The following is a 144,179-nucleotide window of genomic DNA, read 5'->3' as shown; positions in this document are numbered from 1 at the left end:
CAATTTGTATAGTAATATAAAATTATAGGCAGGTGCGCACAAAAATACGTATATTAGATGAGAACTCCTCTCTTTATTTTAAATTGCTGATTTTATAGGGAAAACGCAGACTTTAAAAAGAAATTGCTTATATCTAAAATGTGCGATAAGAAGAAAAAAAAAAAGAGAAGGGAAAAATTTTATTTCAAATATTTTTTAATATACCTATGTTGTATAAAGTGATGGTTTTTGCATATACGCAAGGATAATACGGGACATTTGTGTAAAACATGGAAAAAAAAAATAGTAAAAATAAAAAAAAATCAGAGTGTGTGTTTAAACAACTACCAAGAACATACAGATCAAATGTGTATGTATGATGAATTTTATATATACATATAGGCTGTAAATTATATTTTTACATTATAGGTGTATATGTGAGTGACGGTATAAATACTATTTTAAAAACCATATTCGCAAAATGCAAGAAAAAAAAAATGTTTTTTTTTTTTTTATTTTTTATTTTATATTAGATTTCTCCTTCTTCTTATTAATTTTTCCTTGAAATTATTCCTTAATTTTTTCTTATATTTTATATCTTGCCTATACATATTTTTCTCTCCTTGTACTTGGTGGCAAAAAGGACCTTTTCTTTTTTGATTTTTTTTTTGTTTTGCGCTTAGTAATTTAAAAACAAAATTTTTTTATTAGGATATTTTATTCGAACTGTTATATACGTATTTTGAGTCAATTGAGTTATTCTAAGTTATACATGTATATTGGGTACGGCTCCTATTACTCACCTTCGAAATTTGCTTTTTTAATTAAATTTTTTTTCTTATATTGATAAGATTTTTTTGCAATTTTCCAAATATTGATTTGGAAATTTCTCCATAATAATTAAATTCCGAATGGGAACTTTTCTAAAATAAATACAAAATATAATTATAAAAATTAAAAAGCAACCTTTCCCATTTGTATCGCGTTGTTAAACGTCAGTGAATGGTGAACGGTTTTATTTGCGTTAAAATTTTGAAAAAGAAAAGAATAGATAAAAATGTGCAAAAGATGCCCATATATGAGAATATATGTACCTATATATTTATATATATATATATATATATATATATATATATATATAGGTACATATATATATATAGCGCATTCGTTTATATGTAAATATATATTTGCGTATATATATATACTCGTATATATATATATGATTATTGAATATATATATATATATATATAAGAACATATTCATAGTAAGCAAAAAAGTTAGGAAGCGAAAATGTTTGCTCCAGTTTGAAAAAAAAATATACTTTATTTTTTTTTTAATTCTTTTTTTTCTTTTATTATATTACCACCGCGCTTTATAGGTAAAAAATGATTTTGTTTTGTTTTTAATATGTTTTTTGTTTTTCTTATTTTCTATTTTTATTCGTTGGGGGTCAATAAATTTGTGCTAGTTTTTAATTATCGTTCCTTATAGTAAAAGAGAACAATAATATTATATAGACTCTTGGTTGAATACGTAAATTATATGTTTGTTGTTTGTTTTTTTTTTTCTTATTTATACATATATTATATAAAGATATATATATATAACATATATATATATAAATTTAGCAGACTGTAAAATCAAAGTTATGAAAAAATTCATATTTACAATAAATGCAAGCTGTGTAATTCACTTTATATATATATATATACAGTGTATATATATATATTTGTATGTATATATATAAATTAACACATTCACTTTGTAATTTGTTGATTTTGTACAATATACATATTATATCTATGTATGTACTTATGTATGTTTGGATATATTTTATTGTTGCACAATAAAACCGCAGTCTAGATTAAAAAAAAAAATTGAATTGAATTGAAATTAATCAACAAATCAACTTTTATATACTTTATACTCGTATAATATGTTTGTATAGTATTGATAAAATGAAATAATAAAAAAAAAAAATAATAATAATAAGTAATTCGAAATAGCCATTTTTCAAAAAGGAATTCTATTGAAGACTATTTAAATTTTTTCACAAGAACGTTTTTTTTTTTTTATTATTTTCAAACAGAAAAATAATGCAAAAACTATACAACTTTTTTTTTTATTGAAAAATTTAATAAAAGGTTAAAAGTTTTATAAAATAAAAAATTGAAATTGTGGGACTCAGACATGTAATTATGAACTAGTTTTAGGTTATTTACGTATATATTAATAATGATTTATTTATGTTCATTCAATATGCAATGTTGTGAGTATAGTAGGCTTTTCTATATTGCAAAAGAAACGGTAGCAAAAGTTTTTTTTTTTGGTTTTTGACAGAAAGTATATTTTGCACACGTACACACATGTATATGTGAGTATGCGTATACAGGGCGATTTATAGGAATAAATGAACAATTTTATGGTATATTAAGCATAATGGAATGTAAAATCTTTGTATATAGGACAATATACGGAATAAAATGTGGAAAAATTACGCAATAAATAAGTTAATAAGTTAAGAATAACAAATTTTTTTTGTTTACATAAAATTTGGCGAGATGTCCCTGCATTTTCTATGAAACAGAATTTGAAAAATATTTAAAAACAAAATGTGAATAGATAGACAATTCGTCAAATTTTTCGGGAATTCGAAATGTCGGCTCTCAGTTAATGTACAGCCAGTTATTGAGAATCAAAAACAGAATAAAAGTTTTGTTCAGAATTTGGTTCAGAATGGGAATAATTCATAAACGTGAGATACAATGATTTGAAAAAAAAAAAAAATTAATTTCTTAACTATTACGTTTACTATTTCGAAAATAGATCATCAAATAATATGCTTTAGTTTTCAAATCAGTGTGCATTACAAAATCTACAAATCTTAATTTTTGATTTTATCTTTTCCACGATTATATTATTTGACTCTGTACCCATTTTTACATCATCTTGTAAATGCTATATGTATGTACATGAATGAAATATTCAAAATTGTTATATCCATAGGTAAAAATGGTTGAATCTTTAAATCGTTTGAATAAACCTTTGCAACCTATATACATATATTAAAAGCTTTACGAGACTATAGTTTGTAATATTAAACTTTAAGCATATATATTAACAATATAAATCCAATTGTATAAAAGTAAAATTTGTTATATTGAACCAAATTTAAAAATTTAATGTAGTACATACATATATTTAAAAGAGGTTTCCTCTCAGAATCTACGAAAACGTGTTTTAATAACACTATGTATATATGGTCCAAAAAATTTAATGAGGCGCTATTCTCTTTTGTGTCAATAATTATGGTATAATCGATAGAAAGTGACTCAAAAGATGTAGTACAATATTCTGACTAATATAGAACAAAATTCTGAAGAGAAGTCAATTAAAAGAATTTTCGAATTAGGTACAAAAATTTAAGGCTGCTTATCGTTTACAATGTCCAAAAATTTTATTAATACAATAAAATACAATACTAGATTTTACAATAGTCAACTTTTTTATATTCAAATATTATTCAAATTAATAGAATTTATTGCAATCTTCCATGGGCAAAATATAAGAAACACAAGGATCATGAATCTATTTTTTCTAATATGATAGGTATTGGAAGTTTTCTTAATTTTTAAATTAAGATGCGTTGAATGATTTTTAAAACTATGTGTACGCCAGTGGCTGCGGTGAAGTATTATTAATTTCTCTATATTATTAATACACACTTCTTAATTAATTTGTTTTATAGTTAAAAAATTATATTAGTTATAGTTACTAAATTTAATTAAGAATTTTTGGAATTAGAATGATTCAATTGAATTAAATAAAAGACATTTACATATGTATTTTTAAATTTCTAATTAAAGTTTACCTCAGAAAATAAATTTTAATAAAATTCTAATTTTTCAATTTTATCTATTTAAGTTTACAATATGTAGATATGTACAGAAATTTGCTAATTTAATTCTGTACGGCATGATTGCTATATTATTTAATTTAAAAAAATTTCCTTATAATTTTAGGTCGCTATATTATATATTCCAACGTATTAATAGAAAGCGTTTTTTAATAAAATTTAAAAAAAATTTAATATTTTTGATACTTTGCCTGATAGCAATTTTGTTTCATATATAGGATTATAAAATTGCTCCAATTGAATGCTAGCAAAAAATGATGTTCGTGCTTTATTCCTTCTTATATCTTACATCTTAATGAATAGTATACATTATCTTTGGTATGCGGTGTTTGCACCCATACATGAAGGAATCATCGGTATCATGAAAATCTGTGTATAAGTATATATTTGCTAAGCCTAAAATTTTGTGCTTCTATTTAGCCATTTTCTGTCTTTTCGTCTGTCCATCCATTAAATGAAAAATGTAAATGTATGAAAAATGTAAATGTATAAATTTGCAAACACATTGCAATAAAGAACATTGAGCCATATTAACAGAGATGAAATCGATGTAATAGTTGCGAAGAATGACGTGCGAAACTATGTAGAATAAGAAATGTACAATGAAAATCAAAAGTTTTAAAATATATGTAAGGCACCTATTTTATACTTAAATTATAATGTTTATAGAAATTAAAAAGTTTATTTTAAAAACGGTCATAGCACTTAATTGAAAACTATGTATTTTATTTTTATTTACAAAATTGATGTATAAATACAATTATTTATTATTATTAAATATAATCTTGTTTATCAAGTATGGCTGCAACTGTAATGTATATAAGCAATACATAAGCAATGTCAATAAATTTCTGATTTAATGGGCTTATTTAAGTTGATTATAAAGATTATTAAGAGGTTTTCAACAAAAAAAAAGATGATTATATAAAAAATTTTATTTTGTATACATATATAGGTATGTATATTATTATGTATGTAGAGTATTGCTTAAATTTGAGATATTACGGGAAAAATTTTAAAAAAAAAATGACCCATATTTTTTAAATTTCATTTTGTATTATATTAACGCAGTTAATATGTGTAATAATTTTTAAATTATGTAAATTTAAAAAGAATAACGTACACAGTTGGCTTCAAACCTGTAAATGAGGGCTATAGTGAGTGCCCTTATAAAGTTATAATTTTATACTCTAAGCCTTTATATTTTTTGTATAAACTTCAAATAAATTTAGAAGAAAATTTGCTTACTAGTTTCACACTAATTGTCTACACGTTTGTTTCCTTTCTATTCAAAAACTTTCCGAATATTATTTTTTTTTTTAGTAAGAATACTAAAATTTTGTACACAAATGGGACCTAGAGTAAGAAATCCACTACTTTATAACAAAAATATCACCTATATACTTTTCTATTATATAGTTATGGACCATCACATTAAAAATTAAAACTATTTGAAAATACATAAAAAAACATGTATCTATTTTTGGCAGCACATTGTATCGAAAATTTAAAATAGTTTTTTGGCTTCCGACAAATTTAGATAGAAAGAAATTTTCTTTTTCTAATTTAGACATTTAGCTTGCATTATAGACAATCGTCACTCTGGCAAATTAATCAACCAAAGTACCAGTTACAATTCTTTCCTTTTTCTATACATTTTTAACCTTGATTTTCTTTTATATACGCAATAAATTGTAAAATATAAAAATTTTAACAACTTCTGGACGCATTCGCATAAATGTTCGTCTTTGTGAAAAAAAAAATTGTTTTTCTATATATTCCAGTTCTTTAGTGTTATCGCCTCTCAAAATTTAGAAAAAATTGAAGATTCTCTAAATTTAGAAAATTTGAGGTTTTATCACATTTCTAAAAACTAAAAATGGTATATTTTAAAGAAGTAACGGGATCTTATGTCTGAAATTATAATTACCCAATTAACCCTACAGTTACATTAGTAGGTATGTTTTTTTTTCTTTTAAAATAAATTATTTTTTTAAATGATCATTCTTCTAATCCTAAAAGTATGCAATAAGACGATATTTTATAATATTGAGATAAAAAACTTTAGGGAACATTATTTTTACAAAAAGATATTGTTACTCAAATTGAAGAAGGGAAATGTGAACTTTTTATAAATTATAATTTATTCTTATACTCGTAGTTATGCAATTATGTTTATGATATATACATTATATGTGTTTTTGGAAGTGCACCATAATTGTATTATATGTAGGTCTAATTTTATTAGGTCTTATTCTTTCATTTTTTAATTTAAATAAAAGTAATCGCTTTGATATATTAAAAAAAAGAAAATAAATCAATAATAAATTTATTTATAAGTATATATACATATATACATACATATATATTAAATAGAATGAGTACAACTTCAGATATGTATGTATAGTGTGTATATCTACTTAAATGAATATTATATTTATGTACATATATTATATAAAATACTTACATATACATACCTTTTTTATTCTCTATTTCATAATATATATTTCTATTATATAATGTACATATATATATATATATATATATACGTATGTATGTATTTATGGAAAATTTTCCCTTGAAATGAGGATGTTAAAGAGAATTTATTCCGCTTATGCAAAAATAATAATAAAAGAAAGTATTTTTTTTTCTTTTTGCCATAGATTACTTATTTTCTATATGATTTTTATTGCAATTTATTTAACCTTCCGACGGATCAATTTACTTTATATATATGTATGTATATATGTACAAAAGAGAATTTATATGTATGTATATATTGAAATTTAAATTTTTTATGTAATATACAATATGTGTTCAATATATATACTTATATACATACGAGTACATACATATATATATATATATATATATATATATATATATATATATATATATATATATATATATATATATATATATATATATAGTTATATATTTATATATATAAGCATTTAAATAAATAATTGGGACCATAAATAATACAAGCTAGTAAGTTTTTATTTTTTTAATTTTCATACTATCAACAAAGTAAGAAAACGAACATACATATATACAGATTAACAAAAGGAATGAAATTCTCATATTTATGTTTATAATAAGAGCCCTTGGTTTTTCTTAATAAAAGTATTTAGGTACACATGTTCATTATATACGAATGCGAGCTATACTATGTGTAAACTGGCTACGTATTATATACTATATGTACACACAAATTATATATATGTATATATATATATATATATATATATATATATATATATATAAAAGTATATATACATAATTTAATGAAATAATAAAAAATTATCTTAAAATTACCTGTGTACATTCTTTTTAGGCCTATATAACATTTCAAAATGTTAAAAAATATAAACGAATAAAATTAAACATTCTAAACGTATAACAATTTAATTGTTTGACACTACATAAAAAATTAATATATGGTATCACATAAACATACCAATCTATATAAGCATCATTTGTTAATGAACAGAAAAACTAAATTAATTGATTTGTTAATTATACTGAGCTTTTATCAACGAAAATGATTTATAAGTTAACTAGTTATAGTAACTGATAGGCATGATTCCTTATGGTTAAAAAAAGTTTTCATTATTCACTATAATCCCTGTACGTACTATAAGGAGTTCGCTGATATAAATTCTTATACGTATTTATAAATGAAGTAATATAATAGTGATGAATTCCTTTAATATTTATACCGGTATATATGGCTTTATTTATTTTTAATATTAAAATTTATCAATTTATTTATACCTTTACATAATAGAATTTTTATAGGAAACAGCGTTGAATTTAAAATTCACTATCAACTACATTGGATTACTTTATAATGTTATATGTATACCCTTAAATATTACGCGACCAATTTCATAAGTTCTTTAACATATTATAAACCTTGTTTTTTTTTACATAAAGTTAATCTTTTATGAATGCAATGGTGTATGCATACATATATACTATTTTTATTTTATATTAACCACTAAAACTGTATAAAATATTTTATATATTTGCATATATACGTAGTTTTAAATGGACAATATAAATATGCGGACTTGTATGTATATTCAAGTATACTTAAATATATTATGTATTAATTGTATTTGTCAGATCAAATTCACACATCTGTACATAAATAATAAAAATATTTGTTTTTACAAATAACTCTTAATATTATTTTATATAAAATTTATTATTATTATTTTGTCTTTTTTTTTTTTTGTTAAGTATTCCAATTCTTTTCCCTTTCATTTTACTTTTATATTAAATATAATTATTATCATTGAAATTAAATTTGTTTTTATTATTTCTTCAATATAACAGTGTACATTTTTGTTTATCTTAAATTACAGAAAACAAAAGCAAAAAATTCAGTTATTGTATAAAAATTTTAATCTAATTTTAATACCTATACGAGTATATATACATATACATACATATTTCCAAACGTATAAAATATATGTATATGAATGTACGTTTATTATATGCATCAATAAACGATGATACCTATTACCTATATAAAAATACATAGGTGTGTGGCTCGTTTGAGTTCACGCCTTTTGAAAATAACCTTTTCATTTTTTTGTATATCATTATTCACAATTGATTTGAAATTTATATTTTACAATAACAATAATATTAAAATACAATACAAAATGTATATTATATTTTGTTGTTGTTGCATATTATTTTAAGTATATAATATATAGTATTTGCATAAAATACGATCATAATACCCATATATAGACGCATTATATTATTTTGATAAAGAAATTGAAATTTTTCTGTTATACTAACTTATATATTTTTACTTATATACAAGTATATAAGTGAAAATATGTATCTATGCACAGATGTGTTTAAAGATATAATATTGTGCTATATGATTACTTATATTTTGCAGTTTTGAATAACTATATCTATATATGTATATATATGCATAAATGCACCATATTCCTTAGAAATTTTGATTATGGCTATGCAATTGCATAGAAAAATACAATAATGTTGCATGTATTAGAAATAGTTTAAAAAATAAAAATGACAAACAAAGAATGAAAAGAGCTTTTGCTCTTTAAATTAAATTACTTTTCAGACTTATGTAAGTAGCTCTTGGTTTACCAAATTAGCGTTTTTCAATTGCTTAAATTTAAAGTTAAAATTAATTGTAAATCACGCCCTTTTACTTTTGTTTACGAGGGAAATTTTTAATACTTATTTAAAATATCTATAATTTTGATTTGAATGCATATTACTTTTAGAATAAATATGAAAACCGCAGTAATTATGAAAATTATTAATGGTTTATTGTTATTATTAATTATAAAGGAATGTAAAATGTTTGAGCTACCCTACAGATTATTATAAGTGGAGAAAATTAAAAGAAGAACTGGATTTTTCTTATTTTGTTAAATTACAGTTTGTCTATTGTTGACCTTGTTTTTTGTCCCGTCTAATATTGTAAATAAATAATTTTTGAAAAATAAAATATAACCTTAGTTTTTTATTCTAATTTAAAAGTAATTAAGTATATAAATAATATTTTTTATATTTGTATGTAAAAATAAATAAAATTTTAACAGAATGTTTACTGATTTAAATTATGAGTTAAATGAAATTTCATGTCGGCAGATGATTTATAATAGATTACAAGTGGGAATTTAGTAGGAGAATAAATATATTTGTTTTCAAATGACTTTTTAACAATCTTACTATAATTAAATAGAATTAATATTTAAATAAGAAAATTATATGGCAATTTTCATAAGGTTACAATACAGTGCGATTTAAGAGAATATATTGTGTCATCTTAAAGACTCTCGTGAATTCTGTAAAAATGTTTGTTCCTTATAAAGATGAAGCGCTCAAAGCTTATGCGCTACAAATGTATAGTGCTCGAGGTACATCTTTTTTTTTTTGTTATAAAATTTTTATTTTATATATAAAACTTTCACCTTATGAACTATCAAAATTAGCAACACTATTATGGAAATTTATACATATATGAAAAAAAAATATAAAAATTTTTTTTTCAATAATATTCAAAATATTCTATTGACAAAATATTACAAATATATTTTGTAGAATTTTTTTCACAAATTTAGCCACTAGAAAAAATTATTACAAAGTCAATGATAATAACAATATACGAGAGCATTTTCGACGGCGAGAATAATAATATAAGTATATATAATTAAGAGTGGTGTAATAAAATAAAAAAAATTCTTAAAAAAAAAATTGTTCATAGATTTATGTTTGTGTGTATACACACATGAGCCTATTTTTTTTTTTTCTTTTCTAATAATATACTCGAATGGGGTAATAATTTTACAATATGCATTACAAAAAATAAATATATGTATATATTTGCAAGTTTGTAATAACAGTTATTAGAATTACGTATGCCCATAATATAGTTTTGCCAACTATCATCACTACGAGTATAATATAACAGTTAAATATTTTTACTATAAAAATTTTGTTTAGAAATAAAATATCCTAAAGTATACAGAGGGAAAAATGTAATTTGTATGTATATAGTACATTCATACACTTACCTATATATTCCTAAAATTTGTCTTAATAAAAGATTTTTGTGTAAAATTCAAACAAACACATATGTATGTACATTTATTCTACTTAATATACCTACACACAAATGTGCTTGTAAATTTTTTATTTGTGTAAGATAAATGATTGCAATGCCATCTATAGAATAATATAAAATAATACGGTATACATATTTATTTTCTTTATTAAATTTTTTTTTTTTATTTATTTATTTCCTTTTTTTATTGTGTTTGTGCGTTGAATACAATATACATGATATAAAATAAAAATATATTGCTAATATGTTTTGTATTACAGTGTGACATAGAGAATGGGATGGTACCTTTTTGTTTAAATGAAAAAGAAAAATAATAAAATAAAATTTTTTTCTTCTCTTTCACATTATTTTGCTGCTTTTTTATTTAATTTTTTTTCTGCTTGTTTTTTTTTTATAAAAATTAATTTTCTGAATTATACCTTTGTGTTTGTATATGTTGGTATACTTTTTATTTGAATAAAATTTACACAAAAAAAAAATGTCTGATTGTATTTGAAAGTCTAGAATGAGATAAAAGAAAACAACAAAAAAAAAATTTTATGGTTTTTATATTTTTATTGTTTGTCTGTTTATGCCATTTCTCGTTACCGTCGCCAAAAATATTTTTCTCTTTCTGTTTCTCACTTTTATTATTTTATTTTTCAAATTTTATTTTAATATTACTTTTTCACAAAAACAATCAAAAAAAAAAATGAAAACATGGTTGTATTTATGTATGTGTGTATGTGAAAATAAAAAGAAAATAAAAAATACAATATACACACACAATCAAATGAAAACAAATAGGGTAGTAGTAGAGAAATACAAAAATAATAATAATAAAAAAAAAAAACAAGAATAAATCAGATGCGTGTTTTTTTTCCCAATTGTATAAATGTATTGAATATAGTGGAATGAAAAATATTTTTATGGATGGTAAAGAAAAAAAGAATTAAAAAACAAAACAGAAAAACACTATGGAGATGATAGTAAAAAAAAAATTCCAGTTTTTATCCCACTATTCTCGGGTTATAGTACAGAAAAGATTTTTTATCCGTCGTGAATTTCGTCATATTAATTTTTAAATGGGCTTTTAAAAAAATTTTGTTATTTTGTTGTGCTTTTATTTAATGAATTTACTACATACATACATATATACAAATGATGTGTACATTGTGATAAGGTTTATAAAATTTAATTTGTTTTAAAATACAAAAAAAAAAAAAAATTGAAATTAAAAATTAATTTGTGATTTTTGTAAATTTTCGTAAAATTGGAAAAAAAAATATTGAAATTGGAAAATTTTTTAATACATAGAGTGTAGTACACTTATATACAAATGTAGTAATATATACATTTACATATGTACATGTATACATAATGGGTATACAATATGTATTTTATAGAAATATGTTTTTTATAGAATAATCATAAAAGTAAAAACATGGTTTAAAAAATAAAAATTACATAAAATACCTACTCGCAATTTAAAATAAAAAAAAAAAAATTAAAAAGAAAAATGAAAAACTTTTATTGTTGCTTTGTTTTTTCATTAAAAATTTCTTTGCTGTTTTCATTGTTTTTTTTTTTGTTGTTATTATTATTCATACATATGTACATCTATTATCAATACTTTTTTTTTTATTGTGTTAAATAATAAATTGTTATTGTATTGTGTGTGAAAATACCAGTCTATCCTTAACTTTTTTTTTTTTATTTTTTTTTTTCTATATATAACTTTTGTAAATTGTTTTTCTTTTTTTGTTTTTCTATATACTTATTGTTTTTTAATTTTTTGAGGGCTATCCAGAAGCCATCTGAGAAGTACTCGTCAGTACTGTTCAGACCTCTTATACTATTTGACGGAATCGTGTCGAGTGGATATCGTCCTTTTTTGTGTACATATGTATACAATATAATTATATATATATATATAAATATATATATGCATATGTATAACATAGTGTAAATACAATAAAAATTGGTTCTCTTTCTGTGATGAATTTTTTTTTTGTGTGCAAAAAAATAATAAAAATTCTAAAGGAAAAATTAAAAAAAATTAAAATGAATAATACTCGTAGTAATAAAATGTACTATATGTGTGTATATATACATACATATATAATAGTAATATAACTATTTAAAATGAATAAAATAGAAAATGTTTCAAATAATATTAAAATTATATTTAATAATATAAATAAATAAATAAAGACGCACCTACTCATATATATATATATATATAATATGAAAAAATAAACTAGATAAAATATAGTAATATAATATAGTTACATAATTTTATTTATGTATGCATATAAACATTCTTATGTATATATATATACATACATGTATATAAAGGATTATAATCGCATTTATTATAATCCATTATCATTGGAGGTGTTTTTTAATGTTTTGTTTTTGTTTCTTTTATTTTTCTTCATTATTATTGTTTTCTCTTTTTTTGTTTTGTTGTTTTTATAATTTTCTCTTGTTTCTGTTCTGTTCTTTCTTTATTATTATTATTATCTTGTTCTCTCGCATTGTTATTCAACTCATCTTCACTCTAGTGTTTTCGGAAGTTGTGTGTCCTTTTAACTTAAATAATAATAATAAAGATTATAATTTGTTAATTTAATTTTTTTTTATTTATTATAAGTATTATTTATTAAAGTGCGTTTATATTGTGAATATTACCATAGTATATATATATATATATGTATATATACGTGTATATATATGTAATTATTAAAAAAAGAAAATATAAATTGAATAGAATTTTAGAAAACTTTAATTAATGTAATTGAAACAGTATAAAAATAATTTAAATAAAATGTACAAATCATTAATGAAAGGATAATATAATAAGGATATTTTTTAGTTTTTTATTAAATATATTTGCATATATTGTAGTTTATATGTTAAGACACAGTATGACATTAAAATAATGAATATTTATTTTGAAGAAACAAAAAATAATAAAGTAATATAATTGAAAGTGATTGTATAATATTTCATTAAAATTGATATTATATTAATAAAATTTTAATGTATTGGCAAAATTGGCTAAACAAAAGAGAAAAAAACAAATTTATACAAAATGAATTTTAAAAGTAATGAAAACATAAGTATTTATAATGCGTTTAAAATGCAATTAAATTTAATTAACTAAAAATTATGTGTTTGTTTTTTTTGCAATTACAAATATACTTAAATGTTTTATAAATATAAAATTCCTGAATATAGTTTTATATCTTTGATATATTTAATTATATTGTTGTAATTTCTATTAAAAAAATTTAAGAACAGTTTGTTTATTATGTTCGTGAACATTTAAATAATAAAATAATTGAATTTTAAATTTAAATAAAAATTTAACCCATATGATCATCACATATTCTTCTAGCTTAAGTCAAATACACCCATTACAAATTAACAATACAACGTGTAATTTTTTTTTACTTTTATTATTAATTTCTTATGAGAATAACTAATTGGAATTCTAAATACACCTATAATTTACACTGTGTAATATTGAAATCTTTATTTAGTTTTCCTTTTCTTATAAAACAATAACATTGATTGTTTTGAATTAATGTTTTTTCTAGTTGAATTAATTTTAAAATATTGTGGTTTCCTTGATGAAATGTGATTACTTTGGTAAGAAAATCTCTTATCTCTATTCTTCTATTTTGTTTTGTAAAATTTAAAAATCTTCTTTATTTCTCAAGTAGAAAATGCAAAAATACAACAACCCAAAAAAAAGCAGAGGAATTTTATTCAGTTAGATTCCGAAAAAATTAATTATGGGAAATTAAAGGAGGATTTTTATTTTGTATTTGGCGAAATACACAATATCATACGAAAATTATATCATATTTAGATTGCAATTAAGATTCAGAGAAAAAAAGGTTTCAAAAAGTATAATTTCTTGTTAAAGGTTTCAAAAGTATAATTATTTATTTATATAAATTGTTTTGAATTTTAGCTTTTTATATTCTAATTTGTTTTTTTATTATGAATAAATAAAATATTTTGTTAGCTAGCTAGATATTTTTTAAAATGTATAAAAATAGCTTTATAATATCATGAAAATTGCATACTTATAGGGGAATGTACATTTTAATTCAAATATGTAGGTCTTTCATGTTCTGCGTAATACGTGAAGTTTTTAATAGATAATGATATTGTTATACTGTGACTTTATATAGGTATGATAATGTAGATATCAAGAGTTTAAAACAAATTTTAATATGATATTCTCTGTTATGTAGTTTTTGAATATTAAAGGCAATTGATCGCTCTGATAATTACTATAAAATATAATAACATTCATTTAAAGTGAATGGTAGTGATATAATATGTAACACATTGTACTTTTTGCAAATAACCGTACTGTCTATAATTTCGCTTATTTACCGACGGTTATACTTTTATACACCTTTAATTGAAAAGGGAAAGCTTTCATATATTTTAACCTCGACACTATTACAATCGCATTTATTGCTTCTTGTTACTTGGATTAAATCGGATCATGATTCAGACTTTTTGATTAAAAAAAATCTTTTGAAAATCTGTCATACATATTTCAAACTATGAAGTAAATAATAAATATGAAGAACACCGCTGTGTATTGATTGATTTCGAATTGATTATATTTTTAGTAGAATATCTCGGGACATTTAATTCTTCACGTTTTTTGTATTCATAGTAGTTTATATTATATTGTTTGTTTACCAGTTTGTGCGTTCAATCTATTTCATGAACTCGTTTAATTATAAAATGACATTCATTGCATTTTGCTTTCAATTTCTTTTTTTATCATTGATAGGGCATTTTTTTACACAAAGTTGTCTAAATTAGATATTTTATTGCAACAGATTCTAATAATGAATTGCCGAAACTTAAAATTTTTTGGGGCATGGGATTTAGCTAAATGTAAAAAAAAAATTGGTTTACAAAAATGCTTTATAACTTTAATTAAAGTTAAACTCTTAAAATTGTGGAGTTTTAAAGTTTTTTATTGAAATCTACAAAGAAATTTTGGAGTAGAAAAATAAATTTCGGAACCAAGGGTCCGTTTCAAAAAGTCAGTAGATGTTCAACTAGATTGATGATATTTTTGATATTTTATAATTTGATTACGGTAATTTATATTCAAACCGTTTATCAATTTTATTCCCATCTGAAATTTTAATAACCAAAGTGTTATTTACAAGTGGCCGCTACAAACGCGATACAAATTTGTGCGGCCGCATAATTTTCTTGGATTCTTGCTTTTATTTTGAGGTTTAGGAACTTGGACCTCTTCTTTAGATTCTTTATAATATATGCAGGTCTTTTGTTTTCTTCTAACGAAATGAACTATTTGTTAGTGCCTAAAAGCTACTAAAATTTCAGGCTTACATATCCTGGGGTCTAGAAGAAAAATAACATCAAAAATTGGAAAAAAAATGGATTTTATGTAACAGTAAATTTTAACGGCCATTATGTTTTTTTAAAGTTCAAGTATAGTATTCCGTGATAGAAAAAGCAACCCACTATTTTTCTGTGTTTGTAAAATTTGAAAAATACATATGGTTCAACTACAGTAAACAGTTGAAAAAGTTTTTGTGGTTTTGAGGGGTATAAATTTTAGAGGGGAAGAGATATGTAAAAATTATGTTCTACGAAAATTAGTTTCTAGTAAAGATCTATGTACATATTAAAGTTCAGGTTTATATCTTCAAGGGTGTAGAAGTTTTGTAAATATACGGACAGAGTGAAACTAATAAGCACTTTTTTTTCAAACATTTTTTGGAAAAGTGCTAAAAATAACTTAACAGCTTTACGTAAAAGGTTTCATCATGTTCAAAAATACCTTCTTCAAAAAGACTAACTGAAACTCCTATCGTATTTATACATCCGATATCTTCATGTTATACTTATGTCTGTTAGAAAATTGTAAAATTTTAGACGATTGTAAAATTTGTTCTTTTCTGCGTTTATTATTCAATATATGAGCAATGTTATTATTAGGCACGTTCAGCGTACAACTTCACTCTGTGTGCGTTTCTAATTATTCTGTAGTATGTTGAAGTATTCTTAATATACCGAAGCGGTGCTTAAAATCATTAATGATATATAAATGACAACTAACGTGTGAATTTTTTATTTTACCTATTTGATATTTAAATGACAAAATGATAAGAAAATATTCAAAATAAGCCGGAATTCGATTATAACCCTTTTTTTTACTGAGATTAGTTTTATATATAGTTTCACATATAAGAACCTTTCAGGGAATATATAATTTAGTAGTGATTCAACCTAAAGAACGTACTAATTTTATTTACACGAAGCTTTTGATTATAACAAAATATGTAAATATTAAAATCTAGAAAGAAGATTTAATATGAAGGTAAATGAAGAGAAGCGGTACTTAGGCAATATTAACATTTTTATTCACTTTACTTTACTTTATTTTTATAGTAAAAAAATGTTTTGTAAATTTTATGATGGAAATTTGTTTGAGAAAACTGAAAACCTTTAAAATTTGGTAAATTCACTGCAATCAAAATATCATTTTCATGTTATAAAACAGCTTGATTTTAAGTTTAGTCAATTTATTTAAAAAACAAATTTGTAATTTATGCAGAATTTTAATCAACTATACTTTTGCAAATAACGTTTTCGAATACGGTCAGACAATGATTAAACTTATTATTGATAACATACTCGTAAAAGGGTTTTCTAAGATAAAGTTCTACCCCTGGTCAGTGATGTTAATTTCACTACAATTGTAGTATTTTACTATATTTTGGCATTACTACTACTACTATACTACTATACTACTGCAAGGCCATTTTTACTACATTTTTGTCTTCATACTAAAAAAATTTCTTTATTTGCATTTGTTTATGAAAATTCTATTATTGTATTGTTATAAAACCATTTGCACCAAAAAAATTAAATTTTTACATATGCACTTCCTGCTACGCATCTATTTAGTCAAATGCTTTACTTTTTGTTTGGTGTTAATGATCACCCCAAATTACTACGCTAAAGCTCTCAATACTACTTTTTTTAGGACAAAATGCTACTGAAAAACAAGTTGAAATTAACAACACTGCCCTTGGTAGAAAATTATACCTTCAATTTTTTGACAAATTCAAAAAATTGAGAATTTTACGTGTGAAAAGAGTCATTTGAATGTTTTAGGTATGAAATCTAGAAGAGCTTTGAGTATTTTTGTATGAGTTAATAAAAACGTCAACAGGTATTAAAGTAACGCTATAAACTACTTGAATAATAATTAATATATGACTTCCTTTATATCAATTTAGAACCAATAATATTTTTCTACAGTAAAAAATTATTGAACACATTGAGAGAAAATTGATCACGTCACATATGTCGCTCAACTTTGTACTGAGATTTTTTCCTTTGAATAATTTAAATTTGACAGAATCTTGGACAGAACTAATATGTCATAAAAATGAAATGTGATATGCCAATGTGTTAAGAATTATATAAATATACTTACTTAATGAAATGAAAAAAAATCGTGATTTACATTGAAACTATGTAGATATATGCGAAAGTTTTAAAAAAATTCATTTAAAGAAATGTAACACTCTCAACTTTCGAAGTGCCTCTGAGTAGAGTAGGCAATAGTAATCAAAACGGAAATTCTGTTGTAGAAATCACAGAAATAGCTTCTGATGTTTTGATGTGGAAATAACAAAGTTTTCTGAATATATGAGAAACTTAATATAACTATCGTATTTCTTTATAATATATGTAGGTTTGTGTACTTAAAAGCGCTATATACTTAAAGTGTTATGCGATTAGAGTTTAAATGCCTCTGAAGAATGGAACATAACAAATATTTTATATTTAAATTGAGGTTAGAAATTTCAAAAAAAAAATGCGGATTCAATTTAATTTCAATTTTTTTATTAATATTTTCGGAATTCAACGTTGTACGAATTGGTTCGATATCGCTTCTTTTCAGTTGAATTAAACTAAATTGAATTCGAAAAAAGGAACATCATTATTAATTATGTATAATTAATGATAATTATGTATTTTTTATGTAACTTTGTTTTCTAACAAACTTGACTAATTTGCTTACAATCTCAACATTGGTTAGTTGAATCCCTTAGAAAATGCTAATTATTCGGTCACAAAATGGTTTGTTTACATAAATAGAAAATTTTGCTTTCCAAATCTATTTAATTTAATAACAGTTACGGAATGGAGTTTCACTTTACATATGTATGTAGTTTTTCTTTTAACATGCGTAAAAAGTAGGTTTACTTGTGGGGTTAGAAAATCGAAAATTTAAAGTTCTTATTTTAAAAAAAATATATATATATACTCGTATATCCGAAGTGGAAGTCATAAACCAAATTTTGTACACTGACTTTTATAGTATACACTGAAATTTAAGTACTCCGAAATTATGCACTTATGAATTCTTAGATCAAAATAAATTTTTGTTTATTCTATTTTTTTCACGATTCCGATAAATTTACATTATGATTTTATGATTATGATATATGTGTGTTTTTATTCCCCAGCAATCCAATTGAGAAAATTTTTAATTTTTTATGCAAATACATTTTTATTAGCCGTCGCTTTAAACGTTTCATTTCCTTTACACTCTCTGTACGTGTAAATTAAAAGTTGTGATGTTTTTGAATGACTTTCTGTGATTTAAAATAGAAATTATAATTATTTTCAGTATAACGCTGTGATATATGTACGTACATAATATATATATTGGAAATTGATATTGGTTTCAAACCCGTCGGAGTTAACGAATTTCGTTCACATATTCTTTCATTTTTTTCTGCAATTTAATTTTAATTTAATCCTTTTACAATTTATTCCAAAACATATATGCTTTAAATATTTTTGTTCCTTTTTCACTCATAGAATCATATTTCAGTTTCGTTAGCCAGATGATCAATTAAGCTGGTGGCAAACCCACCGTAAGGTCTTAGGTATTGAGTATTTGAAATATTCACATTTTCAATATGTCAATATGTAGACCATTCTAACTTATTACTATTATGTTAAGAATTGAATTACTTCTATAAAATACATTGTTTTTGAATTATTTACTAGAAAATTGTTACTGCTGTTAACTTTAGAAAAATTTGTTTTTAAAATAGCTTGCCTCCCTTGAAAGATAACTTAGAAGAGGTTTACGTTTTAATTTGAACATTTTTTTTTGTAATTGAAATATTGTAATTAAATTTTATTAAATTGTTAAAATCGGGTTGATTTTTTTTTTCAGCTCAAAAATCATATTTTGGGGGAAAAATGTTCTATAGCTTTTATTATTTCTTATATATTATAATGTCCACACGTCAGACTTAAAAAAACTGATAAATTCCGAAATTTTAATTTAAATTTTGCTTTTTCAGTCTTTCATATTACACACTTCAGCTTCATGATTTTACGGTTTAGGCATTTGCCGCATAAATTCAAAAATACATACATAAGATTTAGTTTAAATTTAAAATTACTTAAAGTCCACTATCATTATACGACAACCAAAATTACAAAATTTTTTTAGAGTTAAAAATAAAAATTAAAATAAATATTTTTAATTTTAAATTACATACGTAGCAATTTTAATCGTGTCTTAAACTCATTAAGAGTAAAAACTTCTTAGAATTAAAGTAATATATTAATTATGTTGAGATTAAGCAAATAATATTATGATTTCAATTTGTAAAAGCTATTAAAGCTATATATGAAAAATTAATAGTTTTAATTTCTTATAAATTTATTGTTATAAAAATAAAGTCCTTTATGTTGAAACCGAACTCTATTTTAATTGATAAATAATTATACACCCACTTCTCTTTTAACATTGTACCTTTCTAGAAAACCGAACAAAAATAAAATCGTGCAAAAAAATACACGAAATATTTGGTAAAATTTGGGAATGTGTTTGATAAGTTAAAAAATTCGTATAAGTTGATAAAATCCTAAATGTTTTTTTTTTAAATTTTTCAAAAAAATTAATAATAAATCGAAGGCAGGCAGGCTGGTCACCTATCTAGTTTTAATTTTATGACGCAATGAGATTAGGGTATAACTATCTATGATATCATGCATTAGCTCTATTCTCCTCCTGGAAGTGAAAAAGGAGAAAAAAGTATAAAACATAAAACCAAATAACTTTTATTACAAAAATCAAATTTAATTTTAATTTAAAAATGCTTACGTAAACCAAACTTAATATCGAGCATTTTCCTAATTCCACCTTATTTAGGTTATCATGAACAACATTTTAGAAATTTTGCTATGTTGCTGACATGTCCGTCAATTGCTGATATCTTCGTTATTTTGTGTAAAAAAATTGTTATTATGATCCGTGTTATATAAAAATGGAAAAAAAAAGCTTGTAAAAAAAAAAAAGAGTTGAGTGTACATACATACACACATAGCTATTTGCATTCGATATGAATTAAATATTTCCAACCGTCCATCTCAAATATAAAAATGAATAATTATACTATTAATTTTTTTGTAGTTTTCTAAAGTAGATTTGCTACTTAGCATGTTAATAGATACTTTTCAACTTTTATCTTAAATCCAGAATCAGCCTTTTCTCTCAATATTTTTTACATAATGAACAATTTGACTTGTTAAAATATAAGGTAAAGTAAGGTAATTTCGTCAGTGCATTTAATTTCGTCATAGGTCGCACTTCCTTCACATATTTGTCAAATATTAGGAAACCCCATTTATTTTCAATAAACTTTAAACATTTTTGTTTTTAAATATACTTGAAGTGAAAAGATCCGTTTTTAAATTTTAAAAAATTAGAATAAATTAATTTTAAAAGACATTCTTAATTACTGAAAAACATACCGGGGCAAATTTTTGCTTTTTCTTAGTGTTTTCGTTAAGAAAAGTAGAAAGTTTCTTAAGGGTATATCTGTTGAAATATGTGTAATTTCTTACATATTTGCTTATATTTTGACAAATTAAACTTAAAAAAATATTATTAATAAGAAAAAAATTGAAAAAGTGAAATATTAAAAAATAAAAGTTAAGTGACGAAATTACCAACCAAATTTTTTGGAGTTGGAGATTATTTCGTCAGAATGACGAAATTGAGTGATTTATTAAAACATTTTAAAATATGAATATTTACTTTTGAAACTTAAAATATTAAAAAAAATTGAATGCAGAACTTTTATTTGCAGTGTTTCTAGCCAAAATATAAAATTTCGTCAGTCATATTTTATTCAGGTATCACCGGTACAATCTATTTTAATAGTAACGAAAAATGTAGATTACCAAAGTTTTTCTACAAATAATGATAAAAACACGAGAAAACCAAAAATTGAAATGTTAAATTTGACAAATATAACAGTTCTGTACAATATCTAAAAAAACTATTAAATTTAAAACTAACTTTTACTAAAATTTTATTTACAATCACATTTTGTGAGGCGGCGGAATGTAATACTTAAATAGGGTGCTGATGAAATTAAAATTTTACATAGTTTTTGAATTGTTCAAATTTTGTCATGCTTTTTTTTTTCAAAATTGTTACCGGATAGTTATTAATTATGTTATACACAGTTTAAATTTGCATTATTTTTTATTTTAGTCCAATGAACTGTATTAAAACCTAGTTTTTTTTGCCATGACGAAATTAGCAACTCCACATGACGAAATTAAAAACTCAAAGTTTTTGCTGACGAAATTACATGACTTTTGGAGATATTTTAAAATTTAAAAAAATATAATAATTCACAAAGTAACTGTCTAAAAAAGTTAAAAATAATTTTGTCAACATTCCAAACTAACAAAAAATTATACTTTTATTGCACACACATTAACTCTTCGAAATACATCGTTAAAAAACTGAAAAAGTCCCTTAACATGACGAAATTACCTTACTTTACCTTATATAAATAAATACTATTATATATTTATTTGTTGCAAATAATTGAATTAAAAATTTAAAATTAAAATCACAATAATTATTAATTTTAAAAATCAATATAAAAATTATTTTAATCTTAATAAAAAGAAAAAAAAAACGATTAAAATTCAATTTTTTTAAAAAACAATTTTTCTTTATCATAAATTAAACTCGATAATTTTTTTCTATATATACATATAGATTTTTTTTTATTTATTTATTTAAAAAAAATTGATTTCACATTCAATTCAAACTTTACAGACATTTCTTTCTAGCTCCAGTTATTTTTGATTAAATGGGAGAAAACACAACAATCAAAAACAGAAAAACAAAAACGAAAAATAAATTTAAAACTTTCAACTTTTGTGTACACACATACATACAATTTTGTTTATATAGTTATGTTATATTGTTATACATATGAGTATATATAACAGAATAATACCGTATAGTGAATTCGTATGTAAATTGCATAACTCATGTGCAAATTTCTATTCTGGTTTTTTGTTTTGATATTTTGTTTATTTTCAAAACTGTTCTAACTTTAAAACGTCAGACTACTTTGTTTTCACCTTCTACTTCTTCTCAAAAAAAAAAAAAAAATACCTTTATTTCACTTAACATCCGTAACACAATTTTTCTTTTTTTTTTTTTTAACGATAATTCAATTTATTTTCATTGCTGTTTTTTTTGCCATATTTTTTTTTTTTCTTAATATAGGAAAACCACATTGCATTAAAAATATTACAAATTTTATATTTTCTTTTCTATATTAGAGAATATAGAAGAGCGAGTGTAGAATGATTGAAGAAAAGTAAGAATTGAAAATGAAAAATTTTGAATAAACGCGCGCATAATAAAAATTTCTCTCAGGTGCAAAAATGCCTAAAAAATACCTGTGTATTTTTTTTTTATTTTTAATATTTACTTATATACATATATAAAAATTGCATATATAATTGTAATATGTGGGGAAATAAAAATGCATTAATTCATATATTTTTATATTTTATATAAGTATATATAATAGGATATTATGCACACATATGTACATATAAGTATTATGAATTAATGAAAATACAGGAAGCAAAAACAACCAAATAAATAAATAAATATACGAGTATATATGGAGAAATAAGAGAAAAAGAAAACAAAAACAATAAAAAATTTTTGAAGAAAAGAAAAATGAAAATTTTATGAAAAACATTCCGATGCTGTAAATCTTCTTGTATATCTTACAAATATAGTATAAGAAATCTAATTTTTTTATTTACTTATTTCATTTTTAGATTTAGAATTTTTTTCTTTTTATCTTTTTGTAGTCCTTAAGGATAAAATGTGAATATCACTTTAGTTTTATTCAAGAAGTATTAAATATTCAGACATATACAAAATATGACGGAGATTTTTTAATTTTTTGTTTTTATATAATTTTTCTTTTCTATATTAATAACACCTGTTTCAAAGAGAAAAAAAAAACATACAAAATATTATATAGTTATATTGAATAATATCGCCAATAACATTTAAAAACAAAAAAAAAAAAAATTAGTAAAATAATATAAAACGCCTATTGTTATGCAATTATCTGTGTCAAAAGTACATTAAGTTTATAACAAAATATTTTAATAACAATTATATTTTTGTTTTTTTTTACTTTAGATATTCGCGCCATTTTACAGTTTTAAATTTAAATAAAGTGAAAAATTGAAATTTGATTAAATGAAAATCATAAATAAGTAAAATTTGAAAATAATATTATAAAAACTTGGTATAATAAAATAATAAGAAACTATAATAACTATTTAAAAATATTAATAAATAAAATAAAATTAATAAAATTAATGAAATAATTAAATTTCGAAATCATTATGAATTAATGTTTTGTTATTGTGAATTATTGTTTATAATTTAAATTGTGGTCATGAATACAATATAAAAGTGATTTTACGAATTAATGAAAAAGAAATATCTATAATAGAATAAATTAATAAAAGCGTATATTCAATTATTAATTAATATTAAAAAATAAATAAAGTAAATGGATGCTATGCATATACAATTTAACAAATCTATTAAGTCTTTATTATTAATAATTTAAATAATTTCAATTCAGCTATGTTTACAATTTATTTTTATATATTTATTCCCAACATATACATTTATAAAATCACATAAATTTAAATTAAAAGTGTTTGAATTAAAAAGTATAGTAAAAAGAATACATATTAATTTTTTTAATTACATTAAACAATTTGACATTAATAAATGAAAATTAATAATTTAATTAATATTTATTTTAATTATAATATTATATTAACAAAGAATAAATAACAATAGTGAAAAATTAACAAAATTTAATCTATAAATAAAAATTATAAAAATAAAATATATTCAATTAAATAATAAATTACAACAAAAAAAAAAAATAAGAAAAATAAAATAAACAAAAAGCAGAAAACAAAAAAAAAAAAATACCATTGATTAAATTTTTTACATAATTCGTATGTCAACCACACTGGCCAATAATAATAATAATAACGGAACCGCCTTTACGGAGGATCCTGAACATGATAGCGGACTATTACCAGATCTAAATGGCGTTGATTTGGTTATGAGCTTATCTCCAAAATCATCATCAATTGTAACAACTTCAACAGCATCACATCAACATACATCATCAGTAACAGCAGCAGCAGCCGCAGCAGCACATCATAATTTAACAAATTTAACAAATTTACAACATTTACAAAATTTACATCAACATCATCAACATCATAATCATCATCATCATCATCATTCAATATTAAATAATAGTCATTCAACACCATTTAGTGTTACGGATATATTAAGTCCAATTGAAGAATCATATCGCAAACTGGAGCTTAGTACGAATCCACCATCACCTTATAGGTAAGAGAGTATAACTTTATTTTATTTATGTTAAATAAATTTAAAAAAAAAAAAAAAAACAAATAATTAATTCGAATTTCTCGAAATATTCTCGAATTAAGTGAGCTCTAATAATATTTCCAAATTTGGTAATCTCACATAATAATAAATTTTTTTTTGATTACAAGAACATTTGAATAAAATTAAATGTCAATTTATACAACACTTACACTCTTCAATATAGAAAACTGGAATTCCAATCTAACGGCAATTTATAAATTTTGTAGACGCAGAATGGTGACAAATTATTTCTTCTACAATAACTTATACGTTTTTTAGATTGACCTTTAAAATTGGTTTTTTCTTATGTAACTAAATTTTTTGCTAATTTTTGAATTAATTTTTCTTCTGCATAGCGAATCAGGCGAATATTTTTAAGATCATCATATTCTTTTATTCCGTTAAAAATTCCTTTTATTCCGTTAAAAATTTTCGAAACGTCATTTTTCAACAATCCATGTCTTCGACGCAATTATTAAAGCAAAATATAACCGCAAAAATCTTTTTACCCACGAACCTTAACTAAAATAACTAGTTAACCAGTTCTATAATCGAATCTATTTTCGAATATATAATCGAATCTTTATTTTTGAATTCCTCCTAAAGATATGCAAAATTGAAGATATCCTCCTAAAGATATGTTATTAATCCAAACTTCATGAAATTTATTAGATTTTAAATTAATACCAGATCTAAATGACGTAAATAAAATACGAAAATGAATGAATAAATACTCCGGTCATATTTTTTTTGTAGTTGTGTTGTATATATCGCAACGCAAAGGTAACTATGTCCGTCAGTGGGCTAAAAGAATCTTCTTTCGAAATAAATTTAAACCAGACTTGTTAGTTAGATAATAAGGAAATTCGGCCTTGAGAAATCAATGTTTTTTAATTCTACATTTAGGTAAATATATTGCAAAATAATAACGTAAAATAAAAGACTTGGCAACACTTATCCTATATAAAGAAGTAAAAACCAATATATTTTTGTAAAATTAATAAATTATTTAAACCTTTTTTTTGCACAGTATCTATATGCGATTTTTCTTGTTCCCTTTAAAATTTTTCATTTTAAAATTACTTTTGTATGCTTGATTTTTAATTATCAAATTTGATATCAAGTGACAAAATTGAAAATTTGAATTAACATGAGAAATTGCAAAATTTTGTTTTGAAATAGCATTGCCTCCACGCTACTTAAAACCGACCTTTGATTATAGAACATTTTTCTTTCGGCTTTTCTGGGATATATTTTGAGTAATAAAAGAAATGCAATAAAAATTTTAAATTGTAGAATGTTCACATAAACTGACACTTGTAATATGAAAAGCACAATTTTAAAATTTAATTAAGGTTGAATTTATTATGTCTGAATAGGTTAAATATCATTTTTGAAATCTCTATTGTCTACGTTTAATGTGGCTTTCTAATATTTTTAATTGATGTGATGATATACTATAGCTTTTTTAAATCATATTTATAATGATATTTATAAATTTTTGTTATTGCAATTATTAATTATATTTTTTTTTAAATATACAGATCAAATTCTAGCGGCAGTAGTGTTAATTCACCTAGTGCATTAGGAAATAGTTCATCAAGTATGGCAAATCCATACGCAATGGGACCTCTATATCATAGTCCTGGAGTACAAAGTTATTGTGGTCCTACAGATAATTTATCTTTAGGCCATTATACAGATATGAGAAGTTCAGCTGGATGGTATGGATCAACAGCGAATGATCCAAGATTTGCAAGTAAGTGAATTATTTTTCATTAAATTAATATTTTATTTTTAATACTCGTATGTATTTTAAAATTGAGAAAATGTTATTATTAGTTTTCTTAAAACTAAAATTTAATTGTCAATTAAAATTTTTCTATAAAAGCTGTTAGTTTAACTTTATTTAACTTATTTAGAGTTTACAATTATTTAGGGATTTTTTAAATATTCAAAATTTAAATATGAATTACAAAGGTTGTTAAAGAATTGTGACATGTTAAATCCTTAAAATTTTAAAAATCTCAGCTGGTACCCATGAACCTAAACAAAATAGAATCTTTTATTATAATCAAAAGTATAAAAACTAGAAATCATTTCGAATATAATAATTTTCTACATTTTGTGCAAATTAATTTTAAAAACTCAGATTTTATCACTATTTTTTTTTGCACTTTAAATAAATAGTTCGGTGTGTACAAACCATCTGTCTTAAATCTCTTTTTGCATTTATCTTTTAAACAGATCATCTGTACATATCTATTCTATACTTGCTTAAGCAAATGTATACTTATATATATGATGTGTAAATATATGAACATTTAATGAACCATTGAATTGGCATAATTTAGTATAATGACAAGGTAAAACTAAAGAAAAGGAAAAAAACAAAAAAATAATGTTTAAAATTAAAATTTCAAATTATAAAAAAAACCTAAGAAAAATTTTTCTTTAGCATCGCAATATTTACTTTTATATAGATATTTATTTTTTATTTGAAATCATTAATACAATGTTAGTTTTAATATTGCCATTGCTTTTTATAAAGTTCTTAAATAAGTATTGAATATACTATTCGTGCACATATACAGCTATTATAATTTAAAACAAACGCATAACATTATTATTATGTACACAAGAATATTATAAGAACTCATCTATGTAGAACAATATAAATTTACAATATTTATTGAATAATTTAAATACACTGTGATTTTATAGTACCAGCGATGTGAATATCGAATTTTAGATATGTCGAGTAACAAAAGGTGCTTGCTAGTTGTTAGTAAGAAATAGTATTGCATAGTATTGAATATTAAAAATTTCGAACAATGCCTTCGAAGTAATTCATCTAAAACTTAATATTGCACATCGTATATCAATTGTAACCTTAGGTAAAGGGTTAGGTTAGGTTAACACGGTTTGAGGTTGCTTAGAAGTATGCCGAGGTTCTACTTTTCCGGTAGAATTCCGAGGGCTGTTCATGTCTTGTAAGTTCGTCTACCTTAAAATTCCCCGGAATCTCAATGTGCCCAGGAACCCAAACCAAGTTTATTTCGAACTGCATTGCCATCTCATTACGAGACGATAGAATCATAACCTTATCGATTTTGAAAACTTTAATTTAGTGAACATATCAACGCCGTTATTGCAATTAAAATAAAGAACAAATTTTTTATTATTTATCATGCTTACACACTAGATGGCTATCCATAAAAATACAAATGGCATACGCTCGCTGTTATCAAAATGTTGTATTTTTTGTGTCTCTGGCATATTAAAATTGAGCTACATAATTCATCTGTTAAAGCCAATATTTCACTAAAGTTTATAAATACAATAAAAAAAATTAACAAATAATTTTAGTTCCAGAAATATATGTTTTAGGGTTGTCTCGCAATGAGAATCGAATTCTGTGTGCATTTAGTGTTAGGCGCTGTGAATTTATTGTAATTAAATTTAACGATTTTAACTATGTTTCAAGAAAATTAAGTGTTTATTAACTATTATACTTGTATATTTTATAGAAAACAATATCACATGGTTATACAAAATTTAATTCTCATTCATTGACAACTCTGTTGCCCAAATAATCAATGATAATTTTTTTGTTTTTATTCATGTTTCTTTCTCAACTATACAGTATGTAGTTTATAAAGGTCTGACAGACTTTATTTGAGCTATTTGCTTATTTTATTGTCATTCATATTGTAGTTTTTGCTGTTTCTTATATACAGACTTACAGTATGTATGAATATGTAAACGTTTTTATTCTTGCAAATGTACAATATATTAAAGGAAAATGTTTTCTTTGGAAGCAGTTTTGTTTGCGAAGCACTTAAATTTTTAGTAAAAACTTTTCAATATAATAAAGTTGGAGGAAAAGGAGAAAAAAACAACCTCTGTTTTTTTTTATGTATTTTTTTTTTTTTTTTCTTGCTAAAACTAACAAATGATGTTATGGTCATTTTAAAAATATTTTAAGATTTTTTATACCCATATAGAATTTTTTTTTTAATACGTGATTATGTATTCGATTCACCGTTCAATACCTGAAATTTTTATCTTAATGTACGTACATAACAATGTGTTTGGCCCCATATAATAATATAAGTAATATAATGTTTTTTTCTACATAAATCTTATACACACCTCATTTCGCGGTACCAGGTATTTAATGAAAAACAGATTTTTTTTTCTGGTTTTTTTCTTTTTTGTTTTGGACTTGATTGAATGATATTCTAATATCGTTAATATTTTTATGTTTAATACTTGTTGCTGCTGCAGTTGTTTTGCTTTTATAATGATTTGATTTTGTTGTCTCTTTGAATCCTAATGTAAACAATGATGCGTAATAAATAATATATTTCAAAGTATTGTATTATGACATATGAATATGTTATACAAAGGCTCTTACTACAACCCGCATATGAATAAACCTTAGATATTTATACAAATTTTTGCTGGTTAACTCTTAGTTTTTTGGTTTTTTTTTTGGTGATCATGAAATTTGACTAAAATGTTAAAGGTGTTTTGTTTTTTTCTTTCTATCTCATCTTTGTTATCATTTATTCTTGTTGACGACGTTATTATCTTTGTTGCTGATTTGATTTGATTGAATTGGAATCGAAATATTTGCTTTATAACACAATAATAATAATAATAACACAAGAGGGACGAAAAAATTATCATTCAGCATAGTCATTGTTATTTTTAAGATTTTTTCCATATTGATTCTATTCAAAGTTAGAAAATACAGTTGATTTAAGAAGTATTGTTACTTTGTTGTTTCAAGAAATTCAATTTTGGAATTAATTTATTGTAGGGATTTATGATTTCTTCTCATTGAGTATGGTATGTATGTGAATATTTGACATAAAGTTGACATAAATGTATTCCTATATACATATGTGTTTTATTGATTGAATTGTCATACTTTTTTTTGTTTTCTCAAATATGTTGTATATATGTATATACAGTCATAGCCACGATTATTTTCACAAGGCAAAATTTTTGTGAAATTAAAGTTTAAATTCATATAACTTCTACAATTATTAATATTTTAAGTCCATATTTATATGTATATAATTATCACATTCTTCTTGTATTGAATTCGTATTGGAGTCTTTTTGGCTAAAGATATTACTATTAATATTTTAAAAAATTTGATTTTTGTGCAGTCAACTTCTATAAAACTAATCACTGGCAAAAATATGTTATATGTAAGAGTAAAATAATATTATTAACAAACTACACACTGTAGTTGAATCTTTAGCGATATAAATTTATAATGATAAAATCAGTAGCTGCTTCAAGTATTAAAGTATTTCCCTATGTGGAATATTTAAAGGAATATTTTGTCATATTAATTAGTATACTAAATTATCTGTTTGCCAGTACACGGCGTTTTTTTTTAATACTAAAGGTGAATTCATTGGTTTTTCGATTTTGAGCTGAAATATTTAAAGTTGAAGTATTCTAAAATAAAGTTCTTTATTGGTTCATTTTGTTCGTCTGAAAAGAGCTGAGCCTTTATTTTTTCTGTTACGGTACATTTATTACTTTTTTTTGATAAGAATAGTAGGTAATTGTAGTAGTCCAGTAAGTTTATTATGTAAATTTGACATTTTTGGAAAATTTATTAACTAAATTGGAAGTTAATTAAATTTTTTTGAGCGAGAGAAAAAAAAAACTGTTATAAAAATAAAGAGAATGTCAAAATTCCAAATTTTCATAAATAATGCACCAGCACGTCGCTTAACTGACCAATCAATAAATCGAGCTTAAATAATTTTTATAATTTCTAATTGTGATTTTATAATCGAGTATATTAGTATGCTTCATATAATTATGATATACACCGATTGTTTATTGAGACTACATGCTAATTAAATTTCCTTCCTAACGGATTCATAATATACTTTCAATAAAAGCAAGAGATAGCAACCATAGAAATTTCATTCAATTGATCTTTAACGCCAGAACTTTAAAATCTTAATAATGATTTTTATGCTAAAAAATATTATTAACATTGTTTTCGGTATAATGAATTGAATTATAAAACTATGTTGCAAAAGTTGAAACGAATATACAGTAACGAATAGCACTTTAAATTTTGTGAATCAAAAATGGAAATAAAAAATTAAGCAAATTTTCATTGCACTATTTGGAGTAGATGTGAACCGAGGTTTGCAATTTCTAAGACTTGCCGTTTTAGTGAATTATTGTTATTTCCATTTTCATATTAATTTTGGAAATTTCGATTTTTTTCTCTTATAAATATAATTCTGGTTTATCTACATGTTGTATATATGTACACAAATATTTTAGGTAATGCAAATTTTACTATTCATAAAGATTAATAAATTAAACAATAATTTAAGTAATATATTTAAAGACGTGTAGTATAATTAATTAGTGATTAAATAAGTGGTACTTGTTACCAGGCTTAAGTTAATTTCAGAACTTATTCCCACCTTAAAACAAAAAAAAAAACTATAGCTATTTATTCTAACACACCAATTATTCTAATACACTTGATATTATTATTTACATATTATATGTACATATAATATGTATTTAGTGAAAACCAGTTGCCTCCTTGACTTTTTAATTTATATAAGATTTGTGACTTTTGTTTATTTTGTATGTAAATACATAAAAAAAAAAAATTTTTTTTTTTCTAAAATCTAATCAAATAAAGTTCGTGGCTAATGTTTAAATTGTAAATAAGCATATACATATATGTGTATATCTGATCTTTCAATATATGAAAATTTCACTTAAAAATAAACTAGCTCGCAGATTAAAAAAGTTTTGTCAAACATTTGTAGCTTAATCTCTTATTTTAGAATAAGATGTTATTTTTATTATGTATGAATTGAAAAATTTATGATGTGATCGACAGCACACGACATAGGGACTTATTTCAATTTTCCTTCAAAAAAATTGCTTAGATGCAACTTCTTAAGTGTATTTTGTTTTTTAAATTAAGAATCTAGACATACTATTGCATATATTTACAACTTGCAATTTGGTTTTTATTAGTCAACATTTTTTTCCTTATGTCATGAAAAATTTCAGTAATTACTTTGACAGAGAACAATTTCATAGATCATATTATAAAGTGACATACCATCACATAGTACTATTTCGATCTGCTCTTAATCCTAAATGAGAAGTAGCTTTTTCAAGTGTCTTTGTTATGATATTTACTTGGTGTAATAAATCTCGATAATATCAAAGTTTTTATTGAATTATGAACAAAATTATGTTTACATTCTTCTGGTCAGAAATTTTATTGGTCTTGATGGTTTTATTAATTAGAAAAAGGCAATTCGATTATCATTTCAATTTCTATCTTTAGTTTGGAATTTCTGATTATTCTGAAAACCTTAAATTTTAAGTGTGTGTGTTTCTTAAATAATAACTTTTTTTTCTTCTTGTTTTTTATGTAAAAACGTTCGGACAATATTTGTGTTTATTTATAATTTAGGATTGTCTTTTGAATGATTTGTAATTTTTTTTTTGTTGATATTTTTTTAAGATTTTCAAAATTCTAAATTGATTTGTAATGTTATTGTAATTACGTTGCAATTTAAATAATTATTTTTTTCATCGAAAAATCTCTGATTTATTTTATGGTCATGTTGCTTGGTTTAAGTTTAAAACGAATAGGTGAAAGAAATTGACTAAATTTGAATCTATTTCTCTCCATGTATTTTATCTGTACAATTCGTTTTTGTATTTTTAATTTAGAATCTTATTGTTTGTTATACTGGTGATAATATTTAAGGAAATATTAATTATTTTATAACTTTGAATGAATTCATTATTAATTATTAAATTCGCAAAAAATAAATATTTTTCCAAAGCCAGATTAGAGTTTTGATTGTTATAATAAACACCTTCTTTGTACTAAATTTATAATATAACGCGTATTAATTGGGAAATACACAAATTTCTAGATTTTCCCTTACTAATCGGATTTCAAAATATGAAAGTAGCTCGAAATTATATTTGATACTAGTTTTATTTTTTTTTACAGAGCAATTATTAAATTTTTTATATCGTACATACAAACATACTGACATCATGTATAATTTTTCGATTTAGTTTCCAAAATTTTTCCTTTATATTTTTAAATTTTTACTTTAGAATCCAAGAAACAACAAAAAAAGTTTTTTTTTTTGTTTTGGGTTCCATTTTAATTTTTTTCATATCTTATATTGTTTTTTGTGTGAAATACAAATAAAACCTGTTATCATAGTTACCTTCCATATATGCTCAAATTCATTTGCAGTGGAACTGATGTCTTATAAGATATTAAACATCAACAATGAGAATTAAAAGGGTTAACCATTTTAGAAATATTTTGATATCATATATCACAGGTAACTGAAATGAAATAAAAAAAAATTAATATTTTTTTTTTGTACTCTTCAAAACTTTGGAATGCGGTTTGCCATAAAATTAAAAGATATACCTATGGTATGTTCTTACGTAAGAATTAATATTAATCTCTTATGAAAAAAATTTTGATAACGTTAAAATATTTTAGCACATTTCAAAAAAAAAATTATGGAAGAAAATGTGCTTATATGTTGCTTATTTCTTTTCGCCTTTTAGAAAATTTTTATTTAATAGTAATTTTTATTTAGGAAGTAATTTTTTTATGAACATTTTTTAATTAATTTCGGGCCATACATTTAAGTGTTCTATGAAATAAAGAAGACTTTGTTTAATTTGAAAAATAAAGTTTATTTATGTTTATACAGGAGGGTCCGGTCAAAGTGTTGCACTCGGGAGGTGATTCGTTGGAGATTTTTAAGGCAAAAATCGTATGGGTGAGGTTAGAGAACGCGGTCTAGAGGAAATTTTTGAGAGTTAAAAGAAAACAGATCGAAAAAATTCTGTTCGAAGAATTTCCATTCTTAGCTTCGAAATTTATTGAAATCAGCGTTCGGAAATTTTTTCATCGATTGATAAATCTGCACAACAGCACACGTACATGATCGATGTCATGACTTTAAAAAAATGAATAAGATTTAAAAAATATTAATATATAAATTATAAAAATAAATCAAAACGATCATCATCAAAAAACATTTACTGCACGCTGTGCTGCATTTGCATATTTTTATCTTTTTTTTTTCAAAGTTAAATCAAATTTTAATTTGGGATAATGCAGGATGTTATTAAAGGTTACACATTCAATAATATTTTTGGGTATACTAAATTTTAGTAATTGTAGAATAGAGATGAAAAAAAAAAAATAGAATTTCAGTAACTACAATAGATTTCAGTAACTTGTTTCAGTGTTAGTAAAAATTTCATATTTCAGTAGTCTAAAAATTGTTTAATTTAATTAACTTATCTTTGAACTTAACATGTCCATAAGATGTTATTGTTTGCAATTATTTTCGTTTTAAAATATAAAGGAAAATAATTATAAGTGACAAATGCCTATGTAAATAAATAGTTTTAAATTCCGTTCGCCCAAGTTTATGCAATTTTTTCCGCAATTCATGATTATTAAATGAAATTTATTACAATTATACTTTTATACTTAAATCTTCGAAAATTTTAATTCAAAATAGAGAAACTATTTATTATATACGAAAATTTTAAAACGAAATCAGATATTTTATTGCTTCCTATTTTCGGAAATATTTGATTTTTTTAGAATTTTCTTAATTGCTTAGGTTACATCCTAAATAAAATCACAATAATAGTCTACTGTCACAACGTTATTAATTTTTACATCTATTTAATCTTTAAATACACTTTTTTATTTTTTTATTGTCATTATTGTACATTCGAATTGATCCTTTACTTTTTCTACTTCTTCATTTTTATTTTTGTATATTTCTCCCCTTTTACGTTCTCAATTTGATGAAATCCTTATGTAAACCAATTTTGGTTTATAGAAACAAAAAAAAACAAAACAAAAAAAAGCAAAGAATGCAAATAAATAAGATTTTTTTTTCACTGCTGTGGTTGTTTAGCTTTTATACTCTTGTTAAAATATTTTTAAATATTATTGTTATGTGGAAAATAATAAATTTATGTGCACATACATATACATACATGAATATATAATATAAAAACCTGATAATATCGATTGGAATATTTTAAAAATTGTCTTTATTGTAAATAGATTTATATGGGTATATACACACATAAATTATGCATGTTAACATATACATATATATGTATATATATATATATATATATATATATATACAAAAAGAGCCTGTGTAATAGGAAAAATGAATTTTAATGGAAAATGAAAACGATATAGGAAGAAAATTTGCTTTTATTGATTGCAAATAAAAATTAAAAATAAAAAAAAAAAAATAATTGTAAATAAAGCTTCAGTTTGCACTGTGCATATATGAACGCATACATACACAACTATATATATGTTTATACATTAAATTGAGTTTTAGTGATATTCAACAGCGCAACCTAAAAAACAAATACATTAAAAAAAAAGAAGAAATTGGAGGGTTAAATCATTGGTAAATATTTTTTCAGCAGCATTTTTTTCTGTTCTGTTAGATTTACTTTGCTTTCTATTTAGCGAAATCTGCATAAAACTGTTTTTTTGTTATTATTATTCTATAAAATATTTACAAATTTTCTGTTATTCCATACAGCGATTTGTAGATTTATTTATTTATTTTTATTTTTTATTTTCTTTGTTTTGAATTTTCTAAAGAAAGGAAGTTATATGCAAAGTAATTTCAATCGTTTTTCAATGTTTTTACTCTTATTTTTCATTCAGTTTTTTTTTCCAGTTCTCCATCATTAAGTTCTTAAGGTTACATGTCACATTTTATATAACTGTTTTTTTTCTCCATTTTTTTTTTTTTAATAATTTTTAAATCGTATTTGAAATTTTACAATATTTAATATCAATATTAACATAGTATAAAGGGTGTTTTTGCCCTATTACATTACTGTATGCCTTGCCATATAGATTATTATGAGCAAAGGTAAAAATTTTGTATGTTAACAATGCAGCAAGTTCAAAAAATTACAAGATATTGTGGCTTAAATTTAATTCTGAACATTTGAAAATTTTTGTGAGAATAATTTTGTTTTTACATTTTTTGACAGATAGCGAATTGCTAAATATGACTTTGAAATCTACATCTCATCAGTCATAAATCAATTTTTAATTTCGAAATCGTAAAGATTAAAAAAAATTTAGTTTTCATCTTTGCTTTTTTAAAAAACGTTAAACGGTTCAGCCTTCTCTAATTATAGTAAATTGAAGTCGCTAATTAGCTGAACTTTAATTTTGTGTTAAAGTCGATGAGTTATTTAGTATAATAAAATACCGGAATTCAATTTTCAAATTGATTAATTTGTTTTACTCTTCGGTGTTCAGACAGACGCGTAACGTAACTCGATTTCAATCATCTCTATTGTTACATAAAACCTGTTAAATAGCTCTCAAATGAAAATTGAGGACGATTAAATAGAAAAATTACGGTTGAGTATAATATATAGAAATGTTAGTACTCTTCTAATAAGTGAAATTTTTGAAATAGTAATTTTGTTAAATGAATATTACAAGTCTTATTAAAAAGCCTTACGAATCCATTCCAAATAAATGAGAATGAAAACTTTTCATTAACCGAGCTGTTGTAACATTGGATATTTAAAACAATAACATCCTGTATACATATTTAATTTGATTTTAAATAAATATAACAATGAATTTTACAATACTAATCGATTATTGATTTGTTTGAGTCTTGATTTAGAGAGCTATATACACATATATGAATGAACACATTGATATATTGGAGAGAAAAAAATAAATCAATTTTATTATTAAATAAAACTGGTATATTGAATTTTTTTTTTTAATATTTTTAATATTTTATTTATTGTAACAACAACTTGGATTTTTATTGATTATTTGGATTGGTTTGTTATTAAATCTTTACATATAAATATTAAAATAGCGCAAGAGGGTCAATGTGAAAAATTATATACAAACTTGTATAATTTTGATTTTGTTTTTGTGATTTTGTTATTAAAATACTTGTAATTTTATATGTACGTATACACTGAGTTTATAAAATATTTTTTTAATGGAATTTAATTTTCATATCAATGATTTTGTCGTTATAGATCGTCATTAGTTATTTACTATGTGTATGATTATGGTTTCTCAAGTTCATTGCAAAAGTTTCTCGTACTTAAATAGTTTCTCGTACTTAAATGATAGTTAAATTATTCAATTCCAATCGAGTTTTAAGCGTTTTCGGTAAATTATTATTTAATATATGAGTACCCAATTCTATAAATTTAATTTAATATTATTGCAATAAAAGCAAGTTTAGCAAATAAAGTATTAATGAAATACAATTAAACCTTTGGAATTCCAAAAACACAACTTGGCGATTTTTATAGTTTGCAATCAATTTGATATTTCATTACTAAGATGAATATTTATGAGAAAGTCCTTGTTATACGAGTATTAAAATATTTTTGCAGGTGACACCAGGAAAGTATTTATATTGAAAATTTCAAAAAACGATCAAACATGATTCAAGGTCCCTTATATCTCGGAATATGTTATTCTGTGGTTATTGTCTCTATACAATGGCATATTGCTTAAAAACGAGGCTTCCCGTATGTATTTTGCAGGATTCTCAAGTGTTTATAGGATAAAATTATTTAATAATATGCCAATGAAACATCGAATATTCTAACATGTGTTTTGACATTGAAAATATAAAATATATAATTACATAATTAGAAATATTTGTTAAAATTATTTTAAAATTAATAAAATTTTTTTTTTCTTATACAGAGAAAAACGTGGTTTTCGTGTGAATTTTTTTTCCTTCATATTATGCAGATGTTTCTGTTTATAGGCCACACATATGACAGTATTCAGACATTTCACGTTCACATTAATTTTAAAATATTATATGGAAAAAAAAATTTTATTTACATAATTACAAACACTTAAAACTGAAAACGTATAATAATTATTATAATTAATTTTCTATTTTACAGCCATAATTTACTATCATTACGTTTTTAAATCATTTAGTATTTTTATTATGTGTTTTTATATTTGTTACGTGTGATTTTTCTATTAATTTTTTTTTCTGTAATTACTTTAATTATGATTACTTTTACACTTAAGGAAGAGAAATTTTTTTTTTCAGTTTTCTGTAATCTTTTTCTTTTTACAACTCTTAGAATGTAAAAAATATTGTCGCAATTTTATGTTAATTTTAAAAATAATTTTTATTTAAATTGGTACTTTATTTTTATAATGGAAAATTTTTTGTGTCGTTCATTTATTTTTCGAAATTTTTTTATTTTAAAGTAAGAAATAGTGCCTTCCTGCATTAAAAAGCAAAAAATATATTTTGAATATTTTATTTTTTTTTTTTTTGTGACAAAAAATATTAATTTGTTATTTTAAAATAATTATTTTTTCAAATAAATAATTGTTGGATTTCAGAACTTTGGAATTTTTATAATAAACGATAACTATTCATGGCGTCATAACTTATGACGCAAACTTGAAATTTTCCTTAATATTGGTATTGAAATTTTCATTAAGGAGACCTCTTAAAGATTATATCTATTTTATATATAGTTTTCCTTTCAAAATATTTAATATTTTTGAAAACGATTGAATTTTTACAATAATTTTTTTTCATTATTAGCCGTATTATTAAGTAAAAAAATTTTTGTTTCACTAAAAAACTCCTCAATTTTGTTCAGCGACTCGTATCCCAGACCATTCATTAATATTAGCATATATAAAATTAAAAAGAAATTTTCATTAAACATCTTTTCATACCCTTAATTTTCAATAATTTTATTCATAATTGCATTTTGGTTTATTCTAAAAAATTTAATATTTCTAAAAATTTTTATACCCGTACGAACGTATGTTCAAATATGTTTCGTTTGTAACGTTTAGAAATAATGGTCTGAGGTATAAACGTCGAATTCTGATTCGATTTATATCTGTTCATGTCTATCCGTCTGTCGGTTTAGAGGTAGTGGGTCGGACAGTTTCCGTACAACATCAAAAGTTATTTCGCTATATCTCAGAAATTATTAAAACTATAATATCGAAATTTCGCACAAGCAAATATATTATTGGATATTGATATTTGTGATAAAAGTCGTTGAAATTTCTTAACTCCTTTTGGTAGCTAACATTAAACTTCAAAAGTTCCTTGGTCATAACTTGGAAATTGTTAAAGCTACGGTACTGAAATTTTTTAAAAATAAATATGATAAGATGGCTAGTAGAAGATATCTTGAGCACTTCTGATAGCTGTCATACATTATCAAAATTTATTTGGCTACATCTCAAAAATTATAGAACCTATAATATTGAAATTTTAAAAGCCAATACTATATTACAGCTTTTATATTTGTTTAAACTATAGTTGAAATTTTTTGACTTGTCGTAGTAGTTCCTATACAACTTTGAAAGCTATTTGGTCGCTATATTATGGAAACTGATGAAGTTTGAGTATTGATATTTTGCATAAACGAATAAAAAATCAGGAGTACTTATGAAATAGTGTGGCAATCAGCACAGGGAACTTCATTAATTCGTATACGGGTATTACAGAGTTGTCATGGTCGAATTTGCCTATTCTCTTTTTCATTTGAAAATCTATTGTATTAAATAAAATATTATGTATTATTCTTTGATTTTTAAAATATTTCGAATTGAAGTGAAAATTATTTTGATTATTTTCATTTTTAGAAATTTTAATTATAATTTCAATATTATGCTCTCTGTAATATATTTTCGTTTAACTAATTTTAATTTTCATTATCTACCTCGATTTTCATTAAAATTCTAGAATTATCTATTGTTATTATTGTAGTATTCATAAATTTTCAATAAAAGAATTTAAAAAAAAAAAAATATTTTTGTACAAAAACCAAGTTAATAAAATTGAAATATTTCTGTATTAATATTTAAATTATTATACAGTATTATTTTTGTAATTATAAAATTATTTTAAAATTTTAACAATGTTATTTGAATTTCAGAAAATTTTATATTTTTTCTTTAGTATAATCGTATTTCAAAAAGTATATAGTAGATTTGTTTACTTCACCTGTTTAACATTTTAATTGATGCTCAAATTATTACTTTAGTAATAAAATTTTTTAAACTATAAGTCTTTAAATTATAATATGTCATGGTATCTTTTTCAAAAATAAAACAAAAAAAAAAGGATTATACTTAACGTACATTCTAAAATAAAAATGCTTTTGTATGCGTTAACGTGTATAAACAGTTAATAGAAGTTAAGAACCAATTAAAATTTGAAATTCAATATATTTAATTCAAATCTTTTAAAATTATTCACGCTTCCTGTTTTTGCAAAAAAATTTTAAGTTGAAAAAAAAAAGGAAGACAACAACACAACACAACTAAACATTTATTAAGATGAGAAACTTTTTTTTGGTATTTCTATATTCGTATAATCATTATCCCTTCAGTATTTTCAGTATTAATATCAACAACCTGATTAAATAATAATGAAATAAAATATTTGATGTACGTCCATGTATATACATATATATACAGAGTGTATTATGTACATATACCCATACTCGTACGTCCATCAGTATAACATTATTTTTATTGTTTAATAAAGTAAATATTTTAAATTGGATTTAGCCTAAGGATATATACAATATACAGAACGTACGAGTATATAACAACTTACACGTTATTTTCATTTAGAATTTTTAAATGGCACGCTTTACTATTACATTAAAAAGGAATAAAAATTCACTTTGTTTTCTATAAATATAATATAAATGGGGATTTATTATAAGGAGGCAATAAAAATAATATCAGGTTACACACAATTTTTTTTTTTCTTGTTTTTTTTTTCGAAAATGACTTTGACTTAATGTTGAACACATTTGTTAAAAAATATCCTAGAGCAATAAAACACCAGTTTTTTTGTAATAATTTGAAGGAAGTTTTGTTACATTAGGATTGCGTGTAACAGGATTACGTATCCTGTCAAAACAATATTAAATATTATAATATATATATATATATATATATATATATGAGTATTATTAACTCTAATTGATTATAATTTCGTTTTTGAATTTGTTAAGAAATATCCATAAATGAAATTGATATTTCAGGGAAAATAATAATGAAGATTAATTTGTTCTTTATATTTAGATCACCTGGTTTCTTTCTCTAAATTTGAAGGACAATGATTTTATCATTTATTTTTAATATTCAATAAACAATTTTCAATATATTTAGAGATTTAAAAATCATACCTAATAACTTTCAATTGTTTTCTATGATGAATTTGGATGAGAAGTGAAAAATAAGTAGTTTTCACTTTAATTAAATTTAAATTTTTATTTGAAATTTTCAAAAATTTTACAAAATATTTTCTTTTGATTAGTTAATTCACTTCGTTACTTCACTTCTAATTTTTAATTTTTTTTTTTCTAATCAAATTCCTTAATTCATCTAATGCTAATTAAAATTTTGAATCATTGAAAGTGATATATCCATTAAGGGAGAGATAAAGTGAAACTATTGTTCCGATTCTTTCAATTTTGTTCCGATTTTATGAGCGACACTCCTTTCTTCTCTATAAGTGAAAATATAGTTATTGGGATTTTACTCTGTGATTTACCGGATTACTATGATTTTTACAATTATTGATCCATCTGGTGTGTCTACAAAAGTAAAGTCGGTGATAAAGTTCCAGTAATAGCAAAAATAATGTTGAATCATTAAAATGGATAGTAAGTGAATATTGATTATATGAGTACAGCTTTAGTTCCTCAATTACTCTAAAAGTCTTCTATTATTTAGGGTGAATTAAATAAGTAAATTAAATAAGAAGTCTTTTATTATTTAAATGTAGTCTTTTATTTGGTTAGGGTGAAATCTAATATAAATTTTTATCAAAATAGGCCAATTGACTAGTAAAAAATAAATTTTCCTTCAAAACGCTTATAAAATTAGCGTCATTAGAAAATTTTTTTTAGCATGAACAACATGATTACTAAAAGTTAATTAATTTTATACGCATTTTAATAAAATTATCTTTATGAAAAATTTAATTATTCATCAGTAAAATGTCCGGCTTCAAAGTATTATATTTTTGAACTAATATAATTGACATAAATGAACATGTGATACACCGTTGGAAAATTCAGAAAACACGAAAAACTTTTTGTTGGACTTAGATTACGTAAGGTTAGATTAGACATGACATTATCCTATGTCATGAACAACAGTGAGCCTAAAAGTTAATCTATTTTACTCCTAAAACGCTTCCTTGAGACCTTGCCTCCTACAAGAACACAAAATCTACGAGTGCCCTTTCTTCCAGGCGAACCCCCTCATGTGACTCCTGAGTCGGCAGGGTTCGATTAATTGACCTATGACCATTTTTACCTGGTTCCTACCCATTTCTCTTGTTTTGCTAAACCACGCCTGGTTATAATTGCCGAAAACATTGTTATCCATTTCGGTGCCCGACGAAGCCCTGTGAGCCCGGAAAATATGGTAACTTGAATAATATATATAAACATTGTCATATGGGGTATGCAAAAATATTTCTTGATGATATTTTTAAATTTCGCTCGAACATACTTTTAGATATTTACCAGTTAAGAGCGCAAAATAAATTATATATAAAAAGAGTTTTTTTAATAATATGCTTTTATGCCCTCTTAAAAAAACAAATTGAATTTGGAGGAGATTACCTCTAACTTTATTCCGTAGGGGGCATAATTGCATATTATATAAACAATTTCTTTACACCTTCAATTAATCAGTTTCTAAAACCTAAATTAACATGTCAATGTTGCTTGTTTATAAATCATCACATTTAATTCTAACTTCCTTATCAGCTACAATCTTTTATATCATATTTTATAAAACATTTTTGACAAAATTTAAAACTTTGCAATTTTAAAAGACACAAAAAAAAAATATCCCTTTCAAATTTTTTGATATCCTTAAATGTTTATTTTAAAAATATTTTTTTTAAAAATTGAAGAAAAAAAAAATTCTGAATATTAAATAAATATTAATTTATCCTTTTTCCAATGTTTTCTTTGGTCCATTCAATTATTATTTTCTTTTTGATGCCTTTTTCTAAAACTGTTGTGTTGATGAGCATTTTGTTTTCTCTTTTCTAAAAATAACATTCTACTTAATGCGTTTTTTGCCTCTAATACTTTTGATTTAGAATTACTATGAATTTATAAAACTGGACAGAATCCATGGAATAAAATAAAATTCCATCATAATTTTAAATTAAGAGATTCACACATATGAAAAACGGTGATGTTGATTCAATGATTATTTTCTATTATTTTTATTTTGTTAAGGAATTTATTTTTTAAATTAAAAACATTTTGTTTTTTGAATAAGAAAAATATTCGTGAAATGTAAATAGAAAGGACATCTTATATAGTAAAAGAAAAAAGGCAAATAAATAAATATTGAAAATCTGCAAGAAATTCTAAAGAATTTTTAATGTTTTTGCATCTCTTATTGACACATGAGACTTTTAAGGTATAAGATGAACGATGTTTGAAGGAATTTGTCTTATTTTTTTTTTAAAGAAAAGATAAATAAAATGTAAATATAAGAATGAATTTGCAATTTTCTTAAAATAAACAAAATTTAAAAAATTCTTATTTTATTGCTAGAAAAATTTCTTGAGATTAAATTTTTAAATTGATTTTTTATTTTATTTTCTTTTTGGTTTTAAACTGAACAAAAAATTTCAACCGCTAACTAAAATGGTTAGAAAATCGCCACAAATTTTTTCAATATTTTTATGTTTCTCAATTATTTGGATGTGAAGATTATAATAGGAATTGCAAATGCATAAAAATGTTATGTTATGTGTGTTAAATTGAATGTACATAATAAGTAGTTAAAAAATTTACAATTATTCATTTAAGAATAATAAATTTTTCAATTAAAAAGTCAGAATGAACTTGGCGTTGGAAAGGATAATCCTATTTTCACACATTGCGTTGATTATTGTTCATTATTAGTATAGAAATTTAAAATCTACTAAAAATATCATTGGTGTTATAATCAGCGTAACAAAAAGCAAAACTTATTGTTCAGTACCAGATGAATATCATTTTTAAGTGACCGCACAGAGCACCTAATTAAACACAATTTTGAATGTGTTAGATATAGACATACTGTTGTTGGATGTCAACTAGTTGGATTCGATATTTTTAATTAAATTAGTTAGAATTTCTAAAAACTTATTATATAAAATTTAAATTTTTATTTTATACTGGAAGAAATAGAACGCATAATTTTTAAATTAACACGACAACATTAATTAAATTGTGTTAATTTACTATAATATAAAAATTTATTTAAATAAATAAATTAAGTTGATCCTTTTTATAAAATTCAATTTAAATTTTTTTAATCTTGTTATATTAAATCTATTATACTCAGAAACAGTACACAATTTTATATTAATTTGACTTGCATATATATTAATATTAACTTCTTAATAAAATCTTATTAAATTTTATTTTCAGTCTCAAGATTAATGGGAAGTTCAGCAGGAGGTACAATGGGACATGCAATGAGTAATATGGGAAGTTTAGCGGCATGTAGTGTCACTGACACAAAACCCATGCAATTTCCTTTAGCTCAAAGAAGAAAACGTCGAGTGCTCTTCACTCAAGCTCAGGTCAGTAAAAAAAAAAAAAAACCAAAAATAGAAAAAAAAACAAAATTTTATTTTTAAAGGAAATTATGCTTGTGTATGTCAATTTTATATATTTAATTCACTATGATAGTGTTTGTAAACCTGTACATATAGTATAATATAATCTATACTTGAATCCTATACAATTATAAGAATGATGATTGGCTTCACTTTTATAGCCATTGTTATTATAAGAATTTAAAATTTTTGTAAAAAGAAAAAGGAAGAGAACAAATAAGAAAAAGAAAATGTCTGAAGTTATTTTTAATATTTAATCAACTTAATATAAGTATATGTATATATAGCAAAATATATGGATATGTATGAATATAAACGCTCTTAAATTATAGTTACATACACGCAAAATGACCATATATAATTTTTAAAAACGTCAAGATAATTTGAAGTTGAAGAAGCTATCCATCCATTCATTCACTCATTTATCTATCTTGTATTATAATACGTAAATAGAGTTAATTTGATGACAACATATAACAGATACATATACGAGTTCATACACACATATTATATGTATATTAAATAGATGAATGAAATAAAAGATGAATGGTTATTTTTGTTAAATCTTGACTAAATGGAAAATGAATATTATAGAGAATGAGGCTGAATTTTAATTTTTGTTCTTAAATGTATGATTCAATATAACAAACTTTCAGTACAGCTATATACATACATAAAATATGTTTTGTAATGATTTTTATAAATTGGTCATTATGATTTTTTTTTTCTTTTATTTATTATAAAAGTAAATTTGTTAGTTGACAAATTGTCGGAAACGGAAAATAATCAAATTAAATCTTATTAAATGTTATATATACATGTTATATGTAAATACAGAAGAGAAAAAAGCATAAAATTATAGCGAATTTTAAGAAATTCTCTATATTTTATTCTCTAAATAAAACTATATATACCAAATTTCAATTTAATTGTTGATTAAATATTTTACATTTTATATTTAATTTTTAAAGCTAATTGAACGAAATTTTATGGTTTGCTGTTTATATAAATTGACTAAAATTTTCCATGAAATTCTTAACAAATAATTAAAATACGCGTTTTTTCGGACCGAAATTTATGAATTTGCAAAAAAACAGCAAATTTGAAAAAAAAAAATTGCTGCTCTTTTTGAAAATTAAATAGAATTTTGTGCAACAAAATTAATTAGGATTTCCGGTTATTTAAGAAATTTTATTCAAATTTCTTTAATAATAAGACTGTATAAACTGTACTATTTTAAGGTACAAATATATGAATTAAGTAAAACAAGATAGTGATTATCTTATTCATTGATTTTATTAACGTATTAGCACAGACGCAAAAATGTTAAAAATCTATAGAAAATGTTAAAAATTCTCTTTAAACTGTGAAAATTATTCTTTTAGTTTATAAAAAAAAATTAATAAAAAAAAATAGGATGTGGTCAGCCCTTAACCGACCACAATGTGTATTTTGTAGTTTAGCAAAAGTGTTACAAAAGGTTATTAAAATGTCTTTTGACCACTTCCTTTGAGTTTTAATGAAGTTAGTAAGGTTTTACTTAACATACCTAGAAAAATGTAAATTTACCTCTTAACAGAATTTCACTTTAAGGCCCGCCGAATTAAATATTTGTCAATAACTTCGATAGCAATCTGAACTAAAATATTATATTTCAACATTTTACTCCAATTAGTTTCTTAAATATGGTGCAAAATGTAAAATCGGACCCTAGTTCGGTTTCCGACACCTGATATATCAAACAATGAACAAATTATAACAAAAATGTTATATTAAAATAAAAACAAATTATAATACCCTGAATTCATATATTAAATTTCAAGGAATCGGTTGATTATGCGCAAAAATGTATATTTTGTCGGTAGTGAAATCCAGTTTCTGACATCTGGTCTCTTTCAAAAATTAGTTGGTTTATCGTACTGTCGAACGAAGCTTATATATAATGTTTCAGGTTGAAGTTTTGATTATTTTTTCCAAACTGATCGGAAATGTAAAACTAACCCGCAAAAAAGTCTAATTCCCGAGTCCTGACATATCTCAAAAGTTGATCAATTTGTCAAATTTCATTAAAATCGGTTCAATCCGAAGTTGAGATACACGCGTGCACACGCAGACTCTTAGACCAATAGACCGAGATCTTAATAAAAATAATTTATTAACGTTTTTCTACTATGGAGAATTGTGTTCTTTTTACCGAAAACTCGATATTCGAAATTTGGTGTGATTACATAACCTCCCTTATTGTATGTAATGCGATCGGCAAATATTGTATTGAGAATAGTTTATTTTAATTAAATTCAAATGAATTTTAATTATCATTCATGTTCTGTTAGTCGCATCACATATGATTATGCCTTTCTGACAGTCATTGACGTTGAGGCAATAAAAGTGATTTAATTTACTAATAACTCAATGTTACAAAAAAAATGAAAAAAGAATGGACGTCCAACTGCAAAAGAGCGGACTATCGAATTCAAATACTGAGGTGATAAAAATTTTCTATATCAGAGAACGTGTATGGGAAGTTTTATAGAAATATATTTATATAAAAAGTTTTACAAAAAGTTTTGAGTTAAATGTTAATTTGAGTCCCCTTTTCCAGGACTTCCAGGAACTTTTGTAGATGCGGTATAAAGAAAACCCATATCCATAAGCATAATACTTTACGATATGAAAAACAAAACCTACTATGGTAGCTATTTAGTTTATTATATCAAGCAATGTAGCGAAATAGTTTCAACCATTGTCTACAAGGGGAAGTTCGAACTATAGACCCAACCATAATTAAATATAATTATTTTTTTAAATTTCAGATTTAATTGAAGTTTTTGGAATTAGATGGAGTGATGTTATGTTTATAAAATTATAAAGAAACGTAGGACATGAATCTGTTAAAAATAAAAAAAAACTATATATTTATTTATTGTCAACTTGAAACGGAAATTTTTAATTAGAACAAGATTTCACACCCTGTGGTCGGTATTTGACGCACTCTAACATATGAAAACCGATAAATATCTTTAACATACACTATTGTTTATCATCCTCTGTTGCTGCAGTATTACTATAATTCCTGCAGTTTTTTCTAAACTTTTATAATTGCAATTACATAAATAGAAATGCAAAGAGAAAATATTCAAGTAATCACAGAGAACAATTCATGTAATCGAATGTAATAAAAGAACAAAGGAAATAAATTCAATGAAATTTGTAAAAGAAAATTCAAACAAAGATCTACATACATTATAGTAACAAAAGATATTACCCTAAAAAAATACTAAAAAGCATAACAGTTTATCTTCAATATTATATAAGGTTTAATCAAAAATTTTGCTTCGTATATGATGGAATTTAAAATTTGTACTTGTTTTTTATTACATAAATATTATGTAACAATATCCATGTTCCGTGCTTTTGAATAAAATATCAAGAAGTTCTCAACTTTTTCAAATAAAAACAATCAAGTAAAAAATTTCAATATTGATTTAAATCACGTACGGATATTGAATAAATTTTGTACATTCATACATATATGTACGTAGATTTTACAATGTCGAGGCATTAATGATATTATTATTATTTTTTATTAATAAAATCAGAAATATTGTATATTGAATACATCAAAAAAAGAGGAAGAGACAACGACAACTCATCAATACAAAAGAACACCCAATTCTTTTATTTTTTTTTTAATTCTATTGTATAGATATACGAGTATCTTTAAAAAAAAATCTTCTGTGTAAACATATATCAAAGGATCAGCATCAAATATCAGATGGTTTCGATATGATACATATATTATATATTATGTGCAGAGAGAATTGCCGAAGAAATAAAAAAAAAATATTAAAATCATAATAATAATTTTTATGAGTCTTATGTACTGTTAATATATGTGTTTATCCTGAATAATAAAAGGGAAGAGAAAATTGTATTTTAATCGCGGAACCCGCATTTATAATTTTTTTTTCTTCTATTTTTATTTCTTATTTTTGCTCCTTGAAAGTAAATATGGCCCATATTCATTTATTTCATTATGGATTTCAGGGAATAGAAAATTCTATATATTCTATTGTATCATATTTTGAGCAAATTTCCAAGAAATATAGAATTGAAATTTGCTTATTAATTTAATTTTTTGACTCGCCAGTGACGAAGCTTATACTTTTATATACAAACGAATAATTGCTAAGAAAATAATAGAATATTCATCTAATTCGCCTGTAAGAATTATAGTTCCTCGTAGTCTTAGAAATTTATAGTTAATTTATCGAAAGGTAAAATATGGCGACATAATGCCGTAAAATAGAATACTTAAAAATGGCTACATCAGAAATTAAATTAAGCCATTTGAATCCTTGAATTGAGAATCTTATTTAGGTACTAAACTGAAGTTGGAAATGCTTAAAGTGTCTAAGCAATTTTTATAAGTAGTTTATTTTGTAAGAACAAAATTTCTATTTACCTGGACTCTGAAAATATCATCCCTCTGAAAAAGAAAAAATTTAGGCTTCTGGAATTTACTATAATAAATCATTTGTGAAAATTTGGTGAACTTAGCTCATTTGGTTTTTGAGTTATTGCTGGGACAGACGGACGGACAGACAAAGCTAAATCAACTGAAAATTCGACGCTGATCAAAAACATACACATGAGTCTATATCTAAGACCGTTATTTCTTAACGTTACAAGCGGTAAAGCAAATTTTGTATACCCTTCGAACATACGTTCGTACGGGTATAATGAAGGTGATTAAAAATTAAAATTATTATTCGAGAAAATGGTGGAGTCAATCATTTCAATTTCATTACAATCACATTAATATATGATTTTTAAATTCTGAAATAGTGAACTATCAATGAATATTCAAACAATTTTAGTTGATATTTTTGCGATTAGTAAACCACAGTTAATTAAATGTCTTAAATTTCAAAAATGTAAGGTGAGAAGTAAAAATTTTAATAAAATTTTAATGGTGAATAGCAATTTAGCATTATAAAAAAAGGACATTTCAACGAATGTAGAAAAAAGGCTTGAATTGAATCGACGATAGGGCAATATTTTACTAAGAAGCCTGTTACATTCATTTCACACTCCACAGTATTTTCTTACAAATTACAAAACGATGAATGAGTGTGTGTTTCAACACATTTTCTAATCCATTAATCAATAAACGCCATATAAATCGGAAATCTATTTAATCAAGTCCAAGTAAAGCAAAATTACCTCATGTCTCCGTTACTATGATAATAGTTCGACTGCAATAGTTCAGATAATTTTATAATAATAGTTCAAATCGAACTTAACCCAACTATTTACGAAATAACTTAAATAACTTCTTAATGTCATTAATAAAAGAATTTGTCCTTGAATTAGTTTTATCCCAAAATTAGTAATTGTAATCGGTAAATTCCTTTTAAATTTTTGATTATTCCTTACTTATTAGCTTATCAATCCTGAAACGTGTTTACTGTTTGAAAATTTTGAATTTAATATAAAAAATCTAATATACATACATATAATATATATATGTTAAGCTTGATTTTAAACAGTAATAATTGAATGGTTTGAAGCAAAATTTATATTATTGTCCTTACGTTCAATTATAATCTGTGTATAATAATAATTCTTTAATTGTAGGTTTCAAACAAAGAAAACAAAAATTAATATTTAATTTTGCAATTACTTTTTACTTACATATACTTCTTGATATTGTAAATATATAAGTTATAAAAAAATTTTCACCCTGCTTTCATTTAAACCTATTGAAAATTTTAACCCGGTTAAAAATATAATAAGTAAATGTAAATGTAAATTTCTATAAAATAATGCAAATGTAATATATGTATGTAACTTGTTTGAAATATATTTGTATATGTATATACAATGCATATAATATTTGTATCAGTTCTTTGTAACCATTTTAAGTTAAACATTATGACTGTAAAAATATAAATAACTTTTAATCCAAATATTAATAATTTTTAATAGAGGCCTCTTTTAGTATTCGTTTCGAAAACCCATTTTATATAATTCATATGAATACATCATGTTAACGCGTCTCATACTATATGACCCGTTCACATTAATTCACGTATAAGCGTTTGAACGACTATGTAATTTCACGTTGTAAAATTTCGACGTCGAAGTTAGCGTTTTTTCAAGAAAATAGGGAATACCACCTAAATCTTAACTATATACAGAAATCTTTAATTACCATTCAAATTGCAATACGCTAATGTACTATACAACTTACGACAATATTGTCGTACATATAAATATCAGTGTTTAGAGTTTATAATAATAAACTTTACTAAATATTCGTGGTGTCACAATCAATTGGTTGGACATCCCCACTGCATAAATTTATTATTTGTCCTTTTTAATTTCTTTTTTTTTTAAAATTACTTTCATTTTATATTTCAAAATAATTATTATTCTATAAATATTTTTTTCCAATTAAATTAATTAATTTTATAAACGAGAGAGAGAAATAAAGAATTCAAAATGGTAATATTGACACAAAACGTTTTTTCTTTTTATTATTATTATTATTTTTTTCATACAATTTTTCCCCGCTTGAGCGCTTCTGTGTATACTTTATGTATGCAAGGATGTATGTATATATATATGTTTATAGTTATATTCTTGTTTTAATGTAACAAAATTCTCTTTCATTTACTTTATAGCTTTATAAAATAAATATAAAACAAAAAGGAAAAAAAATAACAAGAAGAAATTAAAATAAATAAATAAATAAATATTAAATACACTTTTCCTTATATACATAATATATATATGTATGTATGTACATATTTTGTATAAGCATATATGTATAATAAAACAACAGTCAGTCATCGAATAACAGTTAAAATAAAGTTGGAAAAATAAAACGGAATTTACCATTAATTTATTGTTGGTATAGGAAGGTATATGTTATATTTATAACTGTATATTGAAATATATAAAATTTTCATATATGAAAGAACGAATGTATATATGTATGTAAGTATTTATATAAAACCCAAATGTTTTTAATGATATTGTTGTTGATAACACGACGATGATAATAATGATATTGGTTGTTGTTGGTTATTGTTGATTGTTGATGGCCAACAAAAATGCAAACTTGTATACTTTTATATTTGTATATATACATATATATATGTATGTGCAATATAGAAATAAAAGGGATAAATAAAATCGGCAAAATGGGTTTCCATTTTAAATGTTGTTATTTTATATATTAATTTTTTTTTTTTTGCTACAAAAATAATAATAAAAATAAAATAATAATATTGTATATACAAAAGAGTAAAAATAAAATAAAAGAAAAAAAAATAACAAGTAAAACAGGAAAATAACATTCACATATAAGGAAAATGTCTATTTGCAGAGCACTTAAGATGCCAAGTTTTTAACTAATACTAACAATAATAATGCTATCCTCTGTGAGTTTATATAAATATATATTTACATATGTATGTATATGTACATATTTAAATACATTTGTATAATAATGAAAATGTAAAATTCTATACATATGTATGTATAGAAACTGGTATATCTACATCTGTCATGACTACCAACTAAATACCAATTTTAAAATGTTTCATTCCCAAAAAAAAGGGATATTTTGCAAATTGTATTTGTTATACAAAAAACATTCATATACACAAATATATAGTATAAAAAATATCCATATATAATATGTACATATTTATAAATATTTTACAAATTCACATTTTGTACGAACAACATAATATACTCGTACATGTGTGTATCAAACAAGTACATATGTACGAATATTTTAAATTAAACTATGTAGTATAGTAGGTTTGTATAAAAGTATAGTGCATTGTTTGCATCGAAAAACAAATGAAAATGAAATTTTTCTCTTTTAATGTATAAAAGTTTTGTGTTTTGTTATAAAAAAAAAAAAAACAAAACATTTACAAATTTGTATTTAATTTATCGTTCGCAAAATTTATAGAAAGAATGTCAAACTTTTCGTTTTTTAACGAAAATTAATAAGACAGTCATAATGCATACTAATAACGCACTAAAACTTCAAATGCAGAATATAGAAATCCTAAAAGTTGTTGCTAAAACATGTTTTTGTGAACATTGTATTCTTTATTTTTACATATAAAAAATAGTTTAATAATAGCGACTTTATGCGCGGGGTCTAAAAGTCTTAATGAAGAAATAGTTTTAAAAATTTTAGCGCCATATATCGAATTTTTCTATATCGAGATGATATTATACGAAGTGGTTTTGTATATGACAAATATTAAACTTTTTTACAGCTAAGCTGTGGCAGAAATTAAAGATCAAGTTTCAAATTCAGAAACCTCATATAATAAGAAAATTATACCATTACAAATAAAATCCAATCATGTTAAACTGAAAATAACATTTGTGTGGTAAAATTTTTAATTTTATATATGACTGGTCCAATAATAACTTTACATAATACAACTGTATACCGGAGAAGTTACAACAACATTAACATTTGCAATGAGAATTAAAATTCGTGATATTGTGCGGTTGTGATAGAACTATGGAAATATATATATAAAGTATCAGTAGAAATAGTCTTATTTATCAATATTAATCAATATTTACATCTAAAGTTAACATCATTTCTAATTAATAATTTGGTTATGATAATGGAATATAGTAATAAAAATAATTTTTTGAGTTGTAAAAATAAAGAAGAAATTATAGTTGCGCCTAAAAATATGTTATAAATTTCAAATTCTGATTTATTTATGGGCATTTTTAAATGAAAGTGCTTGTTCTCAATATCAATTTAATTTTTGTGACTTTCTTTCCGCGATGAATCATAAAAATTTTTTTACATTATGAAAATGATTTTATATTCCTTTTAGATTTTATTGTTTAGCAACAAAATAAAAAAAAAATTATACAAAAATAAAATAATATTATTTATTTATATTAGTTAATTTAGACTATAAAGGAGATAGAAATTTCTCTGAAAAGTTTATAATTTTTAAAGAAATAAAACGAAAATGGTCTTACTTTTATTAAGTTTTCTATATAATACGTGCGAGCATTCATGAAATTACTACAAAATATATTTGGAATTCTTGATTTATCTATGATAAAAAAATTTTTAATATTATCAATTCGAAACTTGTTGTTTAATTTTTTGTTTTTACTTTCCTTATTTTATATTATATACTTCGAGTTTATTTTAACAAAGTTTTATATTTGTAATTAGATTTTATTTTATTAAAAAGTAGCTCTGATTCTTTCATATATACTTACATATATAGTAATAAAAGTTTTATGTGAATGGGTCATATTATATGTGTTGCATATTAAAATAAGTTATTCATGTAAAAACTCTTATATAATGAATATAATTCGAAATTTTGACTGCAAAGAAGAAGAAAGATGTAACATTACCTATATGATTTTTCTGCCCCAATGTTATATAAAATATTTCGTGTAGTAATTGATTTCTAATCAATTGAATTGCACTGTGTTTCTTGCAATGAGACAGGAACTAGATTTTAAAAGAAAAATTTCACATGAATATTTTAAATTAAATTGCATATAACAAGGCGTTCGTTGAAAATAATTTTAAAGAATAATCATTTCTTAGTAGACTCTTAAATAGCTTATGAAAATGAAAATAATGTATTTTAAAATAAATATTGCAAAAATTAAAATTCAAATTTTTTTAATGTTTCTTTTAATATTGATTATTAAAAAATATATTCATAGATGACGCATAATTAATTTCAAGAATTCAAAAAAGCATGTCAAAAGAAAAATATTTGAAATTCTTCAACGTTTCAGTGTACACAAAATACTTTAATATATATAAGTATATAAGTATAGAAAATAAATCAAATAAAATATTTAAACGCAATTCAATATTTGTTGATTAAACAGAAAATTCAATATTAAATTATGGTAAACTATTGTGAATTATTTGCTGTGAAAACACTTAATGTTTACATTTAACAATATAATTAAGTAAACTTTGAAATTTTTAGTTTTGCCTCTATAGAAGTATTTTTCTTTCCCCTGATATTATATTGTTAATTTGCGTTGCAATTTTCTTGCTTTTCATAACTGACTTATATGAAAATAAAATCTAATTTAACATCTTGAGTTTCAGCCACGTTTACTTTTAACCATTATTATAGAGTCTGATAACTGGCAATAAATGCAAAATATATACAGACTGAAACGCTTTATGATAGGAAAATGTTGTAAATTTTAATAGGGTTCACAATTAGCAATTATTAAAACTTTTAAAGCAAATATTATTCGTGCAATTTAATTTAAAATATTGGCAATTTAGCATTTTAGTTACGTAGTGCGGCTAGTCAAGCACTATTTGTCGTGTTTTGGATTAATCACACATGAATTTTGTTATTCGGAGCTAATAAAATAAAAAATTATGTTTAATCTTATTATGTATGTCGAACTTTTGCGCATCTGTTTTATTAACTATTAAATCGGAATTTTTCAATAATATTTCAATTTTCTTAAAAATATCGAATGAACTTGACGTCTTTAAGGACAGGGTGCGTGTGACTAGTAATTAAATATAACATTATACGAACATATGGTGCTCACTCATTATTTTCTCATTTAGCGAGTAAAAAAGGCGAGATATATAAAAACAAGTCAATAATATTTTTAAACTTTTCTCTGTACTCATAATTAATATTTATAATTTACAACAAATAAATTCTCTTTCAATTCTGGAAACAAATCAATTTTCTTTCATTATTCTGTCTGGTTAAAATTTTAAAATTATTGAAGTTATCATTTCGGAAATTTAATTTCCATTTCTACAATATTTTATTTTAAATTTCTTATAAAAAAAAAATACTCAAAGTAAGATCTATTCTGTGTAGTACACTATATTAAGATTAAAAATTAAGGGTTCTTACTTAAAAAAATAAGAAGAAAAAAAAGAACTTAATTTTTTATGTGTTATAAAGTATTTTTAAGAACCATAGAAAAAAATAGAAAGATTTAAGAAAATACAATAGAAATTTTGTTTATGTCTCTGAGTAGTGGCGATTTAGAAGTGAAAAAAAGTGAAATATAAAATATTAAACTAAAAGTCATTAAGCTAGAGAAATTTTAAGTTAGGGAAATTTTGTAAACAGAATGCAATAGAATTTTTATCTTCACATTATTAAAACAAAATAAAAATGCGCTCCTTTTGTATATTTTATATAAAATAGTAAAAAAATTATAAGTAAAAACAAAAGAAAAGCAATGTTTATTGTTCACTGCGCTTTGCGATGCATTTAAAAATTTATATTTTTCTTTTTTTTTTTTCTAGAAATTTAAAATAAAAGAGACAATAAAAATAAATCTTTTTGATGATGTTTTTGTTAAACTTGTACATTTCATGTACAGCGATGGACAATAATTATTCAGTCCGATTTTCACAGAATTGCAAAAGAATTATTGGAATTATTATGAAAGTGAATAGGCGTTGAAAACACTTAAAATTGAATATTAATTTTATTTTCGAATATTATCGAAATTTTCAATTTAAAAAATTTGAAAACATTCTAATTTAATATACAAATAAACTGATTAATGAGGCGCTTTTAAGGCTAAGTACGCTTTCTAGAAGTTTTTACTTTGTACTATAAAATATCAGAAATCTAAAATATAATACACCGGCATTATAGTGTTCTGCATTTTCTATAAATATATGAAGAATATTTGTAGAAAAACAAAAAAATTCTGTAAGAATATAATAGAAATTCCTTTATACAAATGTAGAACAGATTGATGACATAACTAAAGTAACAAAGCAAAATAGAAAAATTAAAATATTATTCTCCTAGAATTGGAATCGAATCGGTGTCCAACCGCTTCCTAAGGCGAACGCTCTTCTAACTGAACTACAGAAGTATGAAAAAATTACCGGGAAATTGTTCTTATCATTATGATTACAGTAATTTTCATGATTACGATGTATTGTTTACATGCGATCGTTACAATCGTAATTTTCGAAACATACAATTACAGTCGAACATTATTAAAATAAGATTTAGCCTAAGAAATTTGTTCATCTTTAATGTCTTGAATTTGTGTTGTAGAATGCAGAAGTAAGTTATCATTTTAGAAATTTACAGGACTTGATTTCGTTAGATTATTGATTACAATAGAATTTCGAATTTATATAACTATTGTACTATAACTATGAATTAATTTAGCTTCATAAAATATTGAAAGAAAGCGAAAACTTAAATCGATGAGGTTGAAGTGTAAGTACTCTATTTCCAAAAAAATAGTTATATACGCATTTAGTACATTATTAGTCGACTAGGGGCGGTTCAAGCAAAAATTTTCTTCGGGCATACCAACAATTTTATTTTCTTTAAAATACACATCAATTACAATATATGTGTTGGTTCCATTCATCGGGTTCATTGTTAGTTTCGGGGAGCTGCAATCTGATATTGTGTCTTATAATTAGGAAGTTTAACTCTATTTCATTGTCTTATCATTATTATGCATAATTTTTTATTGTTATTTATTTTATGTGCCTGCAACAATATTGTCTTTGTCTCATGGCATCTAAAATATAAAACAAAATGTCTGAACTATGGTGTTGTCCTTTGTGTACGTTCGTATGTAATTTGTGTTGTTGTGTGCTCATGTTTTGTTTCAGTTTTTGTTTTCTTTGTGTACACAATACATTACATAACAAAAGTTTTATTTTTTGTTTTTTATTTTCTTAAGGTAAACTGTTATTTGTCTTGTTTTTTTTTTTATATTTTTTGTTTTGTTTACGATTCAACAAATTGGTAAACAATTTTTAATTTTAAAGACAATTTTCCTTTCTTTCTTTCTTTTTCTCTGTTGTGTTCCTCAACATTCTGTACAAATTATTTTGTTCTAATTGTTTTTAAATTGAAACGAGAAAATAAAGTCAACAATATAGGATTCTAAAAGAAGATAAACTAGAAATGAGTCTTTTTGTTTTTTTATTATTTTTAATTTTAAAACACTGAAATTTATTTTATTTTACAATGTTGATTTAATATTAAAATATTCTTAATAGAGAATAATAATTGACAGGAGTTATTATTGTGAATATGGAATCGAATTAATTAAAAATAATTGAATTCAAGAATTTTGTTGTATAGATCCACCATAATAATTATGTAAAGATTCCTAAAATGTATAACATAGATTGAACTTGATTTTACACCACAAATTCGTATAAGGTGCCTGCCACAAATCAAATTAAATTTTAGATTAAATCTTAGCTTAAGGAAAATTTGATTTGCTAACGAAATTTGATATCAGATTAAATTTGATGAAAAACTAGGGAAATACATCCGATTATCGTCAGACTTCGTATATGATTTTATGAAAAATTTTGCAGCAATCAATCGGTCAGTGTACACACAGTACTTATCAGACTATAATTTGATATACTCTCGTTGCACAAAAGCAGTGCCCTAATTCTTAGCTGACTGTCGAACTGACAACATCTCTTGTAGTACTCTTTCAGGTAAAGTGATATTAAAGCTAAATTTATATAATAATAAGCTATAATAATTAATGTTGCCAAAATTGCTCAGTATATTAATAAATTAATAACATCTACATGTACTTATGTTTGCAAAATGCACTTTATGCAATGATGAAATCATATGGTGATGAAATACTATAATGATGAATTGTTATAGTTTTGACATGTGCGATAATGAGTTTCTATAATGATGAAATGTTACAACGATGAAATATTCCGATGAGATGTCTGGTCATCCTTTTGGACGCAAGTATATACCATATATTCTTTCTCAAGATTGACTTCTGGGTCAATTTAACAATATTCATGAGCGAATCTTAGCGATAATTTAGCAAACTGTTGAACTTTCTCAAAAACCTTTAGGTTATAAAAGATTTTTTTTTTTTTAAATTTGGTTGCCATTAAAAATATTTGTCATAAAAATACTAAATAAGATTAAATAACTGGAAATAGCTAGAACCTGTACATATATTATTTCATAATTATTACTTTTAATTAATATTTTGTACGCCTAATATGAATTATTCTTAAAATTAACATTCATCCAATTTATTTTTTTATACTTTCAGGTTTATGAATTAGAAAGAAGATTTAAACAACAAAGATACTTATCAGCTCCAGAAAGAGAACATTTAGCAAGTTTAATTCATTTAACGCCAACACAGGTACATAAGAATATATTGAATTTTCAAAGTATAATTACATATATACAGAATACAATTTAATACTAGTATAGCAGATTTGCCCTTCATTTTCTTTAGAACTTCAGTATAAAATATTGAAGTATATATACATTACATATTATGTATAGTGGAAACAATAAAATTTAATTATTATTTTATTGAATATTATAAAAAAAAATATTGTAGATCTAATCGGATGTTAGCCATTATGTATATGTACATATTCTTTATAAATATTCATTAAAACCGTCTTATATGAGAATAATAGATTGTTCATGTGCACTACTGTGCAATATATTTTGTATCCTTTTTGCTGGTATATATACAGGTACAAGTACTCATAACTTTTATTGTTTAAATTAATACGATTAAAATATACTATTTATGGTGATTGAATTTATCCAAAATTTGTAAAATGTCTATATATTATAAATTAAAATAATAAATCTGTATGATATTGTGTATTTTATTAGATTAATGATTAAAAGAAATGAGAAGTAAAACCAATATTCTTATAAAAGGAACAATAGTATAACCTCAGCATGCTTCAATATGTATAAGAACAGTATGTTTGTTATTATTTTTTGTGTACATTTTTTATACAATATAACAATCCAATATAAAATATATACGAATATATGAGAAATAATTAGTTCTTATCCTTAAACCGCATAAATTCTTTAATTTTTTTGTCTTGTATGTTTTTGCTAATAAGGAAACCCGCTTAAACCTGATATAATACGGGTCCTTTGATTTTTTTTTTTGGTTTGAAGAATTTTGACATTTTAATCCGATGTTAACAATATTTTATTTCATCTTTTGTTATAAAATTTACGTGTATATGTATAACAGTTTGCGTGTATAAAATGAATGTTTGTTAAACATTTTAAAATTTGCTTGAATGAAAATATTTTATTTGTTTTGTACTTTTTTTTTTCTAAACACTTGTACTTTAGTTACTTTTTTTATATACTTGTACAAGATAATGACGAACAAGTGTTCAAATCTGTAATATATTGATATTTCCTTTTTAATATGTACATACATATACAAATATATACCATTATCTGTAATCAATATAGTGGCTTGTGGAAGAGCAATATATCTATGAAATTGTGATGTCTTTACTTTATTTAGAGTATGTGTATAATTCGGTGAATATGGATGAAAGGGATTATGGTCTACTTTTTGTTATACTATTCGAATATATTGATTTTAATTCGATTAGGATATTGTTAAGCGTGAGAATTTTTATGAAAATTTCGAATTCCAGTTCTTTTTTTTGTACATTTTTTCTGTACCTAACTATATATTATATATAAATTGGAATATGAATTGGAATCAGACCGTAAATTAAATTAATAACAACTCAATATAAACCATAATTATTTATAAATTACATATACACACATTTAGTTTTTCAATAAATTTTAATTAATTTTTATTATTGCGGACCTTTTAGTAATACATATACGCCAAGAATAAACCACGTAGTGTACATGTATTGCAATAAGTACCTCAGAAATTTCGAGGTATTTTAAATATTTTGTGAAAATTTGAAAACGATTTAACAATAACGTTATTTCAATGAAACGAAAATTTCAATGACTTTGGTAATATTGGCTTGGTTATTCATAATCGAAAGGTGTTCTACTGATTTTCAAAATTATATTTTTATTATCAGGAGTATTCATTTGTATTTGAATTCCAATTACTGAATGAATCCTCCAATTACATTCCTTACATTTGTAGTGAAATTATTTTCTATTTTGCTGAAAAAATATTGATCAAGCAACAACAAAAAATATTTGCAAATATAACAATTTTAAATTATTCAAATAAATTATAGAAAAATATTCAAAAATTTTGTTATTATAAAATTTATTTTTAATCTAAAATAATTAATTTCATCTGCTGAATTTGTGGCTTAATTTTCTGACTACTATACTCGTATAAACCCGCTTGCCACTAAGTTTGCTTTTAAAATATTTGCGTGTCTATTCATCAATCTTAGCATATGTATGCCATACAAAAGTATTTTGCGTTGCCGTTTGTAATTAACATTACAACGTTGACGTTGTAATTAACATTACAAGTGATCGCAATAATTTTAAAACAATATCTCTTACAATAAAACTTCATTTATACTAAAATCTAAAATATTTTATTAAATTTAAATTTACTGAAAAATTTCAACTTAAATTCAACTTAAAATAAAAAACACAAAAATAACAAAATTAAAAATCAATTTACTAATTCCAAAGGATTACCTTTGACACCCTCTTAATATTTAAAATGTTAAACAAGATTATAGAGGGGTTATCATAATATTTTCAATTTGTACTCGAACTCAATGTATTAAGAAAAATATACTTGTATTCTTTTATACGAGAATATTAAAATGAAAATTCTTCCATCTGGTTGAAAACTTTCAAGTGGATAAATTGTATAGTAGTTTATTGTATGTGCAATTGTCCACATCATTTCAAATCACTTTACTCTTGAAATACACATACATACATACATAAGCCATACTTGCATGTAATCAGAACGAAATGATATAGTGTTAAATGATTGTGTGTTAATTAATTAACCTGATTTTAATACGTTAAGGAGTGATTTTAAATATTGTTGTACAGAAATTTATATAATACTCGTATTTTTTGAGATATTTGTTTCTCGAAGACTCGTGGTTGATTTAAATCCCCAAAAACGTTTTGACTTTTAACTTGTTCCTGTTATTGTAAAATTCTGAAAAAGAGCTTATTTTTTACCCATATCTATTCTTTTTTCGGTTTTTTTCAGGTCCGAATTAAATATAAATTATTTTACAACAGAAACGCTCTATCTTTTGCGATAATTTTGCATTCATAAGCAATTTTTAGTTATAAAGTTTTCTAACATTAAATGAAATTCTATCAAATATTGTTGTCTCTTACCAAATAGTGAAAATTTCTTTTAATTTTTTAGGTTTTATTAAAAATTTAAATTGTGTATAATAAAATTAAGTAATGAAATTATTTTAAATCGTGCTCACACTCAAATGAAATGAAAGAAATTTTGCTGACATGGGAATTTTTTTATTTATTGAATAAAAAAAAGCAGACAATGAATAAACGTAGAGTAAATGAAGTAATAGTTCACTAAACGTTTCTATTATCATTGAATTAATCAAAAAAGAAAAAGTGTTTTGTGAAATAATTGAATATTACCTTAGCTCAATTTCCTTCCCATTCTCATTCCCACACAGAAAAAAATGAACACAATAGTTGAATTCCGAAAACTTTTCATTTATGTTTTTATTTTATTATTTTTTTTTTCTCCTAAGAATAGCTGTGATTCAATTGAATTTTGTTTTTATTCTGAATTTATTTCTCCACATATTTCTCATATATCCGCTTCATATACTTATAGATACACACAATTATCATCCATTTCATCGTCATCATCACTCATGTGCGTACATATGTATGTACATAATATATGTATATAAATAATGTAAAACGCGTTCACGATCTCATCATATTCTTGTTGAAATAAATCTCATTAAAAATGACAAAACCACAAATTTTTTGGCAGTTAATTTATTTTTGATAATGCATGAATTCTGTCACCATTTAAATAATAATCGAATACAATAAAAAATAGAACCGCCTACGAAAACAAACGAACAATAATGATAAAGACGATGGAAATAAAAACAAAATGTTTTAAGGCTATAAAAACGTTTTTGCAAAAAAAAACCCTTATTGAATCTATATACGGTACTTTTTCCTTTCCTTTTCTTTTTTCATTTTTCCCCTTTTTGTAATTGTTTTATGACACGGTGAACGCCGTCCCGTCATATTTTTTTTTATTATTTTTATGTTAACTGCCTGCACCGTATATAATATTTTTAACAATTTGATGACAACAAACGGTAGTTATGATTCAAAAAAACCGACAATTTTTGTTTTCCTATCGATTTTATCGCACAACAAATAAATTTTTTTTTTGTAGTTGCGTTAGTAAAAAGGAAAGAAGGCATTTGTAAAAAAAAAAGTAGTAGGAAAAGGGGGAAAACCAAAACCTGTACTGTTAAAGAATGACAAGTCCTATAAGCTGTAAATTGCAATATAAACAACGTGACAGAATATTAAATAAAAATCATGTATGTATATTTGGGAAAAGAAACTGTCTACTCTATGGCAGGAAACGGATGTATGCATATAGTTTTTTCTAAAAATATCGAAAACGGTTATATTGTTTTGGATATTAATTTATTGAACTATTTTTATCTACATATGTTCGATTTTGAAATATTTTCATTAGAAGGGGGCCCATATTTAATCCAATTTTAATCATGATATTAATTAAAGTTTGTGCTCTTGTTAAAAATTAGTAAAGCTCAATAGAATTGAATTATCACTGAAACAAGTCATATCGAATTGTCACAATATTCAAGCAACACGATATTTGAGCTACTATAGTATTTGTTCTCTCCTCTAGGAAGAGAACTGATGTAGAAAAACGTAGGGTGTCACTTAGATGACATGGGATTTGCATGCAGGCTATCATATTCGGGAGCAATACCTTGAAGTGCGGTTGGCAAGGATTTAAGTGGCATTTTAATTTTTCCGAAAATAAAGCGTTTTTATATTTTTCGAAATTTTGCCGCAAAAAAGCGTTGTTTTATGAAATATCCGAAATGTTTTTATAACATTGACTCTTGCAGCTTTTCGAGTCTGTCAGTTATAAACTTCATTAAAAGAAACTATTTTAATATTAACTTTCTATAACTAAATTTTCCGACATATCTTTATGGGAATTATATATGGAATAACAAATTCATAATATATTTTCATATTTATACAAAAAAAAAATTGTTTAATAATTTAAAAATTAAATATGAATAGGCTGCGTATACGTACGTAAATGAAAATAATGTAAATGAAATAATTGGAACATATAGGGCGCATACAATAAAAGTGGGATATTAAAAATTTTATCGTTTTATTAAACTCAGTTTGACGGTCAATTCATAAATATTAAGAAAACGGAACAATTCAAACCGTATTTCGTATATAATTTACCTCATATGTATCTATATGTATGTATATAATATGTCGAATAAAATAAATATGCTAGTATGATTGTTATTGCTGTTATTGATGCTGGAAATAATTACATTCATGATTGTATGGAGAAAAATAAATATTTCCATTAAATTAAAATTTTTTGATTTTGCATAATAATTATAACAAACAGCACATACATATACCAATGCGTATTATGTATGTATGTATACGGAATAGGAAATCACTGACATATACTGTTAAATTCTTCTATTATTGTGATTTGTATATAAAATTTTTATATCATTCTTTTTAAAGATTTCTCTATTAAGTGTTTGAGTTTTCTTTGTATAAAAATATTTTGTAGTGTTTTCCCCCCCCCCCCCCCCCCCCCCCTTGTCGGGAAGTTATAAATTGTTATATTATGTGTGTATGTTGTATAATTATCGTTGTTAATAATCGCTATATGAATATACATATATATTTTATGTACATTCAAAGATGAAGAAAAGGATTTTTTCTATAGAATTTAATGTTAAACGAAAAACATATTAACCTCTTTCGCATCATGTGAAATCACCACTCTTTTAAAAAAAATCACCTTACTGTGTGTAACACATAAATGAATAAGTTTGTACTGTGTATATGCATTGACATATTATTATAACTTTTGAATATTTTCTTAAATTATTAAAAAGGAAATATCAGAATAGAATATAGGATGATTACGATATATTTATACGATATTATAATTATAAAATAATTCTTTTTTCTTCTATGAAAAAATAAAATTATTATTATTATTATAATCTGAGTGAAAATTTTTATGGACACGTGACTTAAGTATTTATTTGTATATTTATATCTACATGTCATCTATGTTTTATATGTATATTATAGAAAAACAATAAAATTTAAATTATGAAAATAAAGAAAAGGGTTGGAAAATTAAATAAAGGAAAAAATAATAATAGTTTGTATACAGAAAATTTTAAAGCTTTTGAAAATTTAGTTATTATATAGAGAGTACAGGTTGTGTGTACAATTTTGTAGGTATTTTAATGATGTACCTATACAATACATAAATCTTTGCGATGTATAAATGTATATGATGAAAATATAAGGTCACTTGAAATAAAGCCATAAAAAACTAAGAATTTACTCATTTATATGAAATCTTCAATAGGAAATTATGAATTAGTGAGTATATAAATATGAATTATTGAGGTCATGGAAGCCGTGCAAGAAGTGAGGTGTACGACATCTGATTAAAATATATCCATTTCTCGAACAATATGTTGCCAAATATTGACTGAAATAAAATTTTGTGGTTGGCCTATGACAAGCAGCGTCATTTTGGTGAAATTTAATCCTGTCCAAATTAAATTTATTAATACTTGCAAACAAAAACTCTTAGTCATGTATGTATATGGTGCAATGATAATCTCCGTTGTAGTCCGATAAAGTTCAATAATACTTACTGATTTATCAATTGCCTTAAACAAAGCATTTTTCTGTGTTCAATAGAGTCAAAGAAATCCCTTATAAGTTTCTATTACTCAATATAATAAAATTTTGCTTTTACATTGAGTACTAAAAAACCCGTTCAAGTAAAAATTATAGTATTGTCGTGGAACTTAATTTTTCGATAAAACAATCTCTTACTTTACTAGCCTTTAACTTTTTTGTAAATTTTCTTTATTTAAGAAAAGCATTCTTTAGATGTATTTGAATATACTCGATATAAATAAATGATTTTTAATTGGAAGCTCTTTTAAAAAATCTTAGTTTAAATATTTTTTCTTGTTTTGATTTTTTTGTTATTTTATAAAGAGAACCTGGTACGAAGAATTTATGGTAATGAATGAAATTGTTAGTTTGCTTTTTTCGTCAGTGTTATTATTGTTTTAGTTGTTATAAAAAAATATTATTTTAAAGAATTTTAAAATTTTGTTATGAGATGAAGTTAACATTACTATGATGAGATACGCATTCGCATTCACAAAATTTCCTTATAGTATGAAATGTTCGGAAAAGCTATATAAGAAATTTTTTATTACCAAACACGCAATAGACATCAGAATTAATGTGTATCGTAGGAATTAATTCAGGAAAAGGATATAAAAAATTTGTACGATATTTACTCTTTGGTAACATTCCGGTGTCACTTATCTGTGCTCCACTGTGCTTCTGTCACAGAACAGCAGATGTAACGGTAGCGAGATTGCTGTGAAACACTTCATAGCTCTTTTTGTAATACATTTAATTCTTTTTTATTTAAGTTTTAAACTCAGTATCAATTTGAAAGGTGAATAAGGGTTGTAGATAAATTCTAGGCTCAACATCGACATTTTTTCATTCTCAAATTCTTTTAAAATTTTATTATATTTTTAATGTTATTCAGTGCAATTTTTTAATGATCAATATATGACTATAGTGTTTTACCAGCAATTTCGTCAAAAGAAAAACTACATTAGAAATTTTGATTTCATTGAATGAAAACAACATTTAGTTTTGCATATGAACCAATGATATATATATGTGCAGGGTGATTCAGAAAATTATAAAAATATAATAAATTCTATAAAAAGGTTTTGAAAAATTTCTTACGAAATTATCCAGCTAGGAAATAATCAAAGAAAAAATTTGACTTTCCCAAAGGTTTGAATGCTTGGTATTGCGAAGGTACATAAAATACAGAATCAAGCAGCATGTCTATTTTAAGTCCTTTACTAGACCTTTCTGAAACTGTGTGTTTGAAGTTCCTATCTGTTTCAGCACCGAAGTTATAATCAAAAAACTAAAGTAAAAATTTCGTGAAAATTCGTTAAAATCCATGGAACTTGAAAACCCTTAAGATTTGGCACCCAGTCCGGAACAAAAATTTCACCCATTTTCGATCTTCTAACCAATGGTATATATGGTCGTATAACTTTCTGGATCACCCTGTTTATATATATAGATATATATATAAATCATTATAAATTTAAAATTATTTATAAATATTGTAAATTATCGTTAAATAAGGTCCTTAACAATATATATATATATACATAATATATAAATATGCGCGGGTATATATTATGTATTTGCAATTTCGAATGATATGGTTTCTTTTTAAGTGTATTTTAAATTCAATTACTAATGATGCAATTTAAAAATTGTTGTTATTTAAATTACTGAAGAGACATTAATGTCACTCAATGCCGCTGTAATTTTTGAATGATGATACATCATGAATTTGTACACAATTTAAAATATTATATTTATGGTGAATACATACATTTATATATATTTATGAATGAATTTTTATATTAATATCAAAATAAAATAACATACATATTTTGTATATCTTTAATGAATTGTTTAAATGAATGATTTTCTACTACGTACGTATATAAATACGAATAAAATATGCATATAATTAGAATAAAATAAAATTCTCAGAAATTTATGGGCAACATAAAATAACCATAAGTATACTAAAGGAATGCCGCAACGCAATTTTAAAATAATAATATGTACGAGTATGTTAAATTTTAATATTACTATGATAAAATAAACAATGATGATTTAATATATATAAATATATATATGTCCATTATATGAAGACAAAGTTTCCCCCAACTATAATTTTATTGTAGTCGTGTGTCATACTTTCTTTTTTTTTCACTTGATTATAATATTATTCTGTAGCAATTTACAAATTGAGCTTCATTATTATCAATAATATTTTGCAGAATAAAAGAATATAAATATATATATATATAATATTTATACATATACATATAACTAAAATAGAATCCTATAGTTAAAATAATAATTTTTATGGACGCATCATTACATTTCTATATATATATATATTATATACGTGTATATATGTTATTTTTGATTCAAATAATCCGCAAATGTGTTTAAATTAAATAAAATGTTTATTCAAAAACTAAAAAAAAAAAAAAAATCAGTTGATTTTAATGAAGTTTTATAATCATACATTTAAATGCGAAATTTCATAGATCATGTAATAATGAACCATAAGAAGAGAAATTGTATAGCATAAACTGTAGAGATTTATTGAATGATTCATAAGGTATAGGGGTATAGCATTTTTTAAAAAAATATTCAAAACTTACCTATACGGTTAATATTTTCACAATACAATAATATTCTGAAATTTAATTTTGGTAAAATACGTTGCCAATTATGGTAATTAATAATAACCGGCAGGCTAGTTAACTTCATATATTAGACATAAGTTGCAAGCATAAAAGATGATGTTTCATGAAGTAAAAATCAAAAAAAAAAATCTAAAATTTGAAATCTGTTTAATATTCGCATTGCATTTATTTTTGACGTTCCGAATATATATACCACAATATACATGCTGATTATAATTAACTTAATATATAGAGGAATGTAAATAAAATTGGCTAAAACTGATTTAAAAAACCAACTGTATCTCTAAATTGTTTTACATACTATGGACTTAGATCGAATTCGGAGTCCAAATATGACCGAATTGGAATTAAAAATAGAACAAACTCAATAGACAATAGATTTTGAGTTTGTTAGCCTGCATTCTACTTATTTTTTACATATCTTATTTTATAAATTATATAATTACAATATAATTATATAAATCTATATAGAACTTATATTTACAAAGTTTTAAATTTAAATTATGAAGTTGATGACCAACTAAAACGAACATAGATAGAATATAATTAAATAATTTTAGAAGTAGTATTGCAACCATCGGAATACTTATATACGACCTCAAGGACTTTTATCAAAAGAAATGATTATATTACCATATTCTTTTTTGCGAAATATTAATACTCTTACTGAATTATGACAAATTAGGAATATTGTATAGCAACTACAATAAGAACTTATGTAATCTCAAATTCTTAACTAATTTTTCTAAAAATAATGTTCTTATTATCATATTTGTTTCCGAAGAATTTAGTCATGGTAGTTTAATAATTTCTAACTTATGGCCAAAGAGGAGTCTGGCGATTTCAAGGACTTTCATCAGACATTATAATCCATTTGGAGCATGAATACCGTATAGTTTCAACCGTTTTTAAGGTATAGTCAAATATCTTCTTAAATTGTATGACAGCTGCCCGTGTTACTGTCCCGGGCAATGAAATAGTTAAATTGACTTAAAATTCGGCGACTAGCAACGACATATATTCATATTTATAGTATATATATTCAATATTCTAGTTTATATTTCTAGTCTACTTGAGTAAAGTTTTTATTGAGTCTACTGGAAAGGGTGATTTTGTCCTAATCTACTTAGAAAACAAATTCTTTTCTTGTAAATCAAATATTTTGCTACATTTATTGGGTGTTAAAATTTAAGACTTCCCTGAGAATTGGATAAGCTTAGATTTTGATAAGATTCCTTTTGTAAATTACTTAATTGTTGGAAACTAGTAAGTAGTTAAAAATTACCATTTTCATTGATTTGAGTAGGCATAATTTAAAGGTCAGGGAAAACTATGTTAAAAATTGTTTAAAGAAGAAATATTATAAAATTATAACCAAATATTTCATAATTTTATTTAAGTTAATCAATTTCTATTTTATTCCTATTCCCTCCATTCATGCAGTTGATTTATTATTATGAGCTATTTAACAAATTAGTATAATCCTAGTATTTTTTTTAGGATAGTAATCCTTCAAATTATCTGAATTAAAAGCAGATTATATACTAAACATTTTTATAATCTTATTCAATTTTATATCAGATTTTATTAAATATACAAAAAATCTACCCACTTTTGTGTTAAATGATGCATGCAAAGGAATGAATGTAAGATAAATTAGCAAGCAACATGTTCCTCAAGAATATATGCACTATGGAATTAACCCAACCAATATAAAAAAAGCACATATGCATAAACATTATTAAACAAGATTCTTCCGTCACCCTATAAAACATTTTTTATAACATTTTATTAAGAATAACATTTTAGAGAAGAAAATTAAATTTGTGAAATACAAAAAATAAAATGTTATCCTTTTTTCTATCGTGAATAAAAAGAGAACACACCCCTAAATTTAACAATCTCTAAATCCTTAATATGCGGCAAAGACAAGAACATTTATGTAATTTTTCGAAAATCTATAAAAACAGACAGCATGGATTTTTGTTTTAATAGTTAAAACAATCCATGTTACATACCATTGCAAACAGATGAGATTCTAATGAAAATATCTTAGATTTTGAGATGAAACAAAAAGGAAAATAAAGGCGAAACATTGCTTTTTTTTAAAGGATAGATTTATAATTTTCATTTTTTATGTAGTAAGCCAATAACAATAGAATCATTCAATTAGAATAATATCTAGCTTCCTCAACTCTTAAAAAAGTTAATTTAATTTTATAATATTCTAGGATATTGATTGACCTGATCTGTAAAATGTTTTTCAATGAAGTGTGTATGTTCGTAATACATACATAGGATAGTTTAGATTCCTGCACGAAATTGTCTCGATTACATCAATTTCGAAAATTAAATTTTTACATCAATTTCGAAAAAAGAATCAAATTTGAAAATTGACCGATTGCTGAAATTGACAGTTCGGCTGAAATTGAGAAGTAAGTAATGGTCGCAGACAAGCCAACTGCTGTTTAAAACACAAAATTACTGACACGGAGTCTTGTATATAAGTTAGCTGTTGTATGAAGACAACGTTCACACCTTAATTAGTTCCGAGCTATAATTACTTTAAGTCAATCCCAATTGTTTTTTTTTTTTATTTTTTGAAATTTTAATTGTTTGTCCTTGGACAAGGAATTTCTCATAAATATTTGCATTGTTTTAGTTATTCGTCTTTTTATCCTCAAAAATTCTGCAAAAGGTTTTGTTATACCAAATTTTGTTCTTCAACCACTTGAGAAAATTTACAACAACAGCCCAAAACAGTGTTGAACTTAACAGCTGAGTTTCCCTTACATTTTTCAAAAATTAATGACATGGAGAATATCATATGGCGTTTCAAATTTATAAAGTCCTGTAAGTCAATTGTTACAGCCTTGTGTACAAAATTTCTGAAAGTTTAAAAGTCTTATGAAATGATCAAAATCTATGTTTGAAATTTATGAAAGGGTTGATTCTATTAGGAAGAAATGGTATGACTTACTGATATGGAATCCTGTAACAAATCTAACTTCAAAACAAATTTATTAAAAAATTTTCAAATTATTGAATTTTATATTGGTTATGTGTTCAAAATTTTTTATAAAATAGTGTAGTAGTTTACCTTAAAAATAATACTAGTGTTACGTTACCCTTAAAATAATATAACCGCTACGGTATACATACGTACTTACAAGACAACATGTATTCATTCAAAATCATATTTAATCCGAAATCCGACTATCTCTTTTTTATATCCTTTTTTTTCTTTATATTTTAGTTTATTTTATAAACTTAACATTGGCTGGCTGGTTATTTGAGGCGTTTTGTTTGGGTTACTCAGTTTTTTTTCCACATGCCTGTTTCTACGTCTACGGTTGTTCACATATATGATTGATGCGTGTATACAAAAATACCCGTCGAAAAATGCATGTTGAGAACAAAAACAAAAAAGACAGTAGGAAAAACAGATTTCATTCAAGATTACTTACGTGTATTTTCAAATTAATTTAGTTTCTGTTTAACTGGCTTTTAAAATACAACTCTGATTATCATCATTTTATCCATTCATCATATATTATTATGTATGTCCTTTTTTTTTGTAAGTGTTCCTGTAACCAGAAATTATGTTACAATTTGTTAAAATGTACATAAATACTCAGTAGGTACAATCGATGATAAAGTTATAGTAGTAAACGCACACACTTGAAAATGAATTTAAGATACGATGAGAGGGTGATGATAATATCAAAACTGGTAATTGCTACTGTTAAAATAAAAATAAAAATAAAAAGGTTTTAATGTTGTAATGATGATGATTTAAATTTTTGTTTTTTTTTTTTTGTTTTTTAGAAATTACGTTAACGTTTAAGGGATTTTCAATTGCATTCTTTTCATTTTCTATAATTCGAAGGGAGAAAATTTTTATCATCCCTTATTATTAAATAAATGTTTTTTCGAACTTTATTTTAGTTGGTAGATTTAAAAGATTAAAATGAATAGAATTTTTTAAAAGTTTTGTTTAAGGAGACAAAAAAATTTTGATTGCGTTGAAAGTCACACAATTAAAGAGTGCAAATAATTTGTGTGTTTATTTCGTTTTTTTTTTTATAGTATTTGAATTTTAATTATGTGAATTAAATCTTTGTTATTCTTTATTTAAGCTTTTTATAGAATAAGATTAAAATTTATAATATTGGGGAAGATAGATTTGTATAAGGAATTTTTAGTTTTTGAAAATTGGTTATATATTAAGGAATTTTCTAGTCAAAATAGTTTGAATTAAGAAATTCATTCACAATTTAAGAAAATTTCATTCACAATTTTTAGATATTAAAAAAGATTGTAGTATTTAAAATTTCAGTATTTAATATTTATTTAAGTTTCAATAAAGCAAATCTAAAATATTTAAGAAAATTATGTATATGTAATTAGGGAAACTATAAAAAAAGATTTTTGTGTCTTTGGCAAACTATCCTTTTATTGCATTAAATGATCCTTTTATTGGATTTTATGTAGAATAAGCGAATTGAAAACGCTTTGTTTTTGGCTTCGAAAACTAATTAATAGTAATAGTATCAGATAAACTGCTTTGACTAATAATTATCATGAATTAAAAAAATAAAAGCAAACAACTATCACTTAGACACAAATGTTTTTCACACTTGCATTCAAAGTTTAAAAATTTAATATAACAATATTATTTGAATTAAATTTATTAAAGCAGACTCGTTATTCTAAAAAAAAAAATGTGGATTAATATGGAAGAAATTTCTGCTAAGTTATTTATTTTAATTTAAATAAAATTTTGAATACCGTCGGCATTTTACAAAATTGTTAAGTAATGAGAATAATTTTTTATATATTTTTTTTTTTGCTTTTTTAAATTACGAATGGATGTCATAAGGGACTACTCGTATTTATGGAAATTGAATTAAGCTTGTAGATTGTAGATTGTAGATTCTAAGGGAACTGAGTGGGGACAGGAGCAAATTAAGCTTACAAATTGTGTGTACAAATTTTTACAGTAGGAAGAAATTTAAAATGATTTTGAACATAAATTTTAGCCCTGTAATCCAATTTGATTTTCGTATACTAAATATGATGAATACTAAAAAGTAAATAAGTAAAAATGTAATAAACTAAAAGTATGCAAATTTTTATGATAAGTACACAATTTTTTCAATAGAAAGTATGGATTTAGTTATTTATTTATGGATGAGATTCTATAAACTTATCAATAATTAGAAATTTTATATTTGAATGTGTCGTGAATAGTTTTATAAACCATGGCCTCGATCGACTCAAATGGTTCCATACATTTTTTTTTAAATATTAATTTTTATTCATTCAATATTAAGTTTTTATTAATCTTATTCAAATTGAAATATTTTTACAAGAACAAGCTTCTGAAATGCAATCTTTATGTATAAGCAATTTAAATTAATTGACAAGACTTTTGGAATTAAATAATTTCTGTAAATACAAATATGAATATAATTAAAATTTGAAATTCCGACGGCATAAATATTTATGTTTAAAATTATTAAAAAATTAAAATCAGGAACAATATTATTGACCAAATAATACATACATCATTTACGAGTAACAACGAACTCGAAGGGTTAACTGGCTTTCCTATCAAATTAAATGTTTTTAGTTTTTCTTACTAAAATTGAATATGTCATATTGGTTGCATTCTTAAAATAAATATGATGGGACGTTTAAAAATTTTCCTGATTTTCTATTTCATGTGTGATTCCTTATGGTAACTCATGATATTTACTGGCGTTATAATATAATGAGAATGCTGCAAAATCCCTATACAATATTTTAAAGAAATAAAAAACCACACAACTTATTTTGTTTTCTTTTCTTATAATAAAAAGTAATGTGTAAAATTCAAAATTTCCAAAAAGAATGAAAATCAGCTTAAAGTTTTATTTACACCTTAAAAAAAATATTAAATTCGAATCTTTTATCATTTGTGAATACAATAATAATTTAATACTCGTAGAATGAAAAATATCCTTAAGTTGAAATTAAAAATATTAATACAATTGAATAATAAAGCTGCAAACCCGAAAATAAGAGCAAAGAGTTGTATAGTATAAACGGATTTTGAATTGCTTCTATACACAAAATATAAAATTGTCATAAAAAAGAAATTTAATTACAAAAAATAAAAGGCACATGTAAAATGTACACATATACATTCGCTTGTACATTCATGATATTCCCGTATATAAGATTAAAGTGAGCTTAAGTGGCCAAATTGCAATCTGATGATGGTGTAACAACTTTTGAGAGGATTTACTATATTTTATTTATTTTTCTTTTACTTTTTTTTTTATTATTATTGAATTTTACCTGACAATAGCAATTTATTTTTCTTTCTTAATTTTTATCTTTTGCGTATAAAAAAAAAATTTCAAGGATTTTATATATATGTATGTATATTATGTTCATGCACCATCAGATCATACAAAATATCACAAATAATTTTATTATACAATTCAAGGATATTCAATGAAAATGGATTTAGTATATTATATGGTCTCTTTTTTTTGTTTTTGGTTTCTTTCAATTTTTACAAGGATAAATCTTCCCTATATTTTTTTAAATAGTTTTTTTTTTCTTCTTTATTACTTTTGTTATATAAATACAATATTGATAGTTTTTGCGCTGTGCTTTTTGACATTAGTGCAGAATAAAACTGGAGCAAAGCCAATAAAATATTACTATATATATCGTATATTATATATGTATATATATATATATTTTATATATATACATATATATAAATAGAGAGAAAAAAATAAAACAATAAAAAATAAACGAGAATATTGCAATTCTAAAAGGGAAATTATTAGGTAGGTCCTATACTACTCGTATATACGTATTGATGCAATGGCGTATAACAATGTACTAAAAATGGAATATAATGGATCTGTATAAAGATTTATAATATATTTACGTGTACGTTTCTGTGTATGATAAAAGAATAGGAGAAAAAAAAACATGAACTGATTTCAAGTGGTTGGTACTGGCAACAAAAAGTAAAGGAAAAAAATGCAAGCAAACCTTTTTTTTTTATATTAAATAAAAATTGAAAAAGAATTGACAGAGACAGAAGATCGCAAAAAAAAAAAAAACGAAAATAACAGAAAAAAAAATTTTATTTTGAACTCATCTCGAATTGAAGTGGAAACTTTCAATATATTTTATAGTTTCATGCTTCCAAACTATTATTGTATTTGTACGTGTGTGTACGTGTGTATAATATGGCAGAAGACACTTGAAAATGTACGGCTTTTTGTTTGTTAAAAACGTGATTTGATTTTTTTCTTCTTCTTCTTGTTTGTCATAGTTGCTGTTGTTATTATTGCTGTTATTTCTATTGGTGTTGCTTGTTTGTTGCTCGAATCTCTGATACATTTTGGTGCGGCAGTTGTTTTTTTTTTCGTCTATTTTTTTTTTTTGTTTTCTCTTCTCATTGATATTAAGGAAGGTTTATGATGTTCATATGATTTTTGCTGAACAAAGAAAAAATTTGTTTGAAAAAAATGAAAAATGAAAAAAAAAAATTTAATAAAGGAATAAAACTGAACACATTGCAAATCTAAAGTAAAAATTTTTATTAAAAAAAAAAATGACAAAAAAAAGAAAATTAAAATTCATTCTGTCAACAGATTGCCATAAAATTTAACGAACACAATAAACCTTTAACATGTTTTAAATGAAATTTTTCTTTGAAAAATTTAATTAATAACTAAATTCATAGATTTTAAATTGCATTTATGATCACCTCTTAGATTAATATTAAATTTAACGGCACTGTAAATTATTTCGTATTATACTAAAGTTTTCATATTATTAAAAATTCATAAATTTTAAAAGAAAATTCGGTTTTTCAACTGTAGGCGTTCACAGCTCATTAGTAATTGAGCCAATTTAAATGAAAAGAAAAAATTGTAACACTTTATTTCGTTAACTCATATTTTCAACAACTTCTCCGACTATAAATAGTTTTAAACAGAGATTTACTTTAGCAAAATTGACCGCCGGTTTATTTTAGTTTACTTTGATCAAGGAAAAATTGCATGATCACAAAAATTCCAACAAATTAATTGAAACATTTTTAAAACATATTTTAATTCCATTGTTATTTTGATTATAAATTACAGTAATATATTTCTCATAGGGGAAGGGTGGTACTGGGGGACTTTGCTCTCACGGTAAAGACTTTGCGGTCTTCCAGGCCACACAAGTTGCTTGAGTTTATCGGGAGAATGGTGGCATATGTTATAGAACATGCCTCGCACCTTTATTCGTGGTAGCAGTGTACTGTTGCTCCGGTTGTACAAATCTACAATCGGTAATATTTGGCTTAAATGCCTGTTTCTGAGACAAATACATACCAGATTTTTATAGAAAAAAACATTGAATCATTGGTTTTATGGAGCAATTCCGGATGTATTAGGGCTGATATGCTTAACGGTTCTTTTAATAATATTCGGCGACTCTCACAAGTTTTGCATAATATAAATTATGGTTGGCTCAAAACACTAATATTCAATAATCTAATTAAAATTATTTTATAAAAATATTTTTTGTATTGTAAACAAAACAATTTGATTAAAATTAAATTAGTATTAATTTAACTACTATGAAGTGAATGAACGTATGTTTAAATTACGTTCTATTCTAAATTACGTAATATTTATATGTATAAGGATTTAGTTTGAGCAAACTTAATTAATACCACAATGTTGACTTAATAAACTCAAAAATCGAATTCTTACAAATAGAACTGCAAAATTTTAATAGCTTCCATGAGTATAAATTATAAGAAATTTAATGCGTATAAAGCCTCCAATTCTTGCATTAACCGAAAACGATTTCCAACACTTTGCCATTTATGCTATGCTTTTTATTTTTAGGTCAATCGAAAAGCCATCTGTCATCATATTTAAAGTATATATTTTTCTTTGACACTGACTAAAATATTCACCCAAATAATTAATATTGTAATAGAATTAAATGTTTCAATAATTTTCATTCCATACTGTATATACAATCATATCATATGTAATTGAGATCCTTTTTAAGGATATGTTTGAATTTCTGTTCATTTTTATTTTTTTTTTGTTTAGCGCAATGCGAAATCAAAAAAAAAAATTCTTTATATTCCTGCTGACTCTTTTTAAAATTTTATTTCAATAATTTTTTATGTGCTGTTGCTTTTTGAAGATTATACCCAAATAATACAGCAAATATAAATTTCCTTATTTGTTTGTTGACTTGTTTGTGCTACTTTTATTTAATTTAAATTTACATATTTTAGTATAATATAGTTTTCAAATTTTATGAAACTACATTGAAAAACAATATTCATACGTCAAATGGGTAAAGATGAACGTATTTACTGGGCAACTTTAAAAACAAAAAGGGAAGTTCTACAGTGTTTGTGGTGTGATATTAGAATTTTTGTAGCATTTTTTTTGTCGATTCCGTTTATTGGTGGTTTGCGTGAAGATAAAATAAAATAAAAAAATGAAAATTCCATTTTAAGTACCTGAATTATTGAATATTAAATAAAAACGAGAAAAAAAATTCAAAATTAAATGGTGATATTAAATGAAATATCCTTGCTTTCGGTATCCCTATGTCTCTGTGTGTGTATATATGAGGTTATAGAATAATGAATATATTGAGCTACTGCCTATATTGAATATGATTATTATTAAAAAAAAAAATAATAATATTTTATTATATACGATAATCATTGATATTGATTGTTTTTTAAAGGAATTTATTTATTTTTTTACAAAAATTAATGTAAAGTTTCAAACAGCGATTTTCATTGTTTATGTGCGGTTAATATTTTCGGTTTTTTTTTTTTTGTATTTCATAAACCAATAATTTTATAATAAAAAAAAATTTTTTAATAAAATCTCATTTTTTAATATTTATTTTTTAATTTTAATATAAGTGGATCAATTTCAGAAAAGCAAGAAGGCGAACAAAAGCAGCAAAAAAAAAATAAATAAAAATTTTTGTTTTTTTTTTTTTTTTTGGTTAATGCTAAGGATTTTGTTTGTATTTTTGAGGATTTTTTCACTCTCATTTCGTTTGTTATTATTTTAAGAGCTTTAATAAAAATTTAATATAAAATATTATTTAAATTAAAATATTTAATTTAATTTTGAGACTAAATTATATACATATATAGTATTATGTGCAAGCATCATATAATACATAAAAAGTCTGGTCTACTACAATGCATGAACAATATCTTAGAATTGTACTTTAATATCGTATAAATATGAAAATTGCATAATTAATGAATTTGAGTTTATTATACTTGTGGTTTTTAGTGGAACACATAAAAACTCATTTGAATGTCATAATACTTCTAACACGTATGTGGTGAATTTTAGTACTAATTTTCATTCTTAGTAAAAATCGCATGTTATTCTCAAAGGTGTGATTGAGTGAATTAATATGTGACATTTATATTTAAAAAACTAGTGTGATATTACTAATTAACAATAGAGTGTAATACCATTAGTAATGTCATTATCGTAATAAGCACAATATCTATTTGTATATGTTCTTGTGATTGTGTGTTTCAAATAGAAGATTACATGTGGTATCTCATGTAATTAACACTTGGTGATCATGTAGAATTACAGTATAAACAAATTTGAAGAAAAATTTCCCAGCAATTTCTTCATACCTCTGTAGCTCCGTAAATTTTTTTTAACTTAAATAAAACCTTTCTTTGATTACGTTATCCATTAGTTCTGCAGTTGTATAATGAATTTCCTATTCTTACCGTGATATTATTTGTGAATATTATTAGTGTTTGTGTAACATGACTGCTGTGTCACTATCGAATGGTAAATGACGCAACTATCCTGAAATATGATCGATTATACATTTAAAATTTAATAAAATTTTGCAGAACTCTTAATAAATTTCAATGAAAAATGAATGTATATATAGTTCAACTAATTACCTGTTCAAAATGATAGCTGTAAGAATAAATATTTCTTGCAATTGATTAATAAATGCCACAGAGATTTATGAATTCTGTTGCTTTTATGAATAAAATAATTACTGTTATTAAAGTATTATTTTTAATGAAACAATTAGTTCTGTCATAAAACTCGAGTACGATAATCTTGCGAAGATGTACATATTTTAAATATAATGGGCATTTGTGTAGCTATTTTAGCAAATTTAACGGAAGATAACGGCATTTATTTTATATTCGTTTGTACACCATTTTACTAAACTATATGCTTTTAAAAGCTTTTTAGATAGAGTCCAACAACTTTTAAAATTATATAGCAGTTACTTAAACTATATTACCCCGATCACAACAATTTTAAAACAAGGTCTATACTAAGTATTTAAAAATTTAATTCATTTGTTTTATTTAAAATTGTTTTTTTATGATAAATTTTTTATTTTAAATCTTTTATCATATAATATTTTTTAATTAGATTTAATTTCAATTAAATATTAAAAAAATTCTTAAGAATTTTTATATATCATAATAATTTGAATAGAAATTTTTTTATAATTATATGCTTATTACTTAGATGTCATCATTCTTTAATAATGCTAAAACAAAAATCTAAAATTTAGATGAATTGAAACAGTCGCATATAGAATCTCTTCATTTTAATTAATTCAATTAATTTATTTTTGAACATTTTTTAAATAAAATTTCAATTACATTCTATACTAATATTAATTAGAAAATGTATTTTTTTTAAATTTCTAATATTTTACAATTTAATTATATAATAAAATCTAATTCCACTCTAAATTACCTTAAATAGTGTGTTTTTGAAGGTACTAGATAAGAAAACTTAACAAAAATATGAATGAAAACTTGTTAGAGATATTTTTTGCATTAATATTAATGAAGGACCAATTTTAAGAAAATTGTATATTATTCATTAATTTTATTCAAATTTTATAATATATTGTAATGATCTAATTAAATTTTTAAAATCTTTTATTAGAAGAAAAAAATTTATTATTCAATTAATTCAAATTTATTTAATAATGATGAATATTTTCAAATTAAATAATATAATCTAATTAAAATTAATTTTTATAATAATAATTTAAAAGACAAAAATAAACTACATCTATTATTTTGGGTCCAGTGTAATTTTAATAACCATCTTTTATAATATACGTAGCTAATTGAAAGAAAAAATTCCATTTTCCAAATTTCATTAGCGAAAACAAAAAAAAAATGCTCTGTTTTAAATGAATCTATTCAAGATTAATTTTTAAATTAACTTGTGAATTAAGATCAACAACAAATATACAACAATATTTACAATATTTCTTTTATTTATTAAAACAAAAACAAACTCTCCCGCATTAAAATAATAATAATTTAACAAAATATTAACAAAATATTCAAAATATTCTTATATTTAAATACATCCAGTTAACAAATGAATAGTACCATTTTAAAAATTAAAATTAATTACTCCCATAAAATTATAATATCGTTATTATGTAATTAAAATTCATTGAAACAAAATGCTTTTCACATACTCATATACATTCATATATATATAGAAAAATAATATGCATACATATATGATAGGCACCCCTTCTTCATTTATAATAGCTAGAAAGTTCAAATTACACAAAAAAAAAAACAAAGAATCTTTTCTGAAAAGAGAACAGTTTCTAAATTAATAAACGAAGAAGAAAAATTATGAAAAGAATATGAATCCTACCACCTATTTAGAAACTTAATATTTTAATATAAGGATCTTTTTTCAAAAAAAAATAAAAAACCTATTGAAATAAGAAAATTGTCCTTGTTCAGAGCAATTAATAGTCATTCATTATCAGCAATGAGAAAAAAAAAATTTTTTTTGAATAAAAAAAAAATTTTTTCTTTTTTTTTCCATAACATGTCAACGCTTTTGAGTTATGCAGAACAAAAAATAAGAAAAAAACAAAATTATTTGAAAAAGACTGAGAGTCCTTTGAGTTGTTCTTCTCTATATACATATATAAGAAAAGAATGTGTTCAAATAAACACGTGAATTCTATACAAAACTGAAAATTACACATGAAAAATTTATGAAAGAGAAAAAAATTATTTATCAGTCCCCACATATAAGTACTTAATCACCTATTCAGAGCAAACTAACCAGCCCAGAAGTACCATTTTAGAAAAAAAAAAAAAAAAAAACAGAAACAACAAACACGAAACTTTCTCGTACATAATTTTTCTGATCCTATTTTTTTTTCTTTTTTCTTATTGTGTCCTTTTTTTTCTCTCTTCTATATTTTCGTTTTATTTTTTCATTTAATATCCTTATAATGTTTTGAAAATTCTTTTTAATTCTTTATTCAAACTCTAATAAATTATTCCAAAAAAAAAAAAAGGTAGAAAAAATTTTTTATCACTAATACCAATACAAATTAAATATTATGCACTTTTATGCATGTTTATGGAATAAACATAAAAATTTCTATATATTATTTTTAAAATAAAAAAAATTAACAAAAATTATAATAAAAGCCGCATAGAGAAAAGATAACAAAATAGAAAAAATCAAAATGCAACGTGTAACTAAAGGATCCTTTGCTAAAAATTTTGTTTGTATTTGTGTATGCATCGCATTTATAATTCTATATATTGTGAATTGCATTCATGTATAGAAAAAATATTTTTGTCTTTTTCCTGGAGTTTTTTTGTTTTTGCTTTTTTTGTTGGCATTGAAATGAATGTGCTAATATAAAATGCCAATAATAAAATTGTACCTTTACATAATATTTTTTAAAAAAATGAGACGATAAAAATGCAATACGTAAAGCAAAGAGATTAAAAATTAAAAGGGATACCTTTACGATTTTACCTCTTTAGTCCTTTTTTTTTCTTTTGGAGTCCTTCTTATATTATAAAGGTATAAAATATAAATGAAATATTCATATTTGATAAAATGATGTCATAACACGGAGAAAAAAGATTAATTTGGTGTTTGATAATATTGTAGAAACTGGTTAACTAGATAATAACACGTTGCAGCTACTTCGCATGAAAGGGAGTGATCTTTCGTTTTTTATTTATTTATTCAATTGCTTTAAAAATTTGTTGAAGGTATTAAAAGTTTCACTAATCACTTCATATGAATATATTAAACATTTTTTATGTTTAAGTTATTGGCGTCCAGGGCTTTGACGCCTGTCGAAATTATAATCGTGAATGGTTCGCTTTTTGAAAAATTGGGTCTCACGTGGCGGATTTGCAAAAATATCATTATAGATATCATTAAAACTCTTTCAAAAAAATCAAATATGATCAGATTTGAAAATTTCATAACAATGTTTTATTTTAATTTTAGTAGAACAGAACTTAAAAGGGCTCGAAAAATTGTCAAAACTATCGAACAGACAGATTTTTCAAAACTAGTTTTTTTTTTAGAAATTATCCCGTGATTCCTGTAAATAAATTTGCAAATGTTTGTGGTAAAATTGGACGAGCGGTTTATAAGTGATTAACGGTAAAAAAATAAATTTGAATTGTTTTTTTAAAAATATATAAAAGAATAAACATATTTAAATGTTTAAATATGCGTTTCCTAAAAGTATGCAATTTTATTGAAAATTATTATAGTAGAATAATAAAATATTTTGCATTTCTAGAGGATAGTAGCTATATTTATTCTAATGGTACATTGTTCTTTCATTTTTAATAAATGAAAGCAAGTATTCGATATTGATTTAAGTTCATGTTTTTTTTTTGTCGATTCTAGTAATAATAGGGAAATTTTACAATAAAATCTGTTGAAAGTACTCACAAACATGGCGTGTTTTTTCCCGTCGATGGTATAAGAACATATACGTGACAGTCAAAAAGAGCTTCAATCACATGTCTTCGATTTTAAGAAACAATTTCAATTCTTAATTCTTTATTAATATACATGTATATAATTAAGCGAACAATTGAGCAATATTTCTTTCGTATAGGATTTATTATTTACATCAGTTGGTCAATGCAAAAGTGCTCCTTAAATTGCTGTTACATACAAAACATAAAATTTATTAATGATTTAATAATAATAATAACGGATTCGTTTTTTTACTGAATAACATTATTCCTAAATGAAAAATCGATTTAAATCGTGTAAAATTTTTTATCTTATAATTACTAAGCACCACAATGAATCTAACATTACTATATATGTAAAACTATTTTTCCTCAATTTTTCCATTTTAATTTAAGCTTGATAGAATAATTATATGAATTTCAATATTAACTCTATTAATGATAGTTATAAATTAATACATTGTTAATATTTAAAAACATCAAAAGTTGTATATTATTCGAAGGGGCAATCGATGAAATTTTTTCCATCTATATTCAGTATAGCGAAATATTATGTTTAAATCGCCATTCTGTATATGTCCTTAATGAATTGAATATATTGATTTTTGATCTTTTTTAATATTGCTCATCATAATTATTGCTCTTAAATTACTGAAAAATTATAAAAAAAGAAATATTTTCTTTCAGTGTATAAAATTAACAAAATTATTTTTAAATGCAGACACATAAATTCACTTTAGCTAATGTATATAAATAAATAAATTTATCAACTATTATTTTTAAGGATATTTTAAATAATAAAAATAAAAATAAAGAATGAAAAACTTCTTTTCATATCTTATACATATGAGCATTAAATATAGAAAAATTTATATAAAAAAATTTTGATGTACACAGATAGAAAAACAAATTTTACGTATGTACATAGAAAAATAAATAATAATAATAATAAGAAAACAAAAAATGAGCAAAAAAAATGGAAATTTATTTGAAAATGTAATTTTCATATTTTCATTTTCTTATTTTCTTTTCTTTTCATTTTTATTTTTTTTATATATCATAGAAGATGAATAGCTAAAAACTTGCATTCATTTTCAATGCATTTCAATTTCTTTTACCTTATATTTTAAAAAAAAAGGATATATACATTCATGTTAACATATATGTAAATATGCATCCTGAAAATCATAATTTTTTTATATAAATATATACAAATATAGGTTTATATTACGAGTATAATAGAGCCATGTTTATTACATTTAAATGCATTTTATATAATGCATTTTTCATTTATACGTCTACGTATAAATAATTGTGTGTGTATATGTATCATTACCATAAATATATTTGTATATATATATATATATATATATATTAAAAAATGTATACATTATTCACTGTCATATACTTAATAAAAATAAAGAATCTCTTCAGCCGCCGAGGATCTTAATATGCAACACATACTTGACTCTACTTATACTTCTCTCGCTTTTAATTCTAGAAAAAAAAAAGATATTCTATGATTTTTCTTTCATATACGGGAGTATAGCAAAATTTTTTTTTTGGTTTTTTTGTTCTATTTTTGTTTTTTTTGTTTTGCTTTTATATAAATTTCTATGAACGGTTCTTATTATTTTTGTTTTTCATATAGCTATGCCCCAACTTTTCTCAAAATTAAATATATTTTTTTTTTTTTTGCATATGAGAATATGCAATTTTTTTTCCTATATATTATAAAGCTTTATACAAATATTTATGCATATCTGTGTAACTATATAGAAGAAGAACTTTTTCTGTTTTTCAATATTCACATTTTGTTTTTCCTTGTTCTTGTTTTAAATTCTAAAACAAGAAAAGTTTATAAAGACATGATCAAAATAGCAAAAGGAAAACAAGAAAAAAAAAACTGAATTGAAGAGCTACAAAATGTTTAGTTTTTGAATAATATTAAAACACAAAAAAAAAACCGAGTCCTGAAATTAAAGAAAGAAAAAAAAGAAGGACAAAATTGATGATGAATGAACGAGAAATCAACTCCGAGTTTTTTTTTTTTAATTTATTTAAACCAACAACCTGAAGATATTTACATAAAGATAAATTTCAAACAGAAGCAAGAAAAAAAAGGACTAAAAAGCTAAAATAGTAAAAAAAAAATTGAGAAAAAAACGAACATATAGGGCACCTTTGTGTAATCATAAGCTTTAAATACGGTTTTTTTTTTTTTTGCATCCTTTTGTGCATTGTACAAAAAGAAATTATTTAATTTTTGCCTTTTTAATTCTCCTCTTAATGCAATTTTCTTATCTTCTCAAACATATATGTATGTTTATAATATAAATATGTGTACATATGTATAAGCGAACATAAGTGTGTAATCATTTAAAAAATATTTAATATAAAAGTTTATTTTATAAATTTATATTATACAAGTATACACAGATAAAATTTATTATACTCGTTTAATATGGTACAGTTAGACTCATTTATTTTTTTTATTTTGTTTTATCTAAAAATAAAATTTTTGTTTACTTATAGTTTACTTTAATATTTTACACTGTACAATAAGGAATTTTAGAACTTGGAGTTCACAATAGTTTTCGAATAACATACAATAGAAGTTCAGAATAATCAGAAAGTTTGTAAAAGAAATTCGTATGAATAGTTTTTTGTACATATTTTATAGATTTAAGCATTGAAATTCGCATTTATATTCCATAAAAAGGTTACGCAAATCTTGAAGAAGTACCATACGTTGCGTAATGCATATAATAACAATTTACAATTTTTCGAATTCCGAATTACATAAAATGCGTTTTCGAAATGCAGAAAGTTTTCGCAAAATCGTGTATTAAATTCTGAATGCTTTTTATAAAATTTTGATGATAATTGTAACACTACAGTATGCGTTAGTTAATATTAAAATTGACATAACGTCAATTCTTAACTTCTTTGATTAAATTTTTGTGTAAAATATTGACCCTAAACTGTTAGTTTTAAAGATTGTTGTAATAAAGAGATTTTATAAAATTTATATATGACACAAAGGACAAATGTCAATGTCAAAATTTATATACCTTCAAATTTGCTTACTATATACTTCGAATGTTTTTACTATACATAAAATATATATATACATATACTTTACATTCCATTATTATGAAAATTAATTTCCCTAAAATATAATTTTATATTTTCCATTACAGGTAAAAATTTGGTTCCAAAATCATAGATACAAATGTAAACGGCAAGCAAAAGAAAAAGCTATGGCTGAACAAAATCAACAAAATCAGGTAAAATTATATTAGAAAAACAAAAAATTAATTCTACAATTTTCTTAATTAAATATAACAAATTTTTTTTTTTTTTAATAATTGATCATTGCCACCAATATAGCTTTATAATTATAAATTTTTTTGTTTTTTCTTCTAGTCAGCCAGTTCACCACGGCGAGTTGCTGTACCAGTTTTAGTTAAAGATGGTAAACCATGTTCGAGTACTTCAAATTCAACGCCACAACAACAGCAACAACAACAAAATGTTGGTGGAAGTAGTGGTAATGGTAATGTTACAACAGGTAGTAATATATTAACTGGAGCTGAAGCACCTCATACTCATTCACCAGATACATCATCAACATTATTGTCCAGTTATAATGGTGCAAGTCATAATGCACAAATGTTACAACAGCCATGCAATAATTCCCTTATGTCAAATAGTTTAGCGATGGCATATAGAAATCAAAATAATTTTATGGGTAACAGTCATCAACAACAATGTGGTGGTTATTTACCTTTACAGGGAAGAGCATGGTAATAATTAATTGATTATTAAGATTAATAATTAAATATAATTAATATAATAAAAATTTTAAAATAAATTTACTATATAATCTAAATATATATATAATATATATGTATTATAAATAATTATAAAATAAAGAAAAAAAAAAATTGTTTAAATTTTAGGATAGTTATTTTTTTTCTTAATTATTTTTTTTTTTTATATATATACTTATAATTAAATGCCAATAAGATATTGCATTTACTTTTGAAATGTTATGTAAATATATATGATTTTTTTAGTATGACATCGAAATGAAATTTTAAGTTAACCTTTAAGTGTTAAATTTGTCTTTTTCCATGACACCACGAATAATTTTAACTGTAATTATATTTGTTATGAAAGCTAATTAGCAAAGAAACAGAAAGGGAGCTTTTAATTCTCCAAAAAATTCACAATAGTTTACGTACTTTTAGTTTTAAATTCCAAGTTTTAATAAAAAACAAAAAATTGGAAAACTTATGATACCCCAATATTTTGTAGAAATTTAATGTCAGCCACCAATAAATGCTAGTATGCAAATGTATATGATTTAAGCCGTATATCTAAACAAAATTAATTAAATTTTTACAAAATATAGGTTAAAACTTTTGAAGATTCTAATTTGTTATATAAATTTAGTAATTATTTAGCTTGTTTACGTATGAAATTTTTACTTTTAACCTCACAATTTAAATTTCAATAAATAAATAATAATATACTTAAATAATTAATTGCTTTTGGAGATTAATTTTATGTCTTGTCAAATTTATATACCCAACAAAAAATGTCACTCACACTTTGTCAATAATTATTTGTCATGTTACACGTCAATAATATTTAAAAAGTAATATAGAAAATCAACCATGAAATAATTTTAATATGAGCACTTATTGGTTAACAAAAAAAAATATATTCAATAACTAAAGGTTAATTAATATCGAATTTTCAATTGTAATGCGAATATCTTACATTATATATAAAGTTATAAATTTAATTAGAAAATATTAATTTTAATTTTAAATAAATGTTTTTTTTAAGTTACTATTAGATTGTTCTCTTTGACAGCTGTAATGAATATTAAATTAGACAAAATTCACATTAATTGACAATTTGACAATTTTGAACAAATATTTAAAAATTATAAAATATTAAAATTTAATTGTGAATTTTCATTTAACAGATAATTAGACAGAAGTAGTTTTAAAAATGAAAACAATTTTTTTTTTATTTTAATATTTAAATTTTACTTTAAGTTACACTGTTGTACATTGTAAATATTATAAAACAAAAAAATTTTAATTAAATTTTATTTAACTAATTAATGAAAAAAAAAATTAGTAATTTTAGGAAAATAAGGAGAAAATAATTCGAATTTATTATTTTGAGAAACAGAAAATCGAAAAGGATGGCAATGTTGAATTTTTTTCTTATACATTTTAATTAAACCGTATTTTGTTTAATTTTCTTATATGAATTTTAATATTTCATAATATTTTGAAATGAAATAGAAAATAAAGTTTTTCTAATATTAAAATCTATAAATTTATATTATTGTGAATGAAGGCAATATTTTAAATAATTTGAAATTTTACTTATGACATAACCTTTATTAAATTCAAATGTCAAACTAATTTTCATTCACAATTATTTTCACTTTTGATATTTAAAATTCAAGATGATTACAAACTGAAAATATTTGAGATAATTTTCTTGGTTTAAGAAACATGGAATAAAATAAAATGTTAAAGAAATATATATACATGCAAATACTATGTTGAAAACACGATTAACTATAAGACTAATTCAAGAAGTATGAACAATCCGGAAAAATTATTTAATTACTCTTATAATAATCAAAATTTTCTTGAATTATATCTCAGTTGAATTTATTTTGAAAAGTTCTCAATTCTAGAAATTGATTGCAATTTTTACTGATAAAAAATTTTAAATTCTTAAATTTTCTGAAAACTTGAGCAAACCAATGTCGAATTCTATGGTGATTCCATTTCATTTGAACAAAATATTTTTTTTAAATTTAAAATTTCCAAAAAAAAAGTAATTTAGTATAACCACTTTTATTTTTAAAATAAATAGTACTGCAAATTAAAAAATTGAAAATTTATTAAATTAATTAAAAGTAAAACCAAGTATTACTAAATTCGGTTTAATTAAAATAAAAGAAGGAAGGGGGGAGGGGAGCCGGGGATTTAAGTTCGAAATGAATCGAAAAATAATTAAATGAAATTTTTTTTAATTCATATTAAAATACTTAATCTTATATTTAAACAAAATAAAAAGATTTTAAGCTTAGATTTTAGGATATTTTATATATATATATAGATTTGTATATATGTACGTGAATTACAGTTAATATAAATTTTATTTTAAATTGTATACATAAAAATAATATTGTTTCGTTGAAATTTCGTAAATTTCCAATAAATTTAGAAAAACAAAAATGTGCTTATTAGTTTCACCTAGTCCATGAAAGAGGTGTTTTTTACAAGCTAGAATAGTGAAATTTTCTATGTATAAAAATTAATTTTGGAAAGAAACATTTTTCTCTAAAAAAAAAATTCTCTCCCTTGAAAGTTATGGCCCCTCAACGTCCTGAAATTCAAGTTGTTATATTTAAACTGACAAGCATTTCTTTAAAACGGACAAGCGCAGAAAAAAAGCAAGTCGCTTTTATTGTAAATATTACAACAAAATTCACTGAAATTAATCGTCACTTTGAATAATTTTCTTTTTTAACAATTTTTATTATCAGATGGTAACATATAAAAAATCTTGTAGTAAAAAAAATTAAATATTAATTATTGATTCAAAGATTACGGTCTGTTAAAATTAACAAATTTTCAATTTTTCGCCACACATTTTTCTGAAACTGTAAGCTTTTACAAATTTTTAAAAGTAAAAAACTAACGGTAAATTTCTTGTCATCAAAAAATATAATTAATTATTTCAATTCACTTAATTTGTCTTCGAATTCCATCCATTATGGTAAAGCTTCTCATTATTTTTAATATTATACTAAAAGTATGCAATATTTTTTATTAATCTAGCAAGTTTAATTCCAATTAAAAATAAAATTATAAAAATTAAAACAAACTTGATTTTTATACTTTTATTTTTTACTAAGGCAGTTATTAATTTTTAAGTGTATAATATATTTCAAATTCAGTCTAAACAATATTCAAACATTATATATACAGACCAGAGTAGAATATTTTCAAGTTAACTCTTATTTCTTGTCAAAATTATGTTAATGACAATGATAAACGAAAAACTTCAATGACAATTGAATTCATAGTAAATCATTAATATTCTTTATAATATTATTCTTAAATTAATTTGACCAATGGGAAGTTTTTAATTGAATAATTGCCCGCTTAAAATTGAAAATTCGAATTCGGAAGGTATTTGGTAGGCCCGAAAATATAAATTGTTCTTTGTCCTGTTAACTTATGTACAGAACACATACACGTTATATATTTTATTACAAAATTAAATTTTAACAGTAATTTACTTATCATCATTATACATATATACATAATATAATATTATATATAAAATTTGTAAAATAAATTATTAAGTTTAATAAGGTTTTTAGCAAAAAAACAAAAACAATTATAGCAAAAAAAAAAAACAAAAAAAAAGTTATATAAAAAAAACAGTTATATATTAATCATAAAATGCATTTTATTTAAACAGACAACAAAACAAAAAAAAAAAAAAGAAAAAAATAATATAAACGATTTAAACGTCATGATATTAGAAAACAAAAAAAAAATTATAGCTTAAAAAATTAAATTAAAAATAAATTTAAAATAAATGAAAAGAAATCGTGATAAAACAAAAAAAAAAAATTTTTTTTTTCTCTTTTCTAAATTAAGGAAAATCAATATTTAATGTAATTGTATTTTAACTAAATTTATACAAAAACAAAGAAAAAAATAATAAAAATAAAATAATAAATAAAAAATATTATAATTAAAAAAAATAATAACTATTATCAATGGGTGGTTATTATAAATTGAATCATGGCGATTAAAAAAACAAAAAAAAAAAATAAGAAAAGAATAAATGAGGCAAACAAAAAAAAACAAAATTAAATATATTAAATTAGTAATTTAAAAAAAAAAATATTAGCTCTTAAAATTATAATTTAATTAATTTCATTAAACACAAATATATCTATATATACATATATATACAAATATAAACATTATATATATGAACATTCATACGAATTATAAATATATATTTATATAATTATGCTACTGCTATATTAATATTTATAAAATTATAATAATAAAATTATACAAAATAAAAAAAATTACATTTATAATAATATTATATAACATAAGAGTAGAATGTATAAAAAAATTAAATATAAATATAATACAAAAAAAAAATATTTAATTAAATATGTGAATTAAAAATTAATAAAATACTTACGAAAATGTAAAGTTTATATATATTAATAAAAAAGAAAATCGAAAAAAAAAAATGAAATAAATAAAAATTAAATAAATTAAAATATTGATTCAATTGCAAAATATTTTATTATTTTTTTTTTAATAAAATTTTTCATATAGATGTAGGAGAACATTTAAGAACTCATGCCAAACTTATAAATCAAATTTTATTATGTAGAAGAATAAAGAGAAATTGGCATGTTGAATAAAAATAATGTTGAATACTATTACATAAGCATATTATGCTAATTAGTATACACGGTGTTCAGAATAGTGTTGCGTTGTCATACATCAACGTATTCTTCTTCGTTAATAAGAAGAAATATAATTTCACAATCTGGTCGAATATGACTCTTTTTGAAAAAGATGACTTTGTATATTTTATGAAAAATATTAATCTAAAATTTAAATTTTATTGCTGATTCAATCATTTCCAAAGAAACAAAATTACATATTATAATATTACATTTTGAAAATTGTAACGACCAAGGCTAAAAGTGTTCTTGACAAAATAAAAGGGTGCAAGTTTTTTTTCTGACAACTTATGATAAAATATGTTAGTTCAAAAAAAAAAAAAAAATTGAAAAAATTTTCACAAAAATAAATTTTGTAAATCGTTGACGTATTTACACTAAGTGTTGTGAAATCCGTTACGTGCTTGTTATTTAGCCTACTGCAACATTTTGAACAAAGTTCTAGTCTAGTTTCTATAAAGACAGCCAAAAATATTGTTCAGAGTGCTTGTAAAAGGGGGTCCAATAGAGGCATATTGCAAAATATTTTTTTTTCTTACCATCAAAAATTTTCACACTGCTAAATATGTCAATGCAAAATTAAACGGAACATCCTGTATAAGAGAATTACTAAATTATAAATAAATTATTCAAAAGAGGGAATAAGTTCGATTAGCGATTAATAATTCAAAGTCATATAAATTTTTTGAAATATGTAAATTGAACTGTCATAATAATTATGCTAATAATTTCTCTATTTTAAATTTTTTATATCTTCCGTCATTTTTATGAAATCTGCGACTTTTACTTGTAGCATAGTAAAATTAAAATTGCAAATTTTAAATCTTAGTTTTCAGTTGTGTAGTTTCAAAAATATTGTCAAAACAATTTCAAATATACTTTTTTGACGGTTTGTGTGGTACTTAATCCTGCAAACTTAGTCCTACAAAAGTACTCTACCAAGCTTTTTCACCAATACTTTTAAACTTAATCGGAAGTTATAGTTGGACATATGACTACGAAATTTCATGCAGCTTACTTTATTATTTTATCAAATATTTATAATAGTATTTTTGATTTGTATAGTAGCTACCCTGATCCGCTGCTTGAATTGGCCCAATTATTTTTTTGATTATTTGATAGCTGTGCTAAGTACTTATTGAATCCCAAGCAAATTCGGACGGACAGGTAGTTGAAAGGAAAGACATAGTTAAATAAACCTTGAATTCGAAACAAATCGTTACGAATCGAGGGATACGTTTATAATACCCTTTCAATATTCGTTTATTATACCCATATAAAGGAAACTAAATATGCATAGCTTTTATATCCTGCACCTTTATAAAGAATATATCAATTTTAGTATGGAAATTATAATCACTTGAAGGAGTCGTCTGCAATATGGACACATATTCTGGCTCAGCGTAAAAATTTGCGTCGATTTAGACATGTCAGTCTTGACAGATTTAAGTAGCTTCCATGCAACTTTAAAAGTTAATATTAAATTTAAAAAGAAAATAATAAAGGTGGCTGATATATCCTTGAAGTTTTTATTGAATAATTAGACATGTTCAAGTAACTGCCATACAACTATGAAAGCTAATTCTAATTATTTCAAAAACAAATTTTTGTATTGCCGCAAGGTGTTGAATATCATTCATTCCATTCAGATCGACTAAAAGGCTTTTATTTGCTTTATATTAAATAAAATTGCATATCTTCCAAAATATTACACTGTTACTTTAAAATATAGAATTTTTTTAATGGAAATGTGCTACTCTATAAACCATTTATTTGTCCCAACTTTATTTTTTTTTATGTGATTTTGTTTTCTCTTAAAAATATATAAGAATAAAAATGTTTTGAAAGAAAGAACTTTGTCTACACGTTTCTTCTAAAATCGGAGACGGAAGTTATTTGGAAGGAAGTAAAATCATAATTTTAATTTTGATTACTTTACATATATTATAAAATTATTTAGATTTTTAACAGTCATAAGTAAGAAATTTGGCACACATTTTAAAATAATATCCATTTTAAGAATGTACTTATAAGTACCATGTCTGGAGACTACAACAATACAAAATATTTAGAAAAAAAAAAATAATAATAATTAAAATAATTTAGTGACACAATTCTTACCCCAGTTAATTTTACTTCATTTGAAATTTTGAAAAAAAAAAGAAAGAAAAGAAAGTACATGAAAAAAAGAGGAAAAACAAATGTCTGAGTGCTTAAATTAAACTGTTAAAATTAACATTTACTGTTGAAATTTACATAACTGTGAATTATAATTATTCTATTGTAAAATGGTCTTATATATTTTCTTTGTAAATCATAAAATTTCTTTAATTATTTATAAGTTATGTAAATGTTAAAGTATTTTTGACTTCCTTTTTAATAGATATTTTTTTTTTTTGGGGGGTTCTCTATATGTAAATAATGTATAAAGTTATGAATATTAATATTGTAACAGAAACTATTAGAAAAGGAACTTTAGATTTCAACCTGGTTTAAAATACAGTTGAAAGAATGTTATTCAATTGTAATTAAACTTTTGTTATAAAAATTATAGTGGAAAGTATTGTATTACTTTGATATAGGGTAAATTAACTAAAGGTAAATTATTTTTTATATGGAAGTAAATATGTTTTTGAGTAAAGACTTGATTTATAAGAACAATAGTTAAGACATTTAAATATAATAGCTATAGTATTTCTGTTTGAAAACATAATTTGGGGATTTTTTATTTCAATTTAAAATTTTCAATAAATTAATATTCTTGTATGATTATATAGCTTGGGTACTTATCCAGCAAAGGTACATGATATTATATAATATTAAAATATGTTTTATTTAAGTATTGGATCCCATCATATTAACATTGTATTTAAAATAGTACTTATAATATCCTAAATTTACATATTTACAAATTATATACTCGTAAATAAAATTGAAATTTTTGTACAAATATTAACAATAATTATTATATATGTATGTATATATAAATTGTGTTACAATAAAATTAGCATAATAATTTTACATTATACACAATAATTAATACATTATTAGGTTATAAAATATAGGTAATAATTAAAAAAAACCGGAAATTATAATATGCAAATCATATATATATATATATATACTTTATTTTATGATGATTTGAAAACAGTAGTGCATACTTGCAATTGTAATTGCATATAATATTATGAATAAAGTACAGAAAATTGTTTAATAATTTATTCAATTATTAAATTATAATGACGAGAATTTTTGTAGGTTTTGCTTACAATTCACATATTCATATGAAATTTCGAAGTTTACATGTGTTAATGCCATTAAGGAATCGCGCAAGTACCATGGTTTTTCTTAGCACAAATTTGTTAATATTGTACATATAAATCGAATGTGGTTACGCTATACAGGTGAAATCAAAACTCAATATTTGAACAAATTTTCCTGCATGGTAAAAACCATTTTAATATTTTTTATATACCTACATATATACCTACATTTCGAAAACCGTATTAGATCGAAAACATTTACATAAAAATTTAGTTACAAATAATTGAAATCACTTTTTTCTCATGAGATTTATTGTCAGATTTTTTAAAATTAAAATTTAAAGTTTTGAAGAACCATCAGCTGAATTTTATTCTGGTTATGATATTAGTAGCAAAATTACAATATCTTGAAGATAATTTTAGTGATAATTTTAGTTGAATTTGAAGAATTATTTGCGGTTCTAATGAAATAGACTGGAAAAATTGTGTTATAAAAGACTTGTGCTGGCTAACTTTTATATGCAAAGTACTTGTTGCTGGTTAAAATTTTCATACTAAATTTCCGTAAAAAATAAAATAAGCAAGAACTGTACGAATAACCAAAAACTTAAAAATAATATAACAGAATTCGAAGAAAATTAAACACTTTATACTCTAATTTAAACTTCCAAAAATTATAGAAAAAAAAGCAATTTAAGTCCCACAAATGTGTAAATACCCACCTGGTTCAATTAATATTAAAATTCTATTACATGAAATTAGAATGGCACACTTTATTTTTTATTGTTTTCTATTGTGTATATAAGCATTGTCCAATTAAGTATTTACTTACCTATCTATATATACCATCGAAATTATGTCAAAAATATGTTCAAAAATAAGAAGAATCACTTAAAATGGCTAATTTTGAATTTATGTAATTTGTTTTTTTTTTCTTTTCGTTTTATTTTACTATACAGTTGGTACTTAGACTCTTTATTAAAATTATGTCAAATTATTATTTTCTATTTTAATAATAAAATTCTCGGAGTTTTACAAATTAAATGAAACAAAAAAAAAATTTACTTTTATTCTTCTTTAATTCCCAATTTTCATAAGAAAAGAAAATTTTCTTTTCTATACAATTATGATTGTTATCTGGATACAATTTTTTAATTTCATTTAAAAAGAAACGTTTAAAATTTGAAGAGGAAAGTGAAAAAGAATAATAATTTATGTGGAAATCGATCTGAACATTTAAAATGAGAAAATGAAATTATAATAAATTTGGATTAAATAAAAGGTTTGTAATGTAGCACATTTTCCTTGAAATATATTCAAGTATATTTTTTGAAAAATAATCTTCTACTTAAATTATTCTTATCAATAATCATTATAATTTAAAAAAAAAATTGCATACTTTTAGGAAAATAACAAAAATTGAAAGAAGCTTTAGCACAGTGGCCGTTAATTTCACTTTTAATTAAGGAAATTAAGACAAATAATTATAATTTTAAAATTTGATATGAAATTTTACAAATTTTATTTCACCCCAAATTTCAAAATTTAAATAGCGATTTAGATTTTGAAGATTGGGGTGAAAAAATTTCAATTTCATTAAAATTTGAGGCAGAAAAAAAATGCGGACGGACACAATAAAACTGAAAATGATTTTTTTCTCAAAATTCGCACAGAAAAAAAAAACAAAGAGAAGAGTAAAATAAACATTAACATTATTCTTTTTTTATGTATAAAATATGTACAGTAAATTCTCAGAATTGTAAGTGTTGGCTTATTTCTTTAAACTATTAGATTAATATTTGACTACTCTAAGGATTTTTTTTCATGTTGCGAAGATCATTTTATGTAAAGAAAACTCTTTTAAATCCAAATATTGCTTGAGGACTTTATCATACACTTATCCTTTTACTTATTGAATAAAGAGAGAATGAATCAAGCCATTTGAATTTATGCTATTGTAAAACAATAACCGAATCGTGTTACAACAATTTCTCTAATTTATTTCCTTGAAAAGCAATAATATGTTTTTTCTTAAATGATGTAAGAATTATTTTTCATTTGTGTAAGAAATTATGCAGGCTGTTATTCTTTATTAAAGGCTATTTCCAAATTTACATTATGCCATATTTCGTCTGTTTTGTGTTAACATTTAAATTAGTGAATTCGAATGGTGTAGTTACTAATAACTTGCATAATTTTGTAGATTGTACACATGATATTGCTAATTAGTAATACACCAACCAATAATGTAACATAATATGTTGTATACAATATATATAGGACTCAGCTTTGTGTTATTCCTCCAGTAATATTATTCTGAAGTTTCCTATACAAGGAATTTCATTATTCCTATAAACGAAATTCTATAAAAATTACAATATTCCAATAGCATTTATTTTAGTTAAATTATATTGTCATTTATTGTATATCTATTTTATTATTTCAAACAAAAGTGTATAATAATAATATTATAATTCATAATGCATACACATATTAAAAATTACAAAATCTATATTTTCTCAATTTTTATTTAAAAGAACGTAAATACTTAGTTATGACGTTCTTGTTCATTATTGCACGCACACGATGAAAAATTAACATGTCAGCTTCATAAATGAAAAAGGAGAAATTAAAAGAAAAATGAGAAGAGAAAGAGCTACGGAATTTATGAAGAAAAAAAAAAGAACAGACATTGAAGAGTCTTAATATTTTGTCACTAATTGACGCAAATTACACCGCCTAAGTACGTATACTACATATTATACACATATATATATGTATATATATATATTCTTGAATAGTTTCAATCTTAAAAGACTATGTGTACATAAGAATATATGTATGTAAAAAAATTATGGGTCTTTTTAATGAAATTTATTAACAAAATATACAGACATACGTACATGCGTATTTTATGATTATCATTTTCTATTCTTCATCATTAAGTATAATATAAATATACAAGAGAATAAAAGAGAGAAAGGAAAAATTATAGCAAAAACAAAAAAAAAAACAAATAAAAAGAAAAAGGCTCACGTCATTGGTGGTCTATTTTCAAAATGACTTCCCTTTAACGATGACTTAACAAAAAATTATTTATAACCATTTATTTTTACTTCTATATCATAATCACCTTGTTAGCAATGAAACTTTTTTATTTTGTTTCATCAATTTCATCCATCCATCGCGTATAACTTATAATGGGGATACAATAAAATTTTTTAGTATATTGGGCATTTTAACATAAATTATGTTTATATATATATTGTTATATAATATGGTGATAATAATAAAATAAATTTAAGTAAAAATTATGTACCTATGGTAGGTTTCAACACATTGCATTTTGTATTTTGAAATTCATTTTTATAAGAACATTACCTGAAAAAATGACTAAGGAGTTTTAATTTTGTTTTTTTAAAGTTTATTTTTATTAAAAATATTTTCTCGTTTCATTATATAAGGTATATTTCAATTTTATATTTGATTTTATTTCTGAAAGGTTTTATTACTAAAATTCACGTTTTCTTAAAGAAATAATTAAAAAAAAATTATAAGGAATCACTTAAGTTGGTCCAGCCAGTTAAAAGATATTTAAGAATTGAATTTGTAATATTTATATGATAAATATTCAACTTGAGTAAGAGAAGTTTTTCTAATACAGAGCATTCCAATTTAAATACTAAAATCACAGTTTCAAATAATATTTTTAGTATTTCAACTATGATCTCCAAACCTGTGGGTTTTCCTTGACAATTTAGATATTATAATAATTTTTTAATATAGTTGAAAAAAAATCAACTGAGAAATATTTTAATAAAAAATTATAAGGATTTGTATTGAGTGACCAACAACATTTAGAGACAAAGAGAAACAAGGAGAGAGAGAGAAGGAGTCAATAGGAAATCTATAATTTCATTTTGCTGTCAAATGATCTGCCAATCTATTAATTTATTGTGTTCATAACTATTAATTAATTAACATAAACTAACATAATTGTAGAGTACGCATTAACAGTGGCACTGGCACAATATGGGGTTCTCACCCGTTGGAAAATGGAAATACAAAGAAACTATGTACTCATTCCGACAGAGTTCCAGTTCGTCAGATCTTTCAAGATATTCGAATTGATTAAGGAAGTGGAGATGTGCCTATCACCTTGTTAGAGGACACAATAAATTCTTATACGATGGTCGCAGTTCATTGTTCTACAATCTACAATCTACAATCAACATAAACTAGTAATATTGTTTCAAGTAAAAAGTTAAATTTGAATTTAGTAAACAACTTTGGTTTTTTTTTTATACGCAAAAGAGTGTAGGACATTTAATTTTCCCAAGTTAGAATGCGAGACGCTTACTAATAAGCAGATGACAAAAGTGGAAAGAGTAAAAAGATACTCCTAATAAGGAGGAGTCTAAACTTTCTGTTAATATCGTTATGTGAAACATGTAAAATAATTTCAGTAAGCTGTAAAATTTTTACATTTAAAATTTAAATACATAAAAAATTTGTTTGGAAAAAGAATTTGTTCGGCACATCAATTAAAAAATTAATCTAATAGGTTTTAAAATTGAAATATAATAAAAAATCAACAAAATTTTTAATTACTCTCTCTGCGCTGAAATATTTTTTCACAGTAGTAAACATGCAAGTCAAGTTCCGACAGTTTAATTTTTTTTTCGCCTTCTGCCAGTAAAAAGCCCTTTTAATACAAAAGAGGTTTTAATATGTACAATATTGTTATAAAAAGACAATCATCCATGCGTTTGAAAAAACTCGCACAATTTATATTTCTCCAAAAAGTTTGGTGTAATAAACGAAAGACTAACCTTCAAATGACAGAAGCATAAAGGTTTCGTTAAAAAAAATGTTAAAGAATTTTGACTCAAATCTTATGCTATCCCTTTTTTATTTTTTCATATATGAATTTTTAATAAAATTTTTCCTCTTCAAACTTAAACAAACATAATAAACGAATGAACAAAATTGACAAAGGAAAACATTACAATAGGGACGAAAATGATTTTAATAATTTCTAACATTTTATTGACATATTCGATGATTATTTTGACATTCGAGGATCGATGAGGTGTTAATATAAATAATTTAACTAAAAAATAATACTCGTGTATATGAGCATATTGGAACAGAATTTTTTTTTTATTCAAATATAAAAATAAGTGAAGGAGAACTGCAGAACAATATTTTATTTGTTTATATTCATATGGTGTTAATTGTAATAGCCAGAATTATATTTTTAATATCATATCATTCCTGATTATACCACAATTACCAACAGCACAATTATTATAGGTGAATAGCAAATTTGTTACTTCTAATTGATATTATTCATTTATGGAATTGTGTAAGAATATATGACATAAAGCTTATATTTAAAGTTGCGGTTGCAGTAAATCACCAGTATTAGATGCATGCACGCTTTTCAAAATATTTTTGTTAAACGCATATGCTTTGTATGTATGAAATGTTCTCCAGTTGAACGACGTATATAGCTTAACAGCTGCTTATAATTGAACAAATTTAAAATTAGAATTGAAGAGATAAGTGGACAAAAGCGTTAACTAACATTTTGACGAAAATCGAGCTTTTTAGATAGAACACCATTAAATTTCTTATATTTTCAACTGTGATTACTCTTATTTGCTAGAAGGCGAGATTGACAGTGCACATTGGAGATAAGTAAGAAAAAAATTAATATTTTTACAATTTTTTAATGAAAAAATGTGTCACAATGCAAATGTAAGTTGACCCCTTTGTGCACTTACCTCTTCAATTATTTTAATCAGATTTTTTTGAATTTTTAAAATAATATTAAGCTATAAAATGTTATAAACTCACAACTACTCTTAATTTGAACTTTTCAATTTATAAAATTCAAGATCCAAGTTATTTAACAAATGCTTTCAAATATATAAATAATTGATATTCAATTATTGTATTGAACTGAACACATTAAGTCTTATTCATATTCACTTTTAATTTACTTCTTGATCAAACTTAAGATATTGTTGCTACGTTTACATATTTAGAAATATATATAAAAAGACTGAGAACACTATATCCATATGAGCATAATTAATAAAATAATAGCAAAAATTCGTGTTAACATGAATGTCATATTATACTTTCTCCATTTTGTCAGGATTAGTAACATTTGTATTATCTCCTAATATTAACTCGTCACTTGGCTTAGCATGCGATTTTTTGTCCATGCCTTCTCCAGGTTAATAAGTACTTTTAAATTCGGTATTCAAATTCAATGGTATTACTAATGGTAATTCGTTACGGTGTTCTACTTGATTATTCTACTTTAAAAATATAAAATATATACCAACTTAAGTTGTGACATAATCTTGTATTCGTCCATCAAAATAATAAAATTAAATTGTTAACATTTCAATTTATATTCAACAACTATTGCGAATATTATAATTTAAGCAATTTGTTAAATTTGCTTGTTTTTAATTGTTGTAACTTATATAAATTTTAATGATGGATTAGTACAATGTGTAGTTATTAATAAGTGCCTTTTCTCTTAAATTCTACTTTAACATATTATTTCCAAAATGCTCCAAGATAATAATGATAATTTACAATAAAATTATTCAAATTATTATTTTATATAGGCTCATACATATATGCAGATAGGGCAGCAAAATAACCCTCATATCAAAAACTATTACAAATATTATGAATTAGTGGCACAGTACCTACTCACATTTTCATAAAATTAATTCAATTCTACAATAATTATACACAATATGTACATATATAAATATATTGGTATATAAATAATTATACAAAAATTTATTATAAACAATAAAATCAAAATCTTAACAAGCCAATTTTCTTTCAAAATATTCATAAAATATAATATCCTTAAAATAGTATGTACACACAAAAGTATTAAAACGCCTTAAAATGAATATCCTTTATAGCTCTAGCTATATAAAATTTCATTTAAATTTAAATCCTTTATAAAATTGCGTTCTACAATAAATTATAATGATGATGTTGTAAAACAAGTCATCATAATAATTATGTTGTATAACTAGATAATAATAAATTATAATATTATTTATACTTTCATATATACATATGTATTATGTCATCTGGAATATGAACATAGAGTTTTAAGAATAAATACTTGAAAACAAAATAGCAAAAAAAAAAAACAAAGTTAAAAAATTCAAATTGCAACCCTAAAGCTTTGAAATAGAAAGAAAAAAAAAATTGTTTTTTTTTTTAAGTAAAAATATGCGAACTGAAAAATGACCCCTTTCTACACTTTATTCACACATTTTATTTCTATTTGAAGCGAAAAATGCTGTTATTTGACTCTAAGAGGGCGGTTTTTTTTTTCTTTAAGATATTAACGAAATCAAAAAAACAAAAAGTAAAAAATTTAAATATTGTAGTAAGAAAGAAAGAATATGACTCGTTCGTTAGACCTGCCAGAAAATACCAGAAAAACCAAAAAAAAAAACAAATAAAAAACGAATTTCAATTTTTTTAAGAAACTCAAGAACCTTGTACAAATGTTCAACAAAATTATTTTACATATAGAGATTTGAGATGATGAAAATTGCTATCATGAGTAACAACAACAAAAAAAAATCTACAAAATATAAAAAATAAACCCCATATATTCTGATTGATACCATAGAAGTTAACACGGTTGATGATGGTTAAAATATTCATCTTCCATCTAAAATGTATTTGATATGGAAAAAAAAAAAATCCTATATAAAAAGAAAAGGGGTGAAATTTTGTATAAAATGTCAAAGGACGCAAGGACATGCACTTTGAAATCCTTTTTTCTTTTCAAAGAATATTTTATCTTTATATCCTTTATGAATTTATTATTGACATATTGCAATAATTTTATGGATGTTAAAAGAGGTAATTGACGTTATCGTTTCTCATATTTATATAAGTATGTACATATATGTATAATAGTATTTCTTATATGGTTACACTTGTAGAATTATAAGGAATAGGTTTTTTTTTTGGAATTTATTTACTTTCTATATTATTTTTTGTAACAAAAAAAAATTTCTTTATAAAATGGGAAACTTATAGGAGAATTTGTATACAATAAGGATTAATAAATTATGAATTAAATAGTAGAATTGTATAGAAAAAGGATTAAGAAAATTTTCAATACTGATAAATTAAGAGTTATGCAATAAGATTCTATTCTGTTAAAATTTATAATAAATATTACTTAAAATAATTTCATCAATAGACCAATTTGGTTTGATTATGAAGTCGATTGAAGTTTGTTTTTCTTAAAGTTTGATTTTGCGTATATTTAGTGTGGCATTTACGCCTGATCTGTTTACAATGGCCAACATCAGTTATTAGTTTGGTTTATCATATACACCGTCCAAACTACCTTTCCAAATTATTAATATTGATGACATATTTTAATTAAAAATGTGTTCCATTTAATAATCAATTTAAAATTTTAGACATGTCAATTGACTTCCAAGATCATATACAATTTAAAGCTTCCAGAGTCTTTTATTTAAGTGTATCTGAAATCTCATAGATTTATGACGACTATTTGGCTTCAATTGTTGTTTTGAACTGGGATTATACAAAACACAAAAATTCATTTAGAATTATCCTCTTCAAAAATGCTTTATCTAAAAAGAAAGTACGTGATTAGTACTCGTATTTGCTTTAATTATATTGATCGGCTAAAATAAAAAATACATGGAAATTTGCAATATTCAATGTGTTCTTCCTTAATTTTAAAATGAAACACCATTATAAAATCACCCATTCTAAAACAAATGTAAAAATCACAAATTGAATTTTAATTATTTAAAATTGTTTCATGGTCTTCAATAAAAAATGAAAATAATTTGACAAATTAAATAATTAACATAAAATGTAAATACAATTTGAATGATCTCTGTAGGATATTCAAAAAATCTCCTAATTTTTTAAAAAATACATACTATAAAATTAGTATTTCAGTAATTTAAAATTTTAATAAAATTATGTCACAACAATTATTTTCTTTTAGTGTTAACTTTAATGTAATAGATAATTTCTAATATTCACATTTGCATCTGTATCTAATTACCATATAGATTTCTTAAAAAATTACCATCGTAAATCTTAAAAATTTCTAAAGATTATAAAAATAAATATTGTATACAATATTCTTGTAATGGTTGTCTACAAATTAAAACCCAAAAATTCGAATTAATTATTATACAACTCACAATTATACTCTCATATTTAATCTCGTATAGAAAATTTCTGAAGAATTTTAAGACGATCCATATCACCTCTATATTTTAACATACAAAAAAAAATTTATATAATTTTTAGTTATGATATTGAATGTTAAATGTGAAGTATTGTTATATTGCATATACCGTAATTTTATAGAAATCATTTTTTAAATTCGTAATCCCAAACGAGTTATTTAGGGTACAAATTTACAATTGTTTACCAATTTTCATTAGAGGGCATATAAAATGCAGCTATCATTTTGTTCTGAGAAAAATCGTCATCATTTAAACAACAAACGGAAAATATTTGGTATAGATAAAAGTGTGTTAGTATGAGATATATAGAGCCATATAAGGTAGCTTCCATATTAAAAAAAAAAGGAAACAGCTTTTTAATCGATTTTAAACCGCCTTTAAACTTGGGATATTCTGCTAGATTGTAAAAATAATGTGTAGTTTCAAAAAACAATACGAAACGTAATTCTGGCTTTTGTTTTTTTCTGCGTATTTAAAACCATTTCCAAACAGTTTTGAGCTTACTACATTGTCGAAAGCTTTTGAAAACTAATGTAGAGCATGAAATAATATGGAAGCCAAAGATAGTTAGATTTCTTTGGTAGAAAAACCATCAGGTTTATTTGCCTCTGGCCATAGACGCAATTTCTTTTGTTATTTTCACCAAAAACAACTTTACATGAGAATGTCAACAGCTGTGTTTAATTTGAAGATATATGATTAATTTATTCACATTGTGTTAAATTTTGCCACAAAATAAATATTACAACAATTAATAGAACACATTGAATATTGCAAACTGGGGAGCTATTTCAAATTTAATAGACCGCAAGAAATCTGGACGTTTATACGAAAAAAGTCACATACACATGCTTTTTACATCAGATTATTGTTAATGTACTCATTTATTAAAAATTTTTTTTTAAAATTACAAAAAAACATAAAAAATGAAGAAGCACACAATTAATACTCAAAATAGTCACAATTAATACTCAAAACATAATATGTAATATATTAAAAAATTAAAGCAAGATGTAATTTAATTCCATAATATTATGTAACATTCTAAAATTAACAAATTTTATTTACATAATATTAATTATTATTTTGAGTATAATAGTATCATTGCAAATACTCATGCAAGCACTCATATATCTGTGCATAATATTTGTTTAAGAGAAATTTAGCAACTACTTTTGAAATTCATTTATTTTATTTTGTTGAATTAATTAAAAATTAAGAGAATTTATTTAATAAATACCAAACTTAAGTAGTAATTATTGTCATTCTGTATATAATTAAAAAGTTCTAAGCAATTTAAGGAAAATGCTTGAATTTTTAATTTTCGTAATTATCTTAAAATTTTCTTTGATATTCATTGTACGTACTCAGTTGTTTTATAATTTTTTGTTTTTTGAAATTAAATGAATTATGTAATATAATTTTTAGTGTGATAGGTGATAATCGCGTCCCATATATTGTATAGAATAGATTTAAGTTAAATCTTTATTACTTAAGTGTTTATTTTTAAATAATTTTATGAATTTGCATAAATATACTTTAATTGCATTGACAAATTTTCAAAACTCTTTACAAATATGCATTATAGAAGTAGGTTAACGTAAAATTTTTAGTTCGTAACAGATTTACTACAATTTTTTGTATATTTTTAAGGCTATTTAAGTTATTTATAGGAACCGCAAGTTAAAAGTTATACAATGCAAATTTTTATAAAAGTTCTTATAATAATTATATTGAAAATTCAAATATTTTTATTATACACTAAATTAATATGCTCGAATAAATACACCGAATAAATATAGGCTCATTAAATTGTTCTTAAATATTTTATTGATAGCAAGTGTACAATGTAAATCTCAAAAAAAACTGATACGTTTACTTAAAATTTTGATACACAGATTTATTGTATTTTTAATTTCAGAAAACACAATAATTCTCGCTTTATTCGAAATGTACTTTGAAGTACTTTCTCTTGAGTTTGAGAAAATATTAAAAACGAAACATTTTAACAATAAATCACTATTCCATTCATAGAGAATTCGGAAGAGAACTTTGAAATCGGTCTGACATATTGAAATTTGATATATTCATATCTGCTTGATCATACCATATCTACTGTCCCAGCTGTTTACTTTAAAACCAAATGAGCTGAGCTTACAATATTTTCATAATTTAAGATTAATTGAAGAAGATGACAGAGATCTATTAGAATTGAATACCATCTAGGCAATAATTAGTGTAACAACTACCGCCCAACCTGATCATTATTTTAGTATATCCTCAGAAATTATAAAATCTATATGGTATTGAAATTTTTCATAAGTGATATTTGATAAAATTAGTTAAAATTACCTGACTCCTTTTCGTAACTGCCAAACAACTTCAGAAATTTTGAAATATTTATAATTTGTAGCTCATAATTTTAATTTGATTCTCCTCACATTTTGCGGCGATTATTCTTATTGTATACTGTTAACAACAGAATAAGCATTGAGTAAGAATTTTTAATAAGAATTTGGTACTCCGGTTTTATTTTAGTATTGTTTATTTTCTCTTAATAATCAAGATTATTATGGCATAAAAACTAAAAACGGCTTTTTTCCGATTCTCTTAATATTTTACGTTAACTACATTCAATTAATTACTGTTATGACACAACAGTATAGAGGCTTAGTAAATAATAATGTTAAGAAAATATAGAAATTTTGAGTGGATGAGCCAATCACATAAATTAATTAATATTATATTTTAAAAATTCAATAAAAATGTTATTAAAATTTGCAATAACAATGAAAACATTATAATTAATTTGTAAAAGCATACGAGTATATATACATTTGCAATAGTTAATTTTAAAAATCATAAAACAAAATTCCTAAATATGAGAAATCCTTTCAATTTTGTTTCACTTCTAATTTAATTCTATTCTCGTACAACTTCTATTCTTTTCACATTTCTCAATTAAACAATCTGAAAAACTCCATACTTTATGTAACCATACATACATTGTTTTAATTACTCATTCATTATAATATAATACACAAAACATTTAAATAAAATGCTCCTTTTTTATACAATTTTAACCTATATACATTAAATAGTTTGTAATTAACTGTCTAAAGTCTAGACACTAGATAATTTACTTATGTTTTGTATTCAAAATTTGTCCTATATTTCATTTTTTGCCCAGACAATTAAAACTACTACTTTTTTTTTTTAAATTTAAAGTAAAGTGATCAAGTCAAGACTTAGAGATTGTTACTCCGAATTTTCAAGATTCAATTACTTTAAAATCATATTTACACACGTGTAATTGGTTAAAATTTATGTAAGTATTTGTTTGTTCTGTAAGTGCTGTACAAAAGTCTTAAGTATTTTTTTTACATAATAGAAAAAAAATATTGCATAATATGTGAAAAACAGAATTCCATGTAAAAATAAAAGGACTAACTTTTAAACGAGAAATTATAAAGACATTTTCCTGTTTGATCTTTTCTAAATATTTTTAGAATTGTTTTACTTAATTTACTTTTTATTTTTCCGGAATTTAATTCAATTCCTGGTAATTAATTCAATTTCCTGGTACCTGGAATGAAAAATGACCTAATAAAAATATTAGGATTTTTATATTTTAAACATAAGAACGGAAAAAAATTGATACTAATTTAGTTTTTAATGAAAGCCATCAGTAAAAGTCAAAGTTATTCTATTAATATGTTTATGAAACGAAATTTTGATGAAGCTGTTTCAAATTAGGTAGTTATAGAATTTAGTAAACAGAGTGAATAAGTTTTACAATATTGTGTGCACAAAGTTGATTTTTTAAATAACAAAAAACAATTTAAATACACTAAACATTGTGTTTGGTGATCTTCCTTAATTGCTCAATATGAAGATAAGAAAACAGACACATGAAATCAGAAGAATCCTTTTAAAAATTCTATTATATTCAGCAAAATAATACTGTGCGGCTCGTTTTATACGGTAATAAGATTGTCAAAAATATAGAATTAAGCTTTGCTCTACAGTCATTGAATATGGTGTACCCGCTCCACAATCTATTGTATAATGTTACTATGCTAATAAATCAATACAAAATTTAATCAAAACCTATACAGTATAATATAACCCCAGTGAGATCGGTAACAGGATAATGAGTTGATTACGTTGCATTTAAACTAAGTAGTACGGATGTTACATTTTTTTTTCTGAGAATAGATGCTTAAATTCACCACAATTCATATCGACTCTTAAAATCATTTGTGATTTCCTATCTACATGAGTGCTACACTCAAATCCCAAAAATACTACGGTATAGCACTTTAATGACATGAAGTTTTATGTTGCTTATAAATTAAAATTCACCTCTCATTTGTTGCTTCACTGTTTTTGTCGTTCGGTTTCAGATAAAGTCGCTTCCAAACCTTATTCTCCATCTTATTTATATTCAGTAAGTAAACTACTAATAGTCTAAGATCTTTCGGAATATTGGTCTCAGATACGGAAGGACTAAAATAGATCAAACAATAAATTTTATATAACATTAGAATAGGCACCAATGTGATATCAATAGTTTGAAACTTTGGTTGAAAAGCTCTATATAGACTGACTTAGCGCTTTGTTTACAAATTTGTCATTTAATCCTTATCTGTTTATTTGCCTGTTCGTTCGTCTACTCTATTAATTCGTTTAGAAATATTTTTATTTAATTTTAATTTATTATAAAAAAAACTATAGAAATATAAAATTTGAAAATTTTTCTTGTCATCATAATTTCAATGATCAAAAATAATTTTACACCATCAAAAAAAAAATGACATCTTTTCTAAATTAATTTTTATTCTTTTCCTACCGTTTTCAAATTCCAAAAACGGAATATGACAAACAAAGATCAACAAAATCTAAATTTTATGCGTCACTGGCAGCAATTAAACAAATCTTGGTCATATTAATGAAAATTCCTTGCAATTTGTATTTTCTTATCCTTACATATTGCTTGTATATAGCTGCAATAGCAGTTATATGAATGTGTACGAAGCTCTAAAATTTAAACATCCCCTTAAAAAACAAAATTTTCATTTAATTTCTTTTTATTTGAGTGCTGGTTTTTTTTTTGTTATGATTTTTATTTAAATTCATAGTAAGAAAGAAATTGATTTAAAATTTTACGGTGCTTATTCAATTTACAATACCAATTCGTAACCCCTCTCAAAACAACCGAACTACATATTATCCTTGTATCCTTGCCGATTTATATATACGCTGTATTTTAATTCCATTCCTTGTTTATACCGTATTTTATAAAATAAATTCAGTTAGGTGGTTGGTTACATTATAGAATTTGAGATTATTTTCCTTTTATGAATTGTTGTATACCTTATATTGCACAAGGATGTGATGTAAGGAGGATGGAAAATAAAATACGAGTAACTGTCAAAACTGTGATTTTTTTTTTTATATTTTGAGAATATTTAATTTTTTTTTTTGTTTTTTTTGCTATTTAATTATTGTTTGTGTTGTTAAGTGTTCATATCTGAAGCATACGTTCATTGCACGTGCACAACAATATTTCAGGTTAAGCCTTACGATTAAATTAATCGGTGATTAGAAGTAAATTTAATCCTTTGCTATTAAAAATAATTTTACCAATAATCATGTCAAAAATGATGATGAAATGTTTGAAATATTTTCGGAAACTATAAAATATCATAAAAAATATTTTAATAATATTTCTCATATAAAATGAATTTTTGTTATATACGGCGCGCTTATATTGTATCTGAATTTAGTTTCATAAAGACTTAGATTTAAACGGCATCGCAGTCGACAATTTTTGATTTCATTAAAAGGTGTTTTTATTATTTTTTTCCTAATATTCTTTGTTTAATTTTATTCTTATAAATTACATAAAGTTTTTATTTGTTTTCTTCACAAAATTGATTTAAAAGTTGAAACCCTCTTCGTTCGTCCGATTGAAATAAAATACAAAATATGTAATAATTTTTAATTGTTTTTAATTTTGTGTAGTTATATCGGACTCAATAAGATGTGTGTAATAGACAAGACAAAAGTGAACATCCAGATATTAAACTGAATTAAAATTTTTTCATACAACTGCAGAACAGATGGATGGCGTAATCAAAGGAACGGAAAATTAAAAAAAATTTTCTCCTCGAACTGAATTCGAACCAGTGACCTACTAGGCGGACTTCGACCAATTGAGCTACAGAGGTGGGAAAAAATTGCCGGCGAATTGCTCTTCATATTGCTTTTACCAAGAGATGCTACATGCAATCTTCTATTTGAAACACATAATCACAAGAACATATATAAATAGGTATTGTGCCTATAACACTAATATATCGAAAATTCAGACCTGAGGTTGGTTGTTAGAGTACTCACTGGATATTGCAAGGTGGAGAGTGAACTGTGTCATCTTTTATTGGAAGAGGAAACAGTACAAAATGGCAAAGCATCTACTAAGCGAGTGTGAGGCTGTTGGCAGCTTAAGGACAGACTGATTGGCCAATTCTCACGACTCAAATGCTGAGATTCAACAAGGTGGGAAGAGTCACGGACTTTGTCCATGGAAATAAGACCCTATATGCATAATTGAAGGCTTAGGGTTTTCAAAGCAAAAAGTTGAAAATAAGTGCTTATTAATTCCAACCTGGCCGTCCATCTTTCCGTGTGTCTATTTACAAAACTTCTAGAAGGTTGAATTTTTGTTCACTAGTAAATTTTTGCTGAAAAACATATTTTCCTCTTCTTATAAAAGCTATAACCCTTCAAAATCCTAAAATTCCCACTTTATGACTATTTATTTTAACGAAACCATAAACATTTTTTAAATTACGCAAACCGAGAAGCATGCTTGTTTCAATGCGTAAGAGAAAGACATAATGGCCGCCAACATTAACCGCTATCTGCAAATTTCTGATATAGTTTTTCTTTTTAAGTTGTAAGACGATAACTTGAAGAAATCTTAGTTTTTAGCTGATTTCAGACACTTTATATCGTAAGAAAAAAATATTTTCCATCTCCATCCTCTTTTAAGTTATTACCTTAAATTCGTAAAATTTTAATTTTTCCCGCGATATATTTCCGAAACTGCGAGGTTTCTCAAATTTCTGTAGAAACAAAAAACTAACAAAACATTTCATAGCATACAAAAATATTATTATTTAACTTAACGGCACATACTCAACAATCGAATTCGACAATTAGGCTTCTCAATTTTTTCTTTTCCTCGACCTAAAAGTATGGAACAATTTTCTATTTTCAATATATTAATGAAAGTAATTCAAAAAATATAATAAATTGTTTTTAAAAGCAATATTTTCACTTTTTAAGGGAAATGTGAGTTCTTACAAACCGTTCATTTGACTTAACATTATTTAATTTCTAAGAACGCTTTTATATATGAAGAGGATCTCTTCAATATACTTTCAATCCAATATTTAAAACCAATACTATGTGCTTAAAAACATGATTTAAAATAATTTTTTATTGTGAGAATTTTTATGTATCTTGATATAACTCAATTTCTCTCAAGTTCATCATGGTTATAAGAAAGGGGCTGAACTTCGTCTCAACTCAAATGTTACAATGTTTTGACATATTGAATATCATACGCAATTTAACAATTATGAACTGTGAAAATTTATAAGAACTGGCATGGACTACTAATTTGTTTTCAAATGTACAGATTACCAATTTTCAAAACAATAATAATTAATTTAAAAAAATAGTTCTACATAATTTCATCTTATGCATGTTATATGCATATATAACCTAAAACCACGGCACCTAAAACAACTATCAATGAGATACAAATTATTCAAAATAGGGCCATAAAAAATCTTTATAGCTTAAACTGCCGTGAAAATACTGAATATATTCATCGAAGTAATGATTTACTGTTAATTCGTAATTTAGTCAATATCAAATTAATGCTTTATATTCATGACATAAATTCTGATAATATTCACACAAGCACAATTATATCCAAAAGAAAAGATCATCATCGAGTTAATACAAGAAGTCAAAATCTATTACATTTTGATAAAAAGAATACTTGTAGATATGGGACTCATACATCATTATACCAAGCAATCAAACTATATAATAATTTAGATCATAATTTGAAATCCATGACGAAACCAAAACTGAAGGAGGCCTTAAAAAAGATATATATATAAATAAATATGCGATGCATTCAAATACAAATCTTAGTTAAATTCAAAAAGAGTTTACTGTAAATATTAATTGTAGTGTGTTTAACTTTGTTCTTTTTTTCTCTTGCTTTATTATCATCATTACAAAGTAACGTTAAATTTTAGTTTTATCTCATTTCTCTTAATTTAAATGTCAAAATATCATATTGAATTTATTATTGTTTGAATTTTATTTTTCGTTTTCTCTTTTTTTTTACTTTCTCTTTAAATTGCACTTGTTTTCTTTTTTTTTTTTACTTTCTTTAATTTTTGCTCTTAAAAATTGTTACTGAATAATATAGCCTTATATTGAGATTTTGTACCTCTTTAGGCATTAAGTTTGAATAAAAATAAAAATAAAAAAAAATATATATATATTAAATACGTAAGTAATTTCATTTTCATCACATATTTTACATAGTTACCCAAGTTTCGCTTGTAGTCCCGATTGTAAAATACAACCAGGCTGACAAAAGACACCAAGTAACAAAGAAAATATCAAAAAAGCACATAATCAGGTAGCTAATATGGAAAATTTCATTTTCCTCCTAAAAGAATACTAAGTGCATTTAAATATCTCTGAAACCAAAGAAGACTTGAAACCAAAGAAGACTTTGATATCAATGATATACCACAATAGAAGATTAATTCCATTTACTTCAAAATGAATAAACCCAATTGACTTTGGCCATCATATTTCTCGAATTATTTATAAGTACAAATGCAAGAATTGAATCGTTTTTAAAAGCAAAAATATTAATTGCGGTTTTTTGTTCGTTATATAATATGTCAATCCACTTCAGTGATACTCGTATCATCAAATTTCGAAAATCCTATGATATAGAAAAATTGATTTTTGCTACAATATCAAATATCCTTATATCTACACCTAAATTTTCAACAATCTTAAACAGTAATTAAAAAGAATATATAAAAAGTTACCCCTAGTATACAATAATAGAATCGGTCAGACAAACAATAACAATTATAATAAGCTTAATTTATAATAATGTAATAATTATTTAATCTTAATTATTGTAAAATAAAATATAACATGGAATTTATAATTTTAAATATAAAATTGTAAATAAATTGAATTTCAATCAAAATCCATTATTTTGCTAAAGCCTCCATAAGATAAGTACCTTTCCATTACAAAATATATATTTAAGCTGTTTTTATAACTGTAAATTTAATGAGTTGCTTTTGTTTGTGTCAGCAAGCAATTCAATTGCAGAATTAAAGTATTAATACCAATATCGATTTATAATAATATGGATAATATCCTTTTTGAAAATAATTTCACCTACACGTAACTTATATAAGAAAGCAAGTAAATATGAATGTATATATGTATGTATATTTATATGAATCTATAATGAATGAAATATACTTGCTATAATAAAATAATATTTAAAATTATATTTTTGATTATTAACAAAAGGTAAAATTTTGCTAATTTAATTTAATTTATTTTAATTTATATAATAATGCAATTTTATAGAGAAGAATATTACATAAGCTTGCCAACATATCATATATATATAACATGTTGATACATATACATAATATACATATGTGTGCATATATTTATGGATACATGATCTTTTAATCCTGAGGAAAAGTTTAATTGAATTTTGATTTTACTTTTTATTATTATTGTTTTTATTGAAGATTTTCTCTTTTGTTATATTTGAAATTGAGTTTAACTCGGAGGAATGAAATATATAGAGTGACCTTTTTTTTATTGTTATTCTCTATTATTATTGTGGTCTTTTCCATATACATATGTATGGATATGTACATAAATAGATGATTTTTATCTGGTGCTGACAAGCCAATAAAATGTTGTTACTAAAGCGTGAAAAATATTTCCTACACTATGCTTCCATTATTTCATACAGAATATACGGTATATTATAGAAAGATTATTTTAAAATTGTATTTGTATGTTGGTCTGTCCATTATCGATAAATCAACAATATCGCACTTCCAACACATATTGGGCAATCATATATGTATACAAAAATAAGAGAAAGGAAAAACAAAATTTTTTTTACAAAAATATCCTCAAAATACTTGTATGTATATGAAAAGTTTTCTTTTTATTTTTCCCTTTATTTTTTTTGTTTTTCTTTTGTATACACCCAAACAGAATGGATTAAAAAAAAAGGGAGAATGGAATTTTTTTTTTGTTATACAGAAGAGTATATATGGAATAAAAAATACAAAACACCCATAATAATCGGTCAACTTTTTTATTACACTGAAAGATAGAAACAACAATCAAAAATTGAATAAAAAGTGTTACCAATTGAAAGAATTTTCATAGCATGCTCGAAATTAGAGTCCTTGTTGCATAAGCCACTTTTTATTTCATTCTTTCTTTATTATTTGTATAACATTTTATGCATGAAGTACTCAATTCTCAATTTTATACATAGCTTATATTTCATTGTCAATCCGGGATTGCTGATCATTTCTTAACGAGATGGCGCAATCATTCAAAATCGTTTGAAAACCTGATTTGGGTTCAACTTTAAAAGGAGGACTGGGAGGATGCTTTTAAGCACGTGCATGCTGTTTCGAATCAATGCGATAATTGAGCAGGTGAAAAAATGGAACGACATGTCGGACGACTAAACAACTTTGGTCTAAGCTAGACGAAAGACGGACCTGATATCTCGCCCTAGGTGTGACATTGGAGCTGTCACAGGAGTTACAACTGGTCACTGTTTGATAAGCGAACACGCAGGGAGGGAGGGATTCCTCGGTAAAGATCTCTACAGGAGCTGTTGTGACGAGGTAGAGAAGGAAACTGTGGCTTATTTTCTGTGCTCATGTCCAGGTTTGACACGGAGGTTCTTTGGGTTGCTTTTCTTTTTTTTTAATTACGAACCTGGTGAATGTAAATGCCAGGAATCTAAGCCGGTTTGTAAAAGACTTAATCTGGTCCACGTAATAATGGGGATATGGAGATCTAGCGGTATCATAACGGAAATTCTTGGCCTAAGTGTATCCTGGGATAGACGGGTCAGACTCAACCTGAACCTACATTTAATCATACATTTAATGCTTATTCTTATATTTCAGATTGCCTGTTATCGTTATGGCTTGAAAGTCAAAACTTCTTACTCACTCAGAAACTATTCTAAGCTAGAACTATGCTCGATTTTTAAATAAGCCATCAAAATTAAGAAAATTAAATATATGTATATAATTTTAATAATTTGGTAATACTTAATATTTATTTTTAACGACAACAGTTACTTAGAAGTGAAGGATACACACGTATTGAATTATCTGCATGGTTTGTCTATAAGTTCACACATTTATTTATTTCGTTATACATTATTATGTGTAGAGCTACATATAACATTATATGTATATAATCTATAAACATACTTACATAGAATTTCAAAAATTTCTTCCTTTTTTCATCTTGGCAACAAACAATTTTTTTTTTTTTTAATGAAAATCAAAACAGCCCATCTATACTGACTGACCATAGTAAAGTTTTCTTTGTACATTTTGTATCTTGACTTTGACAACAAAACAAAAAAGATAAAAAAAAAAACAGATTTTTTTTTTTGGAAATCATTTTTCAATTATCATTTAAATGGATTTTTCAAATTTTCATTATTTGCACTCTAAATGCAAACACATACATAAATACCTGTGGGTTAGTGTTCATGTACAGTATCAAAGAATTTCGTATAATAAGGGGCTTAATGCACAAAGTGTTTTAGTGTATAGTAATTTAAGTTTTATATTGCTTCTTTTTTTTTTTAATTTTAAATAGTTTTTTTATGAAAAGAAAAATTTCTAATTTCTTCAATACAAAAAAAAAAAAAGAAAAAAGGAAATTATACATTTACATAAAATTCCATTTTATGGTAGATAAGTTTCGAAATTTTTTATATTGTAAATGTATAAAATGGCATTGTGTACTTGGATGTTGTTTTTTTTCAAAATTGAAAATCCTTGTACAATATAAAAGAAATTGATTTATTGCTTTAAAATAAAAATTTACTCAAATATACATACACATATACATACACAAATATCACCTATATGAATTTCCCTTTTTGCGTCAAGTGAAATAAGATCTAAAATCTTTCACCTTTACCTTATAAAACACTAAGAAATTTTATTGAGCGTATTAATATTCGAATTCTTAAACACATTATTACAACAATATTATCAAATATCTAACCATAGAATATGAACCGCTTCGATCACGTTAGAAAGTTAAGTCAAACAAAATTATTTAACCGTTTGAGTGCTTTCGCGCTCCTCTTGTTATATGCCAAAACTGCGGGAAGCGCTCCTTTTGCTTTATGCCAAAATTGCAGTGATAGCGCTCCTATTTATTGTATCATTTTGGTTACATTAGCGGTATATGTACAGTTTTTTCGTACAATATAACATTTTTTTTTGTTTTTTTTATCGTACAACCATTATTTATACAGTCGCCGCAATTTATACAGTATTATTGACAACATCGAAAAGGAATGGTTGATGCATAGAAATAATGCATATAAGGATATAAGGCACCTATAGAACCTACTCCAAGCAACAAATTTGCTCTTGAAAAGCTACCGGGACGAAATTTAAGGCGGTGAGTAGAATGTAGTAACAAACAGGGTAGAGGAGTTAGCAGATCAAACCTAATTTGCTCTATTTGTAAAGGAGGTCTTCATGCGCTTTGTGCAGCAAACCATTTTTGCAAGGAAAATTTGTAAATTTCAATTTTCTTATTGTTTTCAAAGAAGTAAATCAAACACAATTTAAATGTATAAACCCTATTCCTTATATTTTTATTTAAAAATACAATATTTATGATCTAATTATTTAACTACGTTTGTGAATTTTTTTTTATATATACCCAAGTACTACCGCATTTTTGGCATATATCCACAAAATTTGTGCCGCACTCAAACGGTTAAGGAGAAAATTAGACTTTCTGTTAAAAAAAAAATAAAATTTCCAAAACTTGTTTTCTTTTTCAAATTACTTTCTCATTATTTAATTGATATAAATTTTAAAATTAACCCATAAATTTTGATACAATTGAACACATTTAAATCATTGCCCTTTTCCTTTAATTGGTATTTCTAAGACATGAGTAAATAATAGCTAGTATTTTCAATGATATTTCTGGGATAGAAATCAATCAAATAGAACTCAAAGTTTTTCCTTATTATTGGTTCTAAATTAAATCTTGATTAAATTCAATGAGATTAAGTCCGCGTTCCTCTGCAAAATAAAATCAAATTCTTGTCAAAAATCTAAATATACCGCAACGAAATTTCCAATTCCCAGCGTGTCGTTTGTTAATTGGTTGATTGACGTGGTCGGTGTAGCATGTCCACAAATGTGCTGCTTTGCAATCACTATTCCGTGATGACCAGACCGTCATTAAGCCAGCGATTACTGGTGGTTAATCGAAGCTACCCGACTCTCTTAAGGAATATATGCCAATCTTCGATATTTCATCTAGTCTCGTTACACTTGCTCTACCCCAAGTGACAAGGCTGGCCCACCTAGAACCAGACACTCGCAGAGATTGTGAAAAATATTCTTCTTCTTGTCCATTTCCCGGCAGCTGCTACACGTTGTATTTAAAAGCAATCACAGTTTAACCGCATGCTCCTCCAATGGCCTGTGTCTCGTGTATACTGCCATTAAGCAAGCAATGGCAGACATCCGATTTCCTAAGCCCATATTTTAGCTACATTTTTCAGCGACCCGAATGTGTATAAGCCTTTCTATTTACGGTGGGCGCACAAAAATTAAAGTCTATATATATTCATTTTGACTGTACTGATGGGAACAAGCCGTTCCGCTAGCTTATCCACCCGTTTATTTACACTATATCGAGCGAACGCACACCCAAGCGTATCGTATTGATGTTTTATAGAAACTTGCATCATTTTTTATGAAAAGTAATATAAATCATGGCGTAGTACAATTTCGGAGCAATGCGTTAATTTTAATGACTTAACCATTTTAGTTTAGGAAATTTAAAACGTTATTGAATATATTTTTATTAAAAAATTTAGTTGTATAACATTAGACCAAATTCTAAACAATTCGTTTATAACACTTTTGTTTTTTTTACAGTTTTGTAATTAATACTTACCTTTCTACAATTTTGTGGCAATGATAATCTTGTATTTAACGTGATTGCCCCGCAAATATTTTTTCTTATATGTTATTTAGTAAAAGTAAATTGTTAAACGTGGGATACTCTGCTTTTTTTTTCTTGTCTTCAAAGTTTCATTTAAAGTAGTGCGTGTTGTGTCTTTCCTTGAGTGTTTCTAACCCAAATTTCATTTAAAAAAAAAAATTTTTTTTCTTGTTGAATCTATTTTAAAAAATATTTAAGTGATTAGATGATTTTTTATATTTCAAAAAAAAAAAAAGTGATTTTACATTTTTACTTCACATAACTTTTGAAGTACCTGTACTTGAATAATTTTTAAAGTTAGCATTAAAGTTGCTTGAAAACGTGACCAAATTTTTAGCTTTTTTTTTTATTATCTGCATATACAAGGTATACATACCTGTCATAATGTCAATTATTAAAATTATTAATTTGTTCTTTTTATTTTCTTTATAAATGTATTACTTACGTAAAACAGGTTGCTCTAATAGGAATTAAGCATATATCTATGGGTTGTGATGTAGAAATATAGATCCAATTTTATTTCAATTAAATTTATGAACAATGTATAGATACAAATGAAATCACCAAAAATGAAATTACTGATGAAAATTGTTCACTGATTTCAATAAATTTTAATTTATATTCAAACCTGTATTGTAAACTGTAATATTTCAGATGTATAAAACTTTCAAGAAAATGTAAATTGTCACTGAGTTCGAGAATCGAAATTATTATTATTATAGAAAAGAGATCACTTTCTTATACATGATCTACATACATTCAAGATTCCTATTATAAATCACAAATTTCATTTGATTCCAAATGCAGTCTAATTTAGAAGGCGCAGATAACTGCATTACAGTATTGGTTAAGTAGATTTCCGCCATGATACGTTTTAAAGGGACGTGATAGGTTTGGTACAGAAGTTTAGATAAATTTTAAATAATAAGGTTGTTTAAAAAGCCTTCAAGAAAATTTTACATTAATATTGTAGCTGAATTAAACTGAAACCATTTCAGCATTTTTCAATGGGACAATCATTTCTGGCATTATACTATACGTTTATAATTCCTAGACATTTTTGTGTCGAATATTGAATTTATTATAAAATCATTTTAAGATATCTAACGAAGTGCCAATGTTTATGAGAATACTAGGAAAACAAATCAAAATCCATCAACAATAAAAACCCTACATTTGATATTTTTTATAAAGTAAGCAATTTTAAATCAAAGCATATATTTATCGAATTAATTGTATTATAAAAATTAAATTGTATAACAGAAAATTAACAAATTCTTGTATAGTATTAAAGAAAAGCGCAACGCTCAAATTGCAATTTTTCAATTTATAATTAAATTATTTGATATGTGTACCTACTTATTTTTGTAATTGTTTAAGACAATAATCAAGAATTTATGTAGAAAAGTTTTGTATAAATTTTTTCAATTAATACAAATTGACAATTTAATGCGTATATATGCTGCTTGTATTTTTACAAAACTGAAAGGGTTTATTTTAGTTAAAGGACTGAAATTATTATTAAAGGTATAAATTACAATAAAAGGTGATTATAATAAAGAATGAAAAGGTGGAAATCTTGAAACGCCTTTTTTGACATCTTAAAGGTGAAAATAATTATTTTTATTTTAATTGAATTTTTGAATTGTTTTACACTTAGTTTTAAATTTTAGAAAATTAAATAAAATTTGTCACTTTTTTTTAAATTTCTAAAATTGATTTGTCAAGAATATGTGCATGAAGCTGTCGAAAAACTGCATTAATTAAAGAATTGTATGAAGTAATTTTGCATTTAATTGCATACGCTTTTTTTCCTTTTGCAATTTCAAAAGCAATTTTACAATAATTATTTTATTATTAACAAAAAACTGCAATCGAATTTAACGTCAAAAAATTTATATAAAATTCCCATACATTTCGAATACAATAGACACCTTCAATTTTTCCAATTGACCGGGTTATTTCAATAAAAATGTAATTTTTTTTTTTCTTATATAACATGAGATTTTTGAAAATTTTCATATACCCATTGTAGAATAGAAGAAAAAGAAATGTGAAAAAAAAAAAAATAATTGTGCGCATAACTTGCGGCTATATTGAAAAAGGACATTTTATTATTATAAGGGATAATAATAAAATGCTTTTAAGGTGATATAAAGTTCCCAAAAAAAAATCTTGGTTCAGAGTGGTCTTTTTTTTTATTTTTATTTAATAGTATATCTACCTTTGTATGATTGAATATGTAAAGTCAATTGTCTTACGAATATTTTCTTATATATACGGAATAAGCAAATAATAATTTTATAAATAAAATTTTCAATGCCCTTCCATTTCCAATATACAATACACAAAATTTTACTTCTCCAGTACATTCAACAGTTAGTAACAATTATTCTCTATATGACCGGTTATTGATCTTATTATATGCATTGTATACATATTATATTATATAGATTGATGTATTAACCGTTCATTGGATGTGAAACACCCTGGGTGGTGCATTTATAATAAAACAAAAAATTATATTGAATTTTAATGCATAATATATAAATTCGCTTATTAAAAATTATTATAAGGGTAAATGAAAGTTATTATACTTACTGAATTTTAATAATAAAAATCTTTAAATTTTATAATGATTAGGGAAAGAAATATGGAAATGTTGCAGATCTAAAAAAAAATCCTATACTCGTATATATCAAATAAATGTATAAGGAATGATGAAACTTCACGGGAGGTATCTTCTTAAGACTAGAAATGATTTTAAGGACTTTTTTGTAAAAATGAAAAAAAAAAAAATCATTGACTGCACATTTACATTTAATTGATCTTTTGATAGTCAAAACTATTGTTCTATATTAATTTTATATATATATATATATATACATAAAGGAGATCTTAAAGATCAAATCATGCCGGCAGCAAGCACTCGTAATTCTTCCGTATAAAATAAAATATAATAAAATATTTATGCTTTTTTTTTGTGTGAGACAGAGAGAGAGAAAGAGAATTTTTTGCTTTAAAAAAATTAAAATTGAAATTTTCTTCCGATACATCGATTTTCGTGTGAAATACACTTATATAAAAAGCAAAAAACAAAAATGTCAATACTTAATCGAAAAATTTTTCACATAGGTACACCAAATTTTTATGTACTCTATGACATAACTTACAACATAATTTAAAAATTCCCGAAATAACCTTAATAACCTTTTCATCTAAATTTATGATAAAATTGAAATTTTTTCAATTATTGTGGTTTAGTGGAGCGTATTATATAAGAAAGAAATTTTATGTTGGTCTTAACGGGGAACCTACCAATACAATATTTATATAGAACATTTAATAAACTCTCATATAAACTTCACAAGTAAATCATACACAATAATTTTATTATTCACATAATTATAAGTTTTTTGTGTTAAATCTTTAGTATACCTTGAAGGTGAAGAACTTTACATTTTTATGAAATAAAATTTTTAAATAAATTAAATTGTAATTAAATAAAATAAGTAATAAATATCTTAAAACTATGAAATGCAGGCAAATGTTCTCAATTAGAAATAATTCAGGAAGAGCATGTAACATCTATCAGTTTTGAAAACAATGGTATTGCAAGCACTAAAATTGAATGAGAAGTTAAAGCATCATCTATAAAAATTACTTTACGGGGTATAAGAACAGTTGAAAATAGATTGATGACTATATTTTCCATTATTATAATCGTGCGGGTGCTAATTAAAATAACTTCCATTAGGGTTGAATAGGGTGAAACGAGTAAGATTAACCGAATCTATTTTGTCCAACATCTGCAAATGCATTCCGAAATAAATTAAATACTTCCAGATGGATACCCGAGCTATATATTTTAGTTAAATTTCAGCTACACTGTAAATTCTGCACTACATAAATATCAGTTACACTATACAAATCACACATGTTTTGTTGGATTGTGGGTACTTCCTAGCCTACCAACCTATAAAGAAAAAGAAGGATCAATAAAATATCGTAAAGAAATTTTATGAATAAAAAATTTTCAATTTGTAAATGAAAAATAATTTAATATATCTCTATTATGCAAGAAATTATATTTTAGAGTCATTTAGGTGGGAAGCTATTTGACCGTAATAAAACATAAAGCTATTGTGAGTTTTAACAGGAAAATGGAGACAGATAATCATTTTGCATACTGTTTAACATCATAGCCAAAAATCTTTGTAAAAACTATAAAGGACTAGAAGAATTTCCTACATTTAGTATCGATTCCAACTTTGAAGAACAATATTGAATTTGGAATTCCGGGGAAAATGTGTAAAAAATTACTCAAATTTGGACCTTTAGAATAATACTATATTTAAAAAGTTAATGATAACAATTGCAAAATACACACATGCATATCTGGAATTCTACTGTGTTAATGTTTAAATTTAAAAAACTAGACACTTACAGCAACTACCGTATATATTTATTTTTATTATCCACTATTGGTTAAAAAAAAAACAAACGATTTCCGGGTAAATTATATTGTATATTTCACCTTAAGATGTGAATATTATCATTACGCACGTCCTAAAAAGTTTCAAAACATCATAAAGTCTATAAAGTCTAATTATAATGTGAGTTTAGGTTTTTACCACATATATGGAATGTGGTTAAAGTTTCATACAATTTCAACATTATTATTTTGTTATCATTTCTTATTGTGTTAGCAATAGTAGCTTACAAATAACACAAATGCATTCATATGCAAAGTTTTGTAAAAATGAATTAGAAAAATTGTAATTATTGAATAGAACACGTAAAATTCAATCGCCATGCATCGAAGAAAGAAAAAAGAAAACTTTTCAAAATGAGGAAAACTTTATTGCAATTTCACTTTTTATCTTTATAATTTTTATTGCATTATAACTGTATAAATGTAAGTGTTGTGCCACAAACTATTCTACATATATATTATGACAATGCATTTGCATTTTGCTTCTACATATATCGAAGAAAAGGAACTAAATTTTAATCCTTTTTCTTTAGTAAAAACGAGTATTTTCTTGCTTGACATGATAAAATGTCCTTTTTTTTCGTATATTTCTGTGAATAATTATAAGATAAAAAAAACAATAAATAAAGGAAAAAAAAAATGAAATTGCAAGGGAAGCACATCCTTTGTTCTTATATGTCAATTTGGTGCACACGTCGAATTATGAAAGCATCTTGTTTTTTGTCGTTTTTTAACTCATCTTGTTTGTTGGTTGTTTTTTTTTTATATTATTTTTATTATTATTGTGTTATTTTTTTTCTTGTGTAATGACGACGACAGTCATTACAATCAGGAAATGTCAAAATGATTATGAGAATGATGATGATGATGAGGTCTAAATTTATGCCAACATTTCCTTGTGGAAATTTTATGGGTAGTTTTTATGTTTTTTTCTTTTCATTTCTTTTGTTTCTGTTTTTTTTTTTGTTATTTAAAATTTTTCATTTTCAATTGTAAAGTCACGTACTGCAATCGCATTGTTCTAAGGTAGTTATGTGCACCTCTTGAGATTTTTTCTCTTTTTTGTTGTTCGGGTAATTTTTTTTGTTCTTTCTTATTGTTTCTTTTACTCGCTCACTCATTCATTTTATTGTTCTACCGATTGGATATGTGAGTACTTTGCCAAGATAAGTTTTTTTTAATTTTTTTCTTCTTCTTCTTTTACTGTTACTATTGTATAAGGGGGAAGAAATAAATCAAAATAAGAAAGAAAAACAAGTATGTATGTATGTACATATTTCATATATATATAGAGGAAATTGTAGTGATAGATACTCGGAATTAATTTATAATATGTAAGATATGTATTTGAAATAGAAAATTGGAAATTCGTGAAAACTTTGATTAGGACCAAAAAATGTAATATAAGATTTGAAAACATAAAAAAAATCAAACTTTTATAGTGAACTAATTTAGGAAATTATTATTTGATTTTTTGTTTTTATTTTTCATTCGTAATAAAAATTTTTAACAAAATTTCAGGTTTATTAACTTACACTAATTTATGTTCACTCATTACCTCGCAACTCAGAATTAACAATAGTTGCTTTCGAAAAACTGTTTATTAAGACATCATTGTTTTTTTTATTCCTATTTCACTGCTGCGAGGAGCATAGACTTGGTGCACGATATTGTAGATAACCATGAACACCAGTTTCTTACGTCATTGAGTTTATTAGGTAGGTGACGAGCCTACCGTTAAATCTTTAATACAGATTTCTGTATTATATAAAAAATATAGATACAGATTCTGTATTTTATAAAAAATCTTTAATATAAAAATCTTTAATAAGAAATCATTAATATAGTTATAGAAAATTCAATTAAAAAATTATAAAAATTGAATAAGGGAAATGCAATTTTTTATGTCAATATATTGGCATAAAGCTCGCTTTTATATTATTCATATAACTAGAACTTACTTCGATCATTTCTGAAATTTTATGACTATAGTGTTCTCAATACTTTGGTATGGTAATTTTGAAAATCAATTGTCGATTTGTGTATAAATTTGTATTCAAGAAATTTGAAAATTCTCTTTAGCAATAAGATTCATCTTTGAGTCATACGTTTTGTTAACAGACATAATTGCTATATGTATATGAACTGATACCCTTTGGAAAAATACCAAATACATTTTGGAATCATACTCACTGTAAGTATAAGCAGTCGACAAAAACCATTATTGTACGTGTAATATAGTCTATCATTTTTCATGTTTGGCTTTAGGAAAATCGCTGGCATTACGTTCGGTACTACTATATCAATACCCATTTACTATAATTTAAATAAAAATTGCGCTATAAAATGAATTAATTTTTCGACAAATAAGAGAAATTTTAATTACAATATTGATTTTTTTTTTGTGTTATTTTTCATGATTTCAATCGGCCAACAGGAACCAACTATAACAATACAGTGATTTTCAAAAAATTTTATTGAGTTATAATAGGTGTCAGTTTTGAACATCCTTTTAAAATTTTGGTCTCAAAGATGCAATTGAATAAGATGATTGAATGTATTCCTAAAGAGATTATTAAAATTTATATTTTAATTTTAATTATTCAAACCAAAATTTCGACATAATTATTTTTAACGCTGTGATCCAAGGTATCCCAACCATAATGATTTTTGTTAAACAAGCTTTTAATTGATTTTTATAACATTTTATATAACTATATAATGAAATAAAAATAACAAAAATTTTAATAACAATGATAATAATTAGTCAAATATGTAATAAAAAAAAAAACCAAAAATTAAAAATCCCTTCTTAGATAATATCAAAATTATAATGAGTGACACTTGAAAACTTAAGAATAGAAATTGAAATTTTTGCAAAAAATTGTGCTTGAATAAATTAAAAATATTTGTTCACATTCATGTAGATATCATACATACTTACATCTACAGATACAAATGTACACTTAAACTAAATTATTATTCGATAACTAGATACACTCATGGGCAAGAAAAAAAACCACATTTTTTTATAATAAAATTTATAAGTTAAAACTTGCTATATTCTGTCTTCAAAAACAATTCCTTCCTTAAAAACTTAGGGCACAAGTAACAAGTCAAACATTTTCATGAATTTTGTGCAATTTAATTTGAATTTAATAATAGTGTTCAAAAAAACTATTGCTAGTTGATTTTGTTTGTTGCATAACAAATAGAAAAGATCATACAAATTCTAATCAAGCAATTGCCTGAAACATGTTTGACATTTAAATCAAACTTAAACACACAAAAATATGTAAAAATTTATTTGAAGTAACAGTATTATTTTATCAGTGTAGTGTAAAAATCACAAAACAATATTATAAAATTTTCAAAATGGAATCAAACAACTTGTATGGGTACAACATAGAAAATTCATTTAAAATTTTTCCAGTACTGTGCAAATTGTACAAATACATTTTTTTCATACATATATCTATATAGATGTATATTATATAAAAATTGAGCATCATCAGTAATCTATAAACGTATAGCTACATATATATACAAATTTTATATATATGCGGCTATATATGTATGTATTCAATGTATATTTATCGTAATCTTAAATATCAAGTGACATAAAATTAGTTGATTTTTATGTCATTAATGATGTCATTATGTTATTTACGTTTCAGGGACTTTAATATATTATTGAAAAGCTTTATTTGGTTGCATGGAGGGATGATTTTTAAGTATTTAATAATGAATTTATAATATATTTGTATTATGTATATATACAAGTATATATATATATGCATATGTTTATATTTGTTTTTGTAATATTTAAATGAAATGATATAATATACAAAATTATATATATATATACATAGAAATTCATAAGACCATGACTAATGGACATGGTGCCTATAATAAGATTTTTGTTTATGCATGCATTTGTACTAATGTATGCAAATTAGATTTTAAATTAATTTGTTTGAACAAAAACTATATATACACATAATACATATATTTATACAAATTTATTTGAATATCATAAAAAGTATGTACGTATACACATATACATATGTATATTATATAGAGGCATATTATGTATATGTATATGTGAAATTAAAATTTAAAATTTGATATTTTATTCTTAAAAATCAAATGACCTGGCACATGATATTATTTTTGTTCCAACAAAATTTTGAATATCTATACTAGGTATATACTTAAGAGCGCTGCAATTATCTATATTTTATTATTTTATATACTTTAGTTTTAATAACAATTACATTATTTTATGAATATATATATAACATTTAAATTGTATATTTTAGCAGCTCTTAATAAATAGTTGCATTTAGTATATGCGCGTGTATAATTAAGAATAAACTTTTGTATAAGATAAGAACGAAATATAGAATAATTATTTTATATAATTAAAATGTTAAATAATATTGTGTATATTTTGAATTTTAACTATATAAATCCCGTATACAATTTTATTTATAATATAGTTATGCGGATGCGATTATTGTATTGAGTTATTGAAAAAAAACAAATAAATTAATTTCTATATTTATTATTTAGAAAATCTAGTATACGAATCAATTAAAAAAATTGAATATTTGAAAATCACATTCAATATTTTAAAATATATTTGGTTAGATTAAATATGAATTAACAAAAGGCACCATCCATTATGCACATATGGATTGTTAACCAAGGCAAACTTAATTCATATATTGAACGTTTGAATAAACATTTGATTGCAATAAAAATATTTCGTATATATTTTGTAATTTGAAAATTGTTATTTAATAAATTCGATTTTTAAAATGAAATAAGGTGAACAATAATGATTCTGAATTATATTTCATATATGTATAGATATGTACAAGAGAAGATTATAGTTTTAATATGGATAATATAAATTTTAAAACATGATTGTGAATTTGCACATTAAGTATTGCAGATCTAAACTAAAAGTAAGAAAAAAATTATAAATATAAAATTATTTTGTTCTTTGTATTTCAAATTAACTGATCTATGAAAAAATATCCTTGTAATTATATATTCCGCATCAAAATAGACGCGTTTTGTTTTTTGTTTGTTAATCAATTTGAATTGATTTTTTTGCACGGCCAAATTCCAAATAAGTTCTAAAATATATTATGAATTTTACTAATACAACATCATAGTTGCGGAATCAATAAGAATGTGCCTATTACTAAAACTAAAATCAAAATTTTACTCAAAGAAAGGGATCGTGTGTTTGTTCAACAAATATTTGTAATTTATTTTTGATATATATAAGAATAGGAAAGATTCTAGGAAGAATAAGGACAAATATATAGGATCTGAAAATATTTTACTTATTAGAGACCAAATAGATTGAAATTAAGGTATTAGTCCTTCAGCAAGGCTATACTTTAATTTATTTTTTTAACAAAATCTTTCATTTCAAAAACAAAAACTTTTTGAACTTTTTCTTTTGTAATTTTCCGTAGCCGACTCCTTTTTATATACAACTCTGGAACCTGATTTTATCGAATACAAACTCCTTGATTTTAAGTGATAAAAATACAAACGTCGCCTAAACGTTTTCTTAATTTTTAATAATTTTCAAATCTCGAATTTAGTAATACAAATCTATAATTACAAACAAAATTAAATAAAGCTTTAAATTTCTTTATTGTAGCAAAATTTTCATAGCTTAATCTGCACTCTGTGACAGTTAAAATAATTTTTATATACAAGTCGAACCGAAATATTTCGATTATGGGTTCGATTATGGGATTAGTCTAGCCTTTTCCAAAAAAAATAAATATAAATTTTAAGCTTCCAATCATGTTCGTTGGACTTATACAATTTTCTTTAAAAACACATAAGTATGTCATATACAGGTAACACACAAAAGCAAATCAGAAATACGTACAGATGCTTACACTTAAATCTTAACTATATGTACCTACTGTTTTACATGTATTATACTGCTTTACCTGTGTAGACACTTAAATCCAACTTGATATATTATATTATTTTATAATACTGTTCAATCAATATTCTAACATTTTTCTGTATAAATTTATAAATCCACGTTTCTATAGAGTTCTTAATCTTTTATATATGAATGAAAATTTTATTTTCATCAAAATATTTTTGTATTATTATTGGTTTCTTTAATGTTTTTATTTTAATTCTATTTTTGGGAACAAATTCCATTTAATATTAAACATTGAATACAAAATGTAGGGAGAAAAAATTTTTGTCTCGGTATTTGATCAAAATATACACGTGGTTCATATTAAGATTCTTTCTTCTTTAATTTAATTTGAAAATAATTTTATTGCTTTTAAATAATTATAATAGGTAAACTGTTTAGTAATAGGGTAAATACGAGTATAATTTTTTTTATTTTAAATTTATGTTAAAGAATTAAATATTTTACAAATTTGTCTGCGACAATAAGTACACGTAGTGATAAATTTTAAATATTTAAAGAGTAGAATACAGCTTGTACGGCAATTTATTTGATATTGCTCGACTATAATCACTCATATGATTGTATTATTTAGTTACTTATATAATAAAATGATGTGTGCCCGTTGCAGAATATATAATGTAGCGCTTTTTCGAAAAATTTTCAATTATCTAACTAAAAATTTCAACTCAAAACAGCTATTACGTGAAATTGATAACTCTGACTTAAAAAAAAACGTTGAAATATCTTCATAAATGCTATGGACATTTTTCAAACAGAATTTTTTTAATTTCATATTTTCTGCAACTCTCCAAAACTACTCCTAAACGTGGTAATTTTTCCTTCTTCACCAACACGAATAATTTTTTTCCTATAAAATTCCAAGGAATCACTTATCGAGACCTTTTATAACTAGTTACGGACCACCCACCCTGTATATAGCACGCGTGTTTATATTCATAATGAAGAATTAAATGGCACGATAATGTATAAATATGTACTTGCGATGTGTATTTCAAAATATAGGAAAATCTAATAAAACGATTAACAAAAAAAAAAACCAAAAAACAAAACAAATAAATGAAATTGAATCAAATTTCAACTTTCATCATTCAAAATTAAATGACTGAATTTATAACAATTACAAGGGGTGAAAAAAAATTGTTTCTATGACCACAACGAATATTTGAGAAAATCACTATTTTACCTGTTAAATTGTAGATAATGCTTATTTGTGTATTTGACTGTGTACAATTATAAGCAAATCATTAAAAATAACCTAAAATTACACTTGTAAATTGCAAATAACCCATATACTAAAATAATATAACAATTTCAATTCGAGTTTTTTATACTTTCTCTGTAAACAAATATTTTCTTTTTTATAGTATGTAGATTAAATTTTATTACCTTATCTATGTATTTCGGTATGTGTAGCATATAGTTTTAGTAATTTTTCTGTGAGACACAAAAACTCGATTAACACATGCATAATATATAGAGGATCGCTTGACGTTAATCCATTTGCAATTCCAAAACACTCTTAAAAATAGATGAAATTGAAGTTTATAAATTGTACATATAGTTTGTTAGCAAATCTTGCATTATTACAAATCATATATCTAGCAAACTTAATTTTTAATTATTTTTTGTAATTCGAACATTATTTAAGAAAATTGAATCATATCAGTTCCAAAAATAGTTAAAATTTTTTTTTAATTTTACTACTTTTAATTAAAATTCAAAACTACAATGATATTATTCGGCGACCCATTTAATATCGTAAATCAAAACTGGAAGAGTATAGGCAAAAACGCTACTTGAATCAATTTTATCACTTTACCATTATTTCTAAGTACATATATATATGTATGTTCTAAATACTTTTGATTTCTCAATAAATATATGATCACTTCTTAAAATTATCATTAATTTAACAAATAGTGCTTAAATCGCCTGTTTGTTCATTAAATAATTTTCACTACTCGAAACAAATATCTATACATTTTAAAATATGACCCTATAAAATTTTCTATGATAAGTTCACCGAAATATTTAAAAATATATGTTAAAGTATTTTAAATTAAAAATAAATTAAAATTGCAATGAACAAAATCGCTCAGTTTTTTTTTTTTTTGTTAAATTTTCATTAAAGAAAAAAATATTCACACTTGCACTTATTTTAATTTTATATACCTAGTATAACAAATTCAAAAATACATCAAAAACATCAATTAAAAAATTTAAACTATACTTTTATTTCTCTACATACATACATATATTTTCATCAAAAGTAATAATTATTTCTAATGTACCAGTGTACTTAAGTAATATCAGAAAACTTTTCTTTTGATTTTATAATTTCATTTAATGAGCATTTCAATTATACAAAAAAAAAAAAAATCTTGAAACAAAAAATCAAAATTTTGTATTTTGTTGTTTGTATTTTTCATTTTTCCAAAAAAAACAAAAAAAAAATCATTAAACTAGAGGTGTAAATCACACAATTTAATTATAACATTAAATTTATAATAGTCATTATAATTTATAATATAATAACTTTTTAAGCACTCGGTCTTATATAGTGCCATCTGTAAATATGAAAAATGAAAGCAACAAGAAAAAAAAGCAATTTTTTTTTGTATGATGCACGTATTTCAAATTCATTTTGAAATTCCATAAAATTTTACAAAAATTAATGTATGTATGTATTTGTGTGTATAAATAGTTACAAATTATACATTCGTAAAACTGTAATTTAAAATTACTATTATTTTTGTTTTTCTCCATAAAGTTTGAATCCTTAATCCTTTTAACTGCATAAGTATAATATTCCTGTATATATACACACAATATAATAATGACTCATTGAGACTGAAAGTCTGTTTAATTTACTATGACTTATTAAACTTTCTGTTTAGTTGGTTCAGTTTCAGTTGATTTCTAAAATGCGATGCATATACAAAAAAAATGCAATTCCACCTTTACCTATTTTTATTTTGTTTTTATTATTATTCTTACTATTATTATTTAATGAATTTATAAGTATATACATACGAGTATAGAAGAAATAAATAACTACATACATATAATCTATACATATATGTATATATGCTAGTGTATAGGATCTTATCAAATCACAGTAATGGAAATAATTAAGAAAGCCTTACTATTATTTTATTTGTTTGTTTGTTTTTCATTTCTTTCATTTAATTATATTATGCTATGAGTAGCCTTAAAATATACAATATAAGCAAAGGAAAATAAAAGGTAACAATTGAAAAAATATAGTTAATGTATTAATAATTTTTTTTTTTTATAGTAAATTTTAAGTATATATATATATATATACATATACAACTTTTTTTTTAAAAAAAAGATCGTATACAGTTAACAAAATTATGATTTGACCATCACAATCAGGTATACAATAATATAGGTATATACAATAAAACTTTGTAATGTGTTGCCGTTTATATTATATATATTCTGAAAAAATGTAGTAAATTTTTTGTATTATATTGTAAAACAAAAAAAATATTTACTGCTTAATTATCAATTTAAAATATTGATCTAAAATTTTTGAAATAATTTCTAACAGTTTGATGTAATATATAGTAAATACTCGTATTATAGTAATACCAAAGGTTTTCTTAAATAAACCTTATTTTCAATATTATAATAAACCTTATTTTCAAACCTATGCAATTACAATTACGAACATTTTTAAATTAAAAAAATATTAATTTACAAATATTTAACAAAATCATTAAATTATATGTGAATCATTAAATATGTGAACAAGAAAATACGAACCGTAGACTTGTTCATGTTTTATCTACGATATCATGCACCAGCCGTATGTTCCTCCCAGGGGTAAAGTAGAAATGAAGAAAACTAAAAACATACGAATGTGAACGAAAAATAATGTATGTTGATATATTTTAATACATACATCCAATTTTTATTAAAATAATAGAATAAATTTTTCAAATTATAATTCGAATTACTTGATATAAATTGTTTAATTTAACAAAACATAATTCACAGTCATCACAGTATTGCTTAATATTACAAAACATAAAAAAAAATGTATTATATAAAAATTTTGAAATAGATTAATACACGAGAAAATTTTAATTTAATTATTTTTTCAATATAAATAAAAGAAAATTTTACATTATATCAAGTAAATTAAGTCACAAATCGTAAATTATACTTTGCAATAACAATCAAATTATGGCCGAACATAAAATCAAATTACATTTACAAAAAAAAATTTCATTTAGCTAATTTGATTTTTTTTTTTTTGCTTGCTTATTATATCGCTGAAATACAGGTAAAATTTATTATATTACAGTTATACACAGTAGCAGCCTCCATTTACGTGTTTAGATAAAAATAATAACGTTGAAGTTAGCTGAATATTGCAACGATGAAAGTAGAAAAAGATGAAAGTAATATAGAAATTATATTTAGAAAGAAAATTTATTAATAAATAAAAATTCAAGTAAAAAAAATTTGTATTAACTAAAAACGGTAACACTGAAATTTAAAATTTATTGTAAAAAGAAAATGAGTGTTTTTACTGAGTTGGTTTCATGGAAAATTTTTATTGAAGCCAAATTCAGACAAGAAAATAACAATTATAACAAAAAAAAAAAAAAAAAACACACAAAAACAAAATGAAAGAAATCAAAAATTAAAATATAAATAAAGTAAGGAAGTAATGATGAATGTATGAGTATATTACACCCAGGAAAAACAGTGCACACATAAATAATAATTTGTATAGAGAAAGAAAGAAAAAAACAACAACAAATTGGAAAAACTTAAAAGAAAAGTTTTTTTTTTTTTTGTTCTTTTTATTTTTGCAAATGAAACCATCAAAAATTGCAACAAAAGGGTGACAAGTGGCAAAAAGAGGTTTCCATTTTCTTTTCTATATTTTTTCTTTTTTTCTGGTTTTTATTTTTTTTTCATGTATTTTTTCTGGTTTTGTATTTTATTTTTTTGTTTTCCTTTTTCCTTATTGTATTTTCATTTTACAAGTACAGGAAATGAGAGTATAAAAGATACAAAGAAATTTCATTGTGGTTTTTAAGATCTTTACGGTCTATACAAAAACCAAGCACCAGTATACAAGGATAATGTATAATATATATATAACCAAACCAAAGACGATAATAAAAAAGAAAAATCAAAATGAAAAACCAAAAAACATGGAATCTCCATATATTTTTTTTTTAATGTTTCTTCCATATAAATGTTCAAAAAGCTTCTTCAAGAAGATGAAACGCAACATCTACCATATATGTATGTATATAACTTAACAAAATCGTATATGTACTATACAACGTATATAAATACATCTGTAATGTATTAAACAGAACATTAGTAAAGATTCATATATGCTATTATATTTAATAATAAAGAATAAATTTTAATGAATACAAGAAGTTTCACATTATTTCCGTATTATGATAAAGAAAAAAATTTTACATTGAAAACAAAACAAAAAATAATAATTAAAATTTTTATAATATACCGATGACACTTTCACTTATATATGTATGTAATACAACTAAGGTGAAATAATGCATTTTATATAAAATAAAAATTTCTTATGTTGAGCGACCATGATCATATTTTTTAATTTGAAGGACAATGCATCATAAAATCAAATTATGTATCATGTAATTTAGATGCTACTTAATTTTTTTTGTATGTTTAAATATACGAATGCATGTAATGTTATATAAATATATATGTTAATATAGAGTTGATATTTTATAAAAAGAAAAATTATTTAGCATATTACAACAAAATTTCTTTGATTATATCATCCATCTGTTCTGCAGTTGTATGAAGAAATTCCCATTAAGTCAAATTATCAGTGTAATAAGCACATTACTTATTAATTTCACAACTATGATGTATTAGTAAATTCATAATATAATTAGTGTAATAGGCACAATACCTATAAATATATATGTTCTCGTTATTGTGTGTTTCAATAGTAGATTGTATGTAGCAGTCAATGTAAACAAATACTTAGCAATGTAGAGAACATTTCGTCGGCAATTTCTTCATGACTCTGTAGCTCAGCTGGTAGAGCGTCCGCCCAGAAAGCGGTAGGTCACTGGTTCGAGTCCAGTTCGAGGAGAAAAATTTTTTAATTAATTTTTCTGCCTTTACCTCGTTCATTTGATTACGTTATCCATCTGTTCTGCAGTTGCATGAAGAAATTTCCATTAAGTTAAACAAAATTTAGCTTTGCGAATAGTATAATATGTTTCAGGTATTTATTTATATACAATTTTATAATAACCAGTATAGAGGAATATATAATAAATTAAGACTGCCTTATAATTAATTTAGTATAAACTCGAGATGTTACATAATATACTTGATTTCTCAGTTTATATTCAAATCTTTCAATGATTCCATTCCAATATACAATCTAACGAAATAATGTACTCGTAATTATATTAAGGATAACCTGAACTTGTCATTAATAATTTTCAAAAAATATTTTTGATTGATTAATTGAAAATATTAATTTGGCTGATTAATTTTTAAAATGCAATACTACTTTAATCTTGTTTTTGTACATTTCCAATTGTATATAAAAACAACAAGAACAATATGAAAGAAATCTTCACTAATTTGGAAAGGTGTTAACAGTATTCTTTTTACAAAAATAAGTCATATAGAAATTTTTTAATTTTAAAATTTTAATTTTAATTAAAATAAATTTGAGTATAGCAAACGAAATTTCAATGCATATATTATATACTTAGATTAAAACTATACTAATGCAGAGTATAACGAAGCTTTTCATAATAAACAATTTTCTTATATTTTCGCGCGAATAGAAAAAAAAAAATTAAAAGAAAATTCATAAGAATTTTTAAAATGTTTTCAATTTCTCGACTCCTATTTATTTTTTTTTTTTGTATATAGCTATGTATATAAACCTTATACAATTAAGATTTCAAATAAAAATTCTAATGGTTTTGTGTTCTCATAATGTATATATATATATATAAGTGTATATGTAAATGAATTTTTAATTTGTAAAATAATAATGTGCTATATAAGAAAATTTTTAAGCTAAATCAATTTAGAAATTCTTAACATTATTCATATGGTATATATATGTTCATATGTATGTAATGTACCATTTTTTTTTTAACATTAAAAATCTCTTTTATTTCTTAATATAAATATCAAGCGTCCTTACAAGTCATTCTAAAATAATTTACAGTAATGTAAAAGCACTTGCATTTAGATTAAAATTACTAGACATAAAAGAAAAAGAAAACCATTTAAAAACATTTTTATCAATTTATTGAAATGCACTTTAAAACAAAAAAACAAGAAAAAAAAAGTTTTTGATGTGTTTAAGGTGCGCTTAAAGTTACACGTCACACATATATAATATCGTAGAATTAAAAATTCTTTATTAAAATTAAATTAAACGGAAATTACTGTTATATTGATTGTTGTATTTATCAATTCCGTTACGATTCTTTTGATCTTATAAAATCGTGTTTTTATTTTTTAAGGTTTTGTAAATTTTAATTGTTAAATCTGAAATGCACTTCACCATAGACATTCATCCATCTACATATATTAACAAAAATATTTTTTATTAAAAATACGAGTAAAAAAAAAACCAAAACACTTATTAATAAAAACCTAAAAGCCTGACAAAAACAAATCTTTTAAAATGAAAGGATATTTGACTTAATTTAAAAAATAAAGTTTATAGAGTGAGTAAAATTTAATATGTCTGTATACATAAAGTAGAGAAAATATTTAAAAAAATTTCAACTTAGCGTGATGACAGTAAATAACATTTATTAAATTCTGTACAAATTTTATTTCTTTAATTTAATCGTATTACATTTTGTTAATATATGACGGAGATGTCAGAAGTCAACCAGTGTAAGTTACCAAATGTTAATTTTGGCATAAAGAGTGAAAAAATCAAACAAAAAAAAAAATTGACGTTTGTTAGCAAACTATTTTATTAACTAGTCCGAACTTAGCTTAGGAATAAATGGCATTAAGTAAACAATGAAAAAAATCTTAATCAGGCTCAATTGAGTATTTTTATAAAATAATCAACTCTATCTAAAATTTACCCCCAGATAAAAATTTATTTGAAAAAATTTTGAGTGAATCATTTATTGCTCCAAACATAAAGGTAAATTAAGAAGGAAATCGGTGCATTTTTTTTTATTATTGCAATCGATCATGTTTCGAAATTAATTTTTGCAGCAACGATTATGGTTAAACGATTGACGTCGTTCGGAATATACGAGTATATTATATAAACACAGTGTTTATACTTTTGTTATGTTAGTATGCAGTTCTTATGTTAAGAATATATACAAGATGAGAAACAATTAATTAATAAATAATTAATAAATGTTGTAGAAAACAAAATTATTTTTAACAAAACATAATTTCTATTTGAGAATAATGTATTTATAGTTTAAAATAAAAGAAATAAATTCGCATCAAATCGATGGTTTGAAAATTTACAGTTTTCCCTTTAACAAATTCTCTTAGTTTTATTTAAAAAACAATTTTCGTGTTATTTTACCTATTTTTATTAATAATTAAAATATGTATATCAAAATATTGCATACATTTCGGATGACTAAAAACAAATTGAAAAAAAAATTGACGAATTGAACAGTGTTGTAAGGTATAAGAGAGCTAAGATCCAAAATTATTTTTTTTCAATTGTATGGCATTTACTGTTTCGGAAGTAGTAATAACGACTAAGAATTGAAATTTCACTAATCTTAATATTAGATAATTTCGAAAATGAGAAAGAAGCTGTAAAAATATTTTTGTTTTTCTAACAAAATAAACTATTTATTAATTTCCCGAAGCTGCTACAATTTCAAACTTTTTCAAGCTACTGTCTTAAAGAAAAATGATAATAACTATTAATTTCAATTTTCATTTTGACATTGTAATTTTAAACGATATTGTAGAAAAAACGATTCTCAACTTTTCCTTGTTTGGAAAATTTTAAAATTGTTCATTGTTTTCAGGTTATGCGATTTTAGTCAAAAAAAATAGCATTTTCAAGGCTTATATATTTTTGAGGAGAGGAAACAGGATAAAAATTTCTACTAGGAAAATAAATTTCAATATTATAATCTATATAAGATCTATAATATGTAAGTTTTTCTTCTATATATATAAGGTAAATGCGGATATAAAATTTCAGTTTTCTAACTTATATAGAGTGTGAAAGCTTTTTAAATAGATAAGTGGACGAAAGCAATACCGGAAGACACGGACAGAGTAAAACTATAATAAATATTCTTTTTGCAATTTTTCTTTTTTTTTAATAGAAAAGTTCGAAAAAAAAATCAGATTTTTATTATGAATTTAATAATACAACATCATAGTTGTGAAATTAATAAGTAATGTGCTTATTACACTAATAATTTTAACTTAATGGAAATTTCTTCATGCAACTGCAGAACAGATGGATGACGTAATCAAAGGAACGAGTTAAAGGTAGAAAAATTAATTAAAAAATTTTTCTCCTCGAACTGTACTCAAACCAGTGACCTACCGCTTTCTAGGTGGACGCTCTATCAACTGAGCCACAGAAGCATGAAGAAATTGCCAACGAAATGTTCTTTTACATTACTTTATACTATAATCCACATGATTGTAAGTATTTGTTTATTAAATCTTAATTTTTCTTTCCTATCATAAATTCTCTCTTGAAAACAAAATTTTTTTTCACTCTCTAATTAGAATTCAGCTATAATTTTTTAAACCATTCTATATAAGTACAACTAAAACTAAAGCGATAAATTTTAAAATTTTAAAAACTTTGGTTTTATTTTTTTTTTTTTGTAATAACAACCATCGGAGTTGTTTTAGTACCAACATGGTTAACTGAGGTTTCTAAAAAAAAATTCATCATACAATTTTTTTCTTCTTCTCTTTTCCTCTGCTTTTTTTTTCTGCCTCTCATTTCTTTTAGAATTTTTATATCATAAATTTTATTTAGATATTTTGATCGCATATTTAAAACTCCTTGCATCCCACATTACAATTTTAATTTTTCTTTTCCATTATTTTCTCGTTGTTGTTTTTTTGATAGCTTTTAATTTTTTATTATTTTTTGATTTGATAATTCTTTATTATATTATAGCTTTCTTCTATATATAATGATCCTTATTCAGTGTATAAACATCCTTAATCACTTAATATTATCTATCTTCATTATAAATGTACATAAAAAGCAAAAATAAATGAAAAATTAAAAAATTAAAAAAAAAATAAATTATTTTTGTTATTGTTTTTTATTTTTTTTTTTTAAGAATGCTTTAATTATTGTAAAATCGTTACTTTCATTACGATTTAATTGAAAAAAAAAATAGAAAGAAAAAATAAACAAATTAATTTTCATTTTACTTTTCTTTTTTGTTTTTGTTTTTTGTATCCTTTTTACGTTTTTATTATTCCTTTTTCTATAAAACAGAAAAATATGCTCACATTTGTGTAATTTTTTTTTTTACTTTTGTTTTTTTTTTTATTTTACCAAACGAATACTTAAAAATGCATTCGTTTTTCTCTTTTCTTTTCTATTTTTTTTTTAATCTTATTTTTTTGTTTTTTTTCTTTTTTTTTCTATATAAAGAGAGGATTAATGTCTAACCTTTACTTATGTATTTTTATAAGTTCATTTAATAATCCTTTTTTTTTAACAATTTTTATTTCAATTTTCTTATTCACATTTTTTTTTTTGTTTTTACTTTTTTCTGTTTTTAATTGAATCTTTATCCATTTTTAATGGAGAAAAACATGTAATTTTTTATGTACATGTATATGTATACATTATATATACATATATATACATATATATAGAAAGAAGTAGAGAATACTCTTCAGAATTTCTATTTAAATCTATAATGAATTTCAAAGGATCGTAATTAACCTCTTAACATTGTATAGAAAAAACACCTTTGAAGAGATGCCGTGCACCTTCAAACGAAATAAAAATGAGAAGAAAAAAAAAACCTTTGGGACGAAATTATCAGTCAAGCCTAACACAAAAAAAAAAAATAAAATAAAATTAAAACAAAAAAATTAAAAATTACAAAAATGTAAAAAAATCCATCCGCCGCCGCCCCTTCTTTTTATAATAAGAGAATGTTCGTTTGGAAAATAAAAAAAAAAAAATTGTAAATAATTTTTCTCCTCCAGACTTTATGCATTTAATTTTTCTTTCTACAACTTTTTCTCTCTACAATTTTTTTTTATTCAAAAAAAAAAAAACGAAAAAATTATAAATTTTCTTTTTTCCACAACTATCATTATAAAACTGCTACAAACAATTTATATAATGAAAAAAATTAGAATAACTATATGAAGAGTAACGTATATATGTATATAGAAAATATGAACCATAGCCTGCGATTATCTATAAAACTAAATCAAGTATCTGAATCTGACTGTATGATGTTCTCGAGTAATTTTATTTTAATGTTCATAATGTACATACATACATATCATATACATATTATATAACACTCTCATAATACCTACCATCTCTCTGCATAGGCTCCTATCGCAATTTTTCTCAACCAATTTTTATTTTTTTTGTGCATTATTCTATAGAAAAATCTCATTTATAATGTTTTGAATGAGATTATAAAAAAAGTTTATTTTTGCTTTTTTAATTTTTTAAAAATTTAAATTGTAAAAATGTTAAAAAGATGAAATTAAATACTAATTTTATCCTTATACTAAATATACTTGTTACCTTTTTTTCTAGTGCTGCGTTATTTTGTAAAACAAAAAAAAAACAAAAAGGTGATCCAAAAAGGATTAAAATTATGAAAAATAAAAAAAAAAAACAAAAAAGAATTTTGTGGGCATCTTCTCTCTTTTTTTAGCTTTACTATTCGGTTTAAGAAAAAAAAAATAAATTATTAATTTATAAGATAAACGCAAATATTGTTATAAAAAATAAAGCGAACGCAATTTAATTCGTTTTTTTTATTTAATAAAAAAAAAAAGGAGAAAAATTAAGAATTTCAATTTTTTTTTTCCTGTTAATAAAAGCTTTCATAATTTGACAATGGAGAGAAATTTGTGTTAAAATTTTTTAATCTAAATTTTTTTTTTGTGAAAAAAAATTTAATAAAATTCATGGTCTTTTCTATATGTGCACTCAATGAAATTAGTTGACTATTTTTTTGGGTATTGGCAAAAAATGTTAATTCCATATTTATAGTAAGAATCTAGTTGTTATATGGAACCTAATTTTATGGAAAAATTAGGCTTAAGTCATCATGTTGCTAATCGGACCTTATACAGGGTGTTTTGTACCTAATATGTGCTCTGGTATATTTCATTCTATATAGTATTAAAAAAATATTTTTACCTACCATTCTCTTCTGTATATTTTACGTATGGATCTGTTAAAAATCTTTGTTTATAAAAAGATTGCTAAAATCAGTCAGTAGGTCAGTTTTGACTTACAAAACTGTATCAATGAAAGACGCCATTATGATATTCTCTGAGAAAACTGAAATGTTACATCACCTTCAAAATTAATATTTTTTAAAAATGAAAAGTTAAAATTAGAAATTTTTCGAACTTTAAAGTCATGCGATTCCGAAGTGTAGATATTCATGAGAGAGGACTTATACTAAAGTTTTTAAATCATATTTAGTAACGAGCCTAACTGTCATAGAAACGGAGTTATACTTAAAATTTTAAAAAGTAAAAACATCAGTCGGGAGTGGATTTAAATCTCTATATAACTTCGAACTTGTAGAGCTGCCGATATCATCAAAAGACAAAAGTTTTTTTCTACTTTTGAAGACCTTAACAGTGGTATATAGCAGCGCACTTAATACGGTACACTCTGCACATAGAAAATTTAAAAAAAATCCGTGTTAAATTTTCTATGAAAATTATGACAAATGTACTATCCGCCTGTAGTAAAACTCCATGTGAACTACTGTCTCGTATGCAACGAAAATTAATCACTTATCTAAAGTATTTGAGATTGGTTGTTTCATTTTAAATTTTTATTGAATCACAGATATACAGCTAAACAGATAGATATGGACAGACAGACATCATTCTAAAAGCCGTCAATATTTGTGTTTCTCCAACACGTGAAAAATTTGATGCCATCATATTGCTTCCCTTATTGTATACAATAGAAAAACAACAAAAAAACAAAAAAAAAAACAAATAGAAACAAAAACGAAATTACGAACTTTTACAAAATTTCAAATTTAAAAAAAAAAATTAGGTTATAAGAAAATTTTATTAAAGCAATTAACATTTAAAGAACTTAATTGTGATGAGATATTAAATCTGTGAAACAATCTCCCAAAGGACACTCTGGAAATACTGTTAAACAATCAATCATTGATAAACCAGCATCATATGCCATTCTATAATCATCATGTAATTCTTCTTTTCCAGGTCTAAAATTTTAATAAATTATCAAATTAATAGAGAAAAAATGAAAATATTATAAAAAAACTCACGTTAATATTGCATTTAAAACTTCTGACCACATTCCATCATGATGATCAATTTGAGCATTTTCACATATTGCTCTTTGTAAACATTTTCTTCCATTTTTACCTTGACTATTCATATACAATTCTAATCCCATATATGCTAATTTTCTTGAATCATCCTTTCCAAATATTCCAGTTTTATCGAATTTTTCTCGAGCTTCTTGTAACGATCTACCTATCCATTTATTCCATGGATAAGTTGGTGTAGTTGGTATTGAATATTGTGCATGCAAATTATATGCACAATTGACTTGCCGCCATTTTATTGGATCTCCTAAAACAAGTGGAAAAAGCGTACCAAAAACCATCTAAAATGAATAAAATTTAAATCGGCTTCAATAGTTGAGCAATTTTAACAGTCTTTTTTTAAAGTTTTTTAAATATTTTTAGAATTTATATTCAAATTTGCACACTATTTCTTTTTATTTATCTCTCAAGCAGTTAAACAAACTATAACAGCATATTTCATTTGAATATTACTTAACTTTTCGAATTTCTTCGTATATTCCAAGCTTTTTTAAATTTCAATATGCATGCAAAGGAACAAAAAATATTTCTAAAGAAAATTTCCTCATAGATTTATTAGCAAAAAATTTTTTTAATACAATTAAAATAATTGTCTATTTCAATTCACAATCAATTCAAACAGACCGCTCCAAAAACCACTACCATTGTTAATATTAAAATGTAACTTACTTTATTTGTACCTCCGCCTGGAAATATTAACCATCGTTTACGTCTACTTAAAAACTCTGTTCTATTCAAACTGTTTATTAATAATAAATTATTAGAAAATGTCAATAATAACAGTAAATATATTAAGAAAAAGTTCATTTTTAGATCAATATTTTGAAATTCTTAAATATTTGTTCGATGGTTTTCAGTTTAACATGTGATTGAGACTAACCTTATATAGAAATCTTAAAAATAATCTTCACTATTCTTATATTTTGAATTATAATAAGAAATATCATTAAGAATCAACTGAATGAATTTGATAATTTTGTTCGCAAACATTATTTTTTTCATATTGTTAAAGAAATGTCTCAATTTCAAATG

The 144,179-nt window shown here is 23.6% G+C and overlaps 1 protein-coding gene across 1 annotated transcript; it reads left to right on the top strand.

Annotated features, from left to right (window-relative positions):
• The first annotated feature begins 24,380 nt into the window (after window positions 1-24,380).
• Window positions 24,381-90,549, top strand: LOC129609721 (homeobox protein Nkx-2.1). The gene is made up of 6 exons (XM_055521831.1): window positions 24,381-25,354; window positions 26,938-27,152; window positions 44,996-45,150; window positions 59,314-59,409; window positions 86,723-86,809; window positions 86,949-90,549. Exons 1-6 carry the CDS (start codon window positions 24,948-24,950, stop codon window positions 87,330-87,332), a joined length of 1,344 nt encoding a protein of 447 aa, XP_055377806.1. The 5' UTR covers window positions 24,381-24,947; the 3' UTR covers window positions 87,333-90,549.
• The last annotated feature ends 53,630 nt before the right edge of the window (window positions 90,550-144,179 follow it).

This window comes from Condylostylus longicornis, unplaced genomic scaffold, assembly GCF_029603195.1.
Source record: "Condylostylus longicornis isolate FDR11 unplaced genomic scaffold, ASM2960319v2 ptg000040l, whole genome shotgun sequence".
In the NCBI taxonomy this organism is placed as follows: domain Eukaryota; kingdom Metazoa; phylum Arthropoda; class Insecta; order Diptera; family Dolichopodidae; genus Condylostylus; species Condylostylus longicornis.
The sequence above is the reverse complement of the archived record's forward strand: the minus strand, read 5'-3'. Positions and strand labels throughout refer to the sequence as shown.

Bases quoted from the DNA above. Each gene is read 5' to 3' on its own strand.
- LOC129609721 (XM_055521831.1), top strand. From the start codon at position 24,948: ATGTCAACCACACTGGCCAATAATAATAATAATAACGGAACCGCCTTT. The intron at 25,355-26,937 runs GTAAGAGAGTAT...TTAAATATACAG, and splicing joins AATCCACCATCACCTTATAG to ATCAAATTCTAGCGGCAGTA. The intron at 86,810-86,948 runs GTAAAATTATAT...TTTTTCTTCTAG, and splicing joins AACAAAATCAACAAAATCAG to TCAGCCAGTTCACCACGGCG.